This window comes from Pseudophryne corroboree, chromosome 3 (assembly GCF_028390025.1).
Source record: "Pseudophryne corroboree isolate aPseCor3 chromosome 3, aPseCor3.hap2, whole genome shotgun sequence".
NCBI classification, from domain to species: domain Eukaryota; kingdom Metazoa; phylum Chordata; class Amphibia; order Anura; family Myobatrachidae; genus Pseudophryne; species Pseudophryne corroboree.
In genome coordinates, this window is record NC_086446.1 from 222,201,291 (window position 1) to 222,345,469 (window position 144,179).

Sequence of the window (144,179 nt, forward strand, 5' to 3'; positions counted from 1 at the left end):
GGAGCTACATGTAAGGGTTAATAGTGTAACCTATCCCTGGTACAGGATTTGGAGGAATTATCCGTTCAGCTATACTGGATAAAGTCTGTGCAAACATAGCCTAAGGTGGAACCATCTGCACCTGAATCTGCAATGCATTTTTCATTAACTCCTAGTGAAAGCTAAAACAATTTGCACACAAACCATCCAGAACCAGATCCTAAGAGGATAACACAGCTTTGCAAGACAAACATGATATGAGTGTTTGTGTTGCTGTGAGTGTACCTTCCTCATCTTTGCCGCTCTTAGACATGATAAATATTCCACACTTCCACAGTGTATTACACAATTTGTGACTGTAATCACTTTAAACTTCTTAAAGTGACATACAATCCGACCCTACCCATGCACCAGCATTGAGGATCGGAATAAACAAACTGACAGAAATATAGTAAAGTCAGCAATCACACTAGCAGTCAGTCACATGTTATACATTAGTATAATAAGCAGTATGAGCATATCAACCACAACTACATTTTAAGTATGTAGGAGAACATATTACTGCATCATGTTTAAAACAGATCTAACGTATTCAGACGCAATTGCGAAACAGTAAAATGTATACAGACTGATATGCAATAGGCACTTATGTAACTATTTGTACTCAAAAGGGTAGATAGAGACTTAAGGGGTCATTCAGAGTTGATCGCTCACTAGCTACTTTTAATCGCCGCCCACGGGGGAGTGAATTTTCGCTTGCAAGTGTGCAAACGACTTTGCAGCAGAGCACAGCAAAAAACTATTTTGTGCAGTTTCAGAGTAGCTCTGGACTTACTTAGCCCTTGTGATCACTTCAGTCTTTTTGGTGCCAGAATTGACATCAGACACCCGCCCTACAAATGCCTGGACACGCCTGCGTTTTCTGAAACACTCCCAGAAAACGGTCAGTTGACACGCATAAACGCACTCTTTCCGATAATCACGTTGAGTTTGGCTGTGCGAATGGAATCTTCGCTAAATCCATCGCCCAGCACCGATCCTCTTTGTACCCATACGACACGCCTGTGCATTGCGGTGCATACGCAGTTTCACCGTTTTTTTTTACATGATCGCTGCGCCGCGAAAATCGCTAGCGATCGATCAACTCGGAATGACCCCTTAGTGCTGCATTACGCGTACTCAGTAGAGTGGGTTACAGGGAGACTCACCTCACTTCCAGGACCAATCAATACATTAGCGAATGCTGAATAGATCCAGACGCTACTAGTGTACACTGCTGCTCCATGAACCTATAGTGAACACAGATGCTCAGTGAGCACTAGTCACACAGGCGCCTATGCTGCGACTGGGTCCCCTTCCTGTACAGCATCTGAGACGGAAGCGGGAAACAGTTCATAGCGGGAGAATCGGAGGAAACTGGTCATGTACCGGGGGGAGGGGCGACCAGGAGAGCATCTGACTCCCCACTGCTGATATCAGCCCTAGGGATCGTGGCCTCATACTATTCCTGGAGTCTATGATCCCTAAGGCCTAGTGCTGGTGCACCCGTGGTGGCAGCTGCATCAGCGACTGTTTGGTAGTCCCCTACTATGTGGAACCGATGCCTTACCTTCTACCCGTGCTCCAGCCACAGCCTGGTAACATCTGCTGGACCTGCCAGTATATCCGACACAGATGCCCGTCGAAACAGTACTGTACTCGTGGGTAAGAGTTGTCGTGACCCGGCAGAGAGTTGTTTTGAGCGACTCTTTCTAAGATACGTATATGATGCTGTTTAGAAAGATCACGCAAGAAAAATAGTAAGACTATAAAATTAAAATAAAGAAAGCTTAGGGCTGCTAAAATTCAGCAGCCCTCTGACCATGGTCCGGCTCCTGCCGCACCAAACAAAAAACGGATTTGCCTGAGCAAGGAGGCAGGGATATATGGACGGGCCCATTTCATACTGGGAGGCCGGAAAGCTTTGACCAAATGGTGCAAATCCGCTGTCGCTTAATCATATCCCATTGTTATCCTGTGGACCCTGCCGGAGAAACTTGTGATGCCAATGGGCACGATGTGCTATTGTGGAACAGCACATTGTATTGATGTGAGTTTAATTCCCCCTCAAAGAAAACACTGAAGGGTAATTTGTGTCTGCCATGGAGTACTTCAAAGAATTGTAATTACCAGTAGAATTAATCCAGTTTTCTTTTTATCCTTTATGACCATATACTTACAGGAAAATGGTAAGTAGTGAAAAACGAGTTTTATGGTAAGAACTTACCCTTGTTAAAACTCTTTCTGCGAGGTACACTGGGCTCCACAAGGAAAGACATAGGGGTGTAGAGTAGGATCTTGATCCGAGGCACCAACAGGCTGAAAAGCTTCGACTGTTCCCAGAATGCATAGCGCCGCCTCCTCTATAACCCCGCCTCCCTGCACAGGAGCTCAGTTTTTAGTTAACCAGCCCAATGCAGTAGCAGGAAAAGAGACGACAACGGTTAGTAGCCACATACACCACACTCTCGCGACAGGAGAAGTGTTGGCGGCTAATGCCATACCAACCCAAAGAAGCTAAGTGCGTCAGGGTGGGCGCCTTGTGGAGCCCAGTGTACCTCGCAGAAAGAGTTTTAACAAAGGTAAGTTCTTACCATAAAACTCATTTTCTGCTGCGGGGTACACTGGGCTCCACAAGGAAAGAGGGATGTCCTAAAGCAGTTCCTTATGGGAGGGGACGCACTGTAGCGGGCACAAGAACCCTGCGTCCAAACGAAGCATCCTGGAAAGCAGCAGTATCGAAGGCATAGAACCTTATGAACGTGTTCACAGAGGACCACATAGCCGCCTTGCACAATTGTTCAAAGGTCGCACCACGGCGGGCCACCCAAGAAGGTCCAACAGTCCGAGTAGAATGGGCCGTAATGTGAGCAGGAGCTGATAGACCAGCCCTCACATAAGCATGTGCAATCACCATTTTAATCCATCTGGCCAAAGTTTGCTTGTGAGCAGGCCAGCCCCGTTTGTGAAATTCAAACAGAACAAAGAGAGAATGAGAATTCCTAATAGAAGCAGTTCTCTTCACATAGATACGGAGAGCCCATACCACATCCAAAGACCGCTCTTTGGGAGACAGAACAGGAGAAACAAGTGCCGGAACCACAATCTCCTGGTTAAGGTGGAACGAAAAAACCACCTTAGGTAAATATCCGGGACGAGTCCTAAGAACCGCCCGGTCACGGTGAAATATCAGATATGGGGAACTACAGGACAAGGCACCCAAATCCGACACTCTTCTAGCTGAAGCAATAGCCAGCAGAAACACCACCTTAAGGGAAGCCACTTAAAATCAGCTGAACCAAGAAGTTCAAAAGGAGACTCTTGTAGCACCTCCAAAACCACCGACAAGTCCCAAGGAGCTACAGGGAGATTGGATACGCAACACACCCTGAGTAAAGGTATGCACATCAGATAAGGTCGCAATCTTTCTCTGAAACCATACCGACAAGGCAGATATTTGAACCTTGAGGGAGGCCAGACGCAGGCCTAAGTCCAGGACCTGCTGAAGAAAAGCCAACAACTTGGCTATACTAAACTTGAAAGCGTCATAAAATTGTTAGAAGCGCATTAAACAAAGTAAGAATGCCAGACCCTATAGTAAATCCGAGCCGTAGCCGGTTTCCGGGCCCGCAACATAGTTTGAATGACCGCCTCAGAAAACCCCATAGCCCTTAAGACGGAAGCTTCAAGAGCCACGCCGTCAAAGACAGCCGGGCCAGGTCCTGGTAGACACAGGGGCCCTGAATGAGGTCTGGGCGTTGTGGAAGTAGAATTGGACGCTCTGATAGGCCCTGCAGGTCTGAGAACCAGTACCGTCTGGGCCACGCTGGAGCTATGAGAAGCAGATTTCCTTTTTCTTGCTTGAACTTTCGAATTACCCTGGGCAGGAGTGACACTGGAGGGAACACGTACGGCAGCCGAAACCTCCATGGCACCACCAGCGCATCCACAAATGCTGCTTGAGGATCCCTGGTCCTTGCTCCGAAGACCGGAACCTTGTGATTGTGTCGCGACACCATCAGATCCACGTCTGGAAGGTCCCACTTTTCCACTAGTAGTTGAAACACTTCTGGATGGAGGGCCCACTCGCCGGCATGTACGTCCTGAGGATTGAGAAAGTCCGCTTCCCAATTCAGGACTCCCGGAATGAATATTGCAGATATGGCCGGTAGATGGCGTTCTGCCCAATGTAGAATCCGTGAGACTTCCTTCATTGCCAAGCGGCTTCGAGTGCCGCCTTGATGATTTATGTAAGCCACTGTGGTGGCGTTGTCCGACTGTACTTGAACAGGACGGTTCTGAATTAAATGCTGGGCCAGGTTCAATGCATTGAAGACCGCCCGCAATTCCAGAACGTTGATCGAGAGGAGAGATTACTCCTTGGTCCACCGACCCTGAAGGGAGTGTTGCTCCAACACTGCGCCCCAACCCCTTAGACTGGCATCTGTCGTCAACAGGACCCAGTTGGATATCCAGAAGGGACGGCCCCTGCACAATTGTCGGTCCTGGAGCCACCATAGCAGCGACAGACAGATCTCAGGACTCAATGAGATCATGTGAGACCTGATCCGGTGAGGCAGGCCATCCCACTTGGCTAGAATCAGCTTCTGGAGGGGGCGAGAATGGAATTGGGCATACTCCACCATGTCGAATGCTGAGACCATGAAGCCCAGCACCTGCATCGCCGAATGTATCGACACTTTCGGACGAGAAAGGAAACAACTAATCCTGTCCTGAAGCTTCAAGACTTTCTCCTGAGAAAAGAACAACCTCTGGTTGTGGGTGTCCAATAGCACTCCCAGGTGCACCATGCTCTGAGCAGGGACCAGGGAGGATTTCTTCCAGTTGATGAGCCACCCGTGGGCTTGTAGAAACCGGGACCATCATATCCAGATGACGTAGGAGAAGTTCTGAGGAATTTGCCAGGATTAACAAGTCGTCCAGATACGGCAGTATCCTGACCCCTTGACGGCGGAGTACCACCGTCATCACCGCCATGACTTTGGTGAAGACTCGCTGAGCCGTAGTTAAACCAAAAAGTAACGCCCGAAACAGGTAATGGATGTTGCCAATTGCAAACCTCGGGTATTGCTGATGTGACGCTGCTATAGGAATATGCAGGTAAGCATTCTGTATATCCAGGGAGACCATGTAGTCCCCAGGTTCCAAGGCCAGAACTATAGAGCGAAGGGTTTCCATACAAAACTTGGTAACCTTCACAAACCCGTTCAATGCCTTGAGGTTAAGAATGGGCCGGGAGGACCCATTCGGTTTTCGGGACTAGAAACAGCGGAGAATAGTACCCCCGGCCCCTCTACGCAAGAGGCACCTGTACTACAACTCCTGTATCCGGGAGGGTCCGTACCACCGAATGTAGAGTGTTTTTCCTTTGTCTGGTCCAATCGGACATCTGTCCGGCAGAATCGATGAGGGGGTCGGTTTTTGAAGGCTATGGCGTAACCTCAAGTGACGACTTCCCATACCCAGGCATCTGAAGTGGTCTTCAACCATTCCTGGGTATACCCTACAAGCCGATCCCCCAGGGGGAGGCCTGCCCCGTCATGCGGCAGGCTTATTGGTCTTGGAAGCTGGCTGACGGGCCACCCAGGCTCTTTTGGGCTTTGGCTTACCAGGTTTGGAAGTGCGGGTCTGCTTGTTGTACGCCTGACCTTTTGCTTTACCTGAAGGACGAAAGTGGCGAAAGGAAGTACCTTTAGCCTTCGACACAGAAGGAGTGGTACTTGGCAGACAGGCAGTTTTGGCAGTAGCCAAGTCAGCCACTATCTTATTTCAGTCCTCCCCAAGCAGAATATCTCCCTTGAAAGGGAGTACCTCCAGGGTTTTTCTAGAGTCCAGATCCACAAACCAGGATCTCAGCCACAATATCCGGCGAGCCAGGACTGACGTAGTAGAGGCCTTGGCTGCTAGGATACCGGCATCAGAAGCCGCCTCTTTAATAGAGTAAGAAGCTGTGACAATATATGACAAGCATTGTCTAGCATGGTCAGAAGAGATTTCAGCTTCTAACTCCAAGGCCCATGCTTCAATAGCCTCTGCAGCCCATGTTGCTGCAATAGTGGGCCTTTGGCAAGCACCCGTAAAAGGTATAATCGCTTTCAGACAACACTCCACACGTTTATCCGCAGGCTCTTTTAGAGACGTGACTGTAGTGACAGGTAGAGCTGAGGAAACCACCATCCTAGCCACATGCGAGTCTACTGGAGGAGGCGTTTCCCAATTTTTGGACAGCTCTGACACGAGGGGATAGCGAGCCAGCATCTTTTGAGGCACAAACTTCTTACCCGGGTTTTCCCAGGGTTCCTGACATATATCCACTAGGTGGTCAGAGTGAGGCAAAACTTGTTTAACCACCTTCTGACGCTTGAACCTATCTGGTTTCTTAGGAGGGACAGATGGCTCGGGATCATCCGTAATCTGCAAAATCAACTTAATAATAGCCTCCAAAAGATCATGAACATCCACATGTGAACTATCCTCCCCAACAGCAGTATCTGTGTCAGAATCTGTGGGGTCAGTGTAAGTGCCGTCTTCATCAGACAAGGAGTCAGTGACAGCAGTGGATTGTGAGGAGATAAGAGCTCGCTTAGAGGACCCCTTGGGCTTGGGAGAGGGTCAGACTTTTTAGTAGTCAGAGACTGGTTCAACTTCTTCAATTGAGCAGATAAATCGTCCGCCCACGGCGGGTTAGCTGCAGGGACCACATACGGTTGTACCGGCATAGGTGTTAGTTTATTAACTAGCGTATGTAGAAGTGTGGAAAAAGCGGCCCACGGTGGGTCATTATGCACCTCCGTTGCCACAGTCCAACTGGGGGGGCAAGGAGCCCCCAGAACCAGAGGCCACAGCTGCTATATTCTACTCATAGGGATTTGTGGCTTCAGCAACACCAGCAGTGTGTTCAGCCCCAGAACTGTTACCCTCAGAAGCAGACATGATGAAACTTTCAATATCACGTAACACAGTACAATTGGCAGCAGCACAATACCTCGTACCCAAACCCCTGCCCAGTGTAGTCAGCACTAGCAGAGATAAAGGAGAGATATGGGGACTAAAATCAGAGAAAAATACGTATCAAAGTATATCTTTGTGAAAATCCTATATTATTATAAAACCTGATGCACCAAGCCCCCTCAGGTTATAGAATATAGGGATAGCAAATTGAGTGAAAGACACGAAATGGACACCACTCAGCTAGCTAATGCACACACAGATAGTCACAGTTTGTACAATGCAGAGGTTATTACTAACAATAATACTGCACTGGACTAGCTTATATATAGCTATGTAGTCAATAGATATAACACTGCACAGTAAGAACTGGATGTATATCACAGGGTAATTGTACTAGAAAACCCTGACTAAATGCACTCTTTCTTAACTAACACTGTCTAAAAGGCAGGTAGAATACTTAAGTGTCATGTAAAGTCACAGCACTGACAGGTCAACCAGGCGGCTTTACACAGGATTTGCCCAAGCAGTCCCAGGAACAGTGAAGCTGAGAGAAATGGCGCCCAGACACTGACAGGGAGTGAGGGAGAGACAGATATGCAGCTCCAGGGTTGGAACAATTGCGGGAAATAGCGCCCTGGGTCTGAGGGAGGGGCTTCAGGTCTAAGCCTTATCCCCCTGCTGGCAAAACCACCGGGTACTGCAGGCTCTTATTAAACTGGTCTAGAGAAAAAACCTGACCTGCGCCCATGCCCTGGTGATCTAGTGGGATCACCTGTACTGCCACAGTGTCCACCACACCTCCCACTGACCGTGCCAGATCGCAATAAAGTAAGGATCCCGCAAGTGGGACCCACTCACCACCTCCCAAAGCGCGGCCACGCGATCCCGGAGAGTCCCCTTCGTGTGTGACTGACCATGAAGAAATCCGGAGCCTCCTGCTGTAGTTACCCGGCAACCAGGGCTCGGAAATGTACAGCGCTGCTGGGGAGAGCTGGAGCTGCAGCAGTGAATGTCTGACATTTACACACCGCTGCTGCCCTTGTAGTCTTCACTTTTTCTTCAAAAAAAAAAAGCTCTTCTTAGGGCTGCCTGGAGCAGCCCCTCTGTTATGTGCCTGCTATCTGCGGCACCAACTACAAAACTGAGCTCCTGTGCAGGGAGGCGGGGTTATAGAGGAGGCAGCGCTATGCATTCTGGGAACAGTCAAAGCGTTTCTGCCTGTTGGTGCCTTGGATCAAGATCCTACTCTACACCCCTATGTCTTTCCTTGTGGAGCCCAGTGTACCCCGCAGTAGAAATTAGTTTTTTGGCGTAATAGTTTATTCAGTTAAACAAACAGAGCATAAACCTGTAAAAGCATGTCCTGTAAATATACGAATTGACGACAATGCTGCTGCCCTGCAAAGTTCTTTAGCATATGCCGGAGACTTCAAAGTGCCAACAAAGGTGCACTGCTTAAATTGAGCGCACTCGGACGCAATCTGGCACCTTCCATCCTTTTTGTTTTGTAGGGGGGGGGAAAAAAAAAAAAAAAAAAAAAAAAAAAAGATTCATTCTCTAATCCACCTAAAAAGAGCCTGCTAAGTTGGGTCTTGACCTTTTTTGCCTCCTGTAGGAAAGGCAAAAACCTATTATGTTGTGAATTTCTGCCATTCTTGACAGGTAGCGGGTAATTACCCTTAAAAAGGTAAAAACTATTCTCTTGGTCATCTTTGGGCTGTGGATAGATAAAAAAATAAATAAAAAAAAACACAACACTGTCAGAAGCTACTTTGGCTAGAAAAAATGGATTAGTCCTCAATTCGGGTTGGATACGAAATACTAAAAGGGAAACCGCCACGGTTTTAAGGATGGTGTGGGGGAGGGGAGGCTGGAGGACATTAGGGCAGGCATGTCCAAACTGCGGCCCTCCAGCTGTTGAGAAACTACACATCCCAGCATGCCCTGACACAGCTTTAGCATCCTCTGACAGCAAAACTGTGTCAGGGCATGCTGGGATATGTAGTTTCACAACAGCTGGAGGGCCGCAGTTTGGACATGCCTGCATTAGGGCATCTAGAATAAAATTCAAGTCACGAAATGAAGGATGTAATTTGAGAAGGTTTTTTTTGTTTTGTTTTAACCATCCTAAAGAATGTGTACTTAATGCAGATACATAACCTTTGTGGAAACTGTAAATTGAAGTAATCATTCAGGATTATTTTTACAGTACTTAAATTTATAATCAAGAGTATCTACTCCCCGAGTTTCTGGAAATTTGTGATGGGAGGGGTAGTTTTGCACCATTAAATCCACCTGGACATTCACATTCTTTATAGCTGTAACACCTCTTTGGTGGATGTTCTGCCAGAAGAATCTGCTTTCAGATGAGGAAATCTGCTAGAAAGTTATTTTCTACTGCAACACGGAGGTCAAAGTGAGCACAGGTTTTTCTATTTCCAATTCACCAGTTTTTTACGCTTTTGAAATAATTGCCTTGCTCTAAAGTACCCTGTAGGTATTATAATCATGTGGTCTAAAAATGGTCCAAGGTGTTTGCACTGTAGTTTGTTGAAAATGGCATATTGCATTCCAGACTTCTCTAATATCAAAGAAGGTTGGAGGACATTTTTTTTTTTTCCCTTTTTCTCTTTTTGTGTGAATAAAAATGTAATGCTGACGCTTGGGGCTTCTCAATGGCAGACTAAACTATTCACCTATATGGTTCTAGCAGCTAGGTGTGCCATAGCATCATCCTGGAAAGCCACAGAGGTTCCCACTCTTCCGGAGCCTTTCTTAGGATTTGGGAACCCTGGATGTCCTTTTTCACGACCTCTCCGCCCTTCCACTAATTGCCCGCTGCTCTCCCAAAACTCTATAATCGGTCCGCGATACCGCACAGTATTTTTCCGCCTCATTTCCCAAAGGACAGGGCCCGTCCAGTCACACACACACCCCCCCCCCCCCATCTCTTTATGCCATAGCTTCTCAAACTCAGTCCTCAGGACCCCACACAGTGCATGTTTTGCAGGTAACCCAGCAGGTGCACAGGTGTATTAATTACTCACTGACACATTTTAAAAGGTCCACAGGGAGAACTAATTATTTCAATTGTGATTCTGTGAGACCTGGTTTTTGGTTTATAAATATGTATGTTTTCAGGAATTTTATGTTCTGAGTTTCTGATTTCCCCTATTGGAGTATTCATTGTAGTTTACCGATTTCGCTGGAATTCTTTTGCATACTGTTGCCATCATTTCCTGTACTGTATCTCATCTGCCTAATAAAATATTTAAAAAAAAAATGTAATGACACAAAACCTGACTTTAGAAGGATATGGAGCAAGACTTGTTAAAACTGGAGAAATGGATCAAGTTGTCCATGGCAGCCAGCTTCTACATATTTTATAGATTGTACTTCATAAATGCTAGCTAACAAGCCAATTGGTTGCTATAGGCAACAGGTACTCTAGAAGGCATGAAACACCCACCACCCCCTCAAAACATTGTTTTTCTTGGGGCTGCTATTTGATAAAAACTCACTGTATGTGACATGTTGTCCATGAGGACAGTCAATAAACAAAGTCCGTGTTGTCTTATGCGACACTGTCCATGAGGACATAGCCAACAAAGACCCATCCTTTTTGTATCTTTTCAGTGAGTTTGTTATTGTAGCGGATCACTTTATACCTCAATATAAATTATGAGTGATGATGCTGGTTAAATACATGACCTACTTTGGCCTGCACCATTTTCATCCATTTTCCACCAATTAGGAGATCATCTAGATTTGGCCAGTTTGTTGTTACATCACTGCTATATGGGTTACAAGCATCTTTGCGAATGTCCTTGGTGCAGTTGCAAACATAAGAGGCAGGTAACTAAATTGGCCATCAATGCCCAGAATATGGAATCTGAGGAACATCGGATGTGAATTTTTTTCACTATAAATATGGAAACAGATGTGCTTTTGGAAATTATACTTGGATTATTTCCACTTACACAAATTTTTTTTCCCCTAGAAAAACAACAAACTCAGAAAAAGGAGACTTATGGTAAGAACTTACCGTTGTTTAATCTCTTTCTGCGAGGTACACTGGGTTCCACATGGAATAACATCGGGGTGTAGAGTAGGATCTTGATCTGAGACACCAACAGGCTGTTCAAGATGCTCAGCGCCGCCTCTTCTATAACCCCGCCTCCGTGCACAGGAGCTCAGTTTCATTAACCAGTCCAATGCAGTAGCAGACAAAAGACACGACAACAGTTAGTAGCCACATACACCACATTCTCACGACAGGAGACGGTATCCGCGGCTAATGCCATACAAACGCAAAGAAGCTATATGCGTCAGGGTGGGTACCCTGTAGAACCCAGTGTACCTCGCAGAAAAATTTAACGGTAAGTTCTTACCATAAATCTCCTTTTCTGCAGCAGGGTACACTAGGTTCCACAGGGAATAACATCGGAGATGTCCTAAAGCAGTTCCTCATGGGAGAGAACGCACTGTAGCGGGCACAAGAACCTGGCGTCCAAAGGAAGCATCCTGGGAGGCGGAAATATCGAAGGCATAGAACCTTATGAACGTGTTCACCGAGGACCATGTAGCCACCTTGCACAATTGTTCAAGGGTCGCACCACGGCGTGCTGCCCAAGAAGGTCCAATAGACCGAGTCGAATAGGCTTTGATGGGAGCAGGAGCTGGAAAACCAGCCTTTACATAAGCTTGTGCAATCACCATTCTAATCCATCTGCCCAGGGTCTGCTTATTCGCAGGCCAGCCACGTTTGTGAAAACCAAAAAAAGCACAAGAGAGAATCAGACTTCCAAATGGAAGCTGTCCTCTTCACATAGATACGGACAGCCAGTACCACATTCAAAGACCGCTCTTTGGATGACAATTCAGGATAGATAAAGGCCGAAACCACAATCTCCTGGTTAAGGTGGAAAGGCGACACCACCTTAGGTAGATAACCAGGGCTTGTCCAAAGGACTGCCCAGTCACAGTGAAAAATCAGAAAGGAAGACCAACAGGATAAGTGACCCAAGTCTGAAACCTGTCTAGCAGAGGCAATAGCCAGCAGAAACAAAACCTTAAGAGAAAGCCACTTAAGGTCCACAGACTCATGAGGTTTAAACGTAGACTCCTGCAAAGCCTCCAGAACCACCACTGACAAATCCCAAGGAGCCACAAGCGAGACATCGGGAGGTTTAATCTGTAACACACCCTGAGTGAATGTATGATCCTCAGAAAGTCGCAAATATTCTCTGAAACCACACCGACAAGGCAGAAATATGAACCTTGATGGAGGCCAAAAGGTCCAAGTCCAGGCCCCGTTGTAGGAAGGCCAAAAGTTTGGCCGTACTAAACTTGTAAGCGTCATAGTCATTAGCTGCGCACCAAGCAAAGTAAGAATTCCAGACCCTATGATAAATCCGAGCAGAAGCCAGTTTACGGGCCTTCAACATTGTTTGAATGATCGCCTCAGAATACTTTAGCCCTCAGAACGGAAGCTTCAAGAGCCACGCTGTCAGAGCCAGCAGGGCCAAATCCTGGTATACACAAGGGCCCTGAACGAGGAGGTCTGGGTGTTGTGGAAGTAGAAGAGGACAATCTATCGAGAGACCCTGTAGGTCTGAGAACCAATGCCGTCTAGGCCACGCTGGAGCGATCAGAAGCAGGATTCCTCCTTCTTGCTTGAACTTCCTTATCACACTGGCCAGAAGTGACACCGGAGGGAAAACGTACGGCAGCTGAAAGTTCCATGGAATTGCCAGTACGTCCACGAATGCTGCTTGAGGATCCCTTGTCCTTGCTTCGAAGACCGGAACCTTGTGATTGTGTCGAGCTCCATCAGGTCTACGTCTGGTAGGCGCCACTTGTCCACTAGGAGTTGAAATACTTCTGGATGGAGTCTCCACTCTCCAGTGTGTACATCCTGACGATTGAGGAAGTCCGCTTCCCAGTTGAGGAGCCCCAGGATGAACACTGCCGATATAGCTGGCAGATGACGTTACGCCCACTGAAGAATTTTCAACATTTCCATCATTGCCATGCAACTTAGAGTGCCACCTTGATGACTTATGTACGCCACCAGGGTGGCATTGTCAGACTGTACTTGAACAGGCCTGTTCTGTATCAGATGCTGGGCCAGGTTCAGAGCATTGAACACTGCCCACAATTCCAGAATGTTTAATCAGGAGGAGAGACTCCTCCTTGGTCCACCAACCCTGAAGGGAGTGTTGCTCCAACACAGTGCCCCAACTCCTCAGATTGGCATCAGTCATCAGAAGGACCCAGTGGGAGATCCAGAAGGGACGACCCTTGCTCAATCATTGGTCCTGGAGCCACCAGTTCAGTGACAGATGTACCTCTGGAGACAATGAGATCATGCGAGACCTGATCCGGTGAGGCAGGCCGTCCCTCTTGGCAAGAATCATCTTCTGCAGAGGGCGGGAATGAAATTGAGTACTCCACCATGTCGAAAGCAGACACCATGAGATCTAGTACGTGCATCGCTGATTGTACAGAGACTTGCGGAAAGAGGAAGCATCAAATTCTGTCCTGAAGGTTCAGGACCTTCTGAGACAAGAACAACTGCTGGTTGTGAGTGTCCAACAACGCACCCAGGTGCGCCATGCTCTGAGCAGGGACCAAGGAGAATTTCTTCCAGTTGATGAGTTACCCGTGGGCTTGCAGAAACTGGACAGTCAGATCCAGACGGAGAATTTCTGGGGAATTCGCCAGGATCAGCAAGTAGTCTAGATACAGTAGGGTCCCGACGGTGGAGTGAAGCTGTCATTACCGCCATGACCTTTGTGAAGACTCTAGCAGCCGTGGTCAAACCAAAAAGGTAAAGCCTGAAATTGATAATGGAGGTTGCATATAGCAAATCGCAGGTATTGCTGATGCGACACTGCAATAGGTATATGTAGTTAAGCATCCTGTACGTCCAGGGAGACCATATAGTCCCCGGGCTCAAAGGCCAGAATAGAGCGCCTTGGAGACTCTCACAAATTTGTTCAAGGACTTGAGGTTGAGAATTGGCCAGGGGGAACCATTCGGTTTCAGGATTAGGAACAGTGGTGAATAGTACCCCTTGCCTCTCTGAGCCAGAGGCACTGGTACTGCCACTCCTGTATCCAGGAGAGATTGTACCACCAAATGAAGAGTTTTGCCTTCACCTGATCCGAAGGGAAGTCAGTCATGCAAAATTGATGAGGGTGACGATTCTTAAAGGATATGGCGTATCCGTGAGCGACGACTTCCCATACCCAGGTGTCAGAAGTCAGTCTAGGTATATTCCTAGGTAAACTTTAGAAGTCGGCCTCCCACCCTGGGATCGCCATGGGGGAGGCCCGTCCAGTCATGCAGTAGACGTGTCTGATTTCGAAGCAGGCTGATGGGCATGCCAGGCACATTTAGGTTTAGCGGTTTTGGAAGTGCGAGCCTGTTTTGGGTACGCCTGACCTTTTGTTTTACCTTGAGGACGAAAGGAACAAAAGGAAGTACTCTTAAGCTTCGGGACCGAAGGAGCAGTACTAGGTAGACACGCAGTCTTAGCGGAAGCTAAATAAGCCACAATCTTGTTGAGATCATCTCCAAAAAGAACATCTCCCTTAAAAGGGAGTACCTCCAGGGTTTTCTTAGAATCCAGATCCACAGACCAGGATCGTAACCAGAGAATTCAGCGAGCCAAAATGGACGTAGTAGAAGCCTTGGCTGCCAGAATACTGGTATCAGAAGCCACCTCCTTAATGTAATGGGATGCTGTGACAATATACGAGAGACATTGTCTAGCATTAGCAGAAAAGTTGGAAGGCAGCTCTGCTTCCACCTCCTGAGCCCACGCTTCAATAGCTTCCACAACCCAAATAACTGCATTAGTGGGCCAATGCACAGCTCCTGCGAGGATGTAAAATCACTTTTAAGCAACCCTCCACACGCTTATCCATCGGTTCTTTTAGAGAGGTGACGGTAGTTACAGGCAGAGCAGAGGACACCACCAGCCGCGCCACTTGTGAATCCACCGGCTGGGGTGTTTCCCAATTATTACTTAGCTCTGCAGCGAGGGGATAGCGAGCCAGCATCTTCTTGTGAGGTGTGAATATCTTCCCTGGATTTTCCCAGGATTCCTGACGTATAATAACTAAATGGTCAGAATGAGGTAAAACTGGTTTAACAACCTTCTGGATGTTTAAATCTGTCTGGTTCTTAGAGGTAACAAGAGGCTCTGGGTCATCATCAATTTGGAGAATCAGCCCGATATCCTCCAATAAGTCAGGAATATCCACCTGGGAAACAGATTCCCCATCAGAAGCATCTGGATCAGTGTCTGAGGGGTCAGTATATACGCCATCTTCATCAGACGAAGTGTCTGGAACATGGGTGGATGGTGAGGAAGTTATGGCCCGCTTAGAGGACCCCTTGGTCTTAGGCGGTTGAGGGTTAGGTTTTTGTTTGTTCAGTGAGTGATTTAAATTGCTCTAAGTGGACAGGAGATCTGCCCATGTACCGGCACGTGAGGTCACATAGGGGGCGCAAGTCTAGTTACCAGCGTATTCAGTAGAGGAGAAAGTAGCCCAAGATAGGTCATTATGGACCCCTGTTGCTACGGGCCTACTGGGGGGAAAAGAACCCCCAGTACCTGAACCTTCCACTGCTATATTTTCCTCTATTGCGTCTGTAACGTCACCACCACACATTGTGGGATCAGCCAAAGACTCGTCGACCCTTGAAGCTGACATAATATGAAAGTGTGAACCACGAGCAACACAGTACAATAACAGCAGTATAATACCTGACCAAGAAGCCCCTGTGCAGTGTGATAGCACAGAGGATTCAAGAGGTATACGGTGACTGAAAAAATCAGAGAAAAATTCACAAAGTATATCCTGTGAACTACCTATATTAAATAATAACCCCGACACACTTCTACCCCCTCAGGGTACAGAATATAGGGATAGCAATCTGAGTGAAATACACGGAATGGAAATCACGCAGCAGCTATATGCACACACAGTCACATGTACAATGCAGAAATTATGACAAGCAATAAAACTGCACTGGACTAGCAATACTAAAGTAACACTAAGAAAAGCTATACAGATCAATTGATATATCAATGCCCAGTAAAGACTGGATGTATATCACAGGGTACTTGTACTACATAACCCTGAAGCAATGCACGGTTTCTTAAATAACACTGTCAGACATGTAGAATACTTAAGTGTCCTGTAAAATGAACAGCGCTGACATGCAGGTGGCTTTACAGAGGAGGTTTTGCCCAAACAGTCCCAGGATCAGCTCAGCATGTGAAGATGGTGCCCAAACGCTGACAGGGAGTGAGATGCAGCTCCAGGGCGGGAAGATTTACTCTTAATGTCACCCTGGGGCTAGAGGTCAGAGCCTTATCCCCTTATTAGACTTCACCACCAGGTACTGTGGGCCAAATGTAAACAGTTTTTCAGCTAAACAGACCTGTGCCCCTGCCCTTGTGGTCCAGTGGAGTCCCTGTACTGCCAGTGTCCATGCCAGCACTCGCTGCCCCCCTCGCACATCGGAACGTGATTTCCAGCAGGTCCCGCCTAGGAGACCCTCTTACCTCCGCAGAGTGCGGCCACGTGATATCAGAGAGCTGCGGATGGTGTGTGTGCCTGACGGAGAGAACCGGAGCCGCCACTTTAAGTACCCGGCAACCAGGGACACTGGAGTACACAGCACCGCTGGGGGAGGCGAACATGAAAACCCTAAACAACCTTAGGCAGGAAATCTGAAAAGTTAAAAAGGGGCTCTTACACGATCGTCTCCTAACTCAGAAATCCGCCTGGCCGAAGCCAAGGCAAAAAAGTTCAACACCAAATTTAAGTCCCATGGTGCAGTAGGACAACGAAAAGGGGGCTGTATCCTCAGAACCCCCTGTAAAAAGGTTTGAACCTCTGGCAAGGATGCTAACCGCTGTTGAAATAGGATGGAGAGAGCCGAAATTTGAACCTTCAGAGAGCCCAGCCTCAGTCCTATATCTAGACCGGCCTAAAGGAAGAGTAGTCTGGATAAGTGGAAGTTCGCCGAATTCCACCCACGTTCTTGACACCAGTCCATGTACCTCTTCCAAATCCTGTAGTAGTGCATGGCTGTTACCAGCAATCATCGTAGGAATAGCCATTCATGGTATTCCTGTTCCTTAAGATCCGGGTTTCAATAGCCACGCCGTTTAACACGGCCTGTTCAGGTTTGATTGGTGGAACGGTCCCTGAGACAGCAGATCCTCTCTCTGAGGTAACCGCCAAGGATCTTCCGCTAGTAACCCTCGCAGGTCTGAATACCAACTCTTGCAGGGCCAATCTGGTGCGATTAGAAATCACCCACACTCTCGTTTCAACCTTTTCAGGACCCTGGGTATGAGGGGGGAAGGGTGGAAAAATGTAAACCCTCCTGTAACACCAAGGAAGTGTTAATGCATCCACTCCTGCTGCTGCTGGATCTCATGTCCTGGACACATCTGGGCAGCTGATGGTTTTGCCGAGACGCAAGCAGGTCCACTTGAGGTAGACCCCTTCTCCTTACCACCATGTCGAAAATCTGTGGATGTACAGATGGGTCCATGTTTATCTTGACCTTTAACAGGATTAACAGAGACTGGGCAGTCGTACTTAATCCCCTGCTGTATTGTTCTCTGTATTGTATTGCAGCTGAAAACAATAGATGAAGAGTTTATGTTAATAAACCATGTTGTGCCTAGGCGCAGCAAACTAGCCAAGATAACAGTGGACCCATCTGTAGGCACCACTCTCCCGGATCCATGTCCTGGTGACTGAGATAATCCACTTCCCAGTTCTCCACACCTGGAATGAACACTGCCGCGAGGATGACATTTCGCCTTTCTGCCTACAACAAGATCTTTGTGGCTTCCTTTAACACCATCCTGCTCTTTGTTCTTCCCTGACGGTTTATGTAAGCCGCCGTCGTGACATTGTCCAACTATCTTAAAGTGTTGTGTTGTGTTGACCCATGACTAGGTCTTCGGCTAAGAGAAGTGCATTGTATACAGCTCTCAGTTCTATAATGTTTATGGGTAGTCTACTCTCCTGTAACGTCCATCTGTCCTAAAACGGATGATGTTCGTCTAGGATGGCACCCCAACCTCTGAGACTGGCGTCCATTGTCAGGATCCTCCAATCCCAAATGCCGAATCTCTTGCCTGCTGCGAGATTCTTGTGCAACGACCACCAAATCAAGGAGGTTCTTATGCGTGGTGAAAGTCAGATTCTTCGATGTAGAAGCCAGTGCGAACCTGCTCCCTGAGCAATGAGGGTCATCTGGAATGGTCGGGAATGAACTCTGCCGTACTGTAGAGCTTCGAACAACGCCACCATCTTCCCGAGAAGTTGCACACAGAGGTGTAGAGAAAAAACAGTCTGTGTCCGTAGTACCTGAGCCACTAGCCTCTGTAGGTCCTGGATCATGTTCTCTGGTAGGAAGACTCTCAATTGTAACGTGTCCAAGATAAGACAGAGGAATTGAATCCGTTGCGTTGGCATGAGATTGGATTTCTGGAAGTTCACAATCTACCCATGTCGAATGAGAAATTGATGAGACGTCCGAGCATCCTTTATCAGCTGTTCCTGAGAGGAAGCCTTCATCAGTAGATAGTCTAGGTATTATCGTGACCCCCCCCAACAGTCTCAATCCTGCAACCATTATCGCCATGATCTTCGTAAAGATTCTCGGGGCTGACGATAGACCAAATGGTAGGGCTCTGAATTGGTAGTGATCCTTCACCAGTGCAAACCTCAAGTAAGCCTGGTGAGGTGTCCAAATTGGGATATGCAGGTATGGATCCTTTATGTCCATGTATACCATGAACTCGTCTTGTTCCAAACCTGCAATGACCGACTGAATTTATTCCATCTTGAATTTGTAAACCCATAGAACCTGGTTTAAAGCTTTTAAATTGAGTATCGGTCTGACCGTCCCATCCGGCTTTGGCACGACAAAAAGATTGGAATAGAACCCCGTTCCTCTTTGAGAGGCGGGAACTGGAATAATGACTTCTGACTGTAGCAACTTTTGGATCGCGATCAGTAGGGCTTTTGGTTTCTGAGGGCAACGAGGCAATCCCGTTGTAAAAAAAACGGACTGAGGTCTGTTGAAAATCCAGTTTGTACCCCTGGAAGATTATGGGCCATATGCAATACGGTCGAATTGCCGCAAATGTCGAAAAACGGGGCATTTGACAAAAAAATAAAAATAAAAAAATAGATTAGACAATGCAATACAGTACTTTGACAAAAAAAACCTGCCGTTTCAAATTCGATAGTAGTCAAATTCAACATGTCTGCAATGGTAAAAAATGCGGCTTTTCGACAAAAGTATATTCAATTGAAGAATGTCGATTCAACAACAGTGCTTTTCAACAGTCATTTCATCAATTTCAGTCCGCCTCAGTTTGCAGGAGGGATCTAATAATGTTTTTTTCAAAAACATGTTTTTTTTTTATTGCTAATAGCATATCTATTTATATTAGAAGGGATTATGTACTTGGTTTGTCTATTAGGAGCCACGAGTATTATCGATATATTTTTTAAAAGAATATATATATATTTTTTTTTTACCCAACTAAAAAAGTATGGCGAGATCAGAGCATGTTTTTCGGTGGGAATGTTAAAAATCCTGAAAAAAAATGCGTGGGGTCCCCCCTCCTAAGCATAACCAGCTTCGGGCTCTTTGAGCCAGTCCTGGTTGTAAAAATACGGGGGGGGGGGGGGGAATGAGGGGATCCCCCGTATCTTCACAATCAGCACCGGGCTCTGCGTCCGGTCGCAAAAAATACGGTGGACAAAAGACGTAGGGATCCCCTGTATTTTTCACACCAGCACCAGGCTCCACTAGCTGGAGAGAATGCCACAGCCGGGGGATACTTTTATACCGGTCCCTGTAGCCGTGGCATTAAATCACCAACTAGTCACCCGTGGCTGGGGTACCCTGGAGGAGTGGGGACCCCTTAAATCAAGAGGGCCCCCCCCTCCAGCCACCCAAGGGCCAGGGGTGAAGGCCGAGGCTGTCCCGGACCACACACTGAAAGGGGCCCCCTGTTTACACAGGGGACCCCTTTCCCCGAATGCCGGGACCCCCCCGTGACTGCTGTCACAGAGGGTCCCTTCAGCCAATCAGGGAGCGCCACTCCTGCTTGGCTGTGCGCGTCTGAGCTGTCAGACGGCACATAGCACTATGCCGCTTTATTATATTCAATGGTGGGAACTTTGCGGTCAGCGGTGAGGTTACTCGCGGTCAACCGCTGACGCAAAGTTCCCACCATTGAATATAATGGAGCGGCATAGTGCTATGCACGGTCTGACAGCTCAGACGCACACAGCCAAATCAGGAGTGTGCCACAACGTGCCGCTCCCCGATTGGCTGAAGGGACCCTCTGTGACAGCAGTCACGGGGGGTCCTGGCATTCGGGGAAAGGAGTCCCCCCTTTCAGTGCGTGGTCCGGGTTTTGCGTTTTATTATTTTGCCAAGTACGTGGATTACAAACAAGAAGAGGACAGATCCACACTGGATTTTGGAGTATAATTTTATTTTCAGGTACCCCATGGATTCTACATGGAGAAGGGGACAGAGTCGGCGTGTCAACATAGGTAAGTATGTGTGTCGGCGTGCATGTAAAGTTTTACTATCACGGTGTGCGTGTACTGTTTTTATTTGGGTATTTTTTTTGCAGTAGAACTACAGGTACCAGCGGGCCCGTTTTCCCCCCGCATGCTGGTACTTGTGGTTCTCCAAGTAGCCCGTAGCCCTTGGATGGGGGGGGGGGGGGGGGGGGAAGACAGCCTCGGGCTTCATCCTGGCCCTTGGGTGGCTGGAGGGGGGGACCCCTTGATTTAAGAGGTCCCCTCTCCTCCAGGGTACCCTGGCCAAGGGTGACTAGTTGGGGATTTAATGCCACGGCCGCAGGGACCGGTATAAAAAAAAAATATAAAGTGTTCCCCGGCTGTGGCATTATCTCCCCAGCAAGTGGAGCCTGGTGCTGTGTGAAAAATACAGGGGACCCCTACGTCTTTTGTCCCCCGTATTTTTTGCACCAGGACCGGACGCAGAGCCCGGTGCTGGTTGTGAAAATACAGGGGATCCAGTCATTTTTCCCCCCGTATTTTTACAACCAGGACTGGCTCAAAGAGCCCGAAGCTGGTTATGCTTAGGAGGAGGAACCCACGCTTTTTTTTTTTCCAGGATTTTTTTTTTTTTTTTTTACACACTTTTGTGCTGTCCATGAAGTCGAATCCAGGATGCACACTATAGTCAATTGATCCGTTTTTCGACAGCGGGACTGTCGAATCCGTTTTTTATTGAATATGTCGAATTCGGGTCCCGGCGGGAGGGTGTCTGACTGTCGACTTTAAGAACTGTCGCATTCCAGCCAGAATTCGACCGCAATTGCATATACCCCTATGTTGTTTATCCAAAGTACTGGTGAGGATTTGGCACAGATGTCCCGAAAACCTTCCAGACGCGCGCCCACGCAGGGGGACCCCAGGTGAGCTGGAAGACCGTCATGCAACGGTTTTGTCAGCAGGTTTACCCTGCTTTCTGGTATTAGTCTGTGAACAGCCTCTACCTCTGGCTCCACGCGCTTGTGTACCGAAACCTCTTCCTCGCGCACAAAAGGACAGCGATCTAAATTATTGAAACGCTGGTCCCGAATAACCTCTCCTAGCCTGTGGAGCGGCTCTCGTATAAGGAGTAGGTAAAAAAGGTGGATTTCCCTGCTGTAGCCTGCGAAATCCACTTGTCCAATTCTGAACCAAAAAGCATCTCACCCCCAAAGGGGATGGATTCTACCGCCTGCTTTGTGTCAAAGTCTCCTTGCCATTCTCGGAGCCATAAAATCAGTCTAGCCGATATGGCTGATGCGGAGACATGTGCTAATATCCTTTGAGGCCTGACACAAGTACGAAGCAGATTCTCGAATGTGTTCCGCCAGTTGGGTAATTTCTTCCAAGCTATTTTCCTTCTCAATAGCCTGTACAATACGACCAGACCATGCTCCAATGGCCTTGTTGACCCAAGCACAGACGATCGCAGGTCTCTGTGCTGCAGCTGCTGCAATGAAAATTGACTTTAAAGCTGTGTCGACCTGACGATCTGAAGCGTCCTTTAAAGTCGTTACATTAGGTATTGGTAAGATTGTTTTAACCTTCCTAGGGAAGCATCCACTACTGGAGGATTCTCCCTCTTATCCATTACACCTCCTTAGGTAGGGGATACGTTACTTGAAACCTCTTTGGAAATGCAAAGCGTTTGTGAGGTTGTTTCCAAGCCTCCTCCATTTGAGATTGGAGGGATTTAGGAATGGGAAACACTGCTGAACGCAGCTTTTGGGATTCGAACAATTTTAATTCTTCCGGCTCCTTTACTTCTACCTTAAAGTGCAGGATCTCCTTCACCGCTTCAATTAAAGACTCAAGACCTGAGATTGCCATGTCCTCTTCTGGAAAATTGGCGTCTAGGTTAGATTCAATTAACTCACCGTCCTCTGTATCAATGAGAAGACCCTCTTCCTATTATACAGGAATTAGGAGGAAGAGGTCTTTTAACAGCCTTGCGCACATTCATTTCTGCCTGTGCGGGCAGTGTTAACTTGATGAAATTCCTCCATCGTCTTAAGAGAATCCCGCAGCCCATTCAGATTGCCGCTTGCGTGATTCTGCCATCTCCTTGGAGATTCTATTTGCTAGGTAGTCTTCCCCTGACCTAGCGAGAGCACTGTTCCCAGGTGGAGCGTCCATGTCTAAGCAGGAGTCGCACACCCCGAAGCTGCCAACCCGCGTGCTCTTCTTGTTACATTTCGTACAAACATAAAAGGTCCTTGAGTTCCTGGTTGATGCTTTAGACATGTTGTTTAACCCCTTTACCAGGGTACTACACAGCGCTTTCACCCTTTAAACTAGGAAGAGAAAGATGGAGATGACGGAAGCAAAGGTATCGGATCCAGCTGGAATTAATTTTTCCCTTCTTTAGATAGAAAAGGAGCAGGACAAAATAAACATTTAATTAAAAAAAAATGAAACACCAGCCGACTCGCAACCCTCACTCCAACCGTAAATCAGCTACTATGTTAGAGTTGGTATCCGCTTGCTTCCATGTATTTTTGTCAGGATCTTTGCAATAGCATTCCTTTGAAAATATAAATAATTATTTTTCAGGAGACACTCCCTAGTACTGAACATACAACGTTTTACCAGCAGAGGAAGCTGTTACTTAACTAATAAGATGGAAGAGGGATTTTATTAACTGATAAAAGGGGGAGGGCTCACCCATACCCCTCAGATTTGGCGCCTGTATGGAATTATTAAGATGGCCACCACTGAATTATTTTCAACACCTATTTAATCAATGCCCCAGGTAGTTATTGCATATCTCTATACAACCAAAGCCCTTCCGCACTGGTTTCTGTGCTGTGCACCCTCAATTACCCCCTTACGCGGCTAAGGGAATCTCCTCAGCCGCGTGGTACTAAATCACTGCAGCATCTCTCCCCGCCGGCTGGCGAGCCGGGACTACTCTCACCAGGTCCCGTAGTGGCGCCTCAGTGTTCTACACTCCGTCCCCAACTGGCTGATCTGCGCACGCCAGGACCACTCACACCAGGTCCCGTAGCGGCACCTCTCTCTAACCTATAGGGGGGAGACACTCCGCAGAGCACCATGCTTGACCGCTGGTCCCAGCGCGCCGAGTTACTGCGGGGGATTTCACACTATTAATTTAAGTATAGCTACGCTTACATAAGAACATTAAATAATCAAAGTCTAAAAAATAAATAAATATCCCCTACCAATACTTGGGCCCTTTATATCACCAGTACTCACTTGAAACCTTTGGATTTGGAGAGGATCTCTTGTTGAGAGATGCAGGTCCCTTCAAAAGGGATCTTTGTCTCTCAGAAAAAAGTAGGCTTTGCCTCACTTTATTAGGTCAGCGCAGCACAAGTATTAGTTTAATTTTAATCAGGAGCTCAGTGCTCCACGTGCTGTACCTCCAGCACAATTTTTTAAACTGAGGGAGGAGGGATGTGAAGGGGGAGGAGCTGGCTGTGCAGACAATGCTAATTTTAGATTGTGCCACACCTCCGGTTGCAAGCTTCACACCCCTACTGTATAGGACTCCAGTGTCCCCTAGTGGATGAAAGAAAAAAAAAAAATCCAGTGTCCAAAATTACTTCCCATCTAGTGGAAAAAAAAATGCCCACCATTTTTTTATTAGAGAGAAAATATATTTTATCTATCCACCCCTCAAGTCAAAAGAAATAAAACAAAAATTTTGTTGGGTAGCAATCCCACCCCCTACCAACATCCAGTGCCAAAAGATGACCAATGTTACACAACACACCCCTCACCATATAGCAGAGCGTGGGTCAGGAGGGATTGATCAGTCCCCCCCAGCTGATCTCTGCACATGGAGCAATCAGCATAGTCATGCTCACTCTTAGTTTAGGCGCATGCGCCCCAGAATGCTGCTGCGACAGCATTCGGGAGTGCAATTTCAGGAGTGATGTTGGCGGTGACAGACTGCAACATCACTCCCAGGGGGCTGCAGCAGGAAGAAATCCATTCTGCACTCGTGCATAAGATGCAGAGGAAGCCGCAAGTAGTGCCAGATGTTTGGCATATAACCTGGCTAGGTAATGCACACCTGGCTGCTGTTGGATCCCATACGTGTGCCAGACAAGTGGTTAACAGTGTTTTCTTAACTCCAGCCTGCGGGGACCCCTAACAGTGCAGGTTCTCAGTATCACAAGTGAAAACCACATCTGCAGATCTTTTAAAATGTACCAGCTTATAATAACCTACGCAGCTAAAGCTAGAAGTATTCCTTCAACAAGCATAAAAGACTCACCATAGTACTATATGTCTCAATGACTATCTTCTAAAATATTGGCAAAGGACTAAGCTGCCAGACCAATCTGGCATGGTCTGCCATATTGGGAAACTGGCAGGGGCGGATTAGGAACAAAAAGCAGCCCTGGAAAAATTTGTACTAGTGGCCCCACATGGGCAGCACCAGAGGTGTAAGGTCTAGCCAGCAGCAACCTCCCCCCCCTTCCCCCCCAGATAGTGGGCATGCCAGCATCAAGGGGGAAGTTAAAAAGTAATAAAATTTAACTGAGCACATTATATGACACCTTCAGAATTTAGGAACCTATATAAAATTCTTTAGAAACATTTTCTTGCTTATTACACCAACCGTATCCCAATCCCTATTCACTCAATCTTATATGTCAGCCATGTAGGCAGACAGAGCATACACTAGATCATCTGCAATCACAAGCCAAGTGGCAAAGTGATTTTCATATATGCAAATTATTTTGCAGCTTATTCATTGTCTATAAAAAGGACCACGTCCTCAAACAAAACAGGCCCCGCGGGTACGTCGGTCCATCAGGAATCTTCCCTGTAAACCCTGTGGCCAATCCGCCTCTGGATACTGGCCTCTAACTCTATCCTTTTAAACATCTAAAGAAAGTACGAAGAGGCAAAGTCTGCTTCTGCCATACTGCAGAGATACAGCTGACCTTCCACTATTTAATATTGCTGACAAACTCCAAGGCAGCCGCACAAAAACCATAAAATTTGTGCACAATCTCTTGGTTCTTACGCTAATTCTGCCTGGAAATTTGTTTTCCCCTTCAATATCCAAATGCAAGGTTAAACTCTATACCCTAAAAGCATGGCTTCCCAACCACAGTCACCAAGGTGCACTAACAGTCTACGTTTTAAAGATAACCATACATGAGCACAAGTGACTAAATTAGTACCACCAATATTTTGATTTAACCATCTGTGCTCAATCATGGATATCACTAAAACCGGCACCGTTAGTGTGCCTTGAGGACCAAGGTTGGGACACACTGCCCTAAAAATAAATGTTCTCACCATACTCTACCTTAACCACTGCTGAGAAACATGTATTTAAGTGTCCTTTAAGATTCACAATCTTCTCCTCCAAAAGTCTTGGTGTTCCTTTACGTGCTCAATATGAAAACAGAAATAGAACACATCATGGTGTAGTACAGGCCTGGCCAACCTGTGGCTCTCCAGATGTAGTTTCACAACAAGTCCCAGCATGCCCTGTCTCAAGTTTGCCTTTAGGGAATTCAATAACTGTGGTAGTGCATGCTGGTATGTGTAGTTTTACAACAAGCTGGAGAGCCACAGGTTGGCCAGGCCTGGTGAAGTACATCTAAGCAAGTATAGAAAAGTCCAAAAGTTGTCTGTGTCCCCGTGGATTGTTAGTCTCTATTGCTAGGAATTCTCAAGTCTAGTGAGGCGTACTGTACTCATTTAACAAAAGGAAAAATTTATAAAATAAAAATAAATCTTTCATATGGGAAAAAGGATACATCCGTGTGTCCCCAGGTGCATTACTATATGCATGTAGAGAAGCATACCCCAACTCACACTTTATAAGTATTAAAATGTCACACTGACACTATAAACCAATGCACATTTCACTCCAATAGGCTTCCTCAGGGCACTATAGCGCGCTGAGGAAGCCTATTGGCGCTAAATGCGCATCGGTTTATAGCGATGTATTTCCTCTTTATTATGTGTGTATATATGTAATGGTTTATCATGAACCTATAACCCAGGGCTGGGGAGCCTACAGCCCTCCAGCTGTTGAACTACACATCCCAGCATGCCCTGCAACAGTTTTAGCATTGCCAAATAGCAAAGCATGCTGGCATGTGCAGTTCAACAGCTGAAGAGCCGAAGGTTCCCTATCCCTGCTATAACCTATGAATCTATACAGGAGTTTCATTTAGTTATCATTGGATGAGGAAAATTGATACATGATTGAATCAGTCTAGCTGCAGCATAACATGGGATATCATATACAATGAAATAACCATGATTGGTTTTCTACACCCTGGTGAATACGAATAGGTAGCCTGCGCATAGTAATGGTGACACAGCACACGTGGGCACCTTAAACTGACTGCCAACTACTATTTCGAATACAGTGCAGCATATGAGAATGCATACTCTGCAATTATATGGCTATTTTCCTTCTGCCCAAACTGTCATGGTATAGAGATTAAAGGGATTGCAATAGCATCATAATACATTTAATATAACTTCCCTATTGAAGTTAATCAATCTCTAATATTTACATCAGAGCGACGGCAGTAATTCAGGGTTAAGAAGCGGCTCAGCTGCTATATACCACCTGTCTCAAATGTTAATTTATTTTTTATTTTTTAAACCATAGGATATCATAACATGTGTATCAATAAGTGACTAGAATATAGTAATAAGGAATTTCAATCAGTCCTATGAACTCAATTTTTTTTATATATATATATATATATATATATATATATATATATATATATATATATATATAGTAACTCTTAATTTGTCCTGCTGAGGCAGCACTGAGTATTTCAGCAGACAGCATAACTCTGGAACGACTGCAGCAGTTTACGCCAAACTTTGTTTCCAGATTGTACACATCCAAGTTACAATCTCTGTGGGTGTCAAGACACCCCAAGGGCTGGGACAGCAACGGAGTATTTCAGGAGATGGCATAACTCCCGAATGCCTGGACCTATTTACAAAAAACTTGTTACACATATGACTGACAAGCTGGGAACAAACACTGTGGGGGTAACACACCCCAAGCACTCCTAGGGGTGAGGCAGCACAGACTTCTTCAGCAGACACCATAACTCTGGAATGCATGGAGCAATGTACACCGAACTTGCTACACAAAGGACTTACACTCCGGGAATAAACACTGTGGGGGTAAAACACCACTAGCACTCCTAGAGGTGGGCTAGCAGCACAGATTATATCAGGACATGCATGATGTCAGGGCTGCATGGGCCAGGGCCAGTGACATGATGCGAGGAGGAGAATGCAGGTAGCACAAACCCACGCAGCGAGTTATATTAGTGGAAGTAGCATGAACCATCAGCAGCAGAGTATTGCAGGAGATAAATAATGCGCTGCGCGATATAAGACACAGGGTCACTCACATGTGAGGAAGGGAATGGAGGCAGTAGGAAGCCACAGACTGACAGTTGTATAGTGGGAAGAGCAGGGTCACTTGGAGGACCAAAAAGGGGTCCGGCCACTACACAAAGTGTGTCAGAGAAGCAAGATATGCATATACACTAGATCTCCAACCAACATAAATTAACGAACCACCATCATTCTAATTTACCATCCTCATCCCGTAGCGAAGCACGGGTAGTCTGCCATCTACAATGTTAATTATACCGTGTGTTTAATATTTAACCTTATTTTTTTAATTAGACATTTTAAAATTCTGGCCAACACCGGGTACTCCAGCTATTATACAACATTGAAAGGTCACATTATGTTGCTGGAAGAAAAATTTACATTTATTTGAAAACTAACAATATACCTCCAGCTTTTCAATAGTGGCAGCAAATTATTGCTACATTTTAGAAACATTAGTAACAACTAATTTGGATCATTACATGAATACAGTGGACTACATTTCTCTTTAAAGATATAGCTATTGCAGAGTAAGACATATTTAGCAGAATTGTAGGTCTATAATTTTAGTACTGTCACAGTACCTCATGTAGTTTAATTATAATCTTTATTTTTTAGTACACATACTACAATTTACTTGACTTATATTGAATACCATAATGATATATGGGCATTTAAGCCATTTTGTTAATATAGGGGTTTTAAATAAATTCATAATTATATTTATTTAAGTTGGGTTGTGTGCACCTAAAAATTGTAACTGGTTTCTCTTTCCTTCCCCCTATCTTTGGGGATTTGACAATATATCCTGTTCCAAGCCAGTTTGTTGCACCATTTGAGCCCTAGGCATTTATCACTGTGAACATGTTAATATTCCCATGATTTGAGTTATTGAAATATTAGAAAGGATACCCCAACTCTGATTACATAAGGATATGATTATCTCGTGCGGGTTACCTCCCAGGAATGGTGCAACTTTAGTTGTCTCATTGTTGGAACTTTGTCAAATGTACGCTATATCGTGCGGCACATAGCCACATATTACTTCACACCTGGTTGTCGCTATACCAAGCTTAAGTAATAACTATAAGACACTACCCAACAATAAAACAAGCCAAAATGCTTACTCTACTGAAGCATCATTCTGTTGATGGGAAAAAGGCTCAGTTTCTATGCTGGAGGATACTTACAAGCAAAGGCTTGAATACTCAAGATGTATGAAGGGTCAGCAGCTCCATTCCAGTGTGCAGTGCATTGTAAATACTGTACCTTTGAACCAACAGGAATCCCATGCCTGCACTGGCTACATGCATCATCTGTACTCCATTGTGTTTGCATTAGAAGCAGTCCAAGTAGCAATGCCTCCGGTGAATTGGCAGCCAAGATTCCCTGCTACTACAAAGTAGTGCGCTGCCCTGCATAAAGTAGGAAAAAGCAACACAAAGGTAGAACCTACCAAACACTACTACAGAGTACGTAATTAAAAAAACGGCTGTCTGAGAATAGGACTTTACCCATAAGCAAGATTTTGATGGAAGACTGAAAAAAATAAAAAAAAATAAAAAATAGTAATAATAATATACAGTAACAGTTAAGAAAAAAAAAAAAAAAAGATTTCTGTAAAGGAGGACTTTTAATATATAGTATTTGTTCATCTGTCATGCTAATACAAAAGTCTAAAGTCTGTGACAAGCATCTTTGGAACTATAGTGGCAGTACATTGTAAAATCATTCAGATAAATGAAAGGCCCCAGAGCTATAAAAAAAAAAAAAAAAAAAAAAAAAAAAAAAAAAGGATTGAGAAGTACTCTTATTTTTTTTTTTTTTAAGCGAGTGATTTGGTCGCTTAGAGAAGTAAAGGCTATAGCTGGCTACAAATGTAAAATAAGATTCTCAGTGCGACCAGACTAAATACTTTATATACAAAAAAAAAAAAAAAAAAAAAAAGGGTGGTAACAAACTAAGAGCTTCAAACTGCTATACAGTTATCCTCAGAATAAATTTGCTGCAGGAGGCAGATGCATCAATAGCCCACAAAGACATAATACCTAGAATTCAGTACAGGGTTAAAAACAAAATACAAACACCTGTTGTGTTTTAGTGTGACAGGGACTACTATTTCAGAACGGACTAATCATTAAGTCTGAAACAACGAGAGGAAAAAAAAAAATCTATTACAGCAGCAATAGGTTAAAAAGAATAAGAGGCCAGCAGCTGTTAATGTGCAATCAAGTCATTGAAAGACTCCCCTGAAACACTCCACACATGGCCTGTCCCAATTTTCTAATGTGTATTTATGGAAGGTTTTCATCTAAATGATCATTCAAAACATAATTTGCAGTTCGATATGGCACAGGAGGAGAAAAAAAAAAAAAAAAAAAGAAGGAGTTGGCCTGATAAAATACAAATTTTACTGAAACTGCTGGGGGAGATAGCAGGTTCAAAAAGCTACTAATCATGATTTGATATACTCCCATTTTCCTGATCATGCTCAGGTTGCAGATCAGCCCTAGGGCAAGCCTAACCATGCCAAGAGCATATCAACTGTCCAACTGTGAGCCAACAAGCTCTTTGCAAGGCCACTAAACGTAGTCTTCACATGACTTTCCTACGTGTTTAAGATTTCTGTATACACCAGTGGTGTAATTCTTATAAAACAAAGAAAACGGACGGAAGCATTCAGAAGTAGGGTCCTCTATGAGCCATGAGGAGGAAAACAATTGAAGAAGTCTTGGTTATATGTAAACGTATATGATATTTCTCTGGTGAACGATGATCAGATGACCACCCTGCAGGTTAACTCATTTAAGTGAAGGTCAGGCCAGCCTCATTGTACACTTTGAATACTTTCTCAATGGCATTCACGTAGGCAGCAGTTCTGAGGTCCAAGCCCAGGTTGTACTTCATTGCAGTGCGCATGATTTGCTGAAATACAAACAAGTGTCACAAACTTCTCATCTTTGCTCAAAAGAGTCTAAAACTTCTAATCTGAAGTCTGTCAATTACAATGTCCCAAGTATAGCTAGTAACAAGTTAGGAGAATTAGCAATCCTACCATTTGCAAATGTGGTGCGACTGCAAAAGCAAAAGGAGGCAGATAGAACTATGACAGAAAGTTACAGTTGCTATTGTCATCTAGCAGCTACTTACTTTGCTACCATAACCTTACTGCTAACCATTGTTTTACTTCTCTACAAGAACATTTTAAAAAATTAAAAATGGAAGCAAAAGAAAAACAAAAAATAAACCACCACCACATTGTTGAACATGTGAAAGCTTACCCTTGCAGAGCGTTCCATGGTGTATGCCAAACCAGAATGGACAATATCTTTTTCAGAAGCACCCTGTGAAGAGAACGAATAAGTGTACTAGTCACTGACATTGTGGCAGTTGTGTCAAACCATAGAATGTTAAATAAAAATAGGATTTTAATAGCTACCGGTAAATCCTTTTCTTGTAGTCCAAAAGGGATATTGTGGAAAACTAGTACGATGGGGTCCAAAAGGAGCCAGTGCATTTTAAATTTCTTCAACTGGGTGTGCCGACTCCTCCCCTCTATGCCCCCTCCCACAGGCAGTTGTAGGTAGGAGAAAGGACATATGAGAGAAGGAACACGATAAAGGGTTGAGAGATTTGCACACCACAACCATATAACAACCAGAAATGACTGGTAACAGTAACAGCTGAACAGGTAACTATAGAACAAGAACCTGCAGAAAAGTCAACGCACTGAGGCGGGCGCCCAATATCCCTTATGGACTATGAGAAAAGGATTTACTGTTATGCATTAAAATCCTATTTTCTCTAGAATCCATAAGGGATATTGGTGAAACTAGTACGATGGGGATGTCCCAAAGCATCCAGAACGGACGAGAACGTGCAGAGACTGCTGCAGCACCACCTGCCCAAACTGGGTTTCCTCTTTGGCCAAGGTATCAAACTTGTAGAACTTCAAACGTGTTCTTCCCCGACCAGGTAGCAGCTCGGCATAGTTGCAAGGCCGAAACTCCATGGGCAGCTGCCCAGGAAGAGCTCATTGATCTTGTAGAGTGGGCCTTCAGAGACCTAGGAACAGGTAAGGCTGCAGACATAGGCCTGTTGGATAGTAAGCCTAATCCAATGAGCAATGGCCTGCTTTGAAGCAGGGCAATCCTTCTACATATCAAAGCACGAACATTGAATCAGTCTCTGAACTGAGCCGTGTGCTTTGACCGATCTTCAAAGCACGCACAGCATCCAAAGCCTCTGGAAGAGCAGAAGGGACCACAATAGGTTGATTCAGGTGGAACGCGGAGACAACCTTCGGCAGAAACCGCTGTCTAGTCCGGAGCTCTGCACTGTCCTCTTAAAAGACCAAGTACGGACTTTTAGACAAGGCCCCCAACTCAGACATGTTGAGCAGAAGCCAGGGCCAGGAACATCAGTCTTGCACGTGAAGTACTCGTCTTCCACTGTCAGAGGTGGAAACCAGAAGGACTGTAGAAATTACAACACTACATCCAAATCCCAGGGTGCCGTAGGCAGCACAAAAGGTGGTTGTATATGGAATACTCCTTGCAAGGTCTGAACTTCTGGCAACACTGCCAATTTTGTCTGAAAGAAAATGGAGGGCTGAAATCTGGACCTTAATAGGACCCAGGCATAAGCCCTTATCTACACCAGCCTGCAAGAAACGTCCCAAGTGAAACTGTGCAGGCAGATAATTGGGTTACTCGTACCAAGATGCACATCTCCTCAAGATGGTGTTTTGACGTCACAGGTTTCCTGGACTGAACCATGGTAGCAATAACCTTCTTGGAAAGGCCCTGTGAGCTAGGATGTTCTGCTCAACTCCATGCCGTCAAACGAAGTCGCCGTAAGTCTGGCTAGATGAACGGTCCTTGCTGAAGATATGAGTGGCAGAGTCCAAGGGTCTTCGACAGACATAACCAGAAGATCTGTGTACTACGCCCTCAGAGGCTAATCTGGGGCAATCAGAATTGCCTGAACACCCCGATTTCTGATTCGCTTTAGCACCCTTGGGATCAATGGAATCAGAGGAAACCAGTAGACCAGCCGGTATAGCCAAGGCAATGCCAGTGCCTCTCTGCCCTCGCCTGGGGGTCCCTGGTGCGTGAGCAATCAGTGATCGTGCAGAGCCCAAAAAAAGTGGGTCCCAGCGACCCCTCACTTTTAAAAATTAGGTCCTGCCGGTCCTTTTCTGGGTCCCATCGGAATGAAGGTTCCTATTAATCTTAATCTTGTTGCAAGGTGGGGGGGATGGGATGACAGAACTGCTGGGCTGTGTAGCATGCAGGACACCCTGCACCAGAACTGTAACTAGACATTTTGGTTCCCTTTGGCAGAAAGTGAATTGGTTCTCCACCTCCTAGAACCTAAAGTTTAGGCAGTGCGTGCGAAGGCGCGCACCAAAAATTTAGGGGCATGGCTTAATGGAGAAGGGGCGTGACCACATAATAGTACCAATTCACATTATACCACACAGTGCCGCTTACACACTTTGCTCCAGGCAGAGCAGGTTATTAGCACCAGGCAGATGACAATATGCACACTGCGCCAGGCAGAGCACGTTCTGCACACTGCGCCAGGCAGAGGGGCAGAGAGATAGGGGTGTGAGGAGGTAACACTGGGCTGAGCTGGGAAGGGGAATCAGTGTCTGGACTGACAGGGAGGTTCTAGATGGGAGGGCAGTGAGATAACAGTGGGCTGGTTGGGAAGGGAAGGTGGAAACACTGGGCTGGCAGGGTCAGTAATGGTGGGGTACACTGGGCTGGCAGACACTGTTAAGGCAGCATTGGCCTGCTGCTGTTTAGTTTCTGTCTGGCCCCACACACTGGCTCAGCACACTCACCCCTTCCCCAGTGTCCCTGCATCCTCGGACCCCAGCTAAAATTACCTCTGCACTGCCAAGCTCTGTGCAGAGATCTGTTCAGGTGGCGGGTCCAGCTTGCTTCATTACTCTCCTAGGTGATGTCATCTGGCGGCGGCTCCAGCACCTCCCGTATCAGTAATCTTGTGTCGCGGACTGACCCCTCTCCCCGCCCGTGCACTAGTGCAGCCAGAGAGGGTAACAAGTGTGGATAAAGCCCCAGAGCGCTGCTGCTTCCCGTGGTTTGACGATAACAGCTCTCAGTCCTCTCAGCGTGTTACCAACTCCTGTCACCGCTATCTTCCCGCCCAGCAGCCTGACACTTCTGACAAATAACGTCAGAGAGCAATTCCAACGGAGCGCATCCCCAGTTCTCATTTTGGGGTAAAAGCGCGCTATAGCACGTTTTTGCGATCACTGGCAATACCAGGGATTGGTCTTGTTGAGACGAGAAGCCATCATGTCTATTTGTGGGCACCCACACCAGTCGATCTGCTGAAACACCTGATGGTGGAGCCCCCACTCCCCCAGGTGGAGATAGTGACGACTCAGGAAGTACACTTTCCAGTTGTCCACTCACGGAATGAAGATTGCAGACATTGCTCTTGCATTTCTTTCCACCCACAGGAGTATCTTTGACACCTCTCACATGCAAGCTCTGCGTTTGGTCCCTCCGGTGTCAATTGATATAAGACACTGCTGTGGCGTTGCCAGACTGAACTTGGATCGCGTTATCACTGAGCAGAGGCCTGAAGCAGAGCATTGTAGATCGTCCAAAGTTCCAGACTGTTGATCGAAAAGGAGGGCTTTGTGGGCTGACCCCCTGCCCTGGTACCAAGCCCCCTGGGTTACAGCTCCCCATCTTATCAGACTCGCACCCGTCCTGAGTAACCAATCCTGGATCCCGAAACTTCAGCCTTCCAAGTAGGTGGGAGGACTGCAGTCACTACAGGAGAGAAATCCTGGCCTGAGGTGACCGCTGTAATATCTGGTGCATCTGAATATGTGATCCGGACCACTTGCTCAGGAGATCCACTTGAAATGTCCTGGCATGGAACCTTCCATACTGGATTGCCTCGTATGAGGCTGCCATCTTTCCCAACAATTCTATTCAAGGATGGATATTCGAGTAGGCAGGAGAATCAAGCGGGCCATCTCCTGATGTGCTCTACTGGGAAGAACACCTTCAGGGTCAGTATCTGGCAACAACATTCCCAGGAACAGGCGCCGCCAAGTTGGCTCCAGGTGGGACTTCTGCAAATTGAGGATCCAACCATGGTGACAGAAATTGGATAGTGCAGTCTAAATGGAGCAATAAAAGCTCCCGGTCTTCCAGGCCTGCAAGCACCGCTACCAAGTATTCCACCTGAAACTTGAAAACCTTTAGGCAAGGGTTGAAGGATTTTAGATCCAAAATGGGCCTTACCGAACCAGTGTCGGTACCACGAACAGGTTGGAGTAGTAACCCCTTTTCTTATTGCAGTGGCACAGGAATAACTTGACCGGACCAATTTTTGGGCGGCCTGTTGCCGCATAAAACGCGTATCCTCCAAAGTTGGAAGCTCGATATAAAAAATTGTTGGGGAGGAGCGCAGTCGAACTCCAGCTTGTAGCCCTGAGATGAGGTCCTTTACCCAGGAATCCTGGCAGGAGCTCTCCCAGATGCTGCTGAAGTGACGCAGTTGAGCTCCCACCTCGATATCCCCTCAGGGTGGGAGGGCACCATCATGCAAGGGCTTCAGTGGAAGCTGAACTGGTGCTCTGATAACTTGTGATGGCTGGGTTTCCCCATCTCCTCTCTGGTGCCTCTAGTCAGTGGAGACACCTCTGGCCCTAGAACGAAATCTGTTAGACCAAAAGGACTGAACTGACAGCCCCAGGTAGGAACGCCTAGCTGGCGGGGCACCAGATGGGAGAAACGTGGCTTTCCGTGCAGTGGATTTGGAAATCCATGTATCCAACTCAACCCCAAAGCCATTCCCCAGAAAAATTCCTACCTTCAGGAGCACAAAAACTTGAATTTAGTCTGGATTTTTGCAGGTCTGTATGAATACGTCATCTAACTCAGGGAAAGTGGACATTGGGCTTGTTTTGGACAAAGAAAAACGACTGCTGTGACACAGCATCCTCTAGAGGGAGTTTTAACACTTCCCTTATAGCCAAAATGAGGCGTTTAATAAACTAAACAGCATCGGGATCCGGGTCATCCCCATCATCTTGTATATCTGTATCAGATAGAGCAAATAAACCATGCTTCTGTGGACCTGCATGAGAGAGGGGGAGCTGTACATCTGCCCTAGCAGCTAAATCTGCCAGAGCTTGTTGTAGTAGCAGAGTCTTCTGCACATTAGCAGTGAGCTGGGAAGACCTATCTGACATCAGTCTTGAGACCCTAACCAGTGTGGACTCTCTCCCCCAGCCCCTTCACTGATTTGTGAAGATTGACTGCATCATTCAAAGGAAACAAACATTAGATAACGGAGAATCTGGAGTGACACTGCACAGCTTGTGTTTACCCATATTTCACAGTAAGCACAATAACATACAGACAGTTATAATGCAAGCCTGCCCTACCGTATGTGAGGAGACAGAAAGGACACCAGCACACCCTGAGCTGCACAGCCCCAGTGAGGCAGTCAGCTTTCTAAAACACCAGCAATTTTTGTCCTACAAAGGATCAGAATAGTGTACACAAGCGGCTCTCCCCCTTAGCTACACCCTGTACCAGTTTTCCAGTGTGTCTTGTGAGGCAGAAAGCGCAGTGTGCTGCAGTAAGCAGAGGAAGGCGCCAAAACGCCTCAGGTCCCGCTCTGATTTAGCGCCGCGCCTTCTAATGGCACCGGAGGTATAATGAAACATACATACATACACACATATATATACACATACACACACATATATATACATATACATATATACACACACACACACACACTGGAAAAGTCTCCTATATAGCTTAACAAGTGCTAGTCAAGCCCTTTTGTGCCAGTTCTACACAGGTGCTCTAAGCAGGACCCTACCCCCCCCCCCCCCCAAGAGGGTCCCCGTACACCTTGAACTAGGTGACCCACCCTAGCGGGGCCCCCGATTTGTACTCACCACTGATAAACTTCAGGCAGCATTAGGGGTGCGCAGTGTGCTGTGGCTGTGTCAGCCAAGGCAGTGCCCCGTTAAACAGCCCCTGAGGACGGTGGTCCTGCAGCAGGGAAGTGGCTCAGCACCTCGAAAGGCCGGTGACTGCCCCCCCCCCCCCCCCAAACTCCCATGGCGCAAATATGCGGTTGCCCAGACAGCATGCCGAAAAGAGTTAAAGAAAACTGAAGAAACCTCTGGAGCAGTAGAGATGTGAATCCTCTCCTGAGGTTACTTTTTTCTAAACTGCCTGTATAGAGGGGAGGAGCCAGCACACCCAGTTGAAGAAATTTAAAGTGCACTGGCTCCTTTGGACCCTGTCTATACCCCATCGTACTAGTTCTCCCCAATATCCCTTATGGATGCTAGAGAAACTCACATTTCCTGGAGTTTCTACTGCTGCACCTGTGTATAATACCCTTTGGCACATATACTGCATGCAAATCCGGCTCTGGTGCTAGCCAGTGGCTCCTGATAAGATTAGCTCAAACAGCCCTGTTGCACACATGTATAACAAAGTGTGCAAAACAAAAACATAAGGAACCAAGTGCACAAAAGCCCGTTTTCTCATTTTCCATTCTAGCATATAATTTAGGCTTTAAGTACACTTCGCTAGTGGGCTTAGTAATATATTCACATCTTCTCCAATTGGTCATTTTGCTGTAATAATGGATGATCACATTTTCTATTCTATTTTCTCTTCACATTTTATTCACGCAAAAATTTCTCAAGGGCACAGTGAACAATGCTCATACCAGTAAATAGGTTCACTAATAAATGCTCATAGTGAGCACATGTAGGGAGGGAAACAAACAGCATTCAACCACGTTTACTTAATCTTTGTGTTTAGAAGATCTTATACCTTATGTCAACTTATTCGGTGCTCCTAACACACCATGTAAAGTAAGCTAAGTTGTACAAAGCCAGTGCCAGCAGAAAAGATTCAACAGCATTCATCTGTCAGTTTTGTACAGTCACTTACAGATATTCTGGCCTGGAACTCTGCAGTTGGCACCACTGGGATAGCCCCACCATGTTTACCGAACTTTCTCTCCAAACTCTCCTGGACAGACACTAAAAGTTAAATGAAAGTTGGTTACACACTGGTGGAAGATATACATGTATTTTTATTTTTTAATAAGATTTTTTTTTTTGGAGGTGGGGTTCATACATACTGAGTAAGTGGTAGTTTGAGTCCCGTTCATATTTGAAGGTTAACCGGCCATAGCTCACATGATTTAGGTTTTTCAGCCACTCAAAATAAGACACCGTTACACCACCAGCGTTCAAATACAAGTCCTAAAGAACAAGAGTTCAGTACTTCAGTCCGTTTACACACAAGATACTTAGGCTACAATCCCTAAAAACAAATCAGAAGGCGGGCTGTTTTGTGACAAGGAGGCATAAGCCATGTACCCAAAGTAGTAGAATCTAAATTTACAATTTCAACTTTAATTGCCTGTGGAAAGAATGGTGCTTGGGGTATGGCAGATGTAATTGGTTATCTTCTTTGAAAAGGAATGTTTGACTTCAAAGATGGTATACAAGATCAGTCAGTACTTTAAAAATAGCAGGGGCTTAAATTTATAGCAAGGGTTGAAAATGCTCTCTGAATATAGCAGTAACAAATTAGACTGATCAAATTCCTTTGATGTCAATTGTGGATAAAGGAGCAGCAATTTAGCTACAGTATGTCTGAAAAACTTTAACTGGAAGAGATCATTTTGAAGACAATTTATCAGAATCTTTCCTATAAAAGACAAGGAGCTTACACCCTTACATGTAATATCTTGTCGGGGGGGGGGGGGGGCGAGAAAACTATGCCCTCCCAGAACTAAGTTAATGAGCCGACTCCTGATTATAATGTCTTCTTTCAAGTTGAGATTGATTTTATGTCAGATTGGTCTGAAAGTGATTTTTATTGTGCTATTTTAGCTATTATCAAACAGTGGATAATAGGATTTTGGTACTTACCAGGTAAATCCTTTTCTTTGAATCCATAGGGGGCACTGGAGTACTCTTGGGATATGGACGGGCGGAGCCGAACAAAGGCACTGAATATTCAAATTTAGGACCCTCCCACCCCTCCATATCCCCGAGTACCTCAGTGTACTGTCTCAGTGTTTTTTACTGAGCGAACAGGAACGATATAGAGAGGTTGACAATGGAGAATACCTATAACATAACGGACAACAACAATGTTGACCCATAACCTTACTGTCAACTAAACAGTTGACACCATAACCGATAGAACTTTATAATTTGAACCAATCGGTGAAAATGTGTTACCATAAGCTCCTCTGAGCTTAATATCAATCAAGTAAAACTTGTTACCCTAAGCTCTCTTGAGCTTAAAACAACCCAGGTAAACTGCTCTGGGTGGGCGTCCAGTGCCCCCTATGGATTCAAAGAAAAGGATTTACCTGGTAAGTACCAAAATCCTATTTTCTTTTTCATCCACTAGGGGTCACTGGAGTACTCTTGGGACGTACCAAAGCTTCCCTCGTGGGCGGGAGAGCTGTTTGATACTTGTAACAGTAGGCAGCCCAAGGCTAGATGCTGATGGCGCCACCATTTATAACGTGTAAACGTGCACAAACATGGTGCACATGAAGGCTATATAGCCGCGTTTTAGACACTCCACGACCCACTGGGTCTGACATTCCCACAGAACCTGTGGGATGAGTTATTACTGACGTAGGCGATTGTAACCTAGCCTTAAGGTAAGCCTGACTTGTAGTCATTATTATTACCCAACTCGATAATGTCTGCTGAGAAACTGGCTAACCCCAGTTGGCAGTATCATAGAGAACAAACAACGTATTCATATCACGTACTGTTGACGTTCGGCACATATATAAACGCGTAATGCGTGTACCACATTCAGTTCTAGAATGTGCTGTCCACACAGGAACCCCTATTGGTACATTGATGTGAAGAATACGAAAGCGTGATTCGTCCGAAGATCTGCTTTGTCATGAGAAAACTGAAATACGGTGGCTTGGAATACAAGGCACCCAAATATGAAAACAAACCCTTGCCGAAGCCAAGGCTAGAAGAAAAAATTGTTTTCCAAAGTGAGAAACTTAATTCCCATTTGTTGAAAGGGTTCACAATATGAAACTGTAAGAAATCTGAACCCAACTTCAAGTCGCCTGGCGCTGTAGGTGGGATAAATAGAGTGTGAACTTTGATGACACCTTGTAGAAAGATGTGTACAGACGCAAATAGAAGCAAACGTCTTTGAAAATAAGTTTACCACACAGATACCTGCACTCTTCGTGCAGATCAACGCAGTTTTCCATCCCACCCCGTTTAACAGAATACGGGTTACTTGAAGGATGATGTTGGAACTTCCGAGGTTTACAACCTATGTAAGCACACGAAATTTTGTAAAAATGAGCTGCCTTAAACGGCTTACTATTTCGTAACATGGTTAGTATAACCGATACTGTAATGCTCAATTTCTTAAGAGGGCGGTCTGAACCCTCACCCCGTCAACCGCAGCTGCGGTACCTAGATAATAGGTACCTAGGGAACTATGGGTAAACTAACGTTCCCTGATGTAACAGGTTGGACGTATTATGAGCGGGCCAAGATCGTGTGCAAGTATTCCTTGAAAATTCGAGAAGCAAACTTCTCCGAAACCCATGAGATACCACCAGTATGACTGTGACAAACTGTCTTATGATCCGTTTTGACAACGGAGAGAGCAGCGGAAAATGGTGGAGCCAGATACACGATGCTGAATGACCACATGAATGTGAGAGACTCCACCGCCACTGCCCTTGTGATCTGTTTTGTACACATACTGAACTTTCGTAATTGTGGCGAGATGCCATCATGTATACTTGAGGGTAACCCCCTTCTGTGGACTCGCATATGAAACACCTCTAGATTTAATGTCCAGTTTTCAGGATCCAAATCCTGACGGGTGAGATCCTCTGTCTAACAGATGTCCACTCACATAATGATCTCTTGACATTTTCACATAATGGTGTTCTGAGCCATTGAGGATCTGAGTTACCTGCCGCATTGCCATGCGGCTACTTGGTTCTCACTGGTTGTTGTGTATGCAACTGCCGTTGCCTTGTTTGACTGCTTAAGGCCAGCGTGGGACATGCATCAAAAATTTACATGAAACTCATGGTTGTTCCTCTCCACCGAAATCTTTAGTAAAAGGCGAAAGATTTATTCGTTCTGAAGAGAAACCAGAGTATATACCTGGTCAGACTGAAAGCGAATTATGTATTGCATTGTAAAATGCCCAGAGTTCTAGGACATTTATCGACAGCAATCTGTCGTGTTTTAGAACCTTTGTTGCTAATTTTAACTACAAATCCTGACCCTCTGCGACTGTCGTCCAGAGTATATGCACCCTTTTCCCTCTGTGGGAAACGCGAGTGAAGGGTGGCGAACTAAATTGAAAACACATCGTTATTCGTAATAGGTGAATACACCAATGTACCGCTAGTGTGCGTGTTTTGCACTAATTACTAGACGTACATTTGTTATTGCTGGTGTAGTAGGTAAAAGTCTTTGATTTACCGTATTTATCATCTTACCTAGGCATTGACATCGTTTAGACGGAATTAGATGCGATTGTTTTCGAACTTGATCTGCTACCGCAGTATACCTTAGTAGCGCAAGTTTAGAGGAACTTTGTTGAGACAGAGTTCGTATGTGAGATGAGCTATCATCCCAACATCACTTTTGGTAAATACCCAAAGCGATAAGCAACGGTAGACATGAAATGGTTAATGGATGTGGCGAATTGCAAACGCTAAAACCTGTGATGAACAAACCGGAATGGGTATATACGCATTGCAAATGCCAGTATTTTGTGGCTCCAATATGCCAATACTACCCGCAGCAAATCCATTTTCAAACTGCAGTAAGTGATTTGTTGATTGCAACTGCGACGGAGCTGTATGGATTGGTTACCCCAACCAGAGGGGAATAAGCCACCCTGACTCTGCCTGTATTATAAAGACAGCTGAAACCCAGTAGAGACCAAATGGCTACCTGCCAATCCGTTCGACAGAGGCAGTCATGACCCTGTTGAAGTCTGGAAACCCCGCAAAGGTAACATGTAAAGACGCGCTCCCACAATTGGAAAAGAGGTCATCAACTACTGGCTTGCAGACCGTAGCGACCTGTCGTTACAAGGCGTGAGTGTTTGTATCACCGCCTTGAAACTGAAGTCTAAAGGGATTAAATGCCGGCACAAGAATTCCGTTTCGATTAACGGCTGAATATCAAATGTAGGACCAACAAGCTGTGGCCTTGTCGTGCTGAACTGGCGACGATGAAACGTCGTTAGAAGCTTTACAGATATACTCTGTAGCTTCTTTTAACCGTAATGTCTAGTGACCCAAATGTTTCATGGGTCTTTATGTTTGACACAGACGCATTTACCAATGTCGGATGGCGTCATATTGTAAACGATTAAATAGTGGTCAAAGTCTACTAAGTGGAACAATGGAGACATTGACTCCCTGTAATTTAGCAATGTATGTTCGCAACAACCCTGCACAATCTGAGTGCTGGTCTAATGAACCCTTCTCACTCGTGGTTATCGGTGTGAGATTTGACATAGAATCGTGCATTACATTATAAGACCAGTTAAATAAGCACTGTGGTACCCAAAGGGAATTCCTCTGGAAAACTGTCTTTTGTTAGAGCTGGCGGAATAACTTCCGAGACTCCGATGCCAATGTTATTTTTTAGTCTGTACTAGAGCCTTACTCGCTATGCAGACAGACACCCCAATAGGCCACGGACAGCCATTGCACGCCTTATGACGTTATCATGTCATATATATATATATTGTATTGGTGAACAGCATAATAATATTAAACTCAAGGTTGATTCTCTCTACGGAAATCTTTAGTAAAACTAAAGATTTATTCGCTGTGAAGAAAAAACAGAGTAATCTTTATGTGAAAAGCAGTTCACATGGCCTATGAAACCCGAACCAAATTCCTACTAACCCCCCTACGCCTCTGGTGGCTTAGAGATGTAGGGCAGGAATGTTCTAGAATCATGTAGAAAAACAGTTTACATGGCTTACTTATGCCGATTAAAATTTCCCACTAACACCCCTGCGCCTCCAGTGGCTTAGAGATGTAGGGCAGGAATGTTCCAGAATCACAAACTGGAAAACAACAGGCAGCATGGTTAAAATGGCCCGTTTGCCATGCTGACCTTTCCGTATAGGTTATTATACAGTATAACCACAGGACGGTTACAACTGTTCTATGAATAAATATATATATAAGCTGATAGGCCATGATCACATCAGACATTAATATTAATATATTAATATAGGCTCCCTAGCTTTGTTAATAGCAGCCATTAATATAGGTTAAACTCTGAAAATCACAGCCAGTAATATAGTTCAATTATTACTGTCAGTATCGGTAACAAGCTTATATCTGTGATAGATATATATATAAATATATATATACCCAGCTGGTCATATATCCGCCAGCTTCCACCGTGCCTCTTCCCCCCCTATGATCATCTGCGGGAAGCCTGCACTTGTGATCGTCTCTGTAGTGAGACTGATGGGCGGCCGGACGTAGCTGGGCGGCCGTGTTGGAAGCCTGCCCTGGCATTTGCAGGCCGTGACGGAGCGGCGGTCATACTGGTACTAAGTATGGCTTACCTGCTGTGCAGCCGTACGGAGCCCAGTGTGCGGCAGGACGGACTGGCGGCTACCGGAGCGCTGGGACGGGCGGCCTGATGTCAGACGGAGCAGCTGCTTCGTATGAACTCCCCCTGCTGCGGCAGGAGGGAGCTTGGCGGCGACCGGAGCGCTGGGACGGGCGGCTTGATGTCCCCGTCTGTGTGATACATAGCGGCTGTTTAGCGTCGTCTGATCTCCCCCTGCTATGCGGCAGGACGGAGTTGGCGGCTGCCGGAGCACTGGGACGGCTTGTCTCCTCAGAAGGTAGTGGCTGTCTTGGCGGGTATGAGCTCCCCCTGCTGTGCGGCGGGACGGAGCTGTATTGTATTCACATTAACCCACACATAGCGGGGCGGCAGCCTGCGCTGACCGCCCCGCTCCCCAGCCTACCTTTCTGTAACTTCTGGCTGTGGCGGGACTTTCTGTATAAGCTCCGTCCAGCTTCAGTGGTGTGACTCATGGCTGCAACGGGGCTTCGTTGTGTAAGCTCCGTCAGCTCTGTAGTCCTTGTGACGCAGTCAGCTTCCAGTGATCTATTGGCTGCGACGGCTTTTTGCAAGCCCGTCCAGCTCTCTAGTCCTGGCTGCTGTTTGTAGAAGCAGTGCTGTCTGTGGCCGTGAGGGTGCTCTTTGTGAGGACCGACACGCCATGCTGTCTGTGGCTGTGAGGGTGCTCTTTGTGAGGACCGACACGCCATGCGCTGCCCGTGCAGCGGCACTATCCCGGACCCATGTTTTTTCAGAAACTGGGAAGGGATGTGCTAAGTTGTAAAAATAAAAATTAAAAATAAAAATCCAAGTGTGGCTATACCACAAGCCGATGTTCGTGCTGTGAGCACCGAAAAAACACTGAGACAGTACACTGAGGTACTCGGGGATATGGAGGGGTGGGAGGGTCCTAAATTTGAATATTCAGTGCCTTTGTTCGGCTCCGCCCGTCCATATCCCAAGAGTACTCCAGTGACCCCTAGTGGATGAAAAAGAAAACCCATTTATTTTAAAGTGCCCCATAAACATGAATTTCTGAAAGAAGGTTCCCCTGTTACGTAAGCAAGGTCCAAATCACAACTTTCCATCTTTAACTCAAGTCTACTGATAAGCATCTGAGCTTAAGTTTCCAATGACATGTTAGGTTGGCATGTCACCTGGATAAAGCATATGGATCTAGGTAGGTTCTTAAGACCATTCTAAGCATTACTAGAAAACCTAAAGTGGTTAAAGCACATGCACTAAGAAGGTCTATTAACCAGTCTATACACCTTTCTCTGTCCATACAGAGAAATTACTTACAGGAATGACCATGATATTTCTCTCAAGGAAGATTTTATCAGCTTCAGGAGTTGTAGGACCATTGGCACCTTCTGCAATAATCTGCAAAAACAGAAAAATAAGAATTTACTTACCGATAATTCTATTTCTCGGAGTCCGTAGTGGATGCTGGGGTTCCTGAAAGGACCATGGGGAATAGCGGCTCCGCAGGAGACAGGGCACAAAAGTAAAGCTTTTACAGGTCAGGTGGTGTGTACTGGCTCCTCCCCCTATGACCCTCCTCCAGACTCCAGTTAGGTACTGTGCCCGGACGAGCGTACACAATAAGGGAGGATTTTGAATCCCGGGTAAGACTCATACCAGCCACACCAATCACACCGTACAACTTGTGATCTAAACCCAGTTAACAGTATGATAACAGAGGAGCCTCTGAAAGATGGCTTCCTAAACAATAACCCGAATTAGTTAACAATAACTATGTACAAGTATTGCAGATAATCCGCACTTGGGATGGGCGCCCAGCATCCACTACGGACTCCGAGAAATAGAATTATCGGTAAGTAAATTCTTATTTTCTCTATCGTCCTAAGTGGATGCTGGGGTTCCTGAAAGGACCATGGGGATTATACCAAAGCTCCCAAACGGGCGGGAGAGTGCGGATGACTCTGCAGCACCGAATGAGAGAACTCCAGGTCCTCCTTTGCCAGGGTATCAAATTTGTAAAAATTTACAAACGTGTTCTCCCCTGACCACGTAGCTGCTCGGCAGAGTTGTAATGCCGAGACCCCTCGGGCAGCCGCCCAAGATGAGCCCACCTTCCTTGCGGAATGGGCCTTAACAGATTTAGGCTGTGGCAGGCCTGCCACAGAATGTACAAGTTGAATTTTGTTACAAATCCAACGAGCAATCGACTGCTTAGAAGCAGGTGCACCCAACTTGTTGGGTGCATACAGTATAAACAGCGAGTCAGATTTTCTGACTCCAGCCGTCCTTTAAATGTATATTTTTAAGGCTCTGACAACGTCCAACAACTTGGAGTCCTTCAAGTCGTCTGTAGCCGCAGGCACTACAATAGGCTGGTTCAGGTGAAACGCTGATACCACCTTAGGGAGAAAATGCGGACGCGTCCGCAGCTCTGCCCTATGTCGAATGGAAAATTAAAATAAGAATTTACTCACCGGTAATTCTATTTCTCGTAGTCCGTAGTGGATGCTGGGAACTCCGTAAGGACCATGGGGAATAGCGGGCTCCGAAGGAGGCTGGGCACTCTAGAAAGATCTTAGACTACCTGGTGTGCACTGGCTCCTCCCACTATGACCCTCCTCCAAGCCTCAGTTAGGTACTGTGCCCGGACGAGCGTACACAATAAGGAAGGATTTTGAATCCCGGGTAAGACTCATACCAGCCACACCAATCACACCGTACAACTCGTGATATGAAACACAGTTAACAGTATGAAACAATAGAGCCTCTCAACAGATGGCTCAACAATAACCCGATTTAGTTAACAATAACCATGTACAAGTAATGCAGATAAACCGCACTTGGGATGGGCGCCCAGCATCCACTACGGACTACGAGAAATAGAATTACCGGTGAGTAAATTCTTATTTTCTCTAACGTCCTAGTGGATGCTGGGAACTCCGTAAGGACCATGGGGATTATACCAAAGCTCCCAAACGGGCGGGAGAGTGCGGATGACTCTGCAGCACCGAATGAGAGAACTCCAGGTCCTCCTCAGCCAGGGTATCAAATTTGTAGAATTTTGCAAACCAAGTAGCTGCTCGGCAAAGTTGTAAAGCCGAGACCCCTCGGGCAGCCGCCCAAGATGAGCCCACCTTCCTTGTGGAATGGGCATTGACAGATTTTGGCTGTGGCAGGCCTGCCACAGTATGTGCAAGCTGAATTGTACTACAAATCCAACGAGCAATAGTCTGCTTAGAAGCAGGAGCACCCAGCTTGTTGGGTGCATATAGGATAAACAGCGAGTCAGATTTTCTGACTCCAGCCGTCCTGGAAACATATATTTTCAGGGCCCTGACAACGTCTAGCAACTTGGAGTCCTCCAAATCCTTAGTAGCCGCAGGCACCAAATAGGCTGGTTCAGGTGAAACGCTGACACCACCTTAGGGAGAAACTGGGGACGAGTCCTCAATTCTGCCCTATCCATATGGAAAATCAAATAAGGGCTTTTACAAGACAAAGCCGCCAATTCTGATACTCGCCTGGCAGAAGCCAAGGCCAATAACATAACCACCTTCCATGTGAGATATTTCAGATCCACGGTTTTTAGTGGTTCAAACCAATGTGATTTTAAGAAAACTCAACACCACGTTGAGATCCCAAGGTGCCACAGGAGGCACAAACGGGGGCTGACTATGCAGCACTCCTTTTATAAATGTCTGAACTTCAGGTACTGAAGCGAGTTCTTTTTTGAAAGAAAATCGACAGAGCCGAGATCTGTACCTTAATGGAACCCAATTTAAGGCCCATAGTCACTCCTGCTTGCAGGAAATGCAGAAATCGACCTAGTTGAAATTCCTCTGTTGGGGCCCTTTCGGCCTCACACCATGCAACATATTTTCGCCATATGCGGTGATAATGAGTTGCTGTAACCTCTTTCCTGGCTTTAGTAAGCGTAGGAATTACTTCCTCCGGAATGCCCTTTTCCTTCAGGATCCGGCGTTCAACCGCCATGCCGTCAAACGCAGCCGCGGTAAGTCTTGGAACAGACAGGGCCCCTGCTGCCGCAGGTCCTGACTGAGTGGCAGGGGCCATGGGTCCTCTGATATAAATTCTTGAAGTTCTGGGTACCAAGCTCTTCTTGGCCATCCACGAGTATCGTTCTTACTCCTCGCCTTCTTATTATTCTCAGTACCTTTGGTATGAGAGGCAGAGGGGAGAACACCTAAACCGACTGGTACACCCACGGTGTTACCAGAGCGTCCATAGCTATCGCCTGAGGGTCCCTTGACCTGGAGCAATATCTTTTATAGCTTTTTGTTAAGGCGGGACGCCATCATGTCCACCTGTGGCCTTTCCCAATGGTGTACAATCCTATTGGAAGACTTCTGGAGGAAGTCCCCATTCTCCCGGGTGGAGGTCGTGTCTGTTGAGAAGATCTGCTTCCCAGTTGTCCACTCCGGGAATGAACACTGCTGACAGTGCTAACACATGATTTTCCGCCTATCGGAGAATCCTTGTGGCTTCTGCCATCGCCATCCTGCTTTTTGTGCCGCCCTGTTGATTACATGGGCGACTGCCGTGATGTTGTCTGATTGGATCAGTACCGGCTGGTTTTGAAGCAGAGGCCTTGCTGGCCTCAGGGCATTGTAAATGGCCCTCAGATCCAGAATATTTATGTGTAGGGAAATAACCTGACTTGACCAAAGTCCCTGGAAGTTTCTTCCCTATGTGACTGCCCCCCAGCCTCAAAGGCTGGAATCCATGGTCACTAGGACCTAGTCCTGTATGCCGAACCTGCGGCCCTCTTGAAGATGGGCACTCTGCAGCCACCACAGTAGAGATACCCTGGTCCTTGAAGACAGGGTTATCAGCCTATGCATCGGAAGATGCGATCCGGACCACTTGTCCAACAGGTCCCTCTGAAAAGTTCTTGTATGGAACCTGCCTAATGGGATTGCTTCGTAAGAAGCTACCATTTTTCCCAGGACTCGCGTGCAATGATGCACCGCTACCTATTTTGGTTTCAGGAGGTCTCTGACTAGAGATGACAACTCCTTGGCTTTCTCCTCCGGGAGAAACACTATTTCTGGTTTATGTCCAGAACCATCCCCAGGAACAGTAGACGTGTCATAGGAACCAGCTGTGACTTTGGACTGTTTAGAATCCACCTATGCTGTTGTAGCACTTTCCAAAATAGTGCTACCCCGACTACCAACTGCTCCTTGGACCTCGCCCTTATAACGAGATTGTCCAAATACGGGATAATTACAACTCCCTTTTTTTTTTTAAGGAGTATCATCATTTCGGCCATTACCTTGATAAAACACCCTCGGTGCCATGTACAGTCCAAACGGCAGTGTCTGGACTTGGTAATGGTAATCCTGTACCACAAATCTGAGGTACTCCTGGCGAGGATGGTAAATGGGGACATGCAGGTAAGCATCCTTGATGTCCCGGGATACCATGTAATCCCCCTCGTCCAGGCTTGCAATAACCGCCCTGAGCGATTCCATCTTGAACTTGAATTTTTTTATGTTCAAGGATTTTAATATAAAATGGGTCACACCGAACCATGCGGTTTCGGTACCCCAACCCGTGTGGAATAGTAACCCCGTCCTTGTTGAAGTAGGGGCACCTTGAGTATTACCTGCTGGGAATACCGCTTATTAATTGCCTCTAGCACAGCCTCCCTGCCTGAGGGAGTTGTCAGCAAGGCATATTTTAGGAAACGGCTGGGGGGAGACATCTCTAATTCCAGCTTGTACCCCTGAAATACTACTTGGAAGAAACAGGGATCCACCTGTGAGCGAGCCCACTAATTGCTGAAATTTTTGAGGCGGCCCCCCACCGTACCTGGCTACACCTGTGGAGCACCCGCGTCATGGTGTGTACTCACAGGAGGCGGGGGAAGAATCTTGATTCTGGGAACAGGCTGACTGGTGCAGCTTTTTCCCTCTACCCTTGTCTCTGTACAGAAAGGAAGCGCCATTTGACCCGCTTGCTTTTCTGAAGCCGAAAGGACTGTACCTTTTTCTGTGAGGAAACCTGAGGTAAAATTATTTCTTCCCAGCAGTTGCTGTGGATACGAGGTCCCAGAGACCATCCCCAAATAATTCCTCACCCTTATAAGGCTCTCTATGCGCTTTTTAAGTCAGCATCACCTGTCCAGTGACAGGTCTCTAATACCCTCCTGACAGAATGGACATTACATTTATTTTGGATGCCAGCCGGCAAAATATCCCTCTGTGCATCCCCCATATATAAGACAACGTCTTTAATATGTTTTTATGTTTGCCAACTATTATCCCTGTTTGACAGGGTCACCAACCACGCTGCAGCAGCACTATCTGCAGGTCTCAGTCTAGTACCTGAGTGTGTAAATACAGACTTCAGGATAGCCTCCTGTTTTTTATCAACAGGTACCTATTAAAGTGGCCGTATCCTAAGACGGCAGTGCCACCTTTTTTGACAAACGTGTGAGCGCCTTATCCACCCTAGGGGATATCTCCCAGCGTAACTTATCCTCCTGGCGGGAAAGGGTACGCCATCAGTAACTTTTTATAAATTACCAGTTTCTTAACGGGGGAACCCACGGTTTTCACACACTTCATTTATTCATCTGATGGGGGAACAAAACACTGCCTGTTTTTTCTCCCCAAACCTAAAACCCATTTATAGAGGTTAAAGTCAGAAATGTATAACACATTTTTTATTGCCGGGATCAAGTCACGGATTGGATTGTGTATATGTCTCCACCTTGTCGACACTGGAGTCAGACTCCGTGTCGACATCTGTGTCTGCCATCTGAGAGAGCGGGCGTTTTTGAGCCCCTGATGGCCTTTGAGACGCCTGGGCAGGCGCGGGCTGCGAAGCCGGCTGTCCCACAGCTGTTACGTCATCCACCCTTTTATGTAAGGAGTTGACACTGTCGGTTAATACCTTTTACCTCTCTATCCACTCTGGTGTCGGCCCCACAGGGGGCGCCATCACATATATCGGCCTCTGTTCCGTCACCATATAAGCCTCCTCATTCAACATGTCGACACAGCCGTACCGACACACCGCAGACACACAGGGAATGCTCTAAACGAGGACAGGACCCACAAAAGCCCTTTGGGGGGACAGAGTGAGAGTATGCCAGCACACACCAGAGCGCTATATACTGCAGGGACTAACTGAGTTATGTCCCCTATAGCTTTATATCTATATATATATATATATAATGTATACTGCGCCTAAATTTAGTGCCCCCTCTTTTTTTAACCCTTGTAGACTGCAGGGGAGAGCCAGGGAGCTTCCCTCCAACGGAGCTGTGAGGGAAAATGGCGCCAGTGTGCTGAGGAGATAGGCTCCGCCCCTTTTTCGCGGCCTATTCTCCCGTTTTTTATGGACTTCTGGCAGGGGTATTTACCTCATATATAGCCCCTGGGGCTATATATTGAGGTATTTTTGCCAGCCAAGGTGTTTTTATTGCTGCCTCAGAGCGCCCCCCCCCAGCGCTCTGCACCCTCAGTGACCGGAGTGTGAAGTGTGTATGAGGAGCAATGGCGCACAGCTGCAGTGCTGTGCGCTACCTTGGTGAAGACTGAGTCTTCATGCCGCCGATTTTCCGGACCATATTCTTGCTTCTGGCTCTGTAAGGGGGACGGCGGCGCGGCTCCGGGACCGAACATCAAGGCTGGGCCTGCGGTCGATCCCTCTGGAGCTAATGGTGTCCAGTAGCCTAAGAAGCCCAATCCGGCTGCAAGCAGGCGAGTTCGCTTCTTCTCCCCTTAGTCCCTCGCTGCAGTGAGCCTGTTGCCAGCAGGTCTCACTGAAAAGAACAAATTCTAAGACTATAACTTTCTAAGAGCTCAGGAGAGCCCCTAGTGTGCATCCAACCTCGGCCGGGCACGAAATCTAACTGAGGCTTGGAGGAGGGTCATAGTGGGAGGAGCCAGTGCACACCAGGTAGTCTAAGATCTTTCTAGAGTGCCCAGCCTCCTTCGGAGCCCGCTATTCCCCATGGTCCTTACGGAGTTCCCAGCATCCACTAGGACGTTAGAGAAATAAGGGCTTTTATAAGACAAAGCCGCCAGTTCAGATACTCTCCCGGCCGAAGCCAGGGCCAGTAACATAGTCACTTTCCATGTGAGATATTTCAAATCCACATTCTTTAGTGGTTCAAACCAATTGGATTTGAGGAAATCTAAAACTACATTTAGATCCCACGGTGCCACCTTAGGCACCACAGGAGGCTGTATATGCAGTACTCCTTTGATAAAAATCTGGACCTCAGGGACTGAGGCCAATTCTTTTTGGAAGAATATTGATAGGGCCGAAATTTGAACCTTAATAGATCCCAATTTGAGACCCATAGACAATCCTGATTGCAGGAAATGTAGGAAAACGACCCAGTTGAAATTCCTCCATCGGAGCACTCCGCTGCTCGCACCACGCAACATATTTTCGCCAAATACGGCGATAATGCTTCGCGGTGACTTCCTTCCTTGCCTTTATCAAGGTAGGAATGACCTTCTGGAATGCCTTTTCCTTTTAGGATCTGGCATTCAAACGCCATGCCGTCAAACGCAGCCGCGGTAAGTCTTGAAAAAGACAAGGACCCTGCTGAAGCAGGTCCCTTCTCAGAAGTAGAGGCCACGGATCGTCCGTGACCATCTCTTGAAGTTCCGGGTACCAAGTCCTTCTTGGCCAATCCGGAGCCACTAGTCTTACTCCTCTTTGCCGTATAATCCTCAATACCTTTGGTATGAGAGGCAGAGGAGGAAACACATATACCGACTGGTACACCCAAGGTGTTACCAGCGCGTCCACAGCTATTGCCTGCGGATCTCTTGACCTGGCGCAATACCTGTCCAGTGTTTTGTTGAGGCGAGACGCCATCATGTCCACCATTGGTTTTACCCAACGGTTTAATAGCATGTGGAAAACTTCTGGATGAAGTCCCCACTCTCCCGGGTGAAGGTCGTGTCTGCTGAGGAAGTCTGCTTCCCAGTTGTCCACGCCCGGGATGAATACTGCTGACAGTGCTATCACGTGATTCTCCGCCCAGCGAAGGATCCTGGCAGCTTCTGCCATTGCCCTCCTGCTTCTTGTGCCGCCCTGTCTGTTTACATGGGCTACTGCCGTGATGTTGTCCGACTGGATCAACACCGGTCTTCCTTGAAGCAGAGGTTCCGCCTGGCTTAGAGCATTGTAGATTGCGCTTAGTTCCAGAATGCTTATGTGAAGAGACTTTTTCAGGCTCGACCACACTCCCTGGAAATTTCTTCCCTGTGTGACTGCTCCCCAGCCTCTCAGGCTGGCATCCGTGGTCACCAGGATCCAATCCTGCATGCCGAATCTGCGGCCCTCCAATAGATGAGCCTCCTGCAACCACCACAGAAGGGATACCCTTGTCCTCGGCGACAGGGTTATCCGCAGGTGCATCTGAAGATGCGACCCTGACCATTTGTCCAACAGATCCCTTTGCATGGAATCTGCCGAAAGGGATTGCTTCGTAAGAAGCTACCATTTTTTCCCAGGACTCTTGTGCATTGATGTACAGACACCTTTCCTGGTTTTAGGAGGTTCCTGACCAGGTCAGATAACTCCTTGGCTTTTTCTTCGGGAAGAAAAACCTTTTTCTGAACTGTGTCCAGAATCATCCCCAGGAACAGCAGACGAGTTGTCGGCATTAATTGGGATTTTGGAATATTCAGAATCCATCCGTGCTGCTTTAGCACCTCTTGAGATAGTGCTAAACCCATCTCTAGCTGTTCTCTGGACCTTGCCCTTATTAGGAGATCGTCCAAGTATGGGATAATTAATACGCCTTTTCTTCGAAGAAGAAATATTATCTCGGCCATTACCTTTGTAAAGACCCGAGGTGCCGTGGACAAACCAAACGGCAGCGTCTGAAACTGATAGTGACAGTTTTGTACAACGAACCTGAGGTACCCCTGGTGTGAGGGGTAATTGGAACGTGGAGATACGCATCCTTGATGTCCAAGGATACCATAAAGTCCCCTTCTTCCAGGTTCGCCATCACTGCTCTGAGTGACTCCATCTTGAACTTGAACTTCTTTATGTACAGGTTCAAGGACTTCAGATTTAGAATAGGCCTTACCGAGCCATCCGGCTTCGGTACCACAAAAAGAGTGGAATAATACCCCTTCCCTTGTTGTAGAAGAGGTACCTTGACTATCACCTGCTGAGAATACAGCTTGTGAATGGCTTCCAAAACCGTCTCCCTTTCTGAGGGGGACGTTGGTAAAGCAGACTTCAGGAAACGGCGAGGTGGCTCTGTCTCTAATTTCAACCTGTACCCCTGAGATATTATCTGCAGGATCCAGGGATTTACCTGCGAGTGAGCCCACTGCGCGCTGTAATTCTTGAGACGACCGCCTACCGCCCCCGAGTCCGCTTGCGAAGCCCCAGCGTCATGCTGAGGCTTTTGTAGAAGCCGGGGAGGGCTTCTGTTCCTGGGAAGGAGCTGCCTGTTGCTGTCTCTTCCCTCGTCCTCTGCCTCGTGGCAGATATGAATAGCCCTTTGCTCTCTTATTTTTAAAGGAACGAAAGGGCTGCGGTTGAAAGGTCGGTGCCTTTTTCTGTTGGGGAGTGACTTGAGGTAGAAAGGTGGATTTCCCGGCCGTAGCCGTGGCCACCAAATCCGATAGACCGACCCCAAATAACTCCTCTACGCATCGCCTGTCCACCGTCGTGTCCATAAAGCTCTTCTGGCCGAAATGGACATAGCACTTACCCGTGATGCCAGTGTGCAGATATCTCTCTGTGCATCACGCATATAAAGAAATGCATCCTTTATTTGTTCTAACGACAGTAAAATATTGTCCCTGTCCAGGGTATCAATATTTTCGATCAGGGACTCTGACCAAAACTACCCCAGCACTGCACATCCAGGCAGTCGCAATAGCTGGTCGTAGTATAACACCTGCATGTGTGTATATACCTTTTTGGATATTTTCCATCCTCCTATCTGATGGATCTTTAAGTGCGGCCGTCTCAGGAGAGGGTAACGCCACTTGTTTTGATAAGCGTGTTAGCGCTTTGTCCACCCTAGGAGGTGTTTCCCAGCGCTCCCTAACCTCTGGCGGGAAAGGGTATAAAGCCAATAACTTCTTTGAAATTAGCAGTTTTTTATCGGGGCACCCCACGCTTCATCACACACGTCATTTAATTCTTCTGATTCGGTAAAAACTACTGGTAGTTTTTTCACACCCCACATAATACCCTGTTTAGTGGTACCTGTAGTATCAGCTAAATGTAACATCTCCTTTATTGCCAAAATCATATAACGTGTGGCCCTACTGGAAAATACGGTTGATTCGTCACCTTCACCACCGGAATCAGTGCCTGTGTCTGGGTCTGTGTCGACCGACTGAGGCAAGGGGCGTTTTACAGCCCGACGGTGTTTGAGGCGCCTGGACAGGCACTAATTGAGTGTCCGGCCGCCTCATGTCGGCAAACGACTGCTTAAGCGAGTTGACGCTATCCCGTAATTCCACAAATAAAGGCATCCATTCTGGTGTCGACCCCCTAGGAGGTGACATCCTCATATTTGGCAATTGCTCCGCCTCCACACCAATAACGTCCTCATACATGTCGACACACACGTACCGACACACAGCAGACACACAGGGAATGCTCTATACGAAGACAGGACCCACTAGCCCTTTGGGGAGACAGAGGGAGAGTCTGCCAGCACACACCAAAAAGCGCTATATATGACAGGGATAGCCTTATGATTAAGTGCTCCCTTATAGCTGCTTTTATATTAATATATTGCCATTTATTTTGCCCCCCCTCTCTGTTATACCCTGTTTCTGTAGTGCAGTGCAGGGGAGAGACCTGGGAGCCTTCCTGACCAGCGGAGCTGTGACAGAAAATGGCGCCGTGTGCTGAGGAGATAGGCCCCGCCCCTTTTTCGGCGGGCTCGTCTCCCGCTATTTAGTACATTTAGGCAGGGGTAAATATCTCCATATAGCCTCTGGGGCTATATGTGAGGTATTTTTAGCCTTTTTAAAGGTTTTCATTTGCCTCCCAGGGCGCCCCCCCCCAGCGCCCTGCACCCTCAGTGACTGCCGTGTGAAGTGTGCTGAGAGGAAAATGGCGCACAGCTGCAGTGCTGTGCGCTACCTTAAGAAGACTGCAGGAGTCTTCAGCCGCCGATTCTGGACCTCTTCTTGCTTCAGCATCTGTGAGGGGGCCGGCGGCGTGGCTCCGGTGACCATCCAGGCTGTACCTGTGATCGTCCCTCTGGAGCTTCATGTCCAGTAGCCAAGAAGCCAATCCATCCTGCACGCAGGTGAGTTCACTTCTTCTCCCCTCTGTCCCTCGTTGCAGTGATCCTGTTGCCAGCAGGAATCACTGTAAAATAAAAAACCTAAGCTAAACTCTAAGCAGCTCTTTATGAGAGCCACCTAGAATTGCACCCTTCTCGGCCGGGCACAAAAATCTAACTGGAGTCTGGAGGAGGGTCATAGGGGGAGGAGCCAGTACACACCACCTGACCTGTAAAAGCTTTACTTTTGTGCCCTGTCTCCTGCGGAGCCGCTATTCCCCATGGTCCTTTCAGGAACCCCAGCATCCACTTAGGACGATAGAGAAAGATTTGTAATTTCAGCCTTAAATTAAGCAGTTCTTAAGGGTGTGGTATACTAGGTTGAGAAATCATAGTAACATGAAAATGCTTAACATGTTAATAAACAGTCCCTGGTGGCCAAGCAGTCACTTATATGGTCGTGGCAGAAATTGGTAGTGTCATTTGAGGATACATGTTCTGGCAAGTACAGATCACTAACCTCCCCTAGTGCCCAATACGGATATGGACATTCTGAGAACGTCATGATTTCACACATTGACGTTTCGGATGTTGACTGTATTACTACATATCAGTTTTTACAATGGAGAATTTGACTTGCTATACCTTTGCCTTTATCCTGTGTGCATTGGACTTGGTCAGTTGTTTCTCACTGGCAGCTGGGATAAGGATGTCACAATCCGCCTCAAGAATGTTCCCATCATACGCCTGGGCTTTTGGGAAGCCAACAATTGTCCCATGTTGCTGTTCGAGAATAAAATTGGTCATATTCTTTTCACCCAAGTTTTAACCATGATAGCTACAGACAACTGCTTACAGGGAATCAGGGCTGACTTAAAGCAGTGATAAAAGTTAAGTTTTGCTTATCCATACTACTTAATCTCATGATATTCCATTTAGAAATTAGAATGACAATTTCACCAACACAGTTGTACATACAAAAAGGCAAAGCCTTTGTTAAAAACAATTTTAGAAGTTCAGTTATAAAGTGGTCTGCTTGCCTAACATCATGCGCTAGATAATGTAGCAGGGCATAAACATATCTACTTTAAAAAAAAGTATTACCCCCAAGCCTACAGAGGTGTCCTCATACACTATTGCAGCAGCTGTGCCAAACAGCCTTCTCAGAATGCCAGGTCCCATGCAACTACTTTACCAGAGCTTTTTATGGCTTAAAATGTGATAAAACAAAGCTGCTTCATGACATTGCACAGAGTCATTTGACCAAATGTGTGCAAAGTAGCAAATTGTAAAGTGCAACAGAATATGCTGTGCTGCACAAGAAACCTAATAAATCTATATATGAAGTGCTACGATGCAGCAACTCGCAGCTTTTTCCCCAAACAAATAGCATTGTACTTCATCTGAAACTTTGTAAATATTTATGCCTAATTCATGAGCAATTAAAGTTGCAGCCTGGTGTCCAATACAGATTGACTAGTGTTTTGTAGTGTCTGAAAAATAACAGTTATGCTACACTGCATGGCATAGCCCACTTGTGCCAGGCATCTTGAATCGCATGGAGTATCGAGGCTTGGTGTGTGGGGACACATCTGTACTTGGTTTTCTTCTGACTGATCCAAAGCTACAGCTATAGGAACAGACTGCATTTATATCCCAAACTACATATATTCTTCAGGATTGAGAGCTATCATGACAAACCAATCCAATATTAGGATTCAAGTGACATTAAGCAAAGCACAAAACTGGTATACCAGCCCACCTACTGGTGGGAAGTGGTTCCGTGGCAAAGTATCGACCATATTTTAGCAATTCTGAAGCTGCACTCCATCTACAAAGTTCATGTTGAGGACATAGGAGGTAATTCAGATCTGATTGCCCCACAATGCGCATCAGCAAACAGGCATTGCTGGTCAGCGACAGTGTGGTGCAAAAAATAAGAATTTACTTACCGATAATTCTATTTCTCGGAGTCCGTAGTGGATGCTGGGGTTCCTGAAAGGACCATGGGGAATAGCGGCTCCGCAGGAGACAGGGCACAAAAAGTAAAGCTTTCCGATCAGGTGGTGTGCACTGGCTCCTCCCCCTATGACCCTCCTCCAGACTCCAGTTAGGTACTGTGCCCGGACGAGCGTACACAATAAGGGAGGAATTTTGAATCCCGGGTAAGACTCATACCAGCCACACCAATCACACTGTACAACCTGTGATCTGAACCCAGTTAACAGTATGATAACAGCGGAGCCTCTGAAAAGATGGCTCACAACAACAATAACCCGATTTAGTTAGCAATAACTATGTACAAGTATTGCAGATAATCCGCACTTGGGATGGGCGCCCAGCATCCACTACGGACTCCGAGAAATAGAATTATCGGTAAGTAAATTCTTATTTTCTCTATCGTCCTTGTGGATGCTGGGGTTCCTGAAAGGACCATGGGGATTATACCAAAGCTCCCAAACGGGCGGGAGAGTGCGGATGACTCTGCAGCACCGAATGAGAGAACTCCAGGTCCTCTTTTGCCAGGGTATCAAATTTGTAGAATTTTACAAACGTGTTCTCCCCCGACCACGTAGCTGCTCGGCAAAGTTGTAATGCCGAGACCCCTCGGGCAGCCGCCCAAGATGAGCCCACCTTCCTTGTGGAATGGGCCTTAACAGATTTAGACTGTGGCAGGCCTGCCACAGAATGTGCAAGTTGAATTGTGCTACCAATCCCACGAGCAATCGACTGCTTAGAAGCAGAAGCACCCAGCATTGTTGGGTGCATACAGGATAAACAGCAAGTCAGATTTCCTGACTCCAGCCAACCTGGAAACTATATTTTCAGGGCCCTGATAACATCCAGCAACTTGGAGTCCTCCAAGTCCCTAGTAGCCGCAGGTACCACAATAAGCTGGTTCAGGTGAAACGCTGACACCACCTTAAGGAGAAACTGGGGACGAGTCCGCAGCTTTGCTCTGTCCGAATGGACAATCAGATATGGCTTTGTGAGATAAAGCCGCCAATTCTGACACTCGCCTGGCCGAGGCCAGGACCAACAGCATGGTCATTTTCCATGTGAGATATATCAAATCCACAGATTTGAGTTGTTTAAACCAATGTGATTTTTTTAGGAATCCCAAAACTACGTTGAGATCGCCCAGTGCCACTGGAGACATCAAAGGGGCTGTATATGCAGTACTCCCTTAACACTTCTGGACTTCAGGAACTGAAGCCAATTTCTTTCTGGAAGAAAATCAACAGGCCGAAATTTGAACCTTAATGGACCCAATTTGAGACCCATAGACACTCCTGTTTGCAGGAAATGTAGAAATTAACCTAGTTGAAATTCTTCCGTGGAGCCTTCCTGGACTCACACCCTGGCACATATTTTCACCTAAGTGGTGATAATGTTGTGCGGTCACCTCCTTCCTGGCTCTGACCAGGGTAGGGATGACCTCTTCCGGAATGCCTCTTTCCCTTAGGATCCGGCGTTCACCCGCCTTGGCGTCAACGCAGCTGCGGTAAGTCCCGGAACAGACACGGTTCTTGCCGAATCAAGACCCTTCTTAGTATCTCTTGAAGTTCCGGGAACCAAGTCCTTCTTGGCCAAACCGGAGCCACGAGTATAGTTCTTACTCCTCTCCTTCCTATCATTTTCAATACATTGGGTATGAAAAGCAGAGGATGGAACACATACACCGACGGTGTTACCAGAGCGTCCCAGCTATTGCCTGAGTGTCTCTTGACCTGGCGCTTCAGGTGGGACGCCATCATAACCACCTTTGGTCTTTCCCAACGGTTTACAATCATGTGGAAACTTCCAGATTAAGTTTCCACTTTTCCGGGTGGAATTCATTTATGCTGAGGAAATCTTCCCAGTTGCCCACTCCCGGAATGAACACTGCTGACAGTGTTATCACATGATTTTCCGCCCAGCGAAGAATCCTTGCTGTCATTGCCCTCCTGCTTCTTGTGTCGCCCCGTCTGATAACGTGGGCGACCGCCATGATGATGTCCTACTGGATCAGCACCGGTTGACTTTGAAGCAGGAGTCTTCCTAGGCTCAGAGCATTGTAAATTGCCCTTAGCTCCAGTATATTCATGTGGAGAGAAGTCTCCAGACTTGACCACACTTCCTTGGAAATTTTTTCCCTGTGTGACTACTCCCCAGCCTCTCAGGCTGGTATCCGTGGTCCCCAGAACACAGTCCTGAATGCTGAGTGTGCTGCCCTCTAAAAGATGAGCACTCTGCAGCCCCCACAGAAGAGACACCCTTGTCCTTGGAGACAGGATTATCCGCTGATGCATCTGAAAATGCGATCCGGACCATTCGTCCAGCAAATCCCCTGAGATCTGCCGAATGGAATCGCTTCGTAAGAAGCCACCATTTTTCCCAGGACTCCTGTGCATTGATGCACTGATACTTGGCCTGGTTTTAGGAGGTTTCTGACTAGGTCGAATAACTCCTTGGCTTTTTCCTCCCGGAGGAACACCTTTTTCTGGACTATGCCCAGAATCATTCCTAGGAACAGCAGACGTATCGTCGGAAAACAGCTGCGATTCTTGGAATATTTAGAATCCAGTCGTGCTGTCGTAGAACTACTTTAGATAGTGCTCTTCCGACCTCCAACTGTTCTCTGGAACTTGCCCTTTTCAGGATATCGTCCAAGTAAGGGATAATTTAGATGCCTTTTTTCTTTGAAGAAACATCTTTTCGGCCATTACCTTGGTAAAAGGCCCGGGGTGCCGTGGATAATTCAAACGGCATCGTCTGAAACTGATATTGACAGTTCTGTACCACGAACCAGAGGTACCCTTGTTGAGAAGGGCAAATTTGGACATGGAGGTAATCCTTGATGTCCAGGGACACCATATAGTCCCCTTCTTTCCGGTTCGCTATCACTGCTCTGAGTGACTCCATCTCGATTTGAACCTTTTATGTAAGTGTTCAAAGATTTCAGTTTAGACTATGTCTCACCAAGCCGTCTGGCTTCAGTACCACAATATAGTGTGGAAAAATAATACCCTTTTCCTTGTTGTAGGAGGGGTACTTTGATTATCACCTGCTGGATATACAGCTTGTGAATTGTTTCCAATGCTGCCTCCCTGTCGGAGGGAGCCGTTGGTAAAGCAGACTTCAGAAACCTGCGAGGAGAAGATGTCTCGACTCTCCAATCTGTACCCCTGGGATAATACTTGTACTATCTAGGGGTCAACCTGCGAGTGATCCCACTGCGCGCTGAGACTCTTGAGACTACCCCCCCACCTTGAGTCCGCTTGCACGGCCCCAGCGTCATGCTGAGGACTTGGCAGACGCGGTGGAGGGCTTCTTTTCCTGGGAAGGGGCTGCCTGCTGCAGTCTACTTCCCTTACCTCTATGTCTGGGCAGATATGACTGGCCTTTTGCCTGCATGCCCTCATGGGAAAGGAAGGATTGAGGCTGAAAAGACGGTGTCTTTTTCAGCTGAGATGTAACTTGGGGTAAAAAGGTTGGATTTCCCAGCTGTTGCCGTGGTCCCCAGGTCCGATGGACCGACCCCAACTAACTCCTTCCCTTTATACGGCAATACTTCCATGTGCCGTATGGGATCTGTATCACCTGACCACTGTCGTGTCCATGACATCTTCTGGGTGATATGGACAACGTACTTATCTTGATGCCAGAGAGCAAATATCCCTCTGTGCATCTCACGTACATATATATAGAATGCATCCTATTAAATGCTCTATATGAATAAAATATTTTCAGTCAGGGAATCCGACCAAGCCAACCCAGCACTGCATCTCCAGGCTGATGGCGATCGCTGGTCGCAGTATAACCACCGTATGTGTGTATATACTTTTTAGGATATCTTTCCAGCTTCCTATCAGCTGGCTCCTTGAGGGCGGCCGTATCTGGAGACGGTAACGCCACTTGATAAGCGTGTGAGCGCCTTATCACCCTAAGGGGTGTTTCCCAACGCGCCCTAATTTCTGGCGGGAAAGGGTATAACGCCAATATTTGCTATCGGGGTAACCCCACGCATCATCACACACTTCATTTTATTTTATCTGATTCAGGAAAAACTACAGGTAGTTTTTTCACTCCCACATAATACCCTTTTTTGTGGTACTTGTAGTATCAGAAATATGCAACACCTCCTTCATTGCCCTTAACGTGTGGCCCCAATGAGAAATACGTTTGTTTATTCACCGTCGACACTGGATTCAGTGTCCGTGTCTGTGTCTGTGTCGACCGACTGAGGTAAATGGGCGTTTTTAACGCCCCTGACGGTGTTTCTGAGACGCCTGGACCGGTACTAATAGTTTGTCGGCCGTCTCACGTCGTCAACCGACCTTGCAGCGTGTTGACATTCTCACGTAATTCCCTAAATAAGCCATCCATTCCGGTGTCGACTCCCTAGAGAGTGACATCACCATTACAGGCAATTTCTCCGCCTCCTCACCAACATCGTCCTCATACATGTCGACACACACGTACCGACACACAGCACACACACCGGGAATGCTCTGACAGAGGACAGGACCCACACTAGCCCTTTGGGGAGACAGAGGGAGAGTTTGCCAGCACACATCAAAACGCTATAATTATATAGGGACAACCTTATATAAGTGTTTTCCCTTATAGCATCTTTATATATATCTCAATATCGCCAAAATCAGTGCCCCCCCTCTCTGTTTTAACCCCGTTTCTGTAGTGCAGTGCAGGGGAGAGCCTGGGAGCCTTCTCTCCAGGCTCTGTGAGAGAAAATGGCGCTGTGTGCTGAGGAGATAGGCCCCGCCCCTTTTTCGGCGGGCTCGTCTCCCGCTATTTAGTGAATCTTGGCAGGGGTTAAATATCTCCATATAGCCTCTGGGGGCTATATGTGAGGTATTTTTCGCCAAAAAAGGTTTTCATTTGCCTCCCAGGGCGCCCCCCTCCCAGCGCCCTGCACCCTCAGTGACTGCCGTGTGAAGTGTGCTGAGAGGAAAATGGCGCACAGCTGCAGTGCTGTGCGCTACCTTTAGAAGACTGCAGGAGTCTTCAGCCGCCGATTCTGGACCTCTTCTTACTTCAGCATCTGCAAGGGGGCCGGCGGCGCGGCTCCGGTGACCATCCAGGCTGTACCTGTGATCGTCCCTCTGGAGCTGATGTCCAGTAGCCAAGAAGCCAATCCATCCTGCACGCAGGTGAGTTCACTCCTTCTCCCCTAAGTCCCTCGTTGCAGTGATCCTGTTGCCAGCAGGACTCACTGTAAAATAAAAAACCTAAGCTAAACTTTCTCTAAGCAGCTCTTTAGGAGAGCCACCTAGATTGCACCCTTCTCGGCCGGGCACAAAAATCTAACTGGAGTCTGGAGGAGGGTCATAGGGGGAGGAGCCAGTGCACACCACCTGATCGGAAAGCTTTACTTTTTGTGCCCTGTCTCCTGCGGAGCCGCTATTCCCCATGGTCCTTTCAGGAACCCCAGCATCCACAAGGACGATAGAGAAATGTAACTTGCAAGCGGATTGACAAGAGGCAGTTTGTGGGTGGTAATGGACCTTTTTTTGGGTGTCAGGGAAACCGCAGGCTGTTCGAAGCGTTTTGAGGGAGGGTGTGCGGACTATCGGCCTGTTCATTGCAATGTAGGAGTAACTCCTGGGCTGTGCACAGACTACACAGTGGAAAAATCATTCAATGGTGAGTGAGGTGTGAACGGATTTGCAGCTGTCTGCTGACTGAGGGATTTTTAGCAGCTTGGCTTACACATGCGATTGCACACATGCATGGCGAATATACACTCCACTTGGGCGATGACTGCTGGGCTGCTAAAATTGTTGTGCTGCATTCAGATAATCAGGTCTGATTTACCCCCATAGTCGGATTCAATATGTAGCAATGTTAAAGATATGACTTCAGAACTGCATAGGAATGCTCTTCGTGGTGGCCAATTTGCTGAAACGCTCATTTTAAGTCAAACCCCACAGAGGGGCATGCAGCAAAGTAAGCAATTATGGGCTACTATAAGTACTGGCAATATGCAAATAGTTCTCCAAATTGCCTTGCCATCTACGAGCATAAGACAGATAATAAATGATATGACTATGTATCTGCAACTCACAAGTTTATAGTCTTCAAGCTCTTTAGGATCAATGCCTTCTGGATTCCAAATTGTTCCATCTATTTCTCCAATGCCAACACACTTGGCACCAAAACGATGAAGGTAACGCATGGAATGCAGACCCACATTACCAAATCCCTGTGGAGTACAAAAAGTATTTGGAGGAGAAAATAAATAAAAACAGTTTACAAAGTAAACAAATAGAAAAGCCAAAAAAAAAATGGTTTATAGAAAGGTTGTATTGCTAATAAAAAAAAAAAAGGTTGCATTATGAAACCTGCCAGACCTCTTTTGTATTGTAAACCATGGAAACTAAACTGCATTCTGAGATTTTAAGGCCTAAATAAGACTAGTGTGAGAGGGCTATTCTGTGAGGTAACAGGTAGAGCTTGTAAAACATACTTCTAGTGGAAAGTGGCACACTCCAGCAGAACCATTTAGAGGCAAATATGAGGAACACTACCATGTCAAAGACAGATGTGAATGGGTATCAGAGCAGCACTGAAATATGCATGCAGGAAAATATAGGACAGTACAATTGATGGTAATGTGAATTAAGACTGTCCAATCAGAAAAGGTTTTGGCCATGTATTTACTTACATGAAGAGCATGAATGCAGTAACCCATAAATCAGGAACATGGATTGAACACTACTTGTATTGTAAAAGACAAACAAATCTCAAGTCACCTGAATGGCAAATGTTTTATCACCAAACCCTGGCGTCATCCCCAGCTGGCTCATATATGAAGCCTCATTGATGAAGTTCTCAATTCCATGGAAGACCCCACGACCAGTAGCAGAGACACGTCCATGGATGCCTCCTTGGCTAATAGGCTTTCCAGTAACACATGCATGTGCATTGATATCCTGCAATAAGGGTGAAACATGTTACTAGTCTCCAAAACTAACATATAACAAATTGTCAAATACAGTAACTACACAGAAAAACTCCTTCACTGTAAAAAAGGAAATTCCATGGAAACCATATATTTAGGGGTAGTCAAGACCCTTCACTTTATAGCCATAGCCCCCAAAATGGTCTTTGTCACCGCTGGGACAGTGGCTCTACTAAGCGCCTGCCTCTGCGAAGAGTGAATAATTACAGCTTACACTATACTGCCGTGTTCAGACACCATTTTACTAATGCAGTCACCAGGGTGCACATGCACAGTATATGCTGCCAAGATCTCTCCAGTGAAAATGTAGCACACTAGCAAATACTGTTACTAAGTACTTCCTGTAAGACTCCGCACAATACAAATATGCTTGGTTGAGGAATGTTCACCAATTGCATGTACCCTATATTTAGTTTCACATACATCTCTGAACTGTACATTGGACACTAAAAAGTAGGGACTAAGTGTTCAACCAATAATTGGTAAGCTTCCAACACTTAACTGAGCCATAGCGGTTTACTGGTCCTAATAGATATATCTGCAGATCAATTGATCTGCAGATATATAATGGACGGATCGAGCAGTGTGTTGAGCATACACACTGCCCGATCCGTCGGGGACCGACGTCATGAACTGGGCGGGCATGTACACACGCCCGCCCAGTTCAGCTGTCAAACACTGCCGGCCGACCCGTACACACAGCGTCGCGACAATATATCGGTAGATATATTGGCCGTCGGCTGTGCTGCGCGGCCAACACGATACGTCTGAACTCAGTCGCTCACAGACGTATCGGCCGTACACACTGGCCGACGGTCCCGCGATATATCGGCCGTTCAAGAGAACGGCCGATATATCGACGTGTGTGTACGGGCCTTTAGACGTTAGAAGTCTTCTGCTGGGCATACATGGTCAGAAAGTGCTGGTCAGACCTAGACATTTTATCTGACAGCTTGAAAACCAGCAGATAGTGGCAATACAGATATCTCTATGTATATGGCCATGATATCTGGGTTTCTATACAGGGGAGGAGGAGATTACCCCATTCTTTCCATGGGAAAGAAAAGAATTTACTTACCGATAATTCTATTTCTCATAGTCCGTAGTGGATGCTGGGGACTCCGAAAGGACCATGGGGAATAGCGGCTCCGCAGGAGACTGGGCACAAAAGTAAAAAGCTTTAGGACTACCTGGTGTGCACTGGCTCCTCCCCCTATGACCCTCCTCCAAGCCTCAGTTAGGATACTGTGCCCGGACGAGCGTACACAATAAGGAAGGATTTTGAATCCCGGGTAAGACTCTTACCAGCCACACCAATCACACCGTACAACTTGTGATCTGAACCCAGTTAACAGCATAACAGAAGGAGCCTCTGAAAAAATGGCTCACAACAACAATAAACCGATTTTTGTAACAATAACTATGTACAAGTAATGCAGACAATCCGCACTTGGGATGGGTGCCCAGCATCCACTACGGACTATGAGAAATAGAATTATCAGTAAGTAAATTCTTATTTTCTCTAACGTCCTAGTGGATGCTGGGGACTCCGAAAGGACCATGGGGATTATACCAAAGCTCCCAAACGGGCGGGAGAGTGCGGATGACTCTGCAGCACCGAATGAGAGAACTCCAGGTCCTCCTCAGCCAGGGTATCAAATTTGTAGAATTTGGCAAACGTGTTTGCCCCTGACCAAGTAGCTGCTCGGCAAAGTTGTAAAGCCGAGACCCCTCGGGCAGCCGCCCAAGATGAGCCCACTTTCCTTGTGGAATGGGCTTTTACAGATTTTGGCTGTGGCAGGCCTGCCACAGAATGTGCAAGCTGAATTGTACTACAAATCCAACGAGCAATAGTCTGCTTAGAAGCAGGAGCACCCAGCTTGTTGGGTGCATACAGGATAAACAGCGAGTCAGATTATCTGACTCCAGCCGTCCTGGAAACATATTTTCAGGGCCCTGACTACGTCCAGTAACTTGGAATCCTCCAAGTCCCTAGTAGCCGCAGGCACCACAATAGGCTGGTTTAAGTGAAATGCTGAAACCACCTTAGGGAGAAATTGAGGACGAGTCCTCAATTCTGCCCTGTCCGTATGAAAAATTAGGTAAGGGCTTTTATAGGATAAAGCCGCCAATTCTGAAACATGCCTGGCTGAAGCCAGGGCTAACAGCATTACCACTTTCCATGTGAGATATTTTAAGTCCACAGTGGTGAGTGGTTCAAACCAATGTGATTTTAGGAACCCCAAAACTACATTGAGATCCCAAGGTGCCACTGGAGGCACAAAAGGAGGCTGTATATGCAGTACTCCCTTGACAAACGTCTGAACTTCAGGAACAGAAGCTAGTTCTTTTTGGAAGAATATTGACAGGGCCGAAATTTGAACCTTAATGGACCCTAATTTTAGGCCCATAGACAATCCTGCTTGCAGGAAATGCAGGAAACGACCCAGTTGAAATTCCTCTGTAGGGGCCTTCCTGGCCTCGCACCACGCAACATATTTTCGCCAAATACGGTGATAATGTTGTACGGTCACATCCTTCCTGGCTTTGATCAGGGTAGGGATGACTTCATCCGGAATGCCTTTTTCCTTCAGGATCCGGCGTTCAACCGCCATGCCGTCAAACGCAGCCGCGGTAAGTCTTGGAACAGACATGGTCCCTGCTGGAGCAGGTCCTTTCTTAGAGGTAGAGGCCACGGGTCTTCCGTGAGTATCTCTTGAATTTCCGGGTACCAAGTCCTTCTTGGCCAATCCGGAGCCACGAGTATAGTCTTTACTCCTCTCCTTCTTATGATTCTCAGTACTTTTGGTATGAGAGGAAGAGGAGGGAACACATACACTGACTGGTACACCCACGGTGTTACCAGAGCGTCCACAGCTATTGCCTGAGGGTCCCTTGACCTGGCGCAATATCTGTCCAGTTTTTTGTTGAGGCGGGACGCCATCATGTCTACCTTTGGCTTTTCCCAACGGTTCACAATCATGTGGAAGACTTCTGGGTGAAGTCCCCACTCCCCCGGGTGAAGATCGTGTCTGCTGAGGAAGTCTGCTTCCCAGTTGTCCACTCCCGGAATGAACACTGCTGACAGTGCTATCACATGATTCTCCGCCCAGCGAAGAATCCTTGCCACTTCCATCATTGCCCTCCTGCTTCTTGTGCCGCCCTGTGTTTACGTGGGCGACTGCCGTGATGTTGTCCGACTGGATCAACACTGGCTGACCCTGAAGCAGAGGCCTTGCCTGACTTAGGGCATTGTAAATGGCCCTTAGTTCCAGGATATTTATGTGAAGTGACGTTTCCATGCTTGACCACAAGCCCTGGAAATTTCTTCCCTGTGTGACTGCTCCCCAGCCTCTCAGGCTGGCATCCGTGGTCACCAGGACCCAATCCTGAATGCCGAATCTGCGGCCCTCTAGGAGATGAGCACTTTGTAACCACCACAGGAGAGACACCCTTGTCCTTGGAGACAGGGTTATCCGCTGATGCATTTGAAGATGCGATCCGGACCATTTGTCCAGCAGATCCCACTGAAAAGTTCTTGCGTGGAATCTGCCGAATGGAATCGCTTCGTAAGAAGCCACCATCTTTCCCAGGACCCTTGTGCATTGGTGTACTGACACTTAGCCTGGTCTTAGGAGGTTCCTGACTAGGTCGGATAACTCCTTGGCTTTCTCCTTTGGGAGAAACACCTTTTTCTGTACTGTGTCCAGAATCATCCCTAGGAACAGCAGACGTGTCGTCGGAATCCGCTGCGATTTTGGAATATTTAGAATCCATCCGTGCTGTCGTAGTACTACTTGAGATAGTGCTACTCCGACCTCTAACTGTTCTCTGGACCTTGCCCTTATCAGGAGATCGTCCAAGTAAGGGATAATTAAGACGCCTTTTCTTCGAAGAAGAATCATTTCGGCCATTACCTTGGTAAAGACCCGGGGTGCCGTGGACAATCCAAACGGCAACGTCTGAAACTGATAGTGACAGTTCTGTACCACAAACCTGAGGTACCCTTGGTGAGAAGGGCAAATTGGGACATGGAGGTAAGCATCCTTGATGTCCAGAGACACCATATAGTCCCCTTCTTCCAGGTTCGCTATCACTGCTCTGAGTGACTCCATCTTGAACCTTTTTATGTAAGTGTTCAAGGATTTCAGATTTAAAATGGGTCATACATACATACATACATACATACATAGATAACCTTATATAAGTGTTTTTCCCTAATATAGCTGCTGTATATATTTATATGCCAAATTAGTGCCCCCCCTCTTGTTTTACCCTGTTTCTGTAGTGCAGGACTGCAGGGGAGAGTCAGGGAGCCTTCCTCCAACGGAGCTGTGAGGTAAAAATGGCGCCAGTGTGCTGAGGAGAAAGGCCGCCGTGAAGGGGGCGGAGCCTTTCTCCCGCTTTTTAATGGAAAAATTGGCAGGGGTTAAATGCATCCATATAGCCCAGGAGCTATATGTGATGTATTTTTTTTCAAAAAAAAGGTTTTGGTTTTTTTTGCGTCTCAGGGCGCCCCCCCCCAGCGCCCTGCACCCTCAGTGACCGGAGTGTGAAGTGTGCTGAGAGCAATGGCGCACAGCTGCGGTGCTGTGCGCTACCTTATTGAAGACAGGACGTCTTCTGCCGCCGATTTTCCGGACCTCTTCACTCTTCTGGCTCTGTAAGGGGGCCGGCGGCACGGCTCCGGGACCCATCCATGGCTGGGCCTGTGATCGTCCCTCTGGAGCTAATGTCCAGTAGCCTAAGAAGCCCAATCCACTCTGCACGCAGGTGAGTTCGCTTCTTCTTCCCTTAGTCCCTCGGTGCAGTGAGCCTGTTGCCAGCAGGTCTCACTGAAAATAAAAAACCTACTTTAAACTTTTACACTAAGCAGCTCAGGAGAGCCCCTTAGCCTGCACCCGTCTCGTTCGGGCACAAAAATCTAACCGAGGCTTGGAAGAGGGTCATAGGGGGAGGAGCCAGTGCACACCAGGTAGTCCTAAAGCTTTTTACTTTTGTGCCCAGTCTCCTGCGGAGCCGCTATTCCCCATGGTCCTTTCGGAGTCTACAGCATCCACTAGGACGTTAGAGAAAATGGGAATTACCAGTTTGTCTCAGCAATGCATACACCAGATGAAGCAGACTTAAATAAAATAAAATCAGACTGCTGGACAATTTGGCATGTCCGACTGCTCAATATTTTAAGACAGACTGCACAGATACTATCCAATTATCTGGCAAATCCACCAATATCAGTCAGATTGCCCAGATAGCTGAATGTATATCCAGCATAACCTACTGTAGATTGGTTAAAACAATTGATATAATGTAGAAGTGTCAGATTACCCAGGAAAACAAAGATGCAGCTTTAACATTAACCATGTATTTTGTTTTCAAATGAAAACATGTATCAAGAATGCGAGTCACTATACCCATAATATACTGAACTACGGTTAGGTTTTAGCCACTTTATGAATGCAGTGAAGATTGTGAAACAAATGATACATTAAAACTTTGGAAGCTAGAAGGCGCATTGACTGCGCAAGAAGTTACGCAGAGTGGTATTGTGTATCAACACAAACCAGATCTCATGTTCTCCACACCTCCCCAGCTTGCTACTGCAAGCAGAATAGCCTTTGAACATACTACATGGATACCAAACCTTAATCACTGCCACAAGCCAAGAAAAAAAAAAATAAGATTTTAAACCTACCGGTAAATCTATTTCTCCTAGTCTGTAGAGGATGCTGGGGACTCCGTAAGGACCATGGGGTAGACAGGCTCCACAGTAGATAGGGCACCTAAAAAGAATTTACTATGGGTGTGCACTGGCTTCTCCCTCTATGCCCCTCCTCCAGACCTCAGTTAGAGAACTGTGCCCAGAGGAGATGGACAATACAAGGCAGGATTTAGAAATCCAAGGGCAAGATTCATACCAGCCCACACCAATCATACCATGTAACCTGGATCATACATAACCAGTTAACCGTATGAACAAACAGTAACGGTCCAAGACCGATTCCAACTGTAACAGAACCCTTATGTAAGCAACAACTATATACAAGTCTTGCAGAGTTTCCGCACTGGGACTGGCGCCCAGCATCCTCTACGGCAGAGGTTCTCAAACTCGGTCCTCGGGAGCCCACACAGTGCATGTTTTGCAGGTAACCCAGCAGGTGCACAGGTGTATTAATTACTCGACACATTTTAAAAGTTCCACAGGTGGAGCTAATTATTTCACTTGCAATTCTGTGAGGAGACCTGCAAAACATGCACTGTGTGGGCCCCCGAAGACAGAGTTTGAGAACCTCTGCTCTACGGACTAGGAGAAATAGATTTACCGGTAGGTTTAAAATCTTATTTTCTCTTACGTCCTAGAGGATGCTGGGGACTCCGTAAGGACCATGGGGTTTATACCAAAGCATGCAATCGGGCGGGAGAGTGCGTATGACTCTGCAGCACCGACTGAGCAAACGCTAGGTCCTCATCAGCCAGGGTATCAAACTTGTAGAATTTAGCAAAAGTGTTTGACCCCGACCAAGTCGCCGCTCGGCAAAGCTGTAATGCTGAGACGCCTCGGGCAGCCGCCCAAGAAGAACCCACCTTCCTAGTGGAATGGGCCTTAACCGAATTTGGTACCGGCAATCCAGCCGTAGAATGAGTCTGCTGAATCGTATTACAGATCCAGCGAGCAATAGTCTGCTTCGAAGCAGGTGCGCCTATCTTATTGGCCGCATACAGGACAAACAGAGCCTGTTTTCACTAATTCTAGCCGTCCTGGCTACATAAATCTTTAAGGCAGACTACGTCCAGGGATCTGGAATCCTCCAGGTCACTTGTAGCCACAGGCACCACAATAGGTTGATTCGTATGGAACGAAGAAACCACTTTAGGCAAAAATTGCAGACGTGTCCTCAATTCAGCTCGATCCACATGAAAAATCAAGTAGGGGCTCGTGTGACAAAGCCGCCAATTCTGACACTCGCCTTGCTGATGCTAAGGCCAACAACATGACCACCTTCCAGGTAAGAAATTTCAACTCAACCTTATTAAGCGGTTCAAACCAGTGTGATTTTAGGAACTGCAACACCACGTTCAGGTCCCATGGTGCCACTGGAGGCACAAAAGGGGGCTGGATGTGCAGCACTCCCTTTACAAACGTCTGGACTTCTGGAAGAGAAGCCAATTCCTTCTGAAAGAAAATAGAGAGCCGAAATCTGTACCTTAACAGAGCCTAATTTCAGGCCCATATCCACTCCTGTCTGTAGGAAGTGGAGAAAACGACCCAGATGAAAATCTTCCGTAGGTGCATTCTTGTTCTCACACCAAGACACATACTTTCGCCAGATACAGTGATAGTGCAAACCCGTAGACCTATTTGAACACCCATGGTGTTACCAGAGCGTCTACTGCTACTGCCTGAGGGTCACGAGACCTGGCACAATACCTCCGAAGCTTCTTGTTGAGGCGTGACACCATCATGTCCATTTGAGGAGTTCCCCAAAGACGCGTTACGTCTGCAAAGACTTCTTGATGAAGTCCCCACTCTCCCGGATGGAGATCGTGTCTGCTGAGGAAGTCTGCTTCCCAGTTGTCCACTGCCGGAATGAAGACAGCCGACAGAGCGCTTACGTGATTTTCCGCCCAGCGAAGAATCCTGCTGGCTTCTGCCATCGAGACTCTGCTTCTTGTCCCGCCTTGGCAGTTCACATGAGCCACTGCTGTGACCTTGTCTGATTGAATCAGAACCGGTAGGTTTCGAAGAAGACTCTCCGCTTGTCAAAGGCCGTTGTAAATGGCCCTGAGTTCCAACACATTGATGTGTAGACAGGACTCCTGGTCTGACCACAGTCCCTGAAAATTTCTTCCTTCTGTGTCTGCTACCCATCCTCGGAGGCTCGCGTCCGTGGTAACCAGGATCCAATCCTGAATTCCGAACCTGCAACCCTCCAGCAGATGAGTACTTTGCAACCCCCACAGGAGAGGCACCCTGGTCCCTGGGGACAGTTATTTTCCGATGTAAGTGCAGATGGGACCCGGACCACTTGTCCAGAAGGTCCCATTGAAAAGTCCTTGCATGGAACCTTCCGAAGGGAATGGCCTCGTAGGCCGCCACCATTTTTCCCAGAACTCAAGTGCATTGGTGAACAGACACCCTTTTTGTTTTTAGCAGGTCTCTGACCATGTTCTGGATGTCCTGGGCTTTCTCGAGTGGGAGAAAGACCTTCATTTGTTTCGTATGCAGTATCATACCTAGGAACGTTAGTCGAGTTGTCGGAATCAACCGACTTCGGTAGATTTAGAACCCAACCGTGTTGCTGGAGCACTCTCAGAGAGAGCGCCACACTGCTCAGCAATTTCTCTGGATCTTGATTTTATTAGGAGATAGTCCAAGTATGGGATAATTGTGACTCCATGCTTGTGCAGGACCAACATCATTTCCGCCATTATCTTGGTGAAAATCCTCGGGGCCGTGGAAAGCCCAAACGGCAACGTCTGAAATTGGTAATGACAATCCTGTACAGCGAATCTCAGGTATTCCTGATGGGGGGGGGGAATATATGGGGACATGAAGGTACGCATCCTTTATGTCCAGAGACACCATAAACTCCCCCTCCTCCATATTGGCTATTATCGCTCTGAGTGATTCCATTTTGAATTTGAATCTTTATGTAAAGGATTAGGGATTTCAGATTCAAAATAGGTCTGACCGAACCGTCCGGTTTCGGGACCACAAATAGGGTTGAATAGTAACCTCTTCCCTGCTGGTTCAGGGGAACCCTGATTATTACTTGCTGTAGACACAGCGTTTGAATTACAGCTAAGACTACATCCCGTTCCGATGTGGAAGCTGGTAGAGCAGATTTGAAAAATCGGCGCGGGGGCACCTCTGCGAATTCCAGTTTGTAACCCTGGGAAACTATTTTCAACACCCAAGGATTCAGGCCTGAGCTGACCTAGGCCTGGCTGAAAAGTCGAAGACGTGCACCCACCGGTGCGGACTACCTCAGGGGAGCCCCAGCGTCATGCTGTGGGATTTGGAGTAGCTGGGGAGGACTTTTGTTCCTGGGCACCTGCCGAAGCAGGTGCTCTTTTGCCTCTGCCCTTACCTCTGGTGAGGAAAGAGGATCCCCGACCTCTTCTGGACTTGTGCGACCGAAAGGACTGCATCTGATAGGGTGGTACTTTCGTTTGCTGTTGGGGAATAAATGGTAAAAAGTTTGATTTACCTGCTGTAGCTGTGGAAACCAGGTCAGTCAGCCTATCCCCAAACAATACATCTCCCTTATAGGGTAGAACTTCCATATGTTTTTTGGAAACTGCATCACCCGTCCATTGGCGAGTCCATAAGGATCTTCTCGCAGAGATAGACATGGCATTGGCCCTAGAAGCCAGCAACCCAATGTCCCTTTGAGCATCCCTCATAAATAAAACTGCGTCTTTAATATGGGCTAGAGTTAATATAGTATCCTTATCCATCTTATCAAGATCAGCTGTCAGCTCATCTGTCCAAACTGAAATCGCGCTACACACCCATGCTGACGCAATTGTCGGTCTAAGGACTGCTCCAGTATGAGAATAAATACACTTTAAGGTAGTCTCTTGCCTGCGATCTGCAGGGTCCCTAAGGGCAGCTATGTCAGGAGACGGTAGCGCCACTTTCTTAGACAAGCGCGTCAGGGCCTTGTCCACAGTGGGAGGTGATTCCCAACGCTCCCTGTCCTGTTTAGGGAAGGGGTATGCCATATAAATTCTTTTGGGTATCTGCTGTCTCTTTTCCGGAGTCTCCCAAGCTTTTTCAAAGAAATCATTTAGTTCATGAGATGTGGGAACGTTAATAATCTGTTTCTTTCCCTTAAACATGTGCACCCTTGTGTCGGGGACCGAGGGTTCATCCGCAATATGCAACACATCCCTTATTGCCACAATCATACTGAATGCTTTGTCACCCTAGGGTGCAATTTCACTTCGTCATAGTCGACACTGGAATCAGAGTCTGTGTCGGTAGTAGTGTCTTGTGTTAAGGGACGCTTTTGAGACCCCGACGGGCCCTGTGAGTCGGTCCAATCCGAGGATTGACCCCCTGATGTCCCCCCTAATTCAGCCTTATCAAGCCGCTTCTGTAAGGATGCCACACTTGCATTCAACATATGCCACATGTTCATCCATTCCTGAGTCGGCACAACCGTCGGGGTCACCACTCATTTGCTCCACCTCCTCCTTGGAAAAGCCTTCCGTTTCAGACATGTCGACACCACGTACCGACACCCCACACACAGGGATTAACCTATAAGGGGACAAAACCCCAACCAGGCCCTTAGGAGAGACAGAGTATGCCAGCACACACCCAGCGCTTAACACTGGAAATATATGACCAGATAGCGCTTTTATATATAAAATGACCAGATTCCCACTCACTGCGCTCAAAATGCCCCCCTCCTCTTTTTTCCAGCCTGAATGTTCAGCAGGGGAGAGAGACCAGGTAGCCAGCGTTTTCCTCATGCAGCTTCTGTGGAGAAAATGGCGCTGGTTAGTGCTGGGGATCAACCTCCGCCCACCAGACGGCGGGCTTCGGTCCCGGTGATTTTTTTTTATAGAAAATGGTGGGGGATCGTAGAATTACTGCCCCGCAGCCTAATCTACGTGGTCAGTGCCCAAATGTGAGGTTTATTGCTGCCCAGGGCACCCCCCCCCCCCCCCTGCGCCCTGCACTCTTCAGTGCTGCTCTGTGTGTGAATGGGAGCAATGGCGAAGATCTGATGTCTTCTGCCGCCTATGATGTCTTCTGCCTTCTCATACTCGCCCGGCGGCGCGGCTCTGGGACAAACCCCAGGTGAGACCTGTGTTCGACTCCCTCTGGAGCTAATGGTGTCCAGTAGCCTTAGAAACAGAGCCCAACCGTTAAGCCAGCCCTGCTTCTCTCCCCTCAGTCCCACGATGCAGGGAGCCTGTTGCCAACAGGACTCCCTGAAAATAAAAAACCTAACAAAATTTTTTCCACAGAAAACTCTGGAGAGCTCTCTGCAGTGCACCCATTCTCCTCTGGGCACAAAATCTAACTGAGGTCTGGAGGAGGGGCATAGAGGGAGGAGCCAGTGCACACCCATAGTCAAAGTTCTTTTTAGGTGCCCTGTCTCCTGCGGAGCCCATCTAACCCCATGGTCCTTACGGAGTCCCCAGCATCCTCTAGGACGTAAGAGAAATGTTCAATACTTCAGGCAAGTGTCCAAGAAGAAACGTAGAGAGTTTATGGACTGAAGTGTAAAACCATTTCACAGAAGATATAAAAAGTAGTCTATACCATGAATAAGCTGCAGAAAAAAACTCACGGTATGTCCAATTGTGTTGGCATATGTATCTGCTATCCATGACATTTCCCTCTCCCCAGTACTCATATCAGGAGCAGGGACATCAATACCAGGTCCTATGTGAAAGAAAGGCAATCATTTAAGTTCTATTAAAAGCTAAAGACCTCTCCATTCACAACATTGAGCCAAGGTGAACATAGGCCTTGGAAACTAGCATTTGTTGAAGGCCTTCAATTTGCACTCTTAAAAGCCCATTACAAACCATGATAGATAATGTTGTGTAGTATCACACTTGGGTCAGGCAGTTTTTACATGTACTATTGAGCCAGTCACTAGAACAGTGGTTCTGAACGCCCAAGTACCCAACAGGTAATGAGTGGATTTTTTTTTTAATCAATCATACAGTTTCCAAAGACAGACCGCTTCAAAACATGTAGCAGCTTTAAGGATACAGAGGGAAACCAAAATCCCTTATTCGCTCAATTGCTACAATTTAAACAAAACATTTCATACAAAAAAAAAAAAAAAGTAAATTGTTTACATAAAAGCCATGTTCACTTTAACATGTATATCCATGTACACTAAGTTGAAAATTTGTATGCCCATATATTAGTGGAATACGAGTCTAGTAACTCAGCTATTATTGAAAGCCAAATATACTTCCCAACATGACCCTTTCCAGGAAGAACAAAAATGCAGTTCCTGGACTTCACTCCCTTAATTTCGGACTGCCATCACCTGTGCTAAACTAGTTCATTACTCGATAAGAAGTGTTTTAACACAGGTGGCGCAATCACAGATTAAGTTGGAAGTCCAGGAACAGAATTTAGTCCCTCCTGGAAAGGGTCATGTTGGGAGGTAGGCAATATTAGTCTTCAGACATTGGCAAAAACACGTTGTAATAACCCAGTTATCACCCCATCTCATGTACAGATGTGTCCAGATATAAATTTATTCAAATCACATAAATAGCCCCACTTGGCACCAAGATGCCAGGTGACCTATGTATTGTGGTCGATTTTCACGTGGTCAGGACACACACACAAAAAAAAAAAAGACAGCTATGTGTCTGGACCCTTGCACCAAGTGTCAACATATGTGCCTCTCAGATACATATTCTCCAACAGAACAGAGGTTAAAAAATAAAATAAAAAAAATAAAGTGTACATTTTATTCTGGGGCCAGACACCTAGTACAGGTTGAGTATCCCATATCCAAATATTCCGAAATACGGAATATTCCGAAATACGGACTTTTTTGAGTGAGAGTGAGATAGTGAAACCTTTGTTTTTTGATGGCTCAATGTACACAAACTTTGTTTAATACACAAAGTTATTAAAAATATTGTATTAAATGACCTTCAGGCTGTGTGTATAAGGTGTATATGAAACATAAATGAATTGTGTGAATGTAGACACACTTTGTTTAATGCACAAAGTTATAAAAAATATTGGCTAAAATTACCTTCAGGCTGTGTGTATAAGGTGTATATGTAACAAATGCATTCTGTGCTTAGATTTAGGTCCCATCACCATGATATCTCATTATGGTATGCAATTATTCCAAAATACGGAAAAATCCCATATCCAAAATACCTCTGGTCCCAAGCATTTTGGATAAGGGAGACTCAACCTGTATAAATTCTATGGGCGTTAAGAGCCCCATACTCTAGATAAATGCCCAATTTCATATAATTTCAGGCTAATATATTGGGTGAAACCAGGCATTTTGGATGCGTTTCCGATCAGAGTACCCGTGGGGGTCAGATCAGCTCCCCTAGATAGTTAGTGCTGCACTCGTGATCTGTTCCCGCAGGCATGGCTGGGATCACATAAGATATTGCATGCAAAATGTACCAAATCATATGGAATCTTACGGTACCGCTCCCGGGAGAGTTCAAGGGAAATCGCCTCCAACTTAAGTCAGACATATCGTTGTAGTGTATGGGACCTTTTAGTATAAATTCTATAGAAGTTCAATATCTGTTAATAGATGAGTGAACACCCAACAGACTACTAAATCTTACTCCCAAGCAAGTTCAAATTGCTCCACTGCTAGATGGTCAGATGCAATTATGCGAGACTGCATCTCTTCTCAGAAAATTGCTGCTCAATCGATGTGGGTTTCTGGAGTTTGGGAGATTTGCTTCGGGATGAATAAAGCAATGAATCTGAACGAAATTACACTGCAGCACACTGAATGTGATGTTACCGGCACATAGCTCCATAAAGGATAAATTATCCACAGAAAGAATTTAATTATAGACATGACGCATGGGACAGTGTAGGCAGAAACAGACAAAGAAAATGAAAGCATCCCCATATAAGAGTTAATGGGGAGGAGTATAGAGGTGCAGTTTGTTAAGCATGTTCCATATATCTAGAGTGAATCATACAGACGAGATGGGGTATGTCAAGGCTCTTACCTTGGCATCCCAGAGCTTTTCCCTCAACTAGATTTTTCCACATCTATATACACTAGACTAGTCTGCCAGGACACTGGCTCAGTTGAGTGGCGTGGTAGTGTCTTTCAAAAATAGTGATCCCTAACACAAAGTTGTAGGCACGCTCTTATTTCTTGGATTCTTCACTTCCAAAAATGAAATTAAAGTAAAAAAAAGGACTAAAGATTAAAGTTGTGACTTTGACATTTAAAAATGGTACATCTGCCAGGGCAAGACCTTCATCTTTCTTGGTTTGGTAGAATTAATTCTGTAAATAGGGGATTCCATATGACCAGGTCTTTAACATTTGTCTAACAGAGGGGTGGCATTAGCATGAAAACTTTTGTAAGATATGATAGCTAGGGAATACAATGGAAAACCGAAGTTCCAATCATTTTGTTGTGAGGGGTGGTATTTGTTCCCGTTTATTTTGAAATATACATATTACAGTTGTGAAAAAAAAAAAAAAAAAAAACCAAACACTGGTTTATATCAGGGTTTATATATAATGATGATGAAAATAAAATCTTTCTAACAAGGTATCCGTTCACAAATTTCTCTTATCCTTTCAAGAACATCTGTGTTCCAACTACCCACCTTTTAAAACCAGCAATCTCCCAAAAGGGAGTGTTATATAGTGGGGGGGGGGGGGGGGGGGGGGGGGTTTCAAAATGTGTTTACAAATCCGAGTAATGGACTTGTACAATAAAAAAAAAAAAAAAAAAAAAAAAAAGCCTCATGTACTAGAAACCTTGACCAACCATGCGTTAATTCTTTCTAACATTATGTTATTAGGCTTTATTTATTTTACATCAATAAAACCAACTTCTTGCAGCTTATTCCTATTACTTCTGAAATATGTAGATACTGTAAACTAAACATTTATAAATACAAAGTACTCTGATGAAATTGAAAATAAAAAAGTTAACGTCCAGCATTAGTCCTACTTTGTACTTATAATTAAATAAATCTGAATAGTAAGACAAGAAAAATGGCTCTTCCGAGAAAACAGAGCTAAGCATTAGCACTGGGCATGCCACTGGCATTAAACATCTTGAATGAAAAACTATTTGGTTTAACACAAGGGGGTTTAAGCCTTCCAACCCTGATAATGCAATATGAAAAAAAAAATAAAAATAAAAAAATAGAAAAAAAATTAATATATATATATATATATATATATATATATATATATATATATATATATATATATATATATATATATATATATATATATATATTTTTTTTTATTAAGATAGAACACATGCACACCTGCAATATGCTTTAAAGGACAAAATGAGTTTGTAAATATACCAATACCTCTCCATATGATGCAGCCATCAGATAAGCACTATTTTTTTTTTTTTTTTTTTTTTATTGTACAAGTCCATTACTCGGATTTGTAAACACATTTTGAAACCCCCTCCCCCCCCCCCCCCCCCCCCACTATATAACACTCCCTTTTGGGAGATTGCTGGTTTTAAAAGGTGGGTAGTTGGAACACAGATGTTCTTGAAAGGATAAGAGAAATTTGTGAACGGATACCTTGTTAGAAAGATTTTATTTTCATCATCATTATGGTGTTGGAGTTGTGGCACAGCGAGTGGAGTACTTTTTCACATAAAGGGCATTATACAAATCAACCCCAATCTGTTTTCGGCAGATAAACAGCCAGATATCACGATTAACGACCAATAGTCATTTTTGTAGTACCCAAACGGACCTGTGATCGTGCGATAACACACGGGATCAGGGATTAGCCCCAATCCCATGTGTTATCACAGCTACGGCAGCTGATCCTATTAGCAGCAGAAGATATTCCCCTAAATGCTTTTAATAGCGCTGATGACGTGAGCTAGCACTTTTTGCACTGTATGCAAGCACCAGTCATTCCCACATTTTATTTAGACACCCATCTCTCCCTGCCTGTGTTATACTGTCTATTGCTTGCAGAGCATGGGAGCATTAAGAAGGAGTCCAAAAATAAGAATTTACTTACCGATAATTCTATTTCTCATAGTCCATAGTGGATGCTGGGGACTCCGAAAGGACCATGGGGAATAGCAGCTCCGCAGGAGACTGGGCACAAAAGTAAAAGCTTTAGGACTACCTGGTGTGCACTGGCTCCTCCCCCTATGACCCTCCTCCAAGCCTCAGTTAGGATACTGTGCCCGGACGAGCGTACATAATAAGAAAGGATTTTGAATCCCGGGTAAGACTCATACCAGCCACAACAATCACACCGTACAACTTGTGATCTGAACCCAGTTAACAGCATGATAACAGAGGAGCCTCTGAAAAGATGGCTCACAACAATAATAACCCGATTTTTGTAACAATAATTATGTACAAGTATTGCAGACAATCCGCACTTGGGATGGGCGCCCAGCATCCACTACGGACTATGAGAAATAGAATTATCGGTAAGTAAATTCTTATTTTCTGACGTCCTAGTGGATGCTGGGGACTCCGAAAGGACCATGGGGATTATACCAAAGCTCCCAAACGGGCGGGAGAGTGCGGATGACTCTGCAGCACCGAATGAGAGAACTCCAGGTCCTCCTCAGCCAGGGTATCAAATTTGTAGAATTTAGCAAACGTGTTTGCCCCTGACCAAGTAGCTGCTCGGCAAAGTTGTAAAGCCGAGACCCCTCGGGCAGCCGCCCAAGATGAGCCCACTTTCCTTGTGGAATGGGCTTTTACAGATTTTGGCTGTGGCAGGCCTGCCACAGAATGTGCAAGCTGAATTGTACTACAAATCCAACGAGCAATAGTCTGCTTAGAAGCAGGAGCACCCAGCTTGTTGGGTGCATACAGGATAAACAGCGAGTCAGATTTTCTGACTCCAGCCGTCCTGGAAACATATTTTCAGGGCCCTGACTATGTCCAGTAACTTGGAATCCTCCAAGTCCCTAGTAGCCGCAGGCACCACAATAGGCTGGTTTAAGTGAAATGCTGAAACCACCTTAGGGAGAAATTGAGGACGAGTCCTCAATTCTGCCCTGTCCGTATGAAAAATTAGGTAAGGGCTTTTATAGGATAAAGCCGCTAATTCTGAAACACGCCTGGCTGAAGCCAGGGCTAACAGCATTACCACTTTCCATGTGAGATATTTTAAGTCCACAGTGGTGAGTGGTTCAAACCAATGTGATTTTAGGAACCCCAAAGCTACATTGAGATCCCAAGGTGCCACTGGAGGCACAGAAGGAGGCTGTATATGCAGTACTCCCTTGACAAACGTCTGAACTTCAGGAACTGAAGCTAGTTCTTTTTGGAAGAATATTGACAGGGCCGAAATTTGAACCTTAATGGACCCTAATTTTAGGCCCATAGACAGTCCTGTTTGCAGGAAATGCAGGAAACGACCCAGTTGAAATTCCTCTGTAGGGGCCTTCCTGGCCTCACACCACGCAACATTTACGCCAAATACGGTGATAATGTTGCAGTTACATCCTTCCTGGCTTTGATCAGGGTAGGGATGACTTCATCCGGAATGCCTTTTTCCTTCAGGATCCGGCGTTCAACCGCCCTGCCGTCAAACGCAGCCGCGGTAAGTCTTGGAACAGACATGGTCTTTGCTGGAGCAGGTCCTTTCTTAGAGGTAGAGGCCACGGGTCTTCCGTGAGCATCTCTTGAAGTTCCGGGTACCAAGTCCTTCTTGGCCAATCCGGAGCTACGAGTATAGTCCTTACTCCTCTCCTTCTTATGATATGATTCTCAGTACCTTGGGTATGAGAGGCAGAGGAGGGAACACATACACTGACTGGTACACCCACGGTGTTACCAGAGCGTCCACAGCTATTGCCTGAGGGTCCCTTGATCTGGCGCAATATCTGTCCAGTTTTTTGTTGAGGCGGGACGCCATCATGTCTACCTTTGGTTTTTCCCAACGGTTCACAATCATGTGGAAGACTTCTGGGTGAAGTCCCCACTCCCCCGGGTGGAGGTCGTGTCTGCTGAGGAAGTCTGCTTCCCAGTTGTCCACTCCCGGAATGAACACTGCTGACAGTGCGATCACATGATTTTCCGCCCAGCGAAGAATCCTTGCAACTTCCGTCATTGCCCTCCTGCTTCTTGTGCCGCCCTGTCTGTTTACGTGGGCGACTGCCGTGATGTTGTCCGACTGGATCAACACTGGCTGACCCTGAAGCAGAGGCCTTGCCTGACTTAGGGCATTGTAAATGGCCCTTAGTTCCAGGATATTTATGTGAAGTGACGTTTCCATGCTTGACCACAAGCCCTGGAAATTTCTTCCCTGTGTGACTGCTCCCCAGCCTCTCAGGCTGGCATCCGTGGTCACCAGGACCCAGTCCTGAATGCCGAATCTGCGGCCCTCTAGAAGATGAGCACTCTGTAACCACCACAGGAGAGACACCCTTGTCCTTGGAGACAGGGTTATCCGCTGATGCATTTGAAGATGCGAACCGGACCATTTGTCCAGCAGATCCCACTGAAAAGTTCTTACGTGGAATCTGCCGAATGGAATCGCTTCGTAAGAAGCCACCATTTTTCCCAGGACCCTTGTGCATTGATGCACTGACACTTGGCCTGGTTTTAGGAGGTTCCTGACTAGGTCTGATAACTCCCTGGCTTTCTCCTCCGGGAGAAACACCTTTTTCTGTACTGTGTCCAGAATCATCCCTAGGAACAGCAGACGTGTCGTCGGAATCAGCTGCGATTTTGGAATATTTAGAATCCATCCGTGCTGTCGTAGTACTACTTGAGATAGAGGTCGGAGTAGCACTAACTGTTCTCTGGACCTTGCCCTTATCAGGAGATCGTCCAAGTAAGGGATAATTAAGACGCCTTTTCTTCGAAGAAGAATCATTTCGGCCATTACCTTGGTAAAGACCCGGGGTGCCGTGGACAATCCAAACGGCAGCGTCTGAAACCGATAGTGACAGTTCTGTACCACAAACCTGAGGTACCCTTGGTGAGAAGGGCAAATTGGGGACATGGAGGTAAGCATCCTTGATGTCCAGAGACACCATATAGTCCCCTTCTTCCAGGTTCGCTATCACTGCTCTGAGTGATTCCATCTTGAATTTGAACCTTTGTATGTAAGTGTTCAAGGATTTCAGATTTAAAATAGGTCTCACCGAGCCGTCCGGCTTCGGTACCACAAACAGCGTGGAATAATACCCCTTTCCCTGTTGTAGGAGGGGTACCTCGATTATCACCTGCTGGGAATACAGCTTGTGAATGGCTTCCAATACTGCCTCCCTGTCGGGGGGAGACGTTGGTAAAGCAGACTTCAGGAACAGGCGAGGGGGGAGACGTCTCGAATTCCAATTTGTACCCCTGAGATACTACCTGCAGGATCCAGGGGTCCACTTGCGAGTGAGCCCACTGCGCGCTGAAATTCTTGAGACGGGCCCCCACCGTGCCCGAGTCCGCTTGTAAGGCCCCAGCGTCATGCTGAGGACTTGGCAGAAGCGGGGGAGGGCTTCTCTTCGTGGGAAGAGGCTGTCTGCTGCAGTCTTTTTCCCCTTCCTCTGCCCCGGGGCAGATATGAGTGGCCTTTTGCCCGCTTGCCCTTATGGGGACGAAAGGACTGAGCCTGAAAAGACGGTGTCTTTTTCTGCTGAGAGGTGACCTGGGGTAAAAAGGTGGATTTCCCAGCCGTTGCCGTGGCCACCAGGTCCGATAGACCGACCCCAAATAACTCCTCCCCTTTATACGGCAATACTTCCATATGCCGTTTGGAATCCGCATCACCTGACCACTGTCGCGTCCATAACCCTCTTCTGGCAGAAATGGACAGCGCACTTACTCTTGATGCCAGAGTGCAAATATCCCTCTGTGCATCTCGCATATATAGAAATGCATCCTTTAAATGCTCTATAGTCAATAGTATATTGTCCCTGTCCAGGGTATCAATATTTTCAGTCAGGGAATCCGACCAAGCCACCCCAGCACTGCACATCCAGGCTGAGGCGGCGATTGCTTGCTGGTCGCAGTATAATACCAGTATGTGTGTATATACTTTTTAGGATATTTTCCAGCTTCCTATCAGCTGGTTCCTTGAGGGCGGCCGTATCAGGAGACGGTAACGCCACTTGTTTTGATAAGCGTGTGAGCGCCTTATCTACCCTAGGGGATGTTTCCCAACGTGCCCTAACCTCTGGCGGGCAAGGGTATAATGCCAATAATTTTTTAGAAATTAGCAGTTTTTTATCGGGGGAAACCCACGCTTCATCACACACCTCATTTAATTCATCTGATTCAGGAAAAACTACAGGTAGTTTTTTCACACCCCACATAATACCCTTTTTTGTGGTACTTGTAGTATCAGAAATGTTCAAAACCTCCTTCATTGCCGTGATCATGTAACGTGTGGCCCTACTGGAAAATACGTTTGTTTCCTCACTGTCGACACTGGAGTCAGTGTCTGTGTCGACCATCTGAGGTAACAGGCGCTTTAGAGCCCCTGACGGTGTTTGAGACGCCTGTACAGGTATTAACTGATTTGCCGGCTGTCTCATGTCGTCAGTCTTTTGTAAAGTGCTGACACTATCACGTAATTCCTTCCATAAGACCATCCAGTCAGGTGTCGACTCCCTAGGGGGTGACATCACTAATACAGGCAATTGCTCCGCCTCCACACCATTTTCCTCCTCATACATGTCGACACAACGTACCGACACAGCACACACACAGGGAATGCTCTGATAGAGGACAGGACCCCACTAGCCCTTTGGTGAGGGAGAGTTTGCCAGCACACACCAGAGCGCTATATATATTATATATATATATATATATATATATATATATATATATATACACACATACATATACAGGGATAACCTTATATAAGTGTTTCTCCCTGATATAGCTGCTGTATATATTTATCTGCCAAATTAGTGCCCCCCCTCTCTTGTTTTACCCCGTTCCTGTAGTGCAGGACTGCAGGGGAGAGTCAGGGAGCTTTCCTCCAACGGAGCTGTGAGGAAAAAATGGCGCCAGTGTGCTGAGGAGATCGGCTCCGCCCCCTTCTCGGCAGCCTTTCTCCCGCTTTATGGAAAAATTGGCAGGAGTTAAATGCATCCATATAGCCCAGGAGCTATATGTGATGTATTTTTTTGCCATATAAGGTGTTTTTATTGCGTCTCAGGGCACCCCCCCCCCCCAGCGCCCTGCACCCTCAGTGACCGGAGTGTGAAGTGTGCTGAGAGCAATGGCGCACAGCTGCGGTGCTGTGCGCTACCTTATTGAAGACAGGACGTCTTCTGCCGCCGATTTTCCGGACCTCTTCAGTCTTCTGGCTCTGTAAGGGGGCCGGCGGCGCGGCTCTGGGACCCATCCATGGCTGGGCCTGTGATCGTCCCTCTGGAGCTAATGTCCAGTAGCCTAAGAAGCCCAATCCACTCTGCACGCAGGTGAGTTCGCTTCTTCTCCCCTTAGTCCCTCGGTGCAGTGAGCCTGTTGCCAGCAGGTCTCACTGAAAATAAAAAACCTACTTTAAACTTTTACTCTAAGCAGCTCAGGAGAGCCCCTTAGTATGCACCCTTCTCGTTCGGGCACAAAAATCTAACTAACTGAGGCTTGGAGGAGGGTCATAGGGGGAGGAGCCAGTGCACACCAGGTAGTCTTAAAGCTTTTACTTTTGTGCCCAGTCTCCTGCGGAGCCGCTATTCCCCATGGTCCTTTCGGAGTCCCCAGCATCCACTAGGACGTCAGAGAAATACAGTGCTACGAGTTTGCATCATTCGGTTTTCTGGTACGCATATATGTTTTGTCAATAAGAATTAATTCAGGTACTGAAGATGCAGTGTTTTATATTTGTGAAGGTTTATCGTGGGGGGGTTGTGACTGGGTCGATAACATTTCATCTGCAAGTAAAAGGTATGTTATAGTACAATCTCGACTGGATCCCTCTAGTGTCTGGATTAATCTCGTTATCCAAAAAAAAAAAAAACCACTTCTGTATTGACCAGTTATTTTCACTGTTTATTCACATAAATTGTGAAAACTGAGGTATGGCTTACATAGCCTTATCAAACAAAATGCATGATAACATGCAAATTAAGTCATATGAACTAGTCCGACAGCAACAGGCATCAGCCAGATGGAGAATAGGCAGACTGGATCTATAATAAGCAATTTACAACCATGTGGTGTAGATAAGATCAGGACAAGGTTTGGAAGTCCAAAGATAAAGCTATTTTTCGTTACATGTTCTGTAGTCCTACCAATCCCGGCATAAAACATTGTTGCACAGGATGGGGAGGACACAGGAGGGTAATAACTTTAAATTTAATTTTACAATAAATTTGCTTACAATCTACTAAAAATCATATTTTATTATAAATATTCAATGCGACTTACATTCCAAAAAAGGATTATTAAAGGCTATACATATGCAGCAACAACTTACCAATAAAACCTTTCTTTGCAAGCTCTATCGTAAACCTCCTGGTTATCTTTTCAAGTTCTGCATCCTGTCAAAAAAAAAAAAAAACATTAGCCTGCAGGAAATAAGTTATACACTTACAAAGACTTAGTCCAATGCCTATGCTCAATGGGTAATACTGCCCCCCTATAACACAGGTCTATCTAGTAATGCTTTACGGTAAAAGTTTTTGCTGCTAAAGGCTGAGAGGGACTTTAAATACATGAGTGACTTACGTCATGTCAGACAAGCAACAAAGCACGTCTCTCCCAGGATAAACATTTCAGAACATTTTAAAAAGCCAGGAAAGAGGTTAGTGCATAGGTAGACAATCTGTCTGGTTGCGAACTGTAATCTCTGCTTAAAGTTCTTATGTCAAGGCACAGAACTTTATATAAGCAGCACTGCACACAAGTCAGCATGTTCACTTTCTTCATACTCAGAGCTCTGAGCCCACTGGAGAGCAGTGATCACCTACAACTACTAAGAGTAGGAGTTGCAGGACACAGAAGGGAAAAAAATATATATATATAATAAATTTTGCACTAAATTATGACCGGAGGTAAGTGATATTGCCGAATCATACCCCACTCTAATAGTTAGAGTTTAATTCCTAAATGGCTATAATTCAATACATAAAATATATCTAAAATGCAGACAATACAGCTGTATTAACAATTAATCACAAAATGTCTGTTGTAACAATGAGTATCCAATGCGAATGGCAGTAAAATAAAAATATATAAACATTACACACAGTGGAAGTAGGAAAATACAAAGTTCCTTAAAGAGATCCTTGTACAGATATAATGGTTAATGGTATGCCTCCTTTATGAAATCCAACCAGTGTTGAGACCAAGAGGTTTTATTTAAATAAATACACTTTGTTAATAAGCTCTGCTTAGTAATATTGTCCATTGAGGGCTTAATTGCAATTACGCTTTGAATAAACAGCGTGTTTACAGTGTAGGAATCTTACCCATACAGCATCCAATGCTGCAGGAGTGTGGAGTGCTATGTGCTGTATTATGTCTCCAGGCTGTGAAGCTCAATGGCCTGACACTTATTTGGCGGTTCACTACAGAGGTGCCCGCACTCCTGGTGTGATCTCCTGCTGGAGCAATCAAGGCGATTAGAGCAAAAATAAGAATTTACTTACCGATAATTCTATTTCTCGGAGTCCGTAGTGGATGCTGGGGTTCCTGAAAGGACCATGGGGAATAGCGGCTCCGCAGGAGACAGGGCACAAAAAAGTAAAGCTTTACTAGGTCAGGTGGTGTGCACTGGCTCCTCCCCCTATGACCCTCCTCCAGACTCCAGTTAGGTACTGTGCCCGGACGAGCATACACAATAAGGGAGGCATTTTGAATCCCGGGTAAGACTCATACCAGCCACACCAATCACACCGTACAACTTGTGATCTAAACCCAGTTAACAGTATGACAACAGAAAGGGCCTCTTAAGATGGCTCCTTAACAATAACCCGAATTAGTTAACAATAACTATGTACAAGTATTGCAGATAATCCGCACTTGGGATGGGCGCCCAGCATCCACTACGGACTCCGAGAAATAGAATTATCGGTAAGTAAATTCTTATTTTCTCTATCGTCCTAAGTGGATGCTGGGGTTCCTGAAAGGACCATGGGGATTATACCAAAGCTCCCAAACGGGCGGGAGAGTGCGGATGACTCTGCAGCACCGAATGAGAGAACTCCAGGTCCTCCTTTGCCAGGGTATCAAATTTGTAAAATTTTACAAACGTGTTCTCCCCCGACCACGTAGCTGCTCGGCAGAGTTGTAATGCCGAGACCCCTCGGGCAGCCGCCCAAGATGAGCCCACCTTCCTTGTGGAGTGGGCTTTTACAGTTTTAGGCTGTGGCAGGCCTGCCACAGAATGTGCAAGTTGAATTGTGTTACAAATCCAACGAGCAATCGACTGCTTAGAAGCAGGTGCGCCCAACTTGTTGGGTGCATACAATATAAACAGCGAGTCAGATTTTCTGACTCCAGCCGTCTTTGCAATGTATATTTTTAAGGCTCTGACAACGTCCAACAACTTGGAGTCCTCCAAGTCGCTAGTGGCCGCAGGCACCACAATAGGTTGGTTCAGATGAAATGCTGATACCACTTTAGGGAGAAAATGCGGACGAGTCCGCAGTTCTGCCCTATCCGAATGGAAGATTAGATAAGGACTTTTATAAGATAAAGCCGCCAATTCAGATACTCTCCTGGCAGAGGCCAGGGCTAGTAACATAGTCACTTTCAATGTGAGATATTTCAAATCCACCTTTTTCAATGGTTCAAACCAATGGGATTTGAGGAAATCTAAAACTACATTTAGATCCCACGGTGCCACCGGAGGCACCACAGGAGGCTGTATATGCAGTACTCCCTTGACAAAAGTCTGGACCTCAGGGACAGAGGCCAATTCTTTTTGGAAGAATATTGACAGGGCCGAAATTTGAACCTTAATGGATCCCAATTTGAGACCCATAGATAATCCTGATTGCAGGAAATGTAGGAAACGACCCAGTTGGAATTCCTCCGTCGGAACCCTCCGATCCTCGCACCACGCTACATATTTTCGCCAAATGCGGTGATAATGTTTCACGGTGACTTCCTTCCGTGCCTTAATCAAGGTAGGAATGACTTCTTCTGGAATGCCTTTCCCTTTTAGGATCTGGCGTTCAACCGCCATGCCGTCAAACGCAGCCGCGGTAAGTCTTGAAAAAGACAGGGACCCTGCTGTAGCAGGTCCCTTCTCAGAGGTAGAGGCCACGGTTCGTCCGTGAGCATCTCTTGAAGTTCCGGATACCAAGTCCTTCTCGGCCAATCCGGAACCACTAGTATTGTTCTTACTCTTCTTTGCCGTATGATCTTCAATACCTTTGGTATGAGCGGCAGAGGAGGAAACACATACACTGTGGTACACCCAAGGAGTTACCAGTGCGTCCACAGCTATTGCCTGTGGATCTCTTGACCTGGCGCAATATTTGTCCAGTTTCTTGTTGAGGCGAGACGCCATCATGTCTACAATTGGTCTTTCCCAACGGTCTATTAACATGTTGAAGACTTCTGGATGTAGACCCCACTCTCCCGGATGAAGATCGTGTCTGCTGAGGAAGTCTGCTTCCCAGTTGTCCACGCCCGGGATGAACACTGCTGACAGTGCTATCACGTGATTCTCCGCCCAGCGAAGAATCTTGGCAGCTTCTGCCATTGCACTCCTGCTTCTTGTGCCGCCCTGCCTGTTTACATGGGCGACCGCCGTGATGTTGTCCGACTGAATCAACACCGGCTTTCCTTGCAGGAGAAGTTCCGCCTGGCTTAGAGCATTGTAGATTGCTCTTAGTTCCAGAATGTTTATGTGAAGAGACTTTTCCAGACTCGTCCATACTCCCTGGAAGTTTCTTCCTTGTGTGACTGCTCCCCAGCCTCTCAGGCTGGCGTCCGTGGTCACCAGGATCCAATCCTGAATGCCGAATCTGCGGCCTTCTAATAGGTGAGCCTTCTGCAACCACCACAGAAGTGACACCCTTGTCTTTGGTGACAGGGTTATTCGCAGGTGCATCTGCAGATGCGACCCTGACCATTTGTCCAACAGATCCCTTTGGAATATTCTTGCATGGAATCTGCCGAATGGAATTGCTTCGTAAGAAGCCACCATTTTTCCCAGGACTCTTGTGCATTGATGTACTGACACTTTTCCTGGTTTTAGGAGGTTCCTGACCAGATCGGATAACTCCTTGGCTTTTTCCTCTGGAAGGAAAACCTTTTTCTGAACCGTGTCCAGAATCATTCCTAGGAACAGCAGACGAGTTGTCGGGATTAAATGGGATTTTGGAATATTCAGAATCCACCCGTGTTGTCTTAGCACCTCTTGAGATAGTGCTAAAGCTGTCTCCAGCTGTTCTCTGGACCTTGCCCTTATTAGGAGATCGTCCAAGTATGGGATAACTAATACGCCTTTTCTTCGAAGAAGAATCATCATCTCGGCCATTACCTTGGTAAAGACCCGAGGCGCCGTGGACAATCCGAACGGCAGCGTCTGAAACTGATAGTGACAGTTTTGAACAATGAACCTGAGGTACCCCTGGTGTGCGGGGTAAATCGGAACGTGTAGATACGCATCCTTGATGTCCAAGGATACCATAAAGTCCCCTTCTTCCAGGTTCGCTATCACTGCTCTGAGTGACTCCATCTTGAACTTGAACTTTTTTATGTAGAGGTTCAAGGACTTCAGATTTAGAATAGGCCTTACCGAGCCATCCGGCTTCGGTACCACAAATAGAGTGGAATAATACCCCTTTCCTTGTTGTAATAGGGGTACTTTGACTATCACCTGCTGAGCGTACAGCTTGTGAATGGCTTCCAACACCCTCTCCCTTTCGGAAGAGACGGTTGGTAAGGCAGACTTCAGGAACCGATGAGGAGGATCCGTCTCTAATTCCAACCTGTACCCCTGAGATATTATCTGCAGGATCCAGGGGTCTACCTGCGAGTGAACCCACTGCGCGCTGTAATTCTTGAGACGGCCCCCCACTGTCCTGGGAAGGAGCTGCCTGTTGGTGTCTCTTCCCTCTTCCTCTGCCTCGTGGCAGATACGACAAGCCCTTTGCTCTCTTATTTTTGTAGGAGCGAAAAGGCTGCGGTTGAAAGGTCGGTGCCTTTCTCTGTTGGGGAGTGACTTGAGGTAAAAAAGTGGATTTCCCGGCAGTAGCCGTGGCCACCAAGTCTGATAGACCAACTCCAAATAACTCCTCCCCTTTATACGGCAAAACCTCCATGTGACGTTTTGAATCCGCATCGCCTGTCCACTGTCGTGTCCATAAGGCTCTTCTGGCTGAAATGGACATAGCACTCATCCGAGATGCCAGTGTGCAAATATCCCTCTGTGCATCACGCATATAGATAAATGCATCCTTTATTTGTTCTAACGACAGTAAAACATTGTCCCTATCTAGGGTATCAATATTTTCAATCAGGGATTCTGACCAAACTACTCCAGCACTGCACATCCAGGCAGTTGCTATAGCTGGTCGTAGTATAACACCTGCATGTGTGTATATATTCTTTTGAATAACTTCCATCTTTCTATCTGATGGATCCTTAAGTGCGGCCGTCTCAGGAGAGGGTAACGCCACTTGTTTGGATAAGCGTGTGAGCGCCTTGTCCACCTTAGGGGGTGTTTCCCAGCGCGCCCTAACCTCTGGCGGGAAAGGGTATAATGCCAATAACTTTTTTGAAATTATCAACTTTTTATCAGGAGCAACCCACGCTTCATCACACACGTCATTTAATTCTTCTGATTCAGGAAAAACTGTTTGTAGTTTTTTCACACCATACATAATACCCTGTTTTACGGTATCTGTCGTATCAGCTAAATGTAACGTCTCCTTCATTGCCAAAATCATATAACGTGTGGCCCTACTGGAAAATACGTTTGAATTTCTACCGTCGTCACTGGAATCAGTGCCCGTGTCTGGGTCTGTGTCGACCGACTGAGGCAAAGGGCGTTTTACAGCCCCTGACGGTGTTTGAGGCGCCTGGACAGGCATTAATTGATTGTCCGGCCGCCTCATGTCCTCAACTGACTGTTTAAGGGAAGATAAACCATCACGTAATTCCACAAATAAAGGCATCCATTCTGGTGTCGACCCCCTGGGGGGTGACATCTGCATATTTGGCAATTGCTCCGCCTCCACACCAATATCGTCCTCATACATGTCGACACCACGTACCGACACACACCGCAAACTCACAGGGAATGCTCTAATGAAGACAGGACCCACTAGCCCTTTTGGGGAGACAGAGGGAGAGTCTGCCAGCACACACCACAAAGCGCTATATATACAAGGGATATCCTTATATTAAGTGCTCCCTTATAGCTGCTTTAATATATATATATATATATATATATATAGCCATTAATGTGCCCCCCCTCTCTGTTTTACCCTGTTTCTGTAGTGCAGTGCAGGGGAGAGACCTGGGAGCCGTTCTGACCAGCGGAGCTGTGACAGAAAATGGCGCCGTGTGCTGAGGAGATAGGCCCCGCCCCTTTTTCGGCGGGTTCTTCTCCCGCTATTTTTCCAGTCAGGCAGGGGTTAAATATCTCCATATAGCCCCTATGGGCTATATGTGAGGTATTTTTAGCCTTGTATAAGGTTTATATTTGCCTCTCAGAGCGCCCCCCCCCAGCGCTCTGCACCCTCAGTGACTGCCCAGTGAAGTGTGCTGAGAGGAAAATGGCGCACAGCTGCAGTGCTGTGCGCTACCTTATGAAGACTGAGGAGTCTTCAGCCGCCGGTTTCCGGACCTCTTCACGCTTCAGCATCTGCAAGGGGGTCGGCGGCGCGGCTCCGGGACCGGACTCCACGGCTGGGCCTGTGTTCGATCCCTCTGGAGCTAATGGTGTCCAGTAGCCAAGCAGCAAATCCACTCTGCATGCAGGTGAGTTTACTACTTTCCCCCTAAGTCCCACGTTGCAGTGATCCTGTTGCCAGCAGGACTCACTGTAAAGAAAAAAAACCTAAACTAAACTTTCTCTAAGCAGCTCTTTAGGAGAGCCACCTAGATTGCACCCTTCTCGTTCGGGCACAAAATCTAACTGGAGTCTGGAGGAGGGTCATAGGGGGAGGAGCCAGTGCACACCACCTGACCTAGTAAAGCTTTACTTTTTTGTGCCCTGTCTCCTGCGGAGCCGCTATTCCCCATGGTCCTTTCAGGAACCCCAGCATCCACTTAGGACGATAGAGAAAAGATGATATCCACATGTATCCTTGATGATGCACAAGTATCCTTCTGACCTGTATTCTTTGAAAAAGCCCCAGGTTTGGGGCAAAACTAGTCAGAAGGATACCTGTGCATCAAGGATATGTGTGGATATCACCTATTTGCTCTAGCTGCCTCAATTGCGCCAGTGGGCCACCACACCAGGAGTGGTGCCACCTCTGTAGTGAACTGCCATACATCAAATAAGATCATAGGGCTACTGAGCTTCACAGCCGGGAGACCTAATGCGGCACAGAGAGCATGCCACTCTCCTTGAGCCTCAGACAGCTCTAGCTAATAAGAGAAACAGCCCCTGTCAGCAGGGACACTGCAGCATTAGATGCCATATGGTTACGATCCCTACAAGCTGAAATGATATTGCGCCCATCGGCAGAAACCGTTGAATATCTACCGGCAGGCGTAAACAGGTGCGAGAGGTGGAGTAAAGAATTGAATTCTGACCACTGAGTTTCAGGTAAGGGAAAAACAAAAGAAAAAATATTTGGGGGAGGTCATCCTTGCATTATGAGGACAAAGTACAAAAAGCTTTTTTTTCCACCCCCACAGGTATGTAAAGGGGGAGGGGGGGGGGGGGGGGGGGACCGAATATATCAATTCTCAGCACAGCTATGTAGCTCTCTGGTTAAGTGCCTGGAGCTGTTCAACAGCATCACAATCACTTAAGTCAGGAGATTCAATGGGAGGCAATCGCCAGACTACTGGTGGCCAAGATCATGACTGCCGGCCACCAGTAAAAGGTATGGCATTGTGGTACTAGTAAAGTCAGATTTCTGCTTGCACCTCAGGAGAAATCTAGTTGTGGGTTTACAGTGTGGCAACTACAATGGCTCTGGACGTTCACCACCTGAGCTTAAACTAGCACTGAATTGAATTACCTCAATGTGTGGGTACTGCATAAATACTTTTGAATATTAATGTTGAAGTAAGACCATCCCAAATAGTACCAAAACAGGTTCAGTAATAAAGGGGTTAAAAACAGACTACTCAGGGTAAATTTAAACAAACCGCTAAACCATATCAATCTTTATTGGAGAACCATGCACATACATACATACCGTGAAGGTAAAATAGAAGACTTACTGAATAATTCCTAGTGTTGATTTTCACACCAGCCTTGGCTCCACCAAAGGGCACATCTAAAAAAAGTTTGGTAAATTTAAACACACTAATGATGCGTCCTCCAGAAAAAAAATAAAGCGATCTGAGCTTTTCCTTCCCATAAGGAGAAAACACACTTAGAAATTATCCAACATACAGGTGTAACACTGAAAGGCTGACCACTAGATTTTCCTTGTCAAATATATGCTTGGGGGGGGGGGAGGGGGGATACCTGAGCAGGTCTGCCATATTTCTAGGACCCCTATGAGCAAAACCAAAATGCAAGTTAACTGCAATATTGAAAGAAAAATTCCAGTACTGCATGTTAAGTACCAATGACTAAACCAGGCTGTGCAAATGAAGTAAACTACAAACCATCCTGTGCCCACCCACTGCGAGCATCCTCCACAAGTAACCAAAACGCACTTAACATAATTGGCTCCGCTGGCAGTTTCAAGTATTATGCCAGCAACAATAGTGATCAACAGTAACTGCATATTACCAGTAATGACCTACATGCTAATACCATTGGGATGTGGCCAGGATGCCGGCACTGGAATCACAGCTAAAATCTGTGCAGGAACTCCGACAACACTTGGAATACAGACACCAGAATCCCGGTTGTCAGCATCCCAAACGCAAGTATGCCAGGGTGGAGTTAGGTTTAGGCTGCAGGGGGAGAGTTAGCACGCCAGAAGGGTAAATATACTTACACGACCTGTCGCGATTCTGTGCATCAGGATGCTGGTGTTGGTCATGACTGCCAGCATCCTATCCCCTGGCATAGGAAATGTGTTCCATACCATTAACACCCTGAGATTATAGATCCAACAGATTATAGCAATAAGTCCAACTAGATTCTAACGTACACATCATGGGGGGGGGGGGTGTTCATTGTTGAGGCACCCAATAATTATCACACTTGTCAGGCCCAAAAACACCTGGCTTAGCCATGTTAAGCTGCAGAGTCCCCCTCAGGAGACAGAAGGAATGAGTGCACCAATGCACAAGCGGATCAATTTAACTGCTGTCAGGCGCCTATTGCCTACAGCTGTGTTAACTGAATACCCCCCACATCCACACTGTATGCAAAACATATGCATTCAGTTCAAGAGGCTGGCATTTGTAACACCTGTCTTACATATGGAACATAAAAATGTATGTAGCCCACTCTTTCTATGCACTTCACAATTTCAATCATGTTTCCCCAGCACCAGAAATCCTGGTGAAAGACATGTCGAAAACATAATATAAATATTGATATAAGAGCACTAGTATGTTCTAGTAAACAAAGATACAGCTTGATAGTAAAACATTAAAAGAATAAAAATTTCAAATGGCAATCAAAACTACAATGTAAACAAACCTACATTCCTCTGAACTTTGTAATAGGACCATGCAAAAATGAACCCAGAAGAGTAGACTCAATATCTACAGCAAACAAAGTGCCATTAACTAGTATACAGAGAATTCCCCAGCAGCATGAAGTAGGGTCAGATGGTAGTCTTGTTTCATTCCCTTTGCAATGAATCTGTACAGTATATTTAAAATGTCAGTTTTGATTCCTTTTAATGCAATTAAATGCCTGTTTACCATCAAGCTGCATCTTTCTTTACTATAACATACTAGTGCTGTTATCAATTTTTATATTGCTTACCTGTCACTGCTTGTTCGCAAGGATGATCTCTCCTTTATTCAGCTACTCCTAACTCCCTTGGTGGGATCTTTTTGCATTTGTTCATCTTTAGGTCTAGAACATAAGCCAGTCTGACCATGAAGAGGTGAAAACCCTATAATCATTTAGTTAATGACTAAACAAACGGAATGGAAAACCCTTACCTACTACTGCACATTTGTAGGTCATTAAAGACGCCAAGGCTTTCACTTCATCAACACTGACTTCTGTACTGTAACGAATACCTAGAGAAAGAGAAAAGCTAGTTAGAAGTTCAAATATATGCACATAAAAAGGTTTCTAAAATAGTTGTCTGGCCCATGCTCACAGCACGATTCATCTTGATTTGATAAAACAAATAATGAATGCCAGTGTCCAACTAAACTTTAAACAGCAGAGATATGCCCCTGATTGGTTACCAATGTTTAATTATGACAACCACTCTAAAAACACTGAATCACAAACTGAGGAAAAACGCAAGTTTGCCAAGAGCCGCCCTCAAACGATGTCAGACATGCATTTTAGAACGGAAAAAAAAAAAAAAAAAAAAAAAAAAAAAGTACAAGGAAACGAATGACTCACTCCTTTGATAGTTTTTCAACAGGAAAATATTCCATTGGATACAAACCAAATAAACTTGCTGAAGTCAATTACAGTAAGTTATATTTAGGCTGCTTTCTGCAGCAATGCTTTATCTTAAAAAAAAATAATGAGCACTAAAGAATTTCTACACATCAAAATGGAAGTTTACACATTTGAATTAAGGTTAGAAACTTTGGGGGTAATTCAGATCTGATCGCAGCAGCAAATGTTAGCTAATGAGCAAAACCATGTGCACTGCAGGTGTGGCAGATATAACATGTGCAGAGAGTTAAGGGGGGTACTCACGGAGCGATAATCTAAGCAATCTGACTAGATTGCTTAGATTTTAAGCATGATCGCCAGTGTGTAGCGAACACAGCAATATCGATGCACTGCGCTATCGCTGGTGCTAGATTGGCCTGCATGCAGGTTGCTCACGTCACCCGCTGGGTGAAATGAGCGGTCCCCCGTCTCCCCCGCACGCTCAGCACACATTGCGCTGTGCTGAGCGGTGGGAGAGATGTGTGCTGAGCTGTTCGCTCAGCACACATCTCTCCCACATTGGCCTGTGAATACAGGCCTTTAGATTTGGGTGGGTTACTATGTTTCTGTGCACAGTAAATATGGGCTTCTTTATTTTTACACTGCAATTTAGATTTCATATTGAACACACCACACCCAAATCTAATAGGCCCTACACACTGGCTGATACCACTGAAAGATATGAACGATCTCATTCATTCATGAGATATTGCTCGTTCATCGTTGGTGCCAGCTTGTTTAAACATGCAAGCCAATATGGACAATCTTGTCCATATTAGCTTGCACTGCTATGGAGCCGGGTGACAGGGGAAGTGAAGAAACATTACTCCCCCGTCACCTCCCTGCCGCCAGGACGCCCACCTCTGTGGCACAGTATGTAGTGCCCATAACTCTCTGCGAGTTATATATGCCCCCCCTGCAGTGCACATGGTTTTGCCCAACTACTAACAAATTTGCTGCTGCAATCAGATCAGAATTAGGCCCTTTGTTCAATGTTAATTTCATCAACTGTCTGTAATTGAGAGAGACTTTACTTTTTAAACACACAACTGCAACTTTATCATTCACTTTACGATAGTGCCCAGATAGGATCCAAATTTGATCAAAATGCGCAATCTAGTTTTGCTTTCAGTAATGTGTGGATTGGTGAATCCATACACAAGACATTATGTTATAGAAAACAGGCATGCAGTCTCAGATTTTGAACTGTGCCACTTGCCATCAGGACACTGTCCTAAAGAGGGGTAAGTGCCTCAGCTGTCTATTGCAGTCAGGAGAAGATAGTTTTACTTTTTGACAGACATGCAGTGGAAGGTCAGGGTAAAGCAGATATTTTACCTTGACAGTTCATACATACAATTCTAAATTGCAGTTGTAGCAATACAATATATGATTGTACAGCATGCAGAGATAGCAGGTCATGCATAAAGATAAACAGCAGGTTATCATATCCAGTGTAATGGCAAGCATTGCTGCTTCACAGTGCCCTCTATTGTTGCTGCAGTCATGTTACACATCCCTTCTAGTCATAGTCGTGAGCGCATTTGCCAGAGGTTTTCTGTGCATATTTTCCCTGAAAAGGCTTATTCACATTGCTATGTGAATAAGATGCTCAAGCAAACTCAGATTACTACAAGGATATGCGGCATGCCTATTAGCCTGTGTGCATCTGCATAGGAAATGCTACACTACAGTGCTTCCCTGGAAAACACTAATGAACATTTCGTATGCAGACACTGCCACAGTCACACAATGAATATAGGCACGCCGCATATCTTTTTAATCAGAGACTGCTTGTTCGCCTTATTCAGACAGTGATGTCAATAAGACTTTCAGCATTAAAAAAAAAAAAAAAAAAAAAAAAAACACAGAGCTGCGTGAGAACTGCCAGCTCCTCAATGCCAGACATCTCATGGTGCATGGCATATTGAGGCTAGATGTATGAAGACATCTGTATATCTAACTGATGAGGCCATCTGTGCATAAAGTTACACTAGTGCATACTATGATGGGTAAAAGATTACCAGAGATACATTTTTTTATTTATTTTTTTAAACCGCAATATAAAAAGGGGGCAGAAGACATTATGCCCTCGTATCCATCAAATTGCTAAAGACATGACTTACAATTGGGCAGACTATAAAAGCATTGATATTTTTTAGAATTCATTCTGCCTAGCTCATTGCAATACGAGACAGAACACTCATTAGGGTAGCTTTTTGTTGCATGTAAAATGGTCACTTTAGAGCGACATTCAGGTTTCAGGTTGTACCAGCGCACTAGCAAACCCATGCATAATGCACTGGTGTACCCAGTTCTGCCTACACTTATTCTATGTATACACTCCAAGCAGCAATATGCTACCAATTTGTAATCGCTTGCAAACTTTCCAAGCTGGGTACAGACCTAATAGTACACGATGAAACGTTACATCACAACTGCTGTACACTATACAATCTCCTGTACAACAGGGCAATAGATCACATGCAACACCACTTTGCCTGTTGAATTGTCACACTGTATATGCCGCACATCCAATCAGACAGTTCAATGAACTATAGCCAGGAAACCGGTTCAGGGGTATACAGTATAAAGGGATATTATATGGTTATTGCACCCAGATCTCCCATCTAAAGTGACAGGAGATCACAGGGATGATTTTTAATTGATCCCCATTATCATGCTGATCGCTCCAGTTAGTGCCAGGTTTAGCCGCAGAGCAGCTAATGGACGCGATACCGAAAAGTGCCATTTGGGGGGTGCAAAGAGAACACTTTTCAGACATTTCAGCTTGCACCCCTGGGGTGTGAGCTGGAATGTCAGATCATGTGCAAACGGATCTGCAGTTGAACAGCTCTGTTGGGCACCATCTGCTGGCACAAATTATATTTGAATTCCACCCTACGGGCACAATTCAATTCGCTGACCGATGAACTGCGCCGGGAATTAGCTCCCGGTGATATTCAATATAGCACCATGACAACAGGATTTCTTCTTGCAAGCAGAAATGGCAAATGTCAGCACAATGCTAATTTCTGCCTTTTGTGCGGCAGAAACAGTCATGCTGGACAATTAAGTTTGAGAATGCCAGTTCCCCATTTAGTCCGAAGAACGGGCATTCTCCGATTTACAACTGCGCACTATTAAACGGTCATCAAATTGAATCGTGCCCAATGTGTAAGATATATTTACAATCTACACTGTTACAGTGTATTGCCTGATTTGTCCTATAGTGCAGTGGTTCTCACTGTCCTCAGGACCCCAAACAGCTCACGAATTCCAGATTGCACAGCAGTACTCATTACTTGATACATTTTAAAAGATCCACCATGCAGCTTATTGCTTATGATTCTGTGAGGAACCCTGAACAGTTTGGGGTCCTGAGGACAGAGTTTGAGAACCTAAGGCAGGCCTGGCCAACCTGTGGCTCTCCAGCTGTTGTAAAACTACAAGTCCCATCATGCTTTTCCACAGTTTTGCTATTTGGGAATGCTAAAACTGGCAGGGCATGCTGGGATGTGTAGTTTTACAACATCTGGAGAGCCACAGGTTGGCCAGGCCTGACCTAAGGTATAACGTGTACCCAGTTTCTGTTACAGGTCAAGATGAACATGGTACCCAGTTTGTGTTGTCACTTGGGTCTGGCAACTGTGTGGCTATGGCAGCAATTACACAGCCTTATAAGACACTCCATCACACAACCTGTGGGGGAACATAAAGTGCATGGTTGGCCAATTTGAGCGCATTTGACCTAAATGTGCAAGGGCTTTAAGTTAGATATGAATGGTGAACAAGACTCCTACAGTACCTGGCCAAACATGTTCATAGGAGTAAAGACTTCTAGAATGGCCAAGCCATTCAGTCCCAAATCACAAAATATTGGGTAACCTGGGTCTCCCCGTGTTTGGTACTGTTAAATCTGTAGTTCGTCCAAAATTATGCATTGGCATATGCGGGGCAAGTTAAAAAAAAAAAAAATACAGCCCTTTTGACACGAGAGCTTGTTACAGATTTTCATCTAACAAATTAAGGCCCTGATTTATCAAGCCTTGAAGAGTGATAAATAGCACAGTGATAAAGTACCAGCCATTCAGCTCCTGTCGTTTTTCAAACAGCCTGTAACATGACAGTTATGAGCTGATTGGTTGGTACTTTCTCACTCTAGAAGCATGATAAATAGGTACCTTCATAGGGGAGAAAAAAAAAAAAAAAAAAAAAAAAACTACAACCTTGTAAGTGATAAATCACTAACGACAGAAGGTAGCAAGCAACAGCAAGACTATCCCTGCACATGAGGACCAGAGTTACCCTTCCCAGCACGGTGTCAGAGGCAGCATTTACCATGCATGCTACATGGCAGCATAGTCAGTGTGACCCTGACAGCTGGGCAGCGCTGTGTCAGTAGTACGAGCCATGTGCAGACACTTAGGAAGGACACATGCACAGTATGCTGGGGGCAGAGCACATAGGATGCGCTGATGCCGGCACAGAGAGGGGGACACCGCAAGTCACAGTAACGGAGCGCTACCGGGCTGCAGAGCTGATCAACTCACCTCCCTTGCAGGGCGTGCGGTGCTGGCTGTGCTGGGCCCGGTAGCCCTCGATCACCTCCCAGTCGCCGTTATCCCGCTTGATGGGGAAGCTGACACTTAGGACGTGGTTGCAGGGCTTGATGATGCGCAGGATCCCCTTCACCCGCTTCCGCTTCTGCTCGTCCGTCTCCCGGGTGCGCAGGTCCTCCACCAGCTTGTCCTCCACGATGCTGGCGCCCCGGTCGAAGAATCCCTCCACCATCTTGAAGAAGTTGGGGTCGTCCTCCTGGTCCACAGCCTGGCTGTAGCAGCGCAGGAGCGGGGTGGAGGCGGCCGGCAGGGCTGTGTCGGCGGCGCATGAGGCCAGCACCCCGCCGCTCCTGGACACCAGCTCGCCCAGATACCGGTACATGGCTGCTGCGGAAGCTGAGCGCTTCAAAGAGACGGGACGGGCGCGGGAAGAAGGTGCAGCCGAGGTTGCGCCAGCAGCCACCTATATATAGGATGTGCGCGGCGCCGGGCCTGTCTGGGGGGGAAGTGGGGAGGGGGTGCGCGTGCACGTAACGCCGCTGCCTCCGCACTGCGCAGCCGCAGTCCCCTCACACATTGCACGCACCACGTAGGGTGTGTGCCGCTGTGCTTGTAGTAGGTTGGTAGGTTATTCTTATTCATCATCAGTGCTCTTGATGTGTCTGCAGCCCATTCATGTCACACACTGTACTGGGATTTAAGTAGTGGGTCTTAAAAAGAAAGAGTGACCTGTTTGTTTGTTTGTTTGTTTTGTTTGTCATGTAGAGTCACACTTTACTTAGGGTGCATACACACGGTGAGATTCGGTCTTATCCGATTCTCACCGTGCGACAGGGGGCCGGGTCGGCACTTAGCCAGTATCGCAAGCACATAATGAGTGTGCTTGCGATGCTGGCTATGTGCGATTTTGGCTAAGTGTCAATCCTGACTATCTCTTCTATAGAGATAGTCAGGATTGTCTTGCCTGCACAGCCTATTTTTTCTGCCGATGCCGACCGCGCGGGGCCGCGCATCGGATCGGGATCGCAAGGTGACTGTCACCTTGCGATCTGCACTATCTTTTCATCCGATTCTGACTATATAGTCAGAATCGAATGAAAAAATCTTACCGTGTGTACACACCTTTACAGTAAAAATAAAAAAATATTTTGAGGCATCATTAGTGCAGCTTTTGGTAAAATGTGCCAGTACAACAGCGATGGCACGCCAGCAGGGGCACTATAAGTCACAAAAATGATTCCATAAATTGAGGGTTTTAGTTTGCCATCCTATAGGAGTGCATATTAAAATGTGCGATTAGGGCCTGCTGTAAGTGCTTCTTATGTGCGCACTGTATCATTCCTAATTGAATAACCCCTGCTGGAGCTGTCTGACTTGCTGGTGGTGCTTTATAGGCCAGTGCATGCGCAGATAAAGTCCAAAAGACCAAATATTGCTTCATTGCTGAGGTGCCCGGTTTCCTAGACTAGCCTGGGGTTTCCTAGGCTAGCCTGGGGGCCAAGGGCAGCCAAAGAGTTGCACACACACACCACCAACATGGTGCTAGTGCAGGATCTGTGGGTGGGACCCCGAAGTTCCAGGATGATGTGGCCACACCCTCTCTTTGCACGAGGACCCAAAATTTATAATGACATCCCTAATTTATAATGACATCCCTAATTCTGTATACACCGCTAAAAAGGTCAATATGCATTAGGTCAACAGGTACAAAAGGTCGACATGTAAAAAGTAAGCAGTACAAAAGGTCGACAAGGTCAAAAGGGTGACATGACAATCAGGAGTGGATCTAGGCACGGGCAAGCAGGGCGGACGCCTGGGGCGCTGCGGCCCACGTGTGCAGCCGCAGTCATCCCACAGGTGCCCGCCGCCCACCCACATCTTGCACTCCAAATCCAGCTGCATCAATAACCCTGTGCTGTGTGAGTGCCCACTGCAGCCGGCGCCATTGTCAGACGCTAGAGGTCTTAATTGATCTCTAGTGTCTGTGTGGCACTATGGGAGAGACGTCATGATGCCTCTCCCATAGAGAGGAGCGGGCAGTCAGAGACGGAGCAGCAGCGACAGCAGCGGTCAGGAAGCAGGAGCTTGTTGTTTTTTTGTGTTTGTAAGCGGCGCCACTAGGGGGCATAACAACAGGGGCATCTCTACTGGTGGCACATCTACAGGGGGCACAACTACTGGGGGCACATCTACAGGGGGCATAACTAGAGGTCACAACTACTGGGGGCACATCTACTGGGGCAAATTTACAGGGGGCATATCTACTGTGGGCACAACTACAGGGGCCACACCCCTTCCCTACGAAGACACGCCCCTAATTTTATGCCGCGTGCCTTCGGCGCACACTAACCTTGTTTCTCTGACGTCCTAGTGGATGCTGGGGACTCCGTCAGGACCATGGGGATTAGCGGCTCCGCAGGAGACAGGGCACAAAATTTAAAAGTTTGACCACTAGGTGGTGTGCACTGGCTCCTCCCCCTATGACCCTCCTCCAAGCCTCAGTTAGGTTTTTGTGCCCGTCCGAGCAGGGTGCAATCTAGGTGGCTCTCCTAAAGAGCTGCTTAGAAAAAGTTTTATTAGGTTTTTTATTTTCAGTGAGTCCTGCTGGCAACAGGCTCACTGCAACGAGGGACTTAGGGGAGAAGAAGTGAACTCACCTGCGTGCAGGATGGATTGGCTTCTTAGGCTACTGGACACTAGCTCCAGAGGGACGATCACAGGTACAGCCTGGATGGGTCACCGGAGCCGCGCCGCCGACCCCCTTTCAGATGCCGAAAAGAGAAGAGGTCCAGAAACCGGCGGCTGAAGACTTCTCAGTCTTCATGAGGTAGCGCACAGCACTGCAGCTGTGCGCCATTGCTCTCGGCACACTTCACACCAACGGTCACTGAGGGTGCAGGGCGCTGGGGGGGGCGCCCTGGGCAGCAATGAGAAATACCTATTCTGGCTAAAATACATCACATATAGCCCCTGGGGCTATATGGATGTATTTAACCCCTGCCAGGTTTTCAGAAAAACCGGGAGAAGAAGCCCGCCGAAAAGGGGGCGGGGCCTATTCTCCTCAGCACACAGCGCCATTTTCCTACACAGCTCCGCTGCTAGGAAGGCTCCCAGGCTCTCCCCTGCACTGCACTACAGAAACAGGGTAAAAACAGAGAGGGGGGGCACTTATTTGGTGATATTAACAATATTTGAGCTGCTATAAGGGGAACACACTTATTTAAGGTTGTCCCTATATATTTATAGCGCTTGGGTGTGTGCTGGCAAACTCTCCCTCTGTCTCCCCAAAGGGCTAGTGGGGTCCTGTCTTCTATCGGAGCATTCCCTGTGTGTCTGCTGTGTGTCGGTACGCGTGTGTCGACATGTATGAGGACGATGTTGGTGTGGAGGCGGAGCAATTGCCTGTAATGGTGATGTCACCCCCTAGGGAGTCGACACCAGAATGGATGGCTTTATTTATGGAATTACGTGATACTGTCAGCACGCTGCAAAGGTCGGTGGACGACATGAGACGGCCGGCAAACCAGTTAGTACCTGTCCAGGCGTCTCAAACACCGTCAGGGGCTGTAAAACGCCCTTTACCTCAGTCGGTCGACACAGACCCAGACACGGACACCGAATCCAGTGTCGACGGTGAAGAAACAAACGTATTTTCCAGTAGGGCCACACGTTATATGATCACGGCAATGAAGGAGGTTTTGCATATCTCTGATACTGCAAGTACCACAAAAAGGGGTATTATGTGGGGTGTGAAAAAACTACCGGTAGTTTTTCCTGAATCAGAGGAATTGAATGAAGTGTGTGATGAAGCGTGGGTTACCCCCGATAGAAAACTGCTAATTTCAAAGAAGTTATTGGCATTATACCCTTTCCCGCCAGAGGTTAGGGCGCGCTGGGAAACACCCCCTAGGGTAGATAAGGCGCTCACACGCTTATCAAAGCAAGTGGCGTTACCGTCGCCAGAGACGGCCGCCCTCAAGGATCCAGCTGATAGGAGGCTGGAGAATACACTAAAAAGTATATACACACATACGGGTGTTATACTGCGACCAGCAATCGCCTCAGCCTGGATGTGCAGTGCTGGGGTGGCTTGGTCGGAGTCACTGACTGAAAATATTGATACCCTGGATAGGGACAGTATTTTACTGACTATAGAGCATTTAAAGGATGCATTTCTATATATGCGAGATGCACAGAGAGATATTTGCACTCTGGCATCAAGAGTAAGTGCGATGTCCATATCTGCCAGAAGAAGTTTATGGACGCGACAGTGGTCAGGTGATGCGGATTCCAAACGGCATATGGAAGTATTGCCGTATAAGGGGGAGGAATTATTTGGGGTCGGTCTATCGGATCTGGTGGCCACGGCAACAGCCGGGAAATCCACCTTTTTACCTCAGGTCACCTCCCAGCAGAAAAAGACGCAGTCTTTTCAGCCGCAGTCCTTTCGTTCCTATAAGAACAAGCGAGCAAAAGGACATTCATATTTGCCCCGAGGCAAAGGAAAGGGTAAGAGACTGCAGCAAGCAGCTCCTTCCCAGGAGCAGAAGTCCTCCCCGGCTTCTGCAAAGGCCTCAGCATGACGCTGGGACCTTACAAGCGGACTCAGGGGCGGTGGGGGGTCGCCTCAAGAATTTCAGCGCACAGTGGGCTCACTCTCAGGTGGACCCCTGGATCCTGCAGGTAGTATCTCAGGGTTACAGGTTGGAATTCGAGAAGTCTCCCCCTCGCCGGTTCCTAAAGTCTGCTTTGCCAACGTCACCCTCCGACAGGGCGACGGTATTGGAAGCCATTCACAAGCTGTATTCTCAGCAGGTGATAGTCAAGGTACCCCTTCTACAACAGGGAAAGGGGTATTACTCCACGCTATTTGTGGTACCAAAGCCGGACGGCTCGGTAAGACCTATTCTAAATCTGAAATCTCTGAACCTGTACATACAAAAATTCAAGTTCAAGATGGAGTCACTCAGAGCAGTGATAGCGAATCTGGAAGAAGGGGACTTTCTGGTGTCCCTGGACATCAAGGATGCTTACCTGCATGCCCCAATTTGCCCTTCACACCAAGGGTACCTCAGGTTCGTGGTACAAAACTGTCATTATCAGTTTCAGACGCTGCCGTTTGGATTGTCCACGGCACCCCGGGTCTTTACCAAGGTAATGGCCGAAATGATGATCCTTCTTCGAAGAAAAGGCGTATTAATTATCCCTTACTTGGACGATCTCCTGATAAGGGCAAGATCCAGAGAACAGCTGGAGGTCGGAGTAGCACTAACCCAAGTAGTGCTCCAACAGCACGGGTGGATTCTGAATTTTCCAAAATCCCAACTGATCCCGACGACACGTCTGCTGTTCCTAGGGATGATTCTGGACACTGTTCAGAAAAAGGTATTTCTTCCGGAGGAGAAAGCCAGGGAGTTATCCGAACTCGTCAGGAACCTCCTAAAACCAGGGAGAGTGTCTGTGCATCAATGCACAAGAGTCCTGGGAAAAATGGTGGCTTCTTACGAAGCGATTCCATTCGGCAGATTCCATGCACAAATTTTTCAGTGGGATCTGCTGGACAAATGGTCCGGATCGCATCTGCAGATGCATCAGCGGATAAAATTGTCGACAAGGACAAGGGTGTCTCTGCTATGGTGGTTGCAGAGTGCTCATCTGTTAGAGGGCCGCAGATTCGACATACAGAACTGGGTCCTAGTGACCACGGATGCCAGCCTGAGAGGCTGGGGAGCGGTCACACAGGGAAGAAACTTCCAGGGCGTGTGGTCAAGCCTGGAAACGTCTCTTCACATAAATATACTGGAACTAAGAGCAATCTACAATGCTCTAAGCCTGGCAAAACCTCTGCTTCAGGGTCAGCCGGTGTTGATCCAGTCGGACAACATCACGGCAGTCGCCCACGTAAACAGACAGGGCGGCACAAGAAGCAGGAGGGCAATGGCAGAAGCTGCAAGGATTCTTCGCTGGGCAGAAAATCATGTGATAGCACTGTCAGCAGTGTTCATCCCGGGAGTGGACAACTGGGAAGCAGACTTCCTCAGCAGACACGATCTTCACCCGGGAGAGTGGGGACTTCATCCAGAAGTCTTCCACATGATTGTGGTCCATTGGGAAAGACCAATGGTGGACATGATGGCGTCCCGCCTCAACAAAAAACTGGACAGGTATTGCGCCAGGTCAAGAGACCCTCAGGCAATAGCTGTGGACGCTCTGGTAACACCATGGGTGTACCAGTCAGTGTATGTGTTCCCTCCTCTGCCTCTCATACCCAAGGTACTGAGAATTATACGGCAAAGGGGAGTAAGAACGATACTAGTGGCTCCGGACTGGCCAAGAAGGACTTGGTACCCGGAACTTCAGGAGATGCTCACGGAAGATCCGTGGCCTCTACCTCTAAGAAGGGATCTGCTTCAGCAGGGACCGTGTCTATTCCAAGACTTACCGCGGCTGCGTTTGACGGCATGGCGGTTGAACGCCGGATCCTAAGGGAAAAAGGCATTCCGGAAGAGGTCATCCCTACCCTGGTCAAAGCCAGGAAGGAGGTGACTGCACAACATTATCACCGCATTTGGAGAAAATATGTTGCGTGGTGTGAGGCCAGGAGGGCCCCGATGGAGGAATTTCAACTGGGTCGATTCCTACATTTCCTGCAAACAGGATTGTCTATGGGCCTCAAATTAGGGTCCATTAAGGTTCAAATTTCGGCCCTGTCGATTTTCTTCCAAAAAGAATTGGCTTCAGTTCCTGAAGTCCAGACTTTTGTAAAAGGAGTACTACATATACAGCCCCCGGTTGTGCCCCCAGTGGCACCGTGGGATCTCAATGTAGTTTTGGATTTTCTCAAATCCCATTGGTTTGAGCCACTCAAATCGGTGGATTTGAAATATCTTACATGGAAAGTAACCATGCTACTGGCCCTGGCTTCAGCCAGGAGAGTGTCGGAATTGGCGGCTTTATCGTATAAAAGCCCATATCTGATTTTCCATTCGGACAGGGCAGAATTGAGGAGGCGTCCTCAGTTTCTTCCTAAGGTGGTATCAGCGTTTCACCTGAACCAGCCTATTGTGGTGCCTGCGGCTACTAGCGATTTGGAGGATTCCAAGTTGCTGGACGTTGTCAGAGCATTGGAAATATATATTTCAAGGACGGATGGAGTCAGAAAATCTGACTCGCTGTTTATACTGTATGCACCCAACAAGCTGGGTGCTCCTGCTTCTAAGCAGACGATTGCTCGTTGGATTTGTAGCACAATTCAACTGGCACATTCTGTGGCAGGCCTGCCACAGCCTAAATCTGTCAATGCCCACTCCACAAGGAAGGTGGGCTCATCTTGGGCGGCTGCCCGAGGGGTCTCGGCATTACAACTCTGCCGAGCAGCTACGTGGTCAGGGGAGAACACGTTTGTAAAATTCTACAAATTTGATACCCTGGCTAAGGAGGACCTGGAGTTCTCTCATTCGGTGCTGCAGAGTCATCCGCACTCTCCCGCCCGTTTGGGAGCTTTGGTATAATCCCCATGGTCCTGACGGAGTCCCCAGCATCCACTAGGACGTCAGAGAAAATAAGAATTTACTCACCGGTAATTCTATTTCTCGTAGTCCGTAGTGGATGCTGGGCGCCCATCCCAAGTGCGGATTATGTACAATACTTGTACATAGTTATTGTTACAAAAAAATCGGGTTGTTTATTGTTGTGAGCCATCTTTTCAGAGGCTCCTACGTTTATCATACTGTTAACTGGGTTCAGATCACAAGTTGTACGGTGTGATTGGTGTGGCTGGTATGAGTCTTACCCGGGATTCAAAATCCTTCCTTATTGTGTACGCTCGTCCGGGCACAGTATCCTAACTGAGGCTTGGAGGAGGGTCATAGGGGGAGGAGCCAGTGCACACCACCTAGTGGTCAAACTTTTAAATTTTGTGCCCTGTCTCCTGCGGAGCCGCTAATCCCCATGGTCCTGACGGAGTCCCCAGCATCCACTACGGACTACGAGAAATAGAATTACCGGTGAGTAAATTCTTATTTTTGCCTATCGGGGGGGGGGGGCAAAGGAAACTTTAGCCATGGGCGCCACAAGGTCTTTAAAACCGTCCCTGATGACAATGGTCGACGCACATATGGTCAACGCAAGTTTAAATTTTTTTCAATTTTTTTCTACTTTTTCATACTTCCCACTGTTACATCCCTGCTTCTTTAGGTATTTCTGGTAGTATACATTACCCTTTTTAAAAACATATTTTGAGTGACGTTTATCGTGATCTGTTAACTTTCAGCTTTTTCTCCTTTGATGTCATGCACTTTGAAAAATGCAAATTATTTTACCTTAATTAGGATAGCACCAGAGTGAAGTAGCTATTAAACCATTAGTCATCCTATATAATAAAATGCTAACGCTGCTCCTCACCTCTATGGGTTGAGTTTAAGTGTTTTGCATGCCAGTGGTCACTAGATGGCGCCCTACAGAGCAATTAAAGTGATGCTCCATTCAGATACGCACAGCCGCGGCCGTTGACTCTACTGTTATGTTGTTCCATCATTTTGACAGACTGATAACTAGTAAGTTATGTATCGCGCATGTATGAATTTGATTTTATCTTAAAAATTAGTCACCAGATGTTAAGTTGTACTAATAAATTCTGTAGTATTAATGCCACTTCAGATTGCTATTAAAATAATTTTGCTTAAAGCATGTATGTGATCTGATAAAAAAAATTAAACATTTTGATTCAACTATACATTATTTGTGTATTATTTATTAACACTTATGTTTGAAATGGGCAAATAAATTCAGCAAAACTGGTTTGCTTATTCAAAGTAAAAGCAATGCTAAATAATGCATTAAGTTTGAAGTCTTGCAGTATTTTTCTCAAGACTTATTCAACGGAAGCACTGCTTTGCAAACAGAGAGTATTTTTTTTGCTTATTTAGCCTCATTCCTAAATGGAACATGTATGTACAGATACTGTATAGTGGGTCTGACAAGTCTTCAGGAAGCTTGGAATTCAGCACTATCACCAAACCCTTCAAGGGTCACTGGAAATTCTCCTTACTCTACCAGTGTTTTGCTGATATAAACATACGCTGGGAAGGCATGAAAGGGGTGTGACAACCATGTGATTGTCAATGTACCAATAGCAACATAGGCCTGTACCTTTAGGGGAGTGAAGTTGTAGCTGCAACTTTTGGAATTAGCCTTGTACACAGAGAAGCTGTTAAATATTAGAAACCACCTTTAGTGGCATACACTAAACGTGCATTGTTGTGGATATTTAACACTTTTTTCAGTATCATGTATTAAAAGCTGGTTTTGTGTTGGTGCCTGTAAATATAATACCCCTTTTCCACTAGCTCAAAAAACCCGGGGTTTTGCACAGGGGCGCGCATTTACCTGGGAATTTTGGTAGTGGAAAAGGCTCCCTCTGAAAAAACCTACCCTAATCGTACCCGGGTAGCTACCTGGGTTGGACCCGGGAATGACCCGGGTAAGGGTGTAGTGTAAACGGGTTACCCGGGTCATCCAACCCGGGACCCGTTTACAGCGTGTTAAGAACCCATACCTCCCTGACCGCAGTGTCCTGCAGGTGGTCGGGAGGTTGGGGGTGACAGAGCATGCCGTCAGAGCTGCTGTCTGTCCTGCTATGCAGACAGCAGCGCTGGCCGGGACAGTGTTTGCCGGGGGCAACCCAGCAGCTTCCAGAGTGCTGGGCTTGCCCCCAGCGTGACGGGCAGCATCGAATTGGGAGCGTGGCCTAACGGGACCGAGGCCATGCCCCGAGGGTCCCGATCTGCCGGTTTTCCTGACGCTTGGAGATGACGTCATCTCCAAGCGCTGGCCAGAAGACACTGCACCCAGGTGCAGTGTAAACGGCGCCAACCCGGGATATTCCCGGGTCGGCGTCGTTGTGGAAAAGGGGTCCGTCTCTGGTCTGACCTGGCTTGGAACCGTGTTCCAAATCCCTGGTCAGACCCGAGACTTCTAGTGGAAAAGGGATATTAGTAATTGCTTACCAAACTGTTCCCAAAGTACTACAGATTTGTAATTGTGCATAAAGAAATGCGCACAAAACAAACTTTTGGTCAATTCTTGTCCTAGTAACCATGAGGCAGCTGTTACACGTACACATTTTTCGTGTCTGTTTCTGGTCTTTGTGTCCCTGCCTATTTTGTCAGTCCCAAGCCCCACAATTTCAGATGGTAGCCTGGCATATAAGTGACAACAACAGTATCTCAAAAAAGCCTACTCATATGTGATGATTCTATAATGTCTGTTTTTAGGAGTTAAGTGTGGTATAATTTGGAGTGTATTAGAATTCATTTCAGTGTAAAACAGCAATGTAAAGGTAAAAATGTATAGTGGAAAGGTGGACTAATGAGAAACTGAGATAATGGAAAAAAAATACATATCAACCAATCAAACATTTACTTTCATTGTCTAACTTGCCATAGACAGATGCATCAAAATTTTTGACATTCCAAGCACCGTGCAGTCAGTACTGCTGCTACAGAACTGCCCGCAGAGACGCCCGGAGCATCCTACCTAAGGATGCTCCAGGCGGAGCTCTACTTTCTATTAACTATTTTAAATTACCTGCTCGGTGCCAGGGGTTTTCATGCTCAGGGTGCCATGCTCGTTGCCAGGGGTTTCATGCTCTGGGTGTCATGCTCGTTGCCAGGGGTTTCATGCACTATGTGTCATGCTCATTGCTAGGGGGTAATGCTTGTTGCTAGGGCTGTACTCCCAGTGCCACATATGCCCCCAGTGCCAGATATTCCCCCACAGTGCCAGGTACACACATGCCCCCAGTGCCAAATATAGCCCCCCCCCCCATGTGCCAGGTACACATATACCCCCCCCCCAGTGCCACATATGCCCCCTCAGTGCCACATATGCCCCCCCAACTGCCAAATATGCTCCCCCTCCCCCAGTGCCGAATATGCTCCTCCAGTGCCAGTTAAACTCCCCCCCACCCCCGCTACCCCGCTGTTTTGTGATGGAGGGACACAGAGGGCACAGCGCGTGCCTCTCCTGTGTCCCTCCTGCGTCTCCGGCGGGTCTGTTAAATGAAGTGCCGGTTCGTGAGCCAATCAGAGCTCACGAACAGCACTTCATTTATTAGACCCGCCGGAGACGCAGGAGGGACACAGGAGAGGCACGCGCTGTGCCCTCTGTGTCCCTCATTCACAGCAGCGGAGGGAAGGAGGGAGAGGAGACCGCAGATTGACATGCGGACGGCTCGTCCGCATGTCAATCTGCGCTAAATCAGTGGCGGCGCCCCCCTCCCGCAGCCCTGCACCTCCAAGCCACCGCGAGGGCTGCGGGGGCAGTAGTTACGCCTCTGGCTGTGGGGCAGCCACATACCCAAAGGGTACATGTATAGCATGCTTATAAATATTGCTTTACATCATCTTAAAAAATGCTAATGAGTATGACACTCTTTCCCAGTATCGTGGGAAAAAAATAACCATAATATTACAATAAAATCATTGAATGACTAATCATAGTGTGAAATGTAGATTTCTGACCATCTTACATAGATTTGGGCGTGATAACATGAATCAGTAACCAGATGTTGGGTGTAGATTAAAAGATTGACAGTGTCTACATAGACAGTCAGTAGGTTGACACTATATGGTCGACAGTTAAATAGGTCAACGGGGTCAAAAGATCGACATGCAAATTGTTGACACAAAAAAGGTTGTCACGTTTCTTTGAAACATTGGGGATCATTCAGATCTGATCGCTGCTGTGCGTTTTCACACAGCGGGCAATCAGATCCGAGGTGGGGGCCCTGCCGCTGGCCCCTACTTCCAATTCCTGTGCGGTGCCGATTGCTGTCACTTTGGTGGTGGAGGAGGAGAGCAGATGCACATGATTCCGCTGATGCTCGGCTCTCCCCGCCCAGAGTCCTGGCTTTTCTCCCCCCAGCCATGCTCTCTGCTCCCTCCCACGTCAGTAGCTAAGGGAAAGGAGGAAGCAAGTCTTTCCCTGTGCCGCGGAGCCCGGCATTGCAACCTTATGGGGAGAGGGGCCGCACTTTGCTGCCTGCACGCTGGGTCCCCTGTAGCTCCTTCTATTGCTTGCCCTCAGGGAGAATAAATGTAAGAATGATAAGTGAAATAGGGAGTTTCCACCCAATGTTATTATTGGAATTCTGGTGGCGTTTAACAGTTGGTATAGCTATCTCTCATTATACTACCTACCTTTTGCTGGTGCCCTGCCACCGGTGAGAAGTCTCACTGGCTCCTTACAATAATATAAAAGTACTATAAACAATTGTTAAATTGTATTATTTTTTATTTTGTAAAGCACCGAACAAACACTTTACTATACAGTGCAAATAGCTACATTATCGGGTTGGTGCTGATATGCTGGCAGTCATGATGCCGGCGGTCAGAATACCGATCATGGCATCCCGATGGTTAGAATTCTGACAGAGGGTGGGTAAGTATGAAAACCCTCACCCCCTACCTCCCTAACCCTCCCTTCCCATAGCCTAAACCTAACCCTCCCCCTCCGCAGCCTATCCCTAACCCTCCCTGGTGGTACCTAGACCTAACCCCCCTTCCCGCAGCCTCCCCAACCCCACAGCCTAATCCTAGTCCTCCCTGGGGAAAGGCTCTGCCTCACCCTACCGCACTTCACTGCCCTGGGGGTGCCTATACCTAACCCCTTCCTTCCGGTAGCATAAATCTAACCCCACCTCCCCGCAGCCTAACCCTCACCCCGCAGCCTAAACCTAACCTGACGCCTCTATCCTGCGCGCGGTTTACCTCTCCAGCGTTCCTGCAATGGCTTGTTCAGTATCCCAGGTGTCGGGATTCTGGCTCCAGGCTTGTGATCCTAGGGGGTCATTCCGAGTTGTTCGCTCGCTGACGTTTTTAGCAGAATTGCGATCAGGCTAAAAACCGGCAGTGCTGCCCATGCGTATGGGCCACAGGGCGCATGCGCTAAGTACTTTCACACAAAACTATGCAATTTTACACAGGGCCGAGCGACGCATTTCAGTCGCTCTGCTGATCGGTGAGTGATTGACAGGAAGTGGGTGTTTCTGGATGGTAACTGAGCGTTTTCCAGGAGTGTGCTAAAAAACGCAGGCGTGCCAGACCAAAATGCAGGAGTGGCTGGGGAAACGGGGGAGTGGCTGGCCGAACGCAGGGCGTGTTTGTGACGTCAAACCAGGAACCAAACAGTCTGCAGGGAACGCAATCTAAGAGTAGGTCTGGAGCTACTCAGAAACTGTATGGAAATATTTAATAGCAGCGCTGCGATCCTTTCATTAGCAATTCTGCTAAGCTAAGATACACTCCCAGAGGGCGGCGGCTTAGCGTGTGCAATGCTGCTAAAAGCAGCTAGCGAGCGAACAACTCGGAATGAGGGCCCTAGTCGGGATGCCGGTGCTGGTAATCCGAGCAGTGTCGGGATTCTAGCATCGGTATCTCAACTGCTGGGATCCCAACCGCTGAGATCCTCACCAGATCCCAAATAAGCCAGCGCTTCTTTTTTATTATTACAAATCAACATTAATCTGCTCTTTTTACATTTACTGTATACTAGCACGGCTCATCTTTTAATGACAAAGAAGGCTTGTTACATGTATAGGCACTCTAGAGATGGTCCCTGAGAACTCACAGCAGGCTGACAGCGCATCATGACCATTTTACTCACTATTATCAATAATACTGCTTATTCCAGGCCCTTCACATCTTAATGCTTATACCCCAGACAGAGACGTTCTTATGCAGGCAACCACGCCAGACCTCTTATTGATATTTTTTCATGTAATCCTGATTATTATTTATTGATAAAGTGCCAACATATTCTGCCAACTCTGCTACAGCCAGGTTATAAAGAATGTGACATGCATTCAACTTCTCCTCATACCAGGATGGGAGCCCTGCCTATTTTGTCTGTCCCGGGCCCCACAATATCTGATGGCAACCTTGCTATTTAAGGTGCATACACACGGTGTGATGTAACCTTACAATTTTGACTATATAGTCAAAATCGTAAGGAAAGTTAGTGCATATCACACCGTGTGTTCACAGCTTCCGATACAGATGCGTGCTCCCATGGATCGGTATCGCAAGAAAAGATAGACTGTGCAGGCAAGTCAATCTTGACTATATTGTGAACTATCTGGTACATAGGGGGTAATTCAGACCCGATCGCTGCTGTGCGTTTTCGCTCAGCAGCGATCGGGTATGAACTGCACATGCGTATGCCCTGCCCTGCAATGCGACGGGGAGCACCGGACAGCGACAGGATGTACGAAGAGAGCGATCGCACCGGCGATCGCAAGAAGATTGACAGGAAGAGGCCGTTTGTGGGCGGCAACTGATCGTTTCCAGGGTGTGTCCAGAAAAACGCATGAGTGTCCAGCCATTTGGAGGTAGGGATTCTGACGTCAGCTCCGGCCCCGATCATCGCACGGCAAGAGTAAGGGGGTAATTCTGAACCGTTCGCACACTGCTGTTTTTCACAGTGATGCGAATGGGTCGGTTCTGTGCATGCGCAGCAGCCGCAATGCACAGGCGTGTTGTTGCCCATGAGAAGGAGGGAGGTGGAGGAGGGAGCCGCAGCAGCGCAATGTAATTGGTGTAGGCGCTTCTGCAGCTGTCCCTCTCCTTCCACATAGGCCACCGCTGTGAATGTTGGGATGCGCTTCCCTCATGGCAGCGGGCAGCCTATGTGGAAGGAGAGGGACAGCTGCAGCAGCGCCTCCATCAATTACATTGCGCTGCTGTGGCTTCTGAGTCCCCCTCCTTCCTCCATCTTCTCCCCTGCCCGGGATCATCATCTGCCAGAAGCTGCACCTAGGAGCCTGACTGCCAGCGGAGACAGTAAGTATAATTTATTATTTCTATCTATCTATCTATCTATCTATTCTGTCTGTCTGCCTTAATGTGTAAAAAGGGGACGCTGTCTGCCGTAATGTGTAAAAAGGGGACGCTGTCTGCCATAATGTGTAAAAAAGGGGATGCTGTCTGCCGTAATGTGTAAAAAAGTGGACGCTGTCTGCCGTAATGTGTAAAAAGGGGACGCTGTCTGCCGTAATGTGTAAAAGAGGGACTGTCTGCTGTAATTTGTAAAAAAGGGGACTATCTGCCGTAATGTGTAAAAAGGGGACGCCGTCTGCCGTAATGTGCAAAAAACGGGACGCTATCTGCCGTAATGTGTAAACACGGGACGTTGTCTGCCGTAATGTGTAAAAGGTGGACTCTGTATGCCGTAATGTGCAAAAAGGGGACACTGTCTGCCGTAATGTGTAAAAGGGGAATCTGTCCGCCGTAATGTGTAAAAGGGGCACTACCTGGTGTAGTGGTGCTACTGTGCGGCGTAAGTTGAATAATGGAGACTACTGTGCACCGTTATATGAATTGGTATTATTTTGTGGCCACACCCCTTCCCCATGAAGCCACGCCCCTATATTTTTTGCACGCGCCTACGCCGCACACTGCCCCTTTTTTACATGGAGGGGGGCTCCGATGCCATTTCTTGCACTGACAGTCTAGTTACAGCACTGTTGCTAGGTATCCATTTCCCTGGCCCTGAGCAGGTCCCCCTCACTAGATCCTCTCCAGGGGTGAGGGGGTGGACTTGGATGGGATGAGGGGGGGGGCCAAAGCATTTTGTCGCACCTGGGCCCACCGCTCCTAGTTCCGCCACTGGTGTCAACCATTTAATAATTTTACCTATTGATTGTCTATCTATTCACTGTCTAGCTTCCATCTGCATACCTCACTATTTACATTAAGCCAATATATCTGTTCATGTTTGTGCAAAGATAGGACAACCTACAGGTCTCACATATTCTTTGTAGGAATTTATGTTCCTAGGAGCCTTTAATCTACCCACCAGGGACATTTTAAAAGAGAATGTGAAATGGCATGCAGCCTCCGTCGCAGGCCCACTCCTTTCCAGCAGATAGTTGACTCTGGCTTTGAGCCGGAGCCTACTACGCATGGGCAGGTCACCGGGAACATGGAGTCCACGCCTTGTTCCCGGGGACACCTCCAGTGTGCATGTGCAAATCACTCGGAAATGGCAGGAGCTGCCATTTTCCAAGTGATTTTTACCCATACTGCAGAGCCACTACCGTGCGACTCCAGAGGGGTAAGTATATTCTATGGGTGCAATGTAGAGATGAGCGCCTGAAATTTTTCGGGTTTTGTGTTTTGGTTTTGGGTTCGGTTCCGCGGCCGTGTTTTGGGTTCGAACGCGTTTTGGCAAAACCTCACCGAATTATTTTTGTCGGATTCGGGTGTGTTTTGGATTCGGGTGTTTTTTTCAAAAAACCCTAAAAAACAGCTTAAATCATAGAATTTGGGGGTAATTTTGATCCCAAAGTATTATTAACCTCAAAAAACATAATTTACACTCATTTTCAGCCTATTCTGAACACATCACACCTCACAATATTATTTTTAGTCCTAAAATTTGCACCGAGGTCGCTGTGTGAGTAAGATAAGCGACCCTAGTGGCCGACACAAACACCGGGCCCATCTAGGAGTGGCACTGCAGTGTCACGCAGGATGTCCCTTCCAAAAAACCCTCCCCAAACAGCACATGACGCAAAGAAAAAAAGAGGCGCAATGAGGTAGCTGACTGTGTGAGAAAGATAAGCGACCCTAGTGGCCGACACAAACACCGGGCCCATCTAGGAGTGGCACTGCAGTGTCACGCAGGATGTCCCTTCCAAAAAACCCTCCCCAAACAGCACATGACGCAAAGAAAAAAAGAGGCGCAATGAGGTAGCTGTGTGAGTAAGATTAGCGACCCTAGTGGCCGACACAAACACCGGGCCCATCTAGGAGTGGCACTGCAGTGTCACGCAGGATGGCCCTTCCAAAAAACCCTCCCCAAACAGCACATGACGCAAAGAAAAAAAGAGGCGCAATGAGGTAGCTGACTGTGTGAGTAAGATTAGCGACCCTAGTGGCCGACACAAACACCGGGCACATCTAGGAGTGGCACTGCAGTGTCACGCAGGATGTCCCTTCCAAAAAACCCTCCCCAAACAGCACATGACGCAAAGAAAAAAAGAGGCGCAATGAGGTAGCTGTGTGAGTAAGATTAGCGACCCTAGTGGCCGACACAAACACCGGGCCCATCTAGGAGTGGCACTGCAGTGTCACGCAGGATGTCCCTTCCAAAAAACCCTCCCCAATCAGCACATGATGCAAAGAAAAAGAAAAGAAAAAAGAGGTGCAAGATGGAATTATCCTTGGGCCCTCCCACCCACCCTTATGTTGTATAAACAAAACAGGACATGCACACTTTAACCAACCCATCATTTCAGTGACAGGGTCTGCCACACGACTGTGACTGATATGACGGGTTGGTTTGGACCCCCCCCAAAAAAGAAGCAATTAATCTCTCCTTGCACAAACTGGCTCTACAGAGGCAAGATGTCCACCTCATCTTCACCCTCCGATATATCACCGTGTACATCCCCCTCCTCACAGATTATCAATTCGTCCCCACTGGAATCCACCATCTCAGCTCCCTGTGTACTTTGTGGAGGCAATTGCTGCTGGTCAATGTCTCCGCGGAGGAATTGATTATAATTCATTTTAATGAACATCATCTTCTCCACATTTTCTGGATGTAACCTCGTACGCCGATTGCTGACAAGGTGAGCGGCGGCACTAAACACTCTTTCGGAGTACACACTTGTGGGAGGGCAACTTAGGTAGAATAAAGCCAGTTTGTGCAAGGGCCTCCAAATTGCCTCTTTTTCCTGCCAGTATAAGTACGGACTGTGTGACGTGCCTACTTGGATGCGGTCACTCATATAATCCTCCACCATTCTATCAATGTTGAGAGAATCATATGCAGTGACAGTAGACGACATGTCCGTAATCGTTGTCAGGTCCTTCAGTCCGGACCAGATGTCAGCATCAGCAGTCGCTCCAGACTGCCCTGCATCACCGCCAGCGGGTGGGCTCGGAATTCTGAGCCTTTTCCTCGCACCCCCAGTTGCGGGAGAATGTGAAGGAGGAGATGTTGACAGGTCGCGTTCCGCTTGACTTGACAATTTTGTCACCAGCAGGTCTTTCAACCCCAGCAGACCTGTGTCTGCCGGAAAGAGAGATCCAAGGTAGGCTTTAAATCTAGGATCGAGCACGGTGGCCAAAATGTAGTGCTCTGATTTCAACAGATTGACCACCCGTGAATCCTTGTTAAGCGAATTAAGGGCTGCATCCACAAGTCCCACATGCCTAGCGGAATCGCTCCGTGTTAGCTCCTTCTTCAATGCCTCCAGCTTCTTCTGCAAAAGCCTGATGAGGGGAATGACCTGACTCAGGCTGGCAGTGTCTGAACTGACTTCACGTGTGGCAAGTTCAAAGGGCATCAGAACCTTGCACAACGTTGAAATCATTCTCCACTGCACTTGAGACAGGTGCATTCCATCTCCTATATCGTGCTCAATTGTATAGGCTTGAATGGCCTTTTGCTGCTCCTCCAACCTCTGAAGCATATAGAGGGTTGAATTCCACCTCGTTACCACTTCTTGCTTCAGATGATGGCAGGGCAGGTTCAGTAGTTTTTGGTGGTGCTCCAGTCTTCTGTACGTGGTGCCTGTACGCCTAAAGTGTCCCGCAATTTTTCTGGCCACCGACAGCATCTCTTGCACGCCCCTGTCGTTTTTAAAAAAATTCTGCACCACCAAATTCAAGGTATGTGCAAAACATGGGACGTGCTGGAATTTGCCCATATTTAATGCACACACAATATTGCTGGCGTTGTCCGATGCCACAAATCCACAGGAGAGTCCAATTGGGGTAAGCCATTCCGCGATGATCTTCCTCAGTTGCCGTAAGAGGTTTTCAGCTGTGTGCGTATTCTGGAAAGCGGTGATACAAAGCGTAGCCTGCCTAGGAAAGAGTTGGCGTTTGCGAGATGCTGCTACTGGTGCCGCCGCTGCTGTTCTTGCGGCGGGAGTCCATACATCTACCCAGTGGGCTGTCACAGTCATATAGTCCTGACCCTGCCCTGCTCCACTTGTCCACATGTCCGTGGTTAAGTGGACATTGGGTACAACTGCATTTTTTAGGACACTGGTGAGTCTTTTTCTGACGTCCGTGTACATTCTCGGTATCGCCTGCCTAGAGAAGTGGAACCTAGATGGTATTTGGTAACGGGGGCACACTGCCTCAATAAATTGTCTAGTTCCCTGTGAACTAACGGCGGATACCGGACGCACGTCTAACACCAACATAGTTGTCAAGGACTCAGTTATCCGCTTTGCAGTAGGATGACTGCTGTGATATTTCATCTTCCTCGCAAAGGACTGTTGAACAGTCAATTGCTTACTGGAAGTAGTACAAGTGGGCTTACGACTTCCCCTCTGGGATGACCATCGACTCCCAGCGGCAACAACAGCAGCGCCAGCAGCAGTAGGCGTTACACGCAAGGATGCATCGGAGGAATCCCAGGCAGGAAAGGACTCGTCAGACTTGCCAGTGACATGGCCTGCAGGACTATTGGCATTCCTGGGGAAGGAGGAAATTGACACTGAGGGAGTTGGTGGGGTGGTTTGCGTGAGCTTGGTTACAAGAGGAAGGGATTTACTGGTCAGTGGACTGCTTCCGCTGTCACCCAAAGTTTTTGAACTTGTCACTGACTTATTATGAATGCGCTGCAGGTGACGTATAAGGGAGGATGTTCCGAGGTGGTTAACGTCCTTACCCCTACTTATTACAGCTTGACAAAGGGAACACACGGCTTGACACCTGTTGTCCGCATTTCTGGTGAAATACCTCCACACCGAAGAGCTGATTTTTTTGGTATTTTCACCTGGCATGTCAACGGCCATATTCCTCCCACGGACAACAGGTGTCTCCCCGGGTGCCTGACTTAAACAAACCACCTCACCATCAGAATCCTCCTGGTCAATTTCCTCCCCAGCGCCAGCAACACCCATATCCTCCTCATCCTGGTGTACTTCAACACTGACATCTTCAATCTGACTATCAGGAACTGGACTGCGGGTGCTCCTTCCAGCACTTGCAGGGGGCATGCAAATAGTGGAAGGCGCATGCTCTTCACGTCCAGTGTTGGGAAGGTCAGGCATCGCAAACGACACAATTGGACTCTCCTTGTGGATTTGGGATTTCAAAGAACGCACAGTTCTTTGCGGTGCTTTTGCCAGCTTGAGTCTTTTCAGTTTTCTAGCGAGAGGCTGAGTGCTTCCATCCTCATGTGAAGCTGAACCACTAGCCATGAACATAGGCCAGGGCCTCAGCCGTTCCTTGCCACTCCGTGTGGTAAATGGCATATTGGCAAGTTTACGCTTCTCCTCCGACAATTTTATTTTAGGTTTTGGAGTCCTTTTTTTTCTGATATTTGGTGTTTTGGATTTGACATGCTCTGTACTATGACATTGGGCATCGGCCTTGGCAGACGACGTTGCTGGCATTTCATCGTCTCGGCCATGACTAGTGGCAGCAGCTTCAGCACGAGGTGGAAGTGGATCTTGATCTTTCCCTAATTTTGGAACCTCAACTTTTTTGTTCTCCATATTTTATAGGCAGAACTAAAAGGCACCTCAGGTAAACAATGGAGATGGATGGATTGGATAGTTTACTAGTATACAATTATGGACGGACTGCCACGGTTAGGTGGTATAAAAAAACCACGGTTAGGTGGTATATATTATAATAATAATACAATTATGGATGGACGGACTGCCTGCCGACTGCCGACACAGAGGTAGCCACAGCCGTGAACTACCGCACTGTACACTGGTTGATAAAGAGATAGTAGTATACTCGTAACAACTAGTATGACACTATGACGACGGTATAAAGAATGAAAAAAAAACCACGGTTAGGTGGTATATATTATAATAATAATACAATTATGGATGGACGGACTGCCTGCCGACTGCCGACACAGAGGTAGCCACAGCCGTGAACTACCGCACTGTACACTGGTTGATAAAGAGATAGTAGTATACTCGTAACAACTAGTATGACACTATGACGACGGTATAAAGAATGGAAAAAAAACCACGGTTAGGTGGTATATATTATAATAATAATACAATTATGGATGGACGGACTGCCTGCCGACTGCCGACACAGAGGTAGCCACAGCCGTGAACTACCGCACTGTACACTGGTTGATAAAGAGATAGTAGTATACTCGTAACAACTAGTATGACACTATGACGACGGTATAAAGAATGAAAAAAAAACCACGGTTAGGTGGTATATATTATAATAATAATACAATTATGGATGGACGGACTGCCTGCCGACTGCCGACACAGAGGTAGCCACAGCCGTGAACTACCGCACTGTACACTGGTTGATAAAGAGATAGTAGTATACTCGTAACAACTAGTATGACACTATGACGACGGTATAAAGAATGGAAAAAAAACCACGGTTAGGTGGTATATATTATAATAATAATACAATTATGGATGGACGGACTGCCTGCCGACTGCCGACACAGAGGTAGCCACAGCCGTGAACTACCGCACTGTACACTGGTTGATAAAGAGATAGTAGTATACTCGTAACAACTAGTATGACACTATGACGACGGTATAAAGAATGGAAAAAAAACCACGGTTAGGTGGTATATATTATAATAATAATACAATTATGGATGGACGGACTGCCTGCCGACTGCCGACACAGAGGTAGCCACAGCCGTGAACTACCGCACTGTACACTGGTTGATAAAGAGATAGTAGTATACTCGTAACAACTAGTATGACACTATGACGACGGTATAAAGAATGGAAAAAAAACCACGGTTAGGTGGTATATATTATAATAATAATACAATTATGGATGGACGGACTGCCTGCCGACTGCCGACACAGAGGTAGCCACAGCCGTGAACTACCGCACTGTACACTGGTTGATAAAGAGATAGTAGTATACTCGTAACAACTAGTATGACACTATGACGACGGTATAAAGAATGAAAAAAAAACCACGGTTAGGTGGTATATATTATAATAATAATACAATTATGGATGGACGGACGGACTGCCGACTGCCGACACAGAGGTAGCCACAGCCGTGAACTACCGCACTGTACACTGGTTGATAAAGAGATAGTAGTATACTCGTAACAACTAGTATGACACTATGACGGTATAAAGAATGAAAAAAAAACCACGGTTAGGTGGTATATATTATAATAATAATACAATTATGGATGGACGGACTGCCTGCCGACTGCCGACACAGAGGTAGCCACAGCCGTGAACTACCGCACTGTACACTGGTTGATAAAGAGATAGTAGTATACTCGTAACAACTAGTATGACACTATGACGACGGTATAAAGAATGGAAAAAAAACCACGGTTAGGTGGTATATATTATTATAATAATAATACAATTATGGATGGACGGACTGCCTGCCGACTGCCGACACAGAGGTAGCCACAGCCGTGAACTACCGCACTGTACACTGGTTGATAAAGAGATAGTAGTATACTCGTAACAACTAGTATGACACTATGACGGTATAAAGAAAGAAAAAAAAATACCACGGTTAGGTGGTATATATTGTAATACAATTATGGATGGACGGACTGCCTGCCGAGTTCCGACTGCCGACACAGAGGTAGCCACAGCCGTGAACTACCGCACTGTACTGTGTCTGCTGCTAATATAGACTGGTTGATAAAGAGATAGTATACAATACATACAACAATATACTACTATACTGGTGGTCAGGCACTGGTCACCACTAGTCACACTGGCAGTGGCACTCCTGCAGCAAAAGTGTGCACTGTTTAATTTTAAATTAATATAATATTATGTACTCCTGGGGGCTCCTGCTATAACAACCTGCAGTGCTCCCCAGTCTCCCCCACAATTATTATAAGCTTTGCCTTTTATACATTGATGTGCAGCACACTGGGCTGAGCTGAGTGCACACAGACTGAGTCACACTGTGTGACTGGCTGCTGCTGTGTATCGTTTTTTTTCAGGCAGAGAACGGATATAGCAGAGAACGGATATATATTAAAATAAATAAAAGTTAACTAACAACAACTGCACTGGTCACTGTGGTAAACTCTGTCTGACTCTGCACAATCTCTCTCTCTCTTCTAATCTAATTTCTAATGGAGAGGACGCCAGCCACGTCCTCTCCCTATCAATCTCAATGCACGTGTGAAAATGGCGGCGACGCGCGGCTCCTTATATAGAATCCGAGTCTCGCGAGAATCCGACAGCGTCATGATGACGTTCGGGCGCGCTCGGGTTAACCGAGCAAGGCGGGAAGATCCGAGTCGCTCGGACCCGTGAAAAAAAACATGAAGTTCGGGCGGGTTCGGATTCAGAGGAACCGAACCCGCTCATCTCTAGTGCAATGTGTGCGACATGGCCCCTCCCGGTCCTAGGGGCCCGTGTACACCATTCACACTGCACAAATTATAGAAACGCCCATTCTACCCACACTGTTTTCTGTATAAATGCCACAGGGGATACATTGATACCCATGTATTTGGACGCTCTAAAATAATGTAGGAAAGTTGTGGATGCAAAAATAGGATTTTAATACCTACCGGTAAATCCTTTTCTCTTTGTCCGTACAGGATGCTGGGGACTCCAAAAGGACCATGGGGGGCATAGACGGGATCCGCAGGAGACATGGGCACTTTAAGACTTTAAAAGGGGTGTGAACTGGCTCCTCCCTCTATGCCCCTCCTCCAGACCTCAGTTATAGGAACTGTGCCCAGGGAGACGGACATTTCGAGTAAAAGGATTTTTGTTAAACTAAGAGTGAGATACATACCAGCTCACACCACAACACACCGTACAACATGGCTATTAAGAAAATACCAGTTAACAGCATGAACCAAAAACAGCAACAGGCTGAACATAACCAAAACACAACCTTTGTGTAACCAAAGCAACAACTATCAACGAGTACTGCAGATAGTGTCCGCACTGGGATGGGCGCCCAGCATCCTCTACGGACCAAGAGAAAAGGATTTACCGGTAGGTATTAAAATCCTATTTTCTCATACGTCCTAGAGGATGCTGGGGACACCAAAAGGACCATGGGGTTTATACCAAAGCTCCAGACCGGGCGGGAGAGTACGGACGACTCTGCAGCACCGATTGAGCAAACATGAGGTCCTCATCAGCCAGGTTATCAAACTTGTAGAACTTAGCAAAAGTGTTTGAACCCGACCAAGTAGCTGCTCGGCAAAGTTGAACCGCCGAGACTCCTCGGGCAGCCGCCCAAGATGAGCCCACCTTCCTGGTAGAATGGGCCTTCACCGAATCCGGGAACGGCAATCCAGCCGTAGAATGAGCATGCCGAATCGTATCACAGATCCAGCGTGCAATAGTCTGCTTTGAAGCAGGAGCCCCAATTTTGTTGGGAGCATACAGGATAAACAGAGTCTCTGTTTTCCTAATACGAGTCGTTCTAGCTACATACATTTTCAAAGCTCTGACTACATCGAGAGACTTTGAATCAGCCAAGGCTTCAGTAGCCACAGGCACCACAATAGGTTGGTTCATGTGAAACGAAGAAACCACCTTTGGCAGAAATTGTTGACGAGTTCTCAATTCCGCTCTATCCTCATGGAAGATCAAATACGGGCTCTTGTGAGACAAAGCCGCTAATTCCGACACCCGCCTTGCGGATGCCAAGGCCAAAAGCATGACCACTTTCCAAGTGAGAAATTTTAACTCAACCTTTCGTAAAGGTTCAAACCAGTGTGACATAAGAAACTGCAACACCACGTTAAGGTCCCATGGTGCCACTGGGGGCACAAATGGAGGTTGGATGGGCAGCACTCCTTTCACGAAAGTCTGAACCTCTGGAAGGGCGGCCAATTCTTTTTGAAAGAAAATCGATAAGGCCGAAATCTGCACTTTAATGGAGCCTAACGTTAGGCCCGCATCCACACCTGCTTGCAAAAAATGGAGAAAACGACCCAGCTGAAATTCGTCCGTAGGAGCCTTCTTGGATTCACACCAAGACACATATTTTCTCCAAATACGGGGATAATGCTTCGCCGTTACTTCTTTTCTAGCTTTAAGTAGAGTGGGGATGACTTCATCGGGAATACCCTTCCGAGCTAGGATTTGACGTTCAACCGCCACGCCGTCAAACGCAACCGCGGTAAGTCTGGGAACACGCACGGCCCTTGCTGCAACAGGTCCTCTCTTAGAAGAAGAGGCCAGAGATCTCCTATGAGTAATTCCTGAAGATCCGGATACCAGGTCCTCCGTGGCCAATCTGGAACAATGAGTATCGCCTGAACCCTTGTTCTTCTTATGATCCTTATCACCTTTGGAATGAGTGGAAGTGGAGGGAACACATATACCGACTGAAACACCCATGGTGTCACCAGGGCGTCCACCAGAGGCAGAACTCTGGGAGGCAACGGAGTCATCTGCCGCTGGGCTCCTGCTCTGAAGGGGGGCACCTCTCCTCCCATTCTGTGACACCATTGAATTAAGTTAATTGATAGCTGCCGCTGTCTTTTCAGTGGCCGACTTCCTCACTGGTCCCTGCACCTTACAAGTCACACCCTCTTTATTATACTGAATAAACACATTTTACAAGTCTCATACCCAGGATTAGAAACCACAACCTATTACACTGGAAGCAGACGCTATACTAATGAAGCTGTTTGCTCCTGTATCGGAAATATGAGAATTTTAACTATATGAAGTTACATCTCTGACAATTAAACGTAACGTCATAAAGTTAGAATTCTCATGCTTCCTCTACAGGAGCAAATAGCTCCATCAGTAAAGTGTCTGCTGTTAGTGTAACAGGTCATGGGTTCTAATCCTGGGTATGACTGCTAAGAAATGTGTGTTCAAAATAAAAGACAAATGTATAAATACAGTATATACATTTTTTTCAAAACACTCCATATACACAAATATGTATATGGAGTGCCTTCAAAGTGAAGCACTTCTGCATACAGCAGTGAGATATGTTGTGTAACCTGGGGACAACATCATGACACCACTAGGTTAAGCATGTGGTGGAGACCAAAATATCAGTATAGGGTAGGTCTAAATATATTAGATCTAGTGTTTTTCTTCCTAATCCCAAACTACAGTAAGATTGTGTGGGCATGTATATTGTTCCCTTGTGGTATACCATACACAGGGATAATGGATACCTAAACTATATGCCGTAGATATTGAACATGCGCCCAGAACAGGGGGTGTGGTTACACCTCATGGGGCATGCCCAAGTTATGGAACGTGCCCAAGTCATGGGGCGTGACCTTGTGGCATGCCCCCATCTCTCTGCATATGGGTCAAGAAGAGCGTAGGGAGATAGCTGCTCGGCTAGGCTTTTGGCTGGATCAGCCCATCAGGCCATCGGCCCTTCTGTCATTTGCTTGAAGTGCCCGATGGCCAGTCCGGACCTGTAGGAAAGTAAGGGACTGTTAGCTTCAGTTGGATGAAAAACACTGGTCTAATGCCAGACAATTAGGATAAAGTTGGGGTGGGCAGGGGTTAAAGTGTGTGTGTGGGGGGGGGGGGGGGGGGTGGAAACAAGGTGGAAATGGGTTCCACCACCTGTAATGGTAGGGTAAACTAGTTCCAAAACCTCCTTTGCCCCGCACAGTAATTCCAACAGAAAAACCTGCCCCATCACCTACTGTACATCAATAGATAATGCAGGCAGCGCTAGTGTTACTGATGAGCTGCAGCCACCTACTTCTTCCTCAGGTCCTGGTGGCTCCGTGCTCCTCCTTCATTTACTGCCCACCCACCCCTGGTACTCACACACGCTGTGTCTGTTGGACAGCATTCTTCCCCTCTTCAGGTCCAAGTGACTTAATTTTCCAGCATGGAGTATGTTATGGCATGCTGTCACCGCTGCTGAAGTGGAGAGGAGCCATGAAGAGGAGCAGGCTCTGTGCATCTTGAAGACAAGATGAGAGTTGGCTGGAGGAATAAGAGAAGTGGGGTAGCTGCTGGAGGGACACAGGCGGTGAGCTGCTGGAGTGACAGATGCAGAGCTGTGTATAAGGGGCACTACTGTGAGCAATATGTGTATAATCAGTGCAAATGTGGTCATTATGTATAAGTGGCACTACTATTGTGGGCATTATGTGTAAGGGGCACTACTGCTGTGGGAATTGTGTATAAGGGGAACTACTATGGGCATTGTATATAAGGGGCACTACTGTGTGGCATAACATGTATAGAGGGTACCATTGTGTAGTGCAATGTGAATAAAGGGCACTACTAAGTGACGTAACCTGAATAAAGGGCATTACTATGTGGTGTAATATGAATCAGAGGCACTACTGCAGTGTAATGTAAATAAGATTGTGCTTCTATGTGGTGTAATTTGAACTGGGGGTACTATTATGTGGCCTAAAATAATCTAATATGGGTTTTGTTAGATGAGTGCTCGGGATTGTCAAGAGAAAACTAATTTATTTTATGAAAGAGGTACACCATCCTGACAAATAATGCAGACTGTTACATCATTAGATTGTGAGCGTCATTTTGAAAGTGTCATTATATCAGGAAATAAATAGTCCATTAATGTATACATTTCTAACACACTCACTAAAAATAAGACTTAAGTAGGAAACTGTTAATAAATAAATAGATAAATAAATATAGTTGATAATAAAAGAAATGAAGACCGTTTACGCTGTGATTCACAGTAACTCTAAAGACACATATTTTAATAAAAGTAAATAATAAAAAAGTTCTCCCAAATCTCCCACACAAGAATGAAGGTTATTTCATTTTTTATACGCAGATCAGACAGACCAAGGGCATAAAATGCTAAATATTTAAAAAAGGAAATGTTTTGCAAAGACAAATGCTTGGAAAATATGCTAACCACATGCACATTACTGTGTGTGTCAACATTGTACTCTTTGTGTGCAACTAGCAGCAACGGCTGTATAGCTGTGGAAAATCTCAATTTCTCAAGACACTTTCAGGATCTCTTGAGAACAGAACTACCGCTCATTCTGAGATTATATGCGTGATGCTCTCTGAAGGAGTTCATTAAAAATCAGCCTGTGGTGTAGAGGGATGTTACTAAAAGGCTGACACATAATCCCCATAAAATAAATATATTTCATTTCTCATCTTATTGCTTTTATTTCTAACCAGGTATTATTGCAGTCATATTGGCATTTATTAATATTTCCTTATGACTTAGCAATGAGCCAAACATATCCTGGTTACCTTGCAATCTTAATGCACTAGGCACAGTTATTCCGCCAGGTCCTAAATTAACAATAAGCATAGGATTTAGGTATTCCTGTTTAACAAGAATATGCAAAATCAGATTTGGTTCTGTATTTAGAATATGTAGATGTGGTGAAGCCAGAGGCGGAACTACCGCCAGTGCAACCAGTGCGTTGCACTGGGGCCCGCCACTGTCCAGGGGCCCAAAGCATGTAATGAGTCAAACTGACTCATTACATGCCGCTGTGTGCTGCGGGCAACCGCTGCCCGCAGCACACACCCGCCCGGACAGAGAGGAGAGGACACATTAGTCCCTTGAAATCAGGACTGTACCTCAGAAATTGGGGTCATGGTTGTGAGGTATGTACATTTCTGTTATTTAATTATGTTCTTAAAGTTGAGCCAAAAAAAAAACTGATCGCCAAATAAAGTCAAATAAGTTGCTGCAAAACATTTTTTTAAACTACTTTTTTCCGCCAGTTTACCCTGTTTAGTGTATATTTTTCTTTTCCCTTTTCCTTTTGCCATTCCATGCTGAATTAAGTGTTTCTCAATTCCATGTGGGATTAAGGAGGAATCCGACCCAAAGAGAATCCCCATTGTGTGCACCCTGTGGGCTGCCTTTCGGGGCTAATTGAATAGTCCCAGAGGATCAATGAAATTGCTGCTGCTAATTAAATTCCAACCTAAGTCATTTCACAGAGAATTGTTTTTCTATGCGGTAGCAACTTCTTAAAGTGTTTAAATGCGTGCAGACCTGCACTTGTTTCGGAATAAAGTACATGAGTTGCCAGGTGCTACACAAGTTTGATAAGGCTTGCTAGGAAAAGATAGCATTTAAGAAATTCTAACTGTCATAGATGTTCCTCTAATGAAGTACAAATCTGTGCCTGCGCCCCTGACCTCTGCCTTATTATTGATTACAAACCTGATCTTTGCAACATTTGACCATCCTGTCTAGCAGTTCCAAACAGCTAAGTCCATAAACTTGCGGTGATTCCTTGTAACTGTGGAGTCTGTTAAACTGCTCAGGTCACTGCTGTGAGTGCCAAAACTACACCGACAATAGAATCCTTCTAGGCAGGGGTGGTCTTCAGGTTGCCTAATGTTGGGATCCCGGCGCACAGTATACCGGCGCCGGAATCCCGACACTCGGCATACCGACAGATATTCTCCCTCGTGGGGGTCCTCAACCCCCGGGAGGGAGAATAACTAGCATGACGTGCGTAGCGCACCACCGTGCCCACAGCGTGGCAAGCACAGCGAGCCCGCAAGGGGCTCATTTGCACTCGCCACGCTGTCGGTATGCCGGAGGTCGGGCTCCCGGCGCCGGTATGCTGGTCGCCGGGAGCCCGGCCGCCGGCATACCATACAGTGGCGTAACTACTGCCCCCGCAGCCACTGTGGCTTGGGGGCGAGGGGCTGCGGGGGCGCCGCCACTGCTTTAGCGCAGATTGACATGCGGACGAGCGTCCGCACGTCAATCTGCTCTCACTAACCCTCCGCTGCTGTAAGGAGGGACACGGAGGGCACAGCGCGCACCTCTCCTGTGTCCCTCCTGGGTCTCCAGCGGGTCTAATAAAGGAAGTGCCGGCACATCCTTTAACAGACCCGCCGGAGACCCAGGAGGGACACAGGAGAGGCGCGCGCTGCGCCCTCCGTGTCCCTCCATCACAAAACAGCGGCGGAGCATATGCAGCACAGGGAGAGGTGGCTTATGTGGCACTGGGGGCATATGTGGCACTGGGGGTATATGTGTACCTGGCACATGGGGGGGCTATATTTGGCACTGGGGGCATGTGAGTACTTGGCACTGTGGGGGAATATCTGGCACTGGGGGCATATGTGGCACTGGGAGCACGGCCCTAGCAACAAGCACTACCCCCTAGCAACGAGCATGACACCCAGTGCATGAAACCCCTGGCAACGAGCATGACACCCAGTGCATGAAACCCCTGGCAACGAGCATGACACCCCGAGCATGAAAACCCCTGGCACCGTGCATGGAACCAAGAGCATGAAACCCCTGGCAACGAGCAGGTAATTTAAAAGTAATTAGAAGCCTTACTGTAGGACTTAATGTGTAATGGGCATTACGGCGCGGCATAATGTATTACAGACATTGCGGTGTGTGTCATAATGTGTCACAGGCATTACGGTGTGTGGCATACTATATCACGGGCATTGTGGTATGTGGTATAATGTCTCACGGGCATTGCAGTGTGGCATAATGTATAACGGGCATTGCGGTGTGTGGCATAGGTTATAACGGGCATTGCGGTATGTGTCACAGGCATTACGGTGTATGGTATACTATATCACGGGCATTGTGATATGTGGTATAATGTCTCAGGGTCATTGCAGTGTGTGGCATAATGTATCACGGACATTGCGGTGTGTGTCATAATGTGTCAGGCATTACGGTGTGCTGTATACTATATCACGGGCATTGTGGTATGTGGTATAATATCTCAGGGTCATTGCGGTGTATGTCATAATGTGTCACAGACATTGTATGTGCTATAATGTATCAGGGGCATTGCAGTGTGTAGCATAATGTATAACGGGCATTGCGATTCCTGTCATAATGTGTCACAGGCATTACGGTGTGTTGTATACTATATCACGGGCATTGTGGTATGTGGTATAATGTCTCAGGGTCATTGTGGTGTGTGTCATAATGTGTCACAGACATTGTATGTGCTATAATGTATCAGGGGCATTGCAGTGTGTAGCATAATGTATAACGGGCATTGCGATTCCTGTCATAATGTGTCGGGGGCATTACGGTGTGTGGCATAATGTGTCGGGGGCATTACGGTGTGTGCACATTGTGTCATGTGCATTATTGTGTGCGGCATAATGTCTAAGGGCCATTACAGTATGTGGCATAATGTATACTGGGCACTACTATAAGGAGGAAAAATGACAAATAATGTAAGGGGCATGAATCAGGATTATTTTTCTTTCCTGTGGTGGCTAACGTCTGGGCGTGCAGGTTGCAAAACTGGGGTATAAGGTAGTCCTTTTCCTGCAATGCCACGCCCCTTTATGCGAAGCCACGCCCATTTCAACGAAGTCACACCCCCTTCGGCGCGCGCATGTTTGTCCCTTTACTAGTGCCAATTATGGGGGATGGGAGGATGGGGGGATGAGGGGGGGGGGGGGGGACTCCGAAGAATTTTTTGGCTTGGGGGAGAAAAATTTCTAGTTACGTCACTGATACCATACTACACCCCTAGGCAGTCTGCCATTTGAAAAAGCATCACCTAAAGGTCTGCAAAGATCTTGGCGCATTGAAAAGTTATATTATAAGTTAGTAAAATGTTAATTGACTGAAGGAACACACCCAGTCCAGCAGTGGGAATGGAATAAAAACTACCACCTTCATGCTTTGTGCATTTAAATTAATTCCAGGTGAGTAAGTTCAATTTGTTTGTGGTACAATGAGAACATTTGGTTACAGAACAAAAAAAGCTTCCTTGTATGTTTATACCGAGTGTCCGGTGGGTCTTGGCTGGCCACATGGTTCACCGGCATTGGTACAAGCATGCAGGTACGCTCGGGTATGGAGTACCCTGAAGAATATGGCAGCAGGTACGCAGTACCACCCACTGCACACTTTGTACCTGTGACTGCCATTACCACAATTATAATGCGCTGCCAAGCAACAAGACCATGGTATTTGGCAGCATGACGGCGCCTTCCACTTTGTCAGGGCTACAGGGAGCGCAACGGTGACATCATGAGATCACATCACGCTTCCTCTCCTGGCGGCCGAGGCTGGCACTAAGAGAGGAGCCTGAGGACTGGGCTGGGTGCCTTTTCCCACAGTGTCCAGCTGTTTCCCTTCACTCAGCTCAAGTGACGCATCGGCACTAAGCGACTTTTGTTCTTCACAGGCTGGGCTGCCGGGCATGTCTCTGGCTTCACTGTGAGGGGGAATTAATTTTTTTATATAATGTGGACGCTAATTTATATTTTTATTATTATGGGGGCATTACTATATATTTATATTGTAATGTGGGACACTACTATATATGTCTTTTATTATGGGGGCATTACTATATTTTTCTATTGTAATGTGGACATTACTATTTATTTCTATTATTATTGGGCATTACTATATATTTCTTTTGTAATGTGGTACACTACTATATATGTCTATTATTATGGGGGCATTACTATATATTTCTTTTGTAATGTGGACTCTACTATATATGTCTATTATTCTTGGGCATTACTATTTAATTCTATTGTAACGTGGACACTACTATGTATTTCTATTATTATGGGGGCATTACTATATATTTCTATTGTAATGTGGGACACTACTATATATGTCTATTATTATGGGGGCATTACTATATATTTCTTTTGTAATGTGGACACTACCATATATGTCTATTATTCTGGGGCATTACTATATATTTATTTTGTAATGTGGGACACTACTCTCTTTGTCTATTATTATGGGGCATTACTATATATTTGTTTTGTAATGTGGGACACTACTATATATATCTATTATTCTGGGGCATTACTATATAATTCTATTGTAATGTGGACACTACTATACATTTCTATTATTATGAGGGCATTACTATGCATTTCTATTGTGATGTGGGACACTACTATATATTTCTGTTATACCGGGGGCACTACTACAGTATATATTCCTGTTATTAAGGTGGCATTACTATGTATTTTTATTAAATTGGGGGCATTACAATATATTTCTATTATACTGGGGGCATTACAATCTATTTCTATTATACTGGAGGCAGTACTATATATTTCTAGCCTTGCCTCCAGAGTGCAAAGAAAAGGTACTGTGCAGTGTGGCCACACCCCTAGTGTAATGTATCCACTCCCCCTAGTGTCATGTGGCCATGCCCCCTCATGACACATGACCATGTCCATTTTTGTCACACTCGGTACCACTAAGAAAATATTTCTACTTGCACCACTGGTCACTGGCTATACAGTGCATCCGGAAAGTTTTCACAGCGCTTGACTTTTTTCACAATTTGTTATGTTACAGCCTTATTCCAAAATGGAATAAATTCATTTTTTCCCCTCAGAATTCTACACACAATACCCCATAATGACAATGTGAAAAAAGTTTTTTTTGAGATTTTTGCAAATTTATTAAAAATAAAAAACTAAGAAATCACATGTACATATGTATTCACAGCCTTTGCTCAATACTTTGTTGATGCAGCTTTGGCAGCAATTACAGCCTCAAGTCTTTTTGAATATGATACCACAAGCTTGGCACACCTATCTTTGGGCAGTTTCGGCCATTCCTCTTTGCAGCACCTCTCAAGCTCCATCAGGTTGGATGGGAAGCGTTGGTGCACAGCCATTTTCAGATCTCTCCAGAGATGTTCAATCAGATTCAAGTCTGGGCTCTGGCTGGGCCACTAAAGTACATTCACAGAGTTGTCCTGAAGCCACTACTTTTATATCTTGGCTGTGTGCTTAGGGTCCTTGTCCTGCTGAAAGATAAACCGTCACCCCAGTCTGAGTGGCTTCCGTCTGGCCACTCTATTATACAGGCCTGATTGGTGGATTGCTGCAGAGATGGTTCTCCTTCTGGAAGGTTCTCCTCTCTCTACAGAGGAATGCTGTAGCTCTGATAGAGTGACCATCGGGTTCTTGGTCACCTCCCTGTCTAGGGCCCTTCTCCCCTGATTGCTCACTTTAGATGGCCGGCCAGCTCTAGGAAGAGTCCTGGTGGTTCCGAACTTTTTCCATTTACGGATGATGGAAGCCACTGTGCTCATTGGGACCTTCAAAGCAGCAGATATTTTTCTGTACCCTTCCCCAGATTTGTGCCTCGAGACAATCCTGTCTCGGAGGTCTACAGACAATTCCTTTGACTTCATGCTCGGTTTGTGCTCAGACATGCACTGTCAAGTGTGGGACCTTATATAGACAGTTGTGTGACTTTCCAAATCATGTCCAATCAACTGAATTTACCACAGGTGGACTTCAATTAAGCTGTAGGAACATCTCAAGGATGATCAGTGGAAACAGGATGCAACAGAGCTCAATTTTGAGCTTCATGGCCAAGGCTGTGAATATTTATGTACATGTGATTTCTTAGTTTTTTATTTTTAATAAATTTTAAAAAAAATCTGAAAAAAACTTTTTTCACATTGTCATTATGGGGTATTGTGTTTAGAATTTTGAGGGAAAAAATTAATTTATTCAATTTTGGAATAAGGCTGTAACAAAATGTGGAAAAAGTGAAGCGCTGTGAATACTTTCCGGATGCACTGTATATCCTAGTCTTATTCGTTTATTACTCTCTTGTTTGTACAGTTTTGTTGTGTGGGTGTACTGTGCTTTCCCTTTGAATAGTATCTTTGTTTATGTATATTTCAAACCAATAAAAAACATTTGTATGTAAATTATGTAAAAAAAAATATGTAAATTGACGAATATTTAAGTACTTGGCTGCCATTGAAATTGGAAATATAGTTTAACCCTTTCGGTGGTCTTTTTATTATTATCATGTCACACCTCCCAGGGTGGGTTTTTAAATGAATTACCTGCTCATTGCCAGGGGTTTTATGCGCTGGGTGCCATGCTCGTTGCCAGAGAATTCATGCTCTGGGATCCATGCTCGATGCAAAGGGGGTGTACAGTCACATGCAGGCACTAACCCACCAGCACTAATAATTCTTCTCCTTCCTCCTCTTCCCTAGTACTCCGCTCGGGGGGGACATCTTGAGGCAACTGTGTCATTCCACGAAACTCCACCCCCCGAATGGAATACTAGAGAAGAGGGAGGAGAGGGAGCAGAATGCATGCACAAAGTGCAGCGGCCCCCACCGCTAGAAACAGCACTGCCTGTTGTATTGGCTGGACATGTCCCAAAAATCTTTTCTGGGATAGCCAATATTGGCAGTGCAGCTGGCCCCAGAGTTTTTCCGGGCATATGTTATGCACACCAGTGCCTGCAGGAATGTACTGGTGTCAGAACTGTTATGCACTCCAGTGCCTGCAGGAATGTACTGGTGTTTGAACTGTTATGCACACCAGTGCCTGCAGGAATGTACTGGTGTCTGAACGGATAGGTATGCAAAACAAATGAACTCACAGACAGACTGGGGAATATGACATTACGTACACAGAAGGTGATAGGGTAACAAAATACACACAAAGTGAACAGAGAAGCCCAGAGGCTAAGGAACTGGGTGTCTCCCTAGTATTAGTAATGCTCAGATGGGAAAAGCAAGATGTTGTGTTTTAATACGTAGAGAACCCGAAATGTTGTTGCTAAGGGCAACAGCAAAACCCTAAAGGGTTACCAATGGGTGTGGCAGTAAACTCCTTGGTCAGAGATGGAATGATAGACACAAGGAGAGTCTCCACAATCCTAATTCTCACTTGCAGTGCACAGGTTCAGCTTACTGCCACTAAACTGACACCTGACACCTTGCACAGTGAGACAGGATTTAGGCAGGCAAGTCTTAGAATACAGCCGCAAACTTGCTAAGTTCACAGAGTAGTAAAAGAACCCCAGCAAGCTAAACGACTGACTCCAGTCTTACTGCTAGGTCTGGATTGGCCAGAGTGTAGTACCAAATCCCCAGGCCTATTTGCAGTAAGCAACAACAAATACAAAGCTACACAGTACTGGCTAACTTTCAGGAACTGACTAACCAACAAAGATTCAGCAGCATCTGCTTAACCTGAGAAGAGGCCTTATAAAGCAGGTGCTGTCCACGCCCCACTCAGACCTCACAGACTGTGAGCACAAAAACCAGCACCGGATCCCCTGCCATGCACAGAGCCTGTAACCACTGCACAGCAAAAGACCCGAACCGGAGTATCAGCTGCGCTCAGGTTACTCCGCTAGCACTTGTCTCCCGGTTGCCATGACGACGTGGCAGCACAGGGCAGGAGACCCTAACAGCATACCACTGAAGTGGTTAAGGCATTTTAAGTGATGTAAATAAAGAGCAGATCTAAAGATTCAGTCTTATCAGTACTGATTTTAAAGTTGGATAGAAAGCTAAATTGGTGAATCTCCGTCAACACATTAGGGAAAGTAATCAGTGGAAACTGATAGTAAAATATTGTCAGCATACACAGCAGAGCTCTTCTGTGAATTGATGTATGTCATACTATTGTATGAGAGTTTGCATTATTGTTCTTTCAGTCAAAGCTCTGGCTCAACCACTTGAATGTTTTGGTTGTATTTTTAGAGAGGATCAGGGATGCCAAGGAGGTAGGGTGGTCCCAGATTACCTTGGCATAGGAGATGTAACCAGGCCCCAAAAGTGGCGGAACTAGCGAGCGGTGGGCCCTTGTGCGACAAAATGCTTTGGCCCCCCTCATCCCATCCAAGTCCACCCACTCACCCCTGGAGAGGATCTGGTGAGGGGGACCTGCTCAGGGCCAGGGAAATGGATACCTAGCAACAGTGCCTTAACTAGACATAAGCGCAGTGTGCAAGAAACGGCATCGGAGCCCCCCTATGTAAAACAGGGCCAGTGCGTGCCATAAAAAATATAGGGGCAAGGCTTTGTGGGGAAGGGGTGTGGCCACAAAATAATACCAATTCATATAACGGTGCACAGTAGTCTCTATTATTCAAATTACGCTGCACAGTAGCGCCACTACACCAGGTAGAGCCCCTTTTACACATTATGGCGGACAGATTCCCCTATTTACACATTACGGCAGACAGCGTCCACCTTTTACACATTACGGCAGACAGCGTCCCCTTTTTACACATTACGGTAGGCAGCGTCCCCTTTTTATACATTACGGCAAACAGCGGTCCCTTTTTACACATTACGGCAGACAAAGTCCCCTATTTACACATTACGGCAGACAGCGTTCCCTTTTTACACATTACGGCAGACAGCGTCCCTTTTATACACATTACGGCAGACAGCGTCCTCTTTTTACACATTACGGCAGACAGCGTCCCCTTTTTTACACATAACGGCAGACAGTGTCCCCTTTTTACACATTACGGCAGGCAGCGTCCCCTTTTTACACATTACGGCAGACAGCATCCCGTTTTTACACATTACGGCAGACAGCGTCCCCTTTTTACACATTACGGCAGACAGCATCTCCCTTTTTACACATTACGTCAGACAGCGTCCCCCTTTTTACACATTAAGGCAGATAGCGTCCCCTTTTTACACATAACGGCAGACAAGAAAGAAAGAAAGAAAGAAAGAAAGAAAGAAAGAAAGAAAGAAGAGATTATACTTACTGTCTCCGCTGGCAGTCAGGCTCCTCATGCAGCTTCTGGCAGATCATGGTGATCCCGGGCAGGGAAGAAGAAGGAGGAGGGAGGGGGAGGAGGGAGCGGCAGCAGCGCAGTGTAATTGGTGTAGGCGCCACTGCTGCTGTCCCTCTCCTTCACCATAGGCTGTCCTCCACCGCTGTGATGAGGGAAGCGCATCCAAGCATTCACAGCGGCGGAGGTTAGCCTATGGTGAAGGAGAGGGACAGCTGCAGCAGCGCCTCCTCCAATTACATAGCGCTGCAGTTTTACCGCGCTGGCTTTGGGCCCCTTGACAGGGGCGGTCTCCAGTGCAAGGCACAGCTTGCACTGGCAGTAGTTCCGCCACTTGGCCCTATAGTTCTGCATACAATAAGGTAGACCAGCTGCACCCCCTCCAGAGGCCACACTTTACTAGCACTCTAAGGTTCAGAATTTGATTTTGGCTCTGCACCCCCTCCAGAGGCCACACCTCACTAGCACTCTTAGGTTCAGAGGGGCAGATGTATTAACCTGGAGAAGGCATAAGGAAGTGATAAACCAGTGATATGTGCAAGGTGATAAAAGGCACCAGCCAATCAGATCCTAACTATTCATTTACATATTGGAGCTGATTGGCTGGTGCCTTTATTACCTTGCACATATCACTGGTTTATCACTTCCTTATGCCTTCTCCAGGTTAATACATCTACCCCAGAATTTGATTTGGGCTCTGGACTGGTTAGAAGTGGAGTGAATGAAGTTACAGTAGGTGGTCTAATGATGCTTCTCATTCAGCACTACTTTCTGGAAAGTTAATAAGCAGGAAGGAGAACAGATTAAATACTAATCTGGAAGACTGGTGTGCTGCAATCTATAATTGTACCTATATTCTATGATCCTTTATCTGACTAGATCTATATGAACTATTGGAAAGTTCCCTGTCCATATCTTTGCTTAGAAAATGGCAATATATAAGGGATCGTATGAGGATTAACCAATGGCTATTAATAACCAATTTTAATTAATGAAATAAAAGTTATGTCTTAGAAAAATATTTATAATTTAAGAGTTCCACATGCAAGAGTCTTTCTTTCATTGTATTAATCTGTTGACAATGGAGCAAGGAACAGGTAAGGTACAAGTTGTACTGGCAATTAGCTTTTTATGAGGGTTTTAAATAGGGTGCTCTAGTCAGTTATTGGTGTTTCAAGTCATGGGGAAACTAGCTCCTTGATGATTGGACAATTTCGGAATCAGCTGTTCAATCCATTATGGTGGCACCCATGCAGTGCTGGCTTCAGGAGAAGTGGCAACACTCTGGTGCTAACTTGTCACAGCATGTTTTTATTTGCTGTACTGACCATTGATAGCAAGTCAACTGATTAAATGACAGTGCCAATTGCAGTAAGAGGGTCTCCGAGCCGTTATGTGAAGCACCTAGCCTCGCCCTAAAGTCATGATAGCCCTGGAGAGTATGAGATGAGGGTCAGTGTGTCTTTTGATAGTGAAAATTGATGTTCAACCTCAGGGTTTTAATCTATGAGTCAATATTCTGGCAAAGTTATGCTTCATGTGACTGCTGACGTCATGGAGGTGTGTAGTTGAAATGAGACTTCCCTATATTAACCTCACATTATGATGCCAGAGCTGTTGCTGTGTTCCTATTTATGATCCATGGCTTATATCAGTGACTAAACTCTACTTGTTTCCTAAGTCTTCTGATATATCTTTGTGTATGACTATTGCTTCCCTGTGACCAATATCTCTTATTTCCCTGTAGCTCCAGAGATCTCCCTCTGACCTAGGCTTGTTCATAACTCTTCTCAGCTTTTCTCTTGTGGAAATACCGTGACTCCCTGTAAAAAAATACTTGGCTTCCTGAAACTGCGCTGTGTTACTCCTTACCACCCTGTCACTCTAAGAGCCAGTACAAGGAGCTACCTGCATACTGGGCAAAATAAAGACCATACCTCTTTGCGGGGGTCCCTGGTGATTGCCACAATCTGCATTAGACTCCACAACCCTGTTTATGATAGTTCAAGAGTCATGAATCAACTGCAGATTTTTAACACTGCTTGCTTAGGAATATTCCAGCTATAGTAATTATTTTTCCTCTTACTTGTCGCCTTATGCCAGTGGTTTCCAAACTTTTTGGAATCACGGCGCCCTAGAATATCAGAATTATTTGTCACGGCACCCCTAGGCCAAAAATTTCTTATTCAGAAATTTAGAAGAAATATTACATTAAGTAGATCGCGTTTATATGTCATCCTTAGGGTCAGTTGTGTGGTGAGGGACAAGATTTGCTTCTGTTAGCCACATATTTTACGACTGGCAGCCACCAACACTGGTGGCTGCCAGTCATAAAGAATCTGCATGCAGGCTTTTACTAATTGAAGGTCTTTAATAGAAGTAAGAGAATGCGATGTTTGGCACATTCGGTTGCTCTACCTATAAGGTTAAAATCCCGTTTTCACACCTGGGATGTATAAGTGATCCATGCTTGATTCATCTCCGTCTGAGGTCCGATATCCGGGTACCTCCTTTCACCAGAATTAGTTCCTACATATATATTTCGCTTCAATCATTAATTTTTATTGTTTTATGTATATACTATATATTCTTTACCTCAACAAGTCAAGTCTGTCTGTGATCAAATTGATTACTATTAAATTCTTATGAGAGAGCCACGTAGTTCTATTGGTTTATGTTTGCTATATAATTTGAGCTTAAGTACGGTCAGCTGTCGGTTTTAGATACACCACAGTTTAAATACTGGAGAATCTGGAGGCAGGATATCACCTTTGAAAAAGTCACGTGGAGCGTGACGAAACGCGTTATAAATAAAATTGTTCATTTTTAGATTCGACACGTTGGCTCTCTCTATTGATTATATCATACATTTCTGAAATTCAGCGCAGCCGCCCTTTTCTCTTGTTTATACCAGCACTGGTTTTGCCTATTATATTGACCATGAATAATTTGAATTGGTCCTGGACCACCAACCCAGGGCACCCCTGCAAGTGTCCCGAGGCACCCCAGGGAGCCACGGCACACAGTTTGGGAACCTCTGCCTTATGCACATTCCAGATTTGGCCTAGCAGACATTATCTGTGGAGGTAAGTAGAAAGTATTTTAAGGTATCCACGATTTCAGAGCATATTGTAGTGTTGAGGAAGAATGATCAAATAGGTAAATGGGAAAGCTTAATAAAATTAGGTTGACAGCAAGCTCTGTCCAGGAGAATGGCACAATATCTGCCTTGAACACCCGTGCCAAAATAGTATCAATGAAAGAAAATCTAAGTTAGTATATTTTGTGAGGGAGCCAGATCATTCACAAACTGCCAGGGGTCAACAAATATGTATATATTATACACATATCTTAGGTGCAAGCTGCATATTTGGAGGCTTGATCCTTTGTAAAAGATTACAAAAATCATGTGTATGTAATTTTTTATGATATCGTAGCTGACTTTTAGCCAGTTCCCAATATTGCTCTGTGGGCCTAATTCAGACCTGATTGCTAGGGTGCATTTTTTGCATCTCTGCGATCAGGTAGTTGCCACCTCCAGGGGGAGGGGAAATCGCTGTGCAGGGGTGCGATCGCATGTGCAGGAGTGCTGCACAAAGCCACAAACAGAAGTTTGTGCAGTCTCTGCACAGACCAGGACTTACTCTTCCAGTGCGATGATCGGGGCCAGAGCTGACGTCAGAAACCCTCCCTTCAAACGCCTGGTCCCTCCTGCGTTTCTCTGGACACTCCTTAAAAACGGTCAGTTGCCACCAACAAACAGCCTCTTCCAGTCAGTCACCTTGCGATCGCCCATGCGATCGCATTTCTCGCACCATCCTGTCGCTGCCCGCCAATCCCCGTCACTGCGGACCGACGCGCCTGCGCATTGCAGTGCATATGCATGCGCAGTTCAGACCAGATCGCTGGTTGTACGAAAATGCAGCCTAGCGATCAGGTCTGAATTAGGCCCTATGTGATTTATATTTCATAATTCGACCAATTTTGGAGAAGTTCTACATACAATTTACCAAAACAGGCATATAACATTGGCTATTTCACATGCTCCTTAAATGATAAATGACATGACACAATGGCCCTCATTCCGAGTTGATCACTAGCTGCTTTCGTTCACAGCGCAGCGATTAGGTCAAAAAGCGGCACTTCTGCGCATGCGTATGGTGTGCACTGAGCACGCGCGTCGTACTTTCACAAAAGCTGATGTAGTTTCACACAAGGTCTAGCGACGCTTTTCAGTCGCACTGCTGGCTGAAGAGGGATTGACAGGAAGTGGGTGTTTCTGGGTGGCAACTGACCGTTTTCGGGGAGTGAGTGAAAAAACGCAGGTATGTCGGATGAAAACGCAGGAGTGGCTGGGGAAATGTAGGTGTGGCTGGCCGAACGCAGGGCGTGTTTGTGACGTCAAAACAGGAACTAAACAGACTGAAGTGATCGCTAACTAGGAGTAAGTCTCGAGCTACTCTGAAACTGCACAATCATTTTTTGTAGCCGCTCTGCGATCCTTTCATTCGCACTTCTGCTAAGCTAAGATACACTCCCAGAGGGCGGCGGTTTAGCGTTTGCACTGCTGCTAAAAGCAGTTAGCGAGAAACTCGGAATGAGGGCCAATGTTAATTCAAAAGCATATAAAAGTACTGTTTCAAGCACAACTGATTTGCTGGCTAAAATATATTTTAGAATGGTCCAGCTATTGTAGCAGTATGATTTGTTCAGGCTCTGTGGATAGCATAGACAAGAACACCTTACATGTTGGGGTACCCTATGCAACCCCCCCCCCCCCCATACTCAGAGGGAGAATGCCTCTCTTGGAGGTGGTTCAGCCACAGATGCTGCTTCTTACATTAGTAGGTTTGCATAACTTTAGGTTATGACATTATACACAACTGACATAGAGGAGCACCAACTGAAAGTTTCACATGTCCTTGTGGGGTGCCATAGTGCATTAAAAATT

At 46.4% G+C, this 144,179-nt stretch overlaps 1 protein-coding gene, 1 non-coding gene and 1 pseudogene across 2 annotated transcripts; all 3 read right to left on the bottom strand.

The window, feature by feature from the left end:
* Positions 1–29,609: 29,609 nt before the first annotated feature.
* Positions 29,610–102,267, bottom strand: LOC135055141 (glutamate dehydrogenase, mitochondrial). Its single transcript, XM_063958833.1, has 13 exons — positions 101,760–102,267; positions 96,747–96,827; positions 94,890–94,945; positions 87,001–87,064; positions 76,202–76,296; positions 64,681–64,860; positions 63,993–64,130; positions 56,570–56,707; positions 44,977–45,057; positions 38,172–38,295; positions 37,979–38,070; positions 31,277–31,339; positions 29,610–30,920 (listed from the first exon to the last, which is right to left on the bottom strand). Exons 1-13 carry the CDS (start codon positions 102,148–102,150, stop codon positions 30,801–30,803), a joined length of 1,623 nt encoding a protein of 540 aa, XP_063814903.1. The 5' UTR covers positions 102,151–102,267; the 3' UTR covers positions 29,610–30,800.
* On the bottom strand, positions 41,100–41,216 carry LOC134899862 (U5 spliceosomal RNA). Its single transcript, XR_010173411.1, has one exon. It is a non-coding gene; the product is annotated as a U5 spliceosomal RNA (small nuclear RNA).
* Positions 42,824–42,931, bottom strand: LOC134899947 (U5 spliceosomal RNA; annotated as a pseudogene).
* Positions 102,268–144,179: the final 41,912 nt, after the last annotated feature.

What these genes read in the sequence shown, in the direction of transcription:
- LOC135055141 (XM_063958833.1), bottom strand. Translation starts at nt 102,150, where the DNA reads ATGTACCGGTATCTGGGCGAGCTGGTGTCCAGGAGCGGCGGGGTGCTG. An exon ending in TGCAAAGAAAGGTTTTATTG is followed by an intron (nt 76,297 to 87,000) that starts GTAAGTTGTTGC and finishes TCTTTCACATAG; the next exon opens with GACCTGGTATTGATGTCCCT. An exon ending in ATAAAACATTTGCCATTCAG is followed by an intron (nt 64,131 to 64,680) that starts GTGACTTGAGAT and finishes TGTACTCCACAG; the next exon opens with GGATTTGGTAATGTGGGTCT.